Source organism: Carassius auratus, unplaced genomic scaffold (genome assembly GCF_003368295.1).
Source record: "Carassius auratus strain Wakin unplaced genomic scaffold, ASM336829v1 scaf_tig00026569, whole genome shotgun sequence".
NCBI classification, from domain to species: domain Eukaryota; kingdom Metazoa; phylum Chordata; class Actinopteri; order Cypriniformes; family Cyprinidae; genus Carassius; species Carassius auratus.
In genome coordinates, this window is record NW_020525530.1 from 32,852 (window position 1) to 163,531 (window position 130,680).

Genomic DNA, 130,680 nt, shown 5'->3' on the forward strand with positions numbered 1-130,680 from the left:
TTGATGAAAAAATACATGATATACATATATATATGGGAAATATACTTTTAAAAGTAATGCATTCAAATGTTGTGTTACTCCATAAAAAAGTAACATATTACGTTACTTGGTTACTTTTTCTAGAAAGTAATGCATTACGGTACTTTTGCGTTATTTTTTAAAACTGGACAGGGCTTGCTTGTTTGTTTTAAAGTAAAAAAGTTATATTTTTGGCAAAAATAAAAGCCACCAAAAGTGAAATGTATATGCCTCAGGCTGAAGGGAAAATAAATTTATGAGATTGGATAACACTGGGAAAACGTACCCATTCCCCTTGGAACAGGGACGCTGCAGAAGCCCCATCCTTCCCTAAGGAGGTCTTGGGAGCAAATACACATATCGCATCTGTTTAGGTGTATATGGGGAAATTTGAGGTGATTACGGGGAAACACAGGCTCTAAGACTATACTGTGGACTATACACATAAGAGTACCGCTTAGATCTCAATATGGAACCCAGCCTTCAATGTTTCTCATGGATTCATCATGAAGGCCTGGCTCCGGACGTTCCGCCACGTCCAGCTGCCTAGGGTGATGGAGGATCTCAACAGGGTCTACAGTACGGACATTCTGGAGCAGTTTACGCAAGCCGACACTAACCGGGGCCTCTCAGTGCCACTACCCATTTGAGGTTATAACACAGGAGGATACCAGCTCTACACGAAAGCTATAGAACCTAGTGAACATGTTAGGGGTCGTCCAGCCTGCAGCTCTACAAATATCTGTCAGCGAGGTGCCACAAGCCAGTGCCCAGGAGGATATAACACTTCTAGTTGAGTGAGCTCGCAACCTGAACGGGCAGGGCACACCCTGTGCCTGATAAGCCAGGGTTATGGCATCCACAATCCAGTGGGCCATCCTCTGCTTAGACATGGCACTCCCCTTCTGCCGGCCTCCGTAACAGACAAAGAGCTGGTCTGAGGTCCTGAAGCTTTGTATCCGGTTTACGTTGCATCTCAATGCTCAAACGGGACAGAGCAAAGCCAGGGCTGGGTCTGCCTCCTCGAGGAGCAGTGCTTGCAGGATCACCACTTGGTCTTTGAAAGGTGTAGTGGGAACCTTGGGCACATAGCCAGGCCGGGGCCTCAGGATTACCTGGGAGTCAGCCGGCCCAAACTCTAGGCACTAATTGGCGACCGAAAAAAAATATATAGCAAGCCATTATATTTATATTTATAACATGAAGTCTAAATATATAGAATGAAAGTCTGAATATATAGAATGAAAGTCTGAATATATAAAATGAAAGTCTGAATATATAAAATGAATGTCTGAAAATCAATGCAAAAGCAAAGCAATGAGCTAGTCCGCACAAAATTTAGAAGCAGCAATTTTAAGTTACGATCATCTAATTAACACCCTGGCGAATGCGTGTACGGGCCAAAATACTGGCAACAGTACTCAACATCGTTCTACTGATGAAGAAATGTATTTGCTATTTCACCACAGAAGAGTGAATCCGGTGAACTTCACAGCCCAGGAAGTTCCTGCTTATCAATTTACATTTACATTTACATATATTCATTTAGCTGACGCTTTTATCCAAAGCGACTTACAATTGCTATTACTACGCCAACACCACCCTCAAGCAAACATTACAGAAAGAAACATGCCTTCACCCGTTCACTCGAAAGAGCCCTAGACATAAGAGGTAAGAACAAAATTCAATGCAGGTGATAAGTGTTTTTGTCAGAGCAAAATTCTGAAATATCTGTTAAATGTGTTAAGTATGATTTCAGATGTAGACAATTGTACATCTTTAAATTTAAAATACATTTATGAGGCTTAAGTAGTTAAACTTCGGAATTAGTAGTTTTGGGATTTTGCACTGCTGTAGTAATGACATATGGTTGTGCACAAATGTTGTCTATAAACTAATCTATAAACCAAAAACTACTAATTCCAAAGTTTAACTACTTAAACATGCGTTAGGTAACTTTTGACGCTCTAGCGGTTAATAAACAGAACTGCTTGCGCCTTGCGGAAGAACACTCTAGCCAGAGATAATTCTCTCTGTTTATGTCTATGAAGAATCACAAAGGCACTGGGTTACTCCGCCGCGGTATCCCCGAAGCAATCTAAAATAGTCCGAGTATAAACACTTATTATAGGTGCACCCTAGTGATTCAGGACAAGCTAAAAACATGGTTTGGAAAATGGATTCATGGTGTACTCGCTTATTATATGAATTTTTCTACATTTTGAACACAAACAAAGTTACAGACCGCAGCTCTGATTGGTTATTTTTTACTGGGAGCGATGGAGTTTCTGCAAATGGCAATAGGACCACTGGGAGAGCCAGAGGAGCTTGATTTTTTTCACAGATTATCTGTCTCATATTCTACTGACAGGACATAATGACAGGTTTAACAAATATGTAAAAAATATATTTTTACAAAAGTTACCTACTGCAGCTTTAAGCGTCATGAATCTATTTTAATAACATTCATTCTATATATATTCAAACTTTCATTCTATATATATATTCAGACTTTCATTCCATATATTCAGACATTTGTTTGATATATTCAGACTTTCATTCTATATATATTCAGACTTTCATTCCATATATTCAGACTTTCATTCTATATATTCAGACTTTCATTCCATATATTCAGACTTTCATTCTATATATTCAGACTTTCATTCTATATATATTCAATCTTTAATTTCATATATATTCAGACATTTGTTTGATATATTCAGACTTTCATTCTATATATATTCAGACTTTCATTCCATATATTCAGACTTTCATTCTATATATTCAGACTTTCATTCTATATATATTCAATCTTTAATTTCATATATATTCAGACATTCGTTTTATATATTCAGACTTTTCATTCCATAAGATATTCTTAATAAGTGATTTTTTGCACTAAAAAATCTTTTAACTGCACTGTTGTTCACTTCATTGATTTGCACTATATCTGTCATTTACCTTACGCTGCTTTATTTAACTTTATTTGTAACTTTATTTTAAATATTAATTATATGTCTTTTTTTATATCATTCCCTTATTGTATAGTTGTATCTACATTTTATATTTGATCCAGTTATTTTTTATTTTTTTAAGGCTTCAATGTTAATGTTATCTGTATGCACCGGGGTCTGAGAGTAACGCAATTTAGATTCTCTGTATGTATGTAATGTACATGTGGAAGAATTGACAATAAAGCAGACTTGAACTTGAACTTGAATATATTCAGACTTTCATTCTATGTATTCAGATTTCATATTATAAATATAAATAAATATGGCATCCATAAATGTTTGTACTTTTGATGTATATATATATATATATATATATATGTGTGTGTGTGTGTGTGTGTGTGTGTGTGTGTGTGTGTGTGTGTGTGTGTGCGTGTGTTTGTGTTTGTGTGTGTGTGTGTGTGTGCGTAGGAAACAAAAAATAATAATTATAAACTATAAGTCATGTATGCCTCTGTTTACACTTTAAAATTTAAAAAGCAAGGCACTGTGAGTTCTCTTACCAAATGTTTTAATTATTGCTTCTGTTTATGCCACTTTATACAGCAAATTTGATTACTCATTGAAAGCAAATTGCCTCTAAGAAAAAAAAAAATGTTTATCCCTGCAACCATATTTATCGTTCAGTAAATGAGAACTACAGTATTAGCAAGTGGCATAACTATAAGTTAGCAATAATAATTTTCACTTGGCATTCCTGAATATATATTATGAAAAGAACTCTGCAGTCTTTTTTTCTGAAGAAATTATCATAAGTGCATTATTATATAGACACGCATAAACTCAGCAATCAACACACAAACCTCTAATGGTGACAATCAACTGACATCAAGTAAAAGATGAGCTCCTAACATCGCGACACACACACAGACAGACACACACACACACACACATACAATGGATGTATGTGTGTATTGTTCTATCCTGTTTTTACACAGATTCAGATTCAGAGTATGTCTCGTAATCTACTTCGCCTGGTTGCAATATCTACAGTGCACATAGCCTAGACATTCATGTTTAATTCAACCATTTTTCAGTCATTGCATAATGACAGTTTCATCATGAGACTGGGCTTGGGACTAGAGAGGGCTTGTTTGCTTACATCCTACTGAGGATTTGCAATCAGTTAGTACTCGTGTAGACAATGGCTAAGAAGACGTTATCTGAGTGTTATCTGAGTGGATGGGATGGAGACCTGTCGAGGCTTACTGCAGGGGGTTCAAAGTGTAAATGAGGTGCCAAAGCAGCTGACTGCAGCAGAAGGATTCACTCTGTTCTGAGGAGATAGAGCCACAGGAATTAAAAGAGCATCTGTCAGACTGAATGAGACCCGATAGAAAGCTCTTAAAGCTGGCAGATGATTATAAAAATCCATGCGGGTTTATGCCACCATGGGCATTTTAACCCAAACTTTTAAACCTGGATGCAAAACCTGGATATACAGAAAGTTCAGCTGTGTGCTTTGGACATCAATGTGGAACACTGAGGATGAGTCAGTACTGAACAATATCGCAACATACAGTAAATATCATGCAATATGTGATAATGTCAGAAAAAGGAATACAGTGACAACATGTATCTATTTTGTTTAGTTTGTATGACTTCTCTTCATAAATAATCACAATTTAGCAGTGACATTAATTGTAGCTGTAAATATATTTATTGGGGCATTAGCACTGAAAGAGAACGAATAATCTAAATGAGTTGAGATGCATGTTAATTAGAGATATGTTCATTGAAAGAGTCTGGGTTTTTTGATAAAATTGCTACTCCTTTTCTTAAAATCATCTTTACTGTTTCCCCAACACAACACTAAAATAATGTTGTTATACATGAGCTGATATCAGGTCTGAACTAAGAGCAAGGTTTCGATGGAAATCTCAAATAGTTTGTCTCCTAACAAAAAAAAAAAAAAAAAAAGAAACTGAAAAAAAAATAGAGAATAAATCTTTCAAACATGGAATTTGCATATCATCATTTGGATTACAAGTTACATAAGAAAATAATTTTAGTAGAATGTTCCAAGGTCTCATATTATTGAAAATATATATATATGTATAATTATATATATGATATAAAATATGAATACATTTTTGTAAAAAAAAAAAAAAATGTAATATTAATAATATGAATATCATATGTTGTAATTATGCTAATCAAAGTAGGCATCCATAAACATATGTACTTTTTGATTGTAATATAAATTAAAGCCTATGGTATTATATCCACAGAATGGCTTTGATATAATAAAATGCATTCATAATTTATTTGTGTTCTTTGAAAGGAAGTGGAATGATCTATTTAATTTGTTTTGAGTGGAAGTTGAGTTGAGCGGCTTGATTTGCTCTTACTAAGGCATGCTTTGCAAATTGTGTCCTGGGGTTAGAGCTCAATGGTACAAGATTCAAAAGTCACATTTATAGACAACATCTATCTATCAATATAAATCCTATACACATCCTTTATTTTGAGGCTAATTCTAACTCAAATCCATCCCAAGCCAACACAATAGCTGACCTCCTCTGTTGCTCTTTAGTATGTAGTCTGAGTGGATTCACTCTGTTTTATTCCCCACAGAGATATCTGCAGATAATGTCAACTCTCTTGTGTGAACATCTCACCATAAGTGACACATCTATATCAGGATGTTGTTGTTGGCAGTGAATCCTTTTTTAACACCAACACAGGCTCTGTGATAGTCGTGAGACTCTGATCTCAGTGTGTGCAATACTGTCTAAACATTTAAACAGGGTTGTCAGACCAGTAGCCCATAAGCGCTCCTAAATGGGTAATGGGTAATAAAGTCTCATAGAAGTGATTCAAAATACTCAAAATCCTCCAGGCAGTTTTTAACACCCTGCCTGTATTAACTCTTATGACCGTACACTCAGCAGAAGCACACTAAACCGCTGATGACACTGCAGTTATCGTCCACAATAATGACAAACACCATGAGAAAAGCAGTCAGCAGATCTGACCGCGAGGTACAAGTGTGCAAATGGAGAATAAAGTTTTTGGAATCTGATTACATTGGATGTGATGTACAGCAGTAACTTGCCGTGAGTTTAATTGACACAAGTTGAGCCTTGGCCTGAAGGAAGGTGCTCTTCAGTCCTGGTGGATGTGATCAGTGGGGTGGGGAGGGGGACGTGTGCACAATTGAATATCAGTGTAAGTGCAATTTCGTTCATGAAATATTCATCAGCAGTATTGGAAAGAATGTACAAGTGTTGGATGATTTATACTCTCAAGCAAAATGGTAATGCGACTCCCAGCATGTCTGTGACGCCCCAGAGGAAAGTATCATTTTGGTACAAAACAAAGCCTTTTCATTGATTATATGCTTAAAGCAGTAGAACTTCAAAAAGGTTGCTTACATGGAGGCGAGATATGAATTTCCATCAGCTAGCTCTATGTGAAATATTTTTTCCAATATACTGTATCCCATTTTATCTCAAACAAATTGAGAGCTTTTCATGTTCTTGTTAACAGACCCAAGAAGTAGTGAATTGTAGCAGTTTTTAACATTCAGCTGCAGTTCATTTCTGTGAATATGCACAAATATTATTCATGCCTGTTTATGATGGGAAAAAATCCTGGCAGGTATCCATGACAGAAAAACAGTTTTTCGAGATTAATCATCTAAAACCTTGCAGGGAAATGTGTTACAGTAGTCATGAAATGCATTTTTACAATTATTTTATTTTCATGGAGTGCAGTCATAATCTGTTCAGAAACAGTAATAATTTAGATATAAATGGTAATTTTCTACCCTGAATTAGACTCAGACTTCAATTAGACTTCAGTGCAAACACACTATGATTGGCTAACATCTTTTCATGATATGAACATTAGGATCTTCTTCATGATATGAGCATTACATGTAACTCTGTCAAACTTATACTGTATTTTCACTATAACACTCGCCACAATTAACTGATCGTGTTTATTATAGCACTATATTTAGAGCTACTCCCATTGCATCTAAGGTTGTATAATCTCAATTACCGAGACTACAACTACGTTAAGAATGTTTTTGAGTCTTTACTGATCACAAGTCATGATGACAATGGTATGCAGTTTCAGTTTCAACGTTTTTTGCACCAAATAGGTCTCTGTTTATCTAGCTGTATCACTCTTGTGATCGTTCAACCGTTACACCTTCTTGATTACACATGACATTGACGCATGTTTGTGCTTATCACAGTGATATTAGACTTTAGCCATTTAGATGTTTATAAGCAACTGGAAAAAGCACAAATGTCAGGGCATGACAAAACTTCTCCAGGCCCCAAAATACCCTTAGACCTCAGAGGATTAAAGGAACACTCCACCGTTTTTTGAAATAGGGCTTATTCACATTATTTCCTACATTTAGATAGGTGGGCAAATGCATTTTGTGTCAGTGCATGCATTGTTTTAGTTTGACTGGGTCGGCGTTAGCTTAGCTTAGCACAATGAATGGAATCCTTTGTTGCCAGCTAGCATGGCCTGAGTAAAAGTGATCAAAAAAATAAAAAAAAAACCACCTAATTACTTCTTGTGGACTGCGTATTCACAACGAGTACGAATAGCGATCCAGATTAACACTAGGCGATTTCCTAGGCAGATATTGGCTTGGGACTATATTATGGGGAAGCACAGGCGAAGCACTGCTGCTTAGGCAAAGCACTGCTACTTCGGGGCAGAGAATCACGCAACACATGAAATCCCACGACTTCCGTCAACATACCGGCGTGAATAGTAGCTGCCTGCCTGGCTATTTTCCTTACAGTACACGAATGGCGATGAACATGGCTGATTTTGAGAGAGACGAAGAGGGTGACTTCTCAGACAGTCAAGAACCAGAACCATACCTATTTGAACCAGAGTTTACAGAAGACGAGCTGCGTGCTTTGGAAATAGAACGACAGTAGGAGACTGCGGTCAAGCCAGCCGCACTTCAGAAAAACACCGTCAAGCCAGCCGCGAGTGAAATTTATATGCGCGTGTATTAGTTGCGATCGCTCAACAGCATTAGGACGTGAGGATGAGAGCCAACATGAACTGGTGGTGTGAATGTGGGGGAATATGCCAATCTATGCCAACGGAAATAGAGTGTCTTTGCTGTAGAGAGTGGGACATGTTTTTGCCATTGATGACCAGGCTCAACACGTCAGATCAAGATGAGCGTGCCCGAAGTTGTGTCACATCTACAGAGAATTTCACGGCGCTGATCCATTCTGCAGTACTCGATTTTTTTTTCCGGTGTGACAAAGTGAACTGGAAAAAACGCCCCACGCCGAATGGACCAAATGGACAGCTGTCCACAGAGTAAGTGATTATTTTAATCATGACGCATGTATAGATCGACCCATATTATACCTGTATTCACATAGAGTTGATGTTTTCATGTGTTGCGTGATATCTCTGCGCCGAAGTAGCAGTGCTTTCTTCTGTGCTTCCCCACAATATAGTCCCAAGTCAATATCTGCCTAGGAAATCGCCTAGTGTTAATCTGGATCGCTATTTGTACTCGTTGTGAATACGCAGGCCACAAGAAGTAATTAGGTGTTTTTTTTTTATTTTTTTGATCACTTTTACTCAGGCCATGCTAGCTGGCAACAAAGGATTCCATTCATTGTGCTAAGCTAAGCTAACGCCGACCCAGTCAAACTAAAACAATGCATGCACTGACACAAAAATGCATTTGCCCACCTATCTAAATGTAGGAAATAATGTGAATAAGCCCTATTTCAAAAAACGGTGGAGTGTTCCTTTAAGGTGAAATCATGATGTCACGGTTCTCCCAATTTCAAATTCTTGACATATCAGAAGGGTAGAAAAGAATAATTTATATGTTCCTTCTAAACTCAAATATTAAAAATAGCCTGTCTGGTCAAAACTTTTCAATGTAGGGACATATAAATTCTTCATTCATTGAAATAGCATTGGAGTGAAGGCAAAATGGAGTGACTTCACATTAAACATTTTTTTTGTATGAGGGGGGATGAATAAACTAATTTGAGCAGCACAGCTTGAAAATGCCTACTGTGCTTTGGTACTCACTAGTCTGTAAAAACTACCCTCACAGTTAGTCTTTGTTGCTACTGCAAAGCATAACACATCTATCAGAAGTAATATCCACATTATAAACATAGCACAAATGCACCTACTAGAATTAAGCAGGCCAATGAAATGAGCTGACACTGAGGAAGACACAAACATATGAACCCAAAGCAGGATACTGCAGTATAAATACCATTACTGCACAAAGCCCTGCAAGTGCCATTTCTACTTTCACGGTAAGTCAGCTCTGCTGTCTGTCTAGGTTGAGTCACAGCTCCTTAGAGTCTGTGAATGAGAGCGAGCTGCACTTAAATACAAATAAGACTGATGTCTATGGACACAAACGGTGGACTAAAGAAGTTTCATACCACTATGAAATGCACAGTTCAGCACAAATGCAGCACACATGCTTCTAGTGGCTTCTGGTCTTTAAACATCTATAAAAGCACATTTCAAACCAGTTTTGAAATAACCGTTTTAAATTTGTAAATGAAGACATATAAATGTTGTTTCAAATGATGAATACTGTACCACGGTTGGGCATAATACATATTTTAAGAATTAGTTCATTTTTAATTTGGAATTTAAAAAGAAGGATTTAGTTTATTAAAGATATAATAATTATTTGAAATATTTAGAAAATAATTTCCAGATAACTTTATAAAAATAAGTTAAAAGTAAAAATATTCAAAGTTATAAGTTAAACAAAGATTACGGGAATGTGTTTCACTATTTAAGACTTTCTGACTTTCTTCAAAATGTCACATTTAATTCAGTCTCTAGAAATTTACTAGTAATTCATGAATTAAATTTATTTTTAGTGCAGTAAGTTTCCATTAGTTAATTTAGTTAATGCATTAACTAATGTTAACTATCAATGAGCAATACATTTTTTACAATATTTAAATCCATTAAGGGTTTAGAGACATAACTTTTGAATTTAATAATACATTATTCAACTTTAAGAAATTAACATGAACTAAGATTAAAAACCAGTTGGAAAAACTGTTCTTTAAATGTAATATTATCTAATCTAAACTTATATCAGTTTTATTACTTTTCTATATATTACTTTTTTTATATTTAATTCTACTTTCTTACATTTAAAATTGATTCTGCAAACTGCTAAATTCATTTCAAAGTCTCAATTAAAAAATATAATTCAATCAATTCAAATTCTCAATCTCAATTCAATCCTGATTGTTGCACAACCCTGTGCTGCATTACAAATATTGGATACTGATGGTAAAGTTGTTGTTAAAGCTGGTAATCAAAAAAGTTCAGAATCCAGAAAGAATTATCCATGAAATTGAGTCTCTTCGTTTCCCATTACGATCATCATTGTGCCCTTAAGTAAAGGACTTAAAAGCAGGCTGCTTTGAGAGAAATGTACCTCTAATCAATAAAGAATTACCTACTAAATAAAGAAAAAACAGTTTAATCAGCATATCATTACATACTGCACATAATGCTCATTACTAGTACATTCATTAATATAACATACACATGTTAATTTTAGAAAGATCTGTAGTTTTGAATTCGGACTGAATTTTAAAGGTCATCATTGTGAATGTAAGAAATATGGTTTTACATGTCTATGAAAAGGTTCATATTAAATTAGAGTGAGTCAATACCACAAACGCTGTAAAAAGAGGGCACCGGGGTGATCTATTGTAAGAAAGCACTTGAGTGAGGAAGCTACGACAATATTTCACTGGAGCGTGAGATAAGTGTTTACTCTTGGGGCCCTCTTTCACCGTGCATCAGCTAAAATGCTCGGCAGATGCGATAAGCTACTTAAGTGCTATCAATGTTTAACCCTGCCCCCATTCTCTCAATGCACCATGAGATCTTCTAACAACAAAGGGCCAGATACATTCTCAATCACTGCCAACAAAAACTCAGCAGAGCCTTCACTCTGGGGAGCCATCACTGTCCATCAGACGCCCTCAGCTCAGTTCATCATTACCGCCCTTCAATTTATAAACCTAATGTGCCGTATCTGCTTCTCAATGCTTGTTTAGCTCCTTTCACTGCATCCCATCATACCGAGCGAATGACTGCATTAGGTAGGGCCTTTAAAATGCCATGCTGCAATCTGCTCCAATACTGCCAGTTAAGTGAAGAGCCCATTATGGACCAATTCGTGATTGTACCGCACACAGGTCAGTTATCATTGATTACATGGAAGGAAAAGCCCACTCCCACTCTTATTATGGCTATAATTCCAAAAGGACCAGTAGGATTGGATGTGCCGGCCATATAAAGTTATGATAGATCTACAAATAAGACTTCTACTCATTCACACAAATATTGCCATAGGCAAGGAGAAAACGCTAGGCAGGGCGGTCGTTTGCCAGCGATTCATGTGTCCCAGGGGTCTTGGTTTGAGTCGAGTTGATTTGTATGTGTGTTTGTTCTATGAGCACTGCAGAGGATGCTGGGATTTTTTTCCCCTTGCTAGTTCGCATGTTGCCGAAGATCAGTAGATCTCAACGTGACGTGTCCCTGGAGGCCATGGCAAAGATACGAAAGTCTCCAGAGCTTAAGATGATTCAAAATTGGCCATTTCAAAACAATGGTTTTTGTTTATTTATGTTAATAATAGAAAACATAATCTGAATTCTGAACTTGTGTCCAAAAATAGGTTGGAATTACCTGTGTTAGGAAACTCAAGTCAAATGAACTGGGGAAAACAAAAAATGACATTCAGAAAAGGAACCTGTCATGCTTTATTGCTCATAATGAGGTAAATGTGCAGCGCACCCAAAGGTTAATTAAGTCCGAGAATGATACTTTTGTTTCTTCAAAGAAGAGCTAGGCTGAGTCATGTACTATAATTACATAGTGAAATATCAAAGCCACATGTCCTTGAGCAATGCAGAGACCTTTTTGACACAAGGGATGGAGAAGAGGGCATGTTGTCATCATCATTTCTGTTATGGTTTGATAGCCCATGAAACTGCTTTAATGGTAACAATGGTAATGGTAAGCATCCCAAAGCCCCCTTTTGCATATGGAACAACTATCTTCTACCACTGAGTCAGGATCAAGCCTCAGTTACAGGGATGCAAACTTATGATCTGTGAAAAGGTAAAACAATTACAGATCCGGGGGAATTTTAATAGATGAATGAGCTTTAAGTTCATATTTGTATAGGATTTAATAATGCATGTTTTTCATTTGTTTCAATGGGTCAGTTTTGTTTTCACACATTGGGGAAACAAAGAAGAAAAGGGTCAATTATTGAAGCAATGTTTAATAAATTACAGTTATGGTAATATTTTATGTAATATTTTATTTGGAAGTGTTTTCAAAAGTAAACCACATATTAAGAACATTAGAGAACTTTAGAGAAATGTAACCCATTTCACTGTGGTTATCAACCAACTTTATGTTTGTTTATGTGCAAGTTGTATAATATATTAATATCTTCTAAAAGTAATTAATATATTAATCAAGAAGAAAAGCGTCTGGAGTCATTAATTTGCAGCTTGTCATTTGTTTCTTTTCTAAATGAGTCTGCATTTTTGAATGAACCAGTTGAGTGAATGAGTCAAAAGACTCGCCACTGCCTTACCAATGTTACCAATGCATCACTGAAAAATACCCACCTCTAATATACATTCCAGCATGAAGCATTTCAGTGGCTATTTATTAGGCATGTGGTTTACTTTTATTTTTGGTTTTGTGCCCAATGAACCACAAGCATTTCTCCATCAAATACATTTATCACATGAGCCGTTGTTATTTACAGCAGAAAAGCAAGGCTATCCAAACCACTGTGCATTTGGGTAATTGATGCAAGGCCATTAGTAAGTGAGCAGGGTAGGGGTGTAAGCACAGCTGGACATTTCAGATGATCATCCCTGGTGGAACCATGCTGGTTCCTTTGTTTTTAGGATGCCTTCTTCTTATGAAAACTTCAATCTAAAAAAAAAAGAAAAAGAAAGAAAAAGAAAACTGGCACAAAAGGAACAATTCCCAAGAGTGAGTGTAAATACAGAAAGTGCAAGAAAAACAAGAGATTGTTATTGCATGCACCTTGCAACATTTTGACAGTGAAATCATATGTTACATTTTGAAAATAAGCATTAAACATGCTGCACAATATAAAAGTGCCATATATGGTTACCTTATTAGACATAATTTGTTTATAATTTAGCAGAATTGGTAGATTTAGTTGTGCATGCTTATTATTGTTCATTGTTAAATTGATATTTTTATTACAAGTTTGTAGTCATCTAATGCTCACAATCCCTAAAAACAATAATAATTTAATAACACTGTTAAATATCATCTTTACCAAATTTTTATATTTAGCTACTCTCAAAATGAAAATCCATTTTCATACTCTTTTCATACTGTAAATTCTTCCCCCACACTTTTTTTCAGGTGTGTGTGTGTTCACATAGAGGTTTTCAAGGGCCACAGTGAGAATTAATCTATGTTTAAATTCAAACAGAAAAGATTTTTGGATGCATGTCTCTCATGCAGTGTATGTTTCATTCATACTCTGAGCAAGACACGCTTGCACAAAAAGTCCAAAACTGACTCATTAAAGTTATAATTTCTTATGATGTGCCAGGAAATCCCTAATATGGATAAAATCATCCAGCTATCGCTGTAGCTGAGGCTGAATAAATAGAAGGAACGTTTTGACTGATGAAACATGAAGACAATAAATTTAAAATGATTGTGACAATATATGGTTTATATGCAGGGTGCAGGATGCAGGACTAATTGACATATAATTTATAACAGTAAATAAACTATAAAATATATTCTCAGCCTTATTCTGTGATATTTTTTAAGTATATGTAGTTTATTAACCAATCAGAAAAATTTAATAAGGAAAATGTAGACAAAAATATTATAGAATGAAAAAAAAATTGGTTATTGTCCAGCAGTGTATTTGATTTCTTTGCCAATTAAACGTAATAGATAAGACCTTTTTTAATGATGATGATGATTATTCTTATTCTTATTCTCATTCTTATTCTTATTCTTATTCTTATTCTTATTCTTATTCTTATTCTTATTCTTATTGTTATTCTCATTTATATAAAATCAAAGTTTCAAACTATTTCTATTCTTTAAAGCTCCAATATGGAGGAATTTTGTAATAAAATTTCCGAAAATAACTTGCACAGTGATATATTTCCTCCAGTTGTGTACTTACAATATCTCAAAAGTCTCCAAAGATTTTTTTTATTTTCCAGAGAAATTCCGATTTTAAAGAACTGGCCGTCCCGGAAAAGAAATGTCGCCTCTCAGTGACGCAATGTGGTGGTTATATTATAGCCGCTTGTATGCTTTGGTTGTCGTTGTTATGGATCACGATTACTCTTTGGCGAGTATTGAAGTGCCAGAAAAACGTAAGCACACATATTCGTATACACGCAGACTGTGTGACAAACGGAGGAATGAAACCAGGATAAATATCGGCCAGACATTTACGAGATGGAGAGAGCTGCGCGAAAATCTTGGACTTGACAGAGACTCTGCTCTCGCGAGTGTATTCATAGACAGGTAAGCAAATCAATTATTTGTTTTGTTATTGTACAAGTAACGTAATAGTTACAGTAAAGATGATTTTAATATTTATGAATTACACCACATGCCTGTAAATTCTGTCACTGTAGCATTTTTTTTATCAATAACGTTACCTGTGAGAAAATAACATAACGTGGCAAATGGACTGTTTCAGTTTCAATAATAGCACTTATAAACAAAGTTATATTGCTCTTTGTACTAAGGTAAGGATTTTTATCACGTGTGGTGACCAAGATTATGGCAGTACAATTAAATACAATCGGATATGTGTTGTTAAAAATATATTTAGTCATTACGTTAAACAACACTGCATTAGCCATAAACACGTAGCCATTTAGCCTCCTTGTTAGTGCGTCCGCCTCCCATGCTGAAGATCCGGGTTCGAGCCCCACTCGGAGCGAGTGCGAGGAACGTCAGAGAAGACCCGGGAGAGAGGGGTATTACATAAAATAATACGATCAGATATACAGGTAATACACAAACGAATAAATTACCTCATCCGTGATCATGATTTGTTTATCCAATTTAGATACATTGCTATGGTGAAAACGCATTAAAAACGACATCTCCCATCGTCACCTGCTTCATAGCATCATCAAGCTTCGCCTTTGTTATTGTTGGAAAAGCGCCCTCTTGTGGTCAGTTACAAAAATCACATATTGCAGCTTTAAGTATGCAAATATGGAACTAGTGGTGTGTCTATGTTGCTTCTGTTTACTGTAATGCATTATAGAAAAACTTGTTTGAGATATTTCATGCTTTGTTCAGCTCTGAGCCATCTGTCCCAGTTAATTCATCCTAAAAAAAATGGCTCTGAGATGTATCCCTACAAAGTCATCTGGACAATTTCTATTATTGTACAATGTTCTGAAGTCTGATTTGTATATGTGCAATTCATTTCTCTTGCTTTGAAAGCTTGGGCTCATCATGATTTTGGCAGACAATCCAAGGCCCCTTTATCATAATTCGTAATTTTTCCTTTACATTTATCTGATATTTCAGACAATAGTGACCCATTTGGGGAATATCAAACTCCCTCCTCTTGTTTCACATTCATGACTATGTTTTCTCTTTATCTTACATTATTTCACTCGTTGTATTTTCTGTATTTTCAGTTTTTCTTTCATTGTTCATTTTGATAAGCACATGGTGATTTCTGCAGGACACTAATTGACTTGCCGGAACTAATTAAATGTGGGTTGCAAGGTTGCGATAACTTGTGTAATGGCAGGGGAATGTGAGGAAGACACTGAAAATTGCTGTGCTAAAATTAGACCCGATTAGATGTTCAACACATTGTCTAAGGGGAAATCACATTTAAAAGTATTTTGATGAACAGATGGTGACACTGAGGGTGCAAATAAATTACAGCCTTATGTGTGTTATCTTTGACATGGGTTTCACAATCTTGTGGACGTGTTGAAGAAAGGAATAAACAAGCAGATATTCATTCATAGTTATTCAATTAGCTAATTCGTATGAATGTGAAATATGAATTTTGTAAATAATGTTCAGCTTCTTGCACAGACGTATAATTTCACTTTATAAGGCTGGCCACACACTTGAAGATTTTAAGCCTGATTTTGGGCCTGATTTGCACCCCTCAATAATCGTGAGGGTGTGGCCTGATTTTCTTTTCCAACTGATTTTTTGTCCAAAGCATCCTCAGTTGTGTGGTGTCATTATGATTATGTTGAATTAGTGTTTAGTTGACACATGTTTAATATTTACGAATCTTGATCAGGTTGCCTCTGACACCTGCAATAGCCAATAAGAGTGAGCAAGCATCACCCATAACTGAAACTAGGCAGCCACAAACATGCCATGAAAGTAAAGTATTAGGAAAGAATATTATCCACAATCTTTTTTTCTCCTTTTTTTGTTTGTTTCATTGTAAAATTACACACACCTGGAAAGCAAGTTGACCATGACAATTGTTTGATCTCGCCAGTTTCAGTGTCACTGTGAAATTGTCCCTACAATGAACAAGTGTGTGGTCTTGCGGTCTGGTTGAATCATCTAGTGTTTGCGTTCAAAGGGATTATAAGGCTAAAAACTGGTTGAAACTGTCTTCATGTATGTGGTCTCCCACAATTTTAAAATCAGTTAAGATTTGAAAATCATCTAGTGTGTCCCAGGCCTAAGACATTAATTTATTGTCAGAGGCCACAGGGTATCAAATATGTCTTGTCTGTATAATTTTTTTTTTTTTTTTTGACTCTCAAGTCAAAAAAATAAATAAATACAAATAGCCACTGATTTGCATTTTGTTTCTGTAGCAAAAACAAATAATTATTTCTAAATAAATAAGCATTTTTGACAAATAAGTTGAATGAATGATTCAGTGCCTTCGCTCTTGATGAATGAATGCACAGATTTTTAACAATCCTTTTGAGTGAATAACACATTATTAAAACAAGTAAGTGCCGGTCACACTACACTTTTCTTTTCAATTCCATTCAAAAGTTTGTTTCCCATTTAGCTCCATTCCATTGTTCAAGTTTTGTGAACTCTGACCTGCTGTTTCATTTCACATGAAAATGTGTGATAAACAGAAGATTGATACGTCACAGCATGACCTCGTATCTAAATTAAAACAACACAAATTTAAAACAAAGTGGAGAAAATTGTAAGTATTTCCATTTAGGATGTATTATGTATTATTAGTTACATTTCTTATGTGTGGAATTTACGTTTTTAAAAGACTCTGCAGAACATGATGTCATTTCACGATAGTCGCAGAATCTGAATAGATTTTGCATGCTGAATGTCTAGTGTGACTAAAAACACACCTTTCTCAACTTCACTGATTTAATTATTCAACCTACAAAAAAAAGTCAACAAGTTGTCATACAAACAGTGAGTGCTAATGGACTGTACCCGCAGTTGTATAGACCAATCAGATCTGAGGAACAGAACTAACTTTTTAAATGATTATCTCTGCATTTGAGCACATGTTGCAAGTGAAAAGACTTGATGGTACTTAGATTACTTACTCTTTTTATAGGTGCATACAAGGATGTGAGTGGGTGTATTTTAATTATTGAAAATATTAATGTAATTAACCATAGAAGGTGTGAGATCTTCAGTAGCATGCATGAGTAATCTAAGCATTGTCTCTATATCAACAGCTGTGGTGGCACACTTTTAAAAATGTGTTACACTGGGTGTCAAGAACATGGAATTTATTCCTTTTATTGGAAAAAGTACTTGAAAAAATGAAGGAAACTTTAACTTTCCAAAAGGTTTCCTAAGGAGCTTTACATAATTCCCAAAACTATACTGAGCATGCAAATGCAATCTATGCTACTTAATGCAATAAAGTCAAAAGGTTTAGAGAAAATCAAATGTTTAAACTGTTTTCAGATGCAAGGCCTGACCAGATGTTTGAATGTTCAAACAGAATTGAAGATTATAGGAGCAATTAAGGACAACTGTGCATGTATAAGAACTGTGTACTTGAAGATGATACTTTACCTCAATGGAACATGCTAGACATTTGGATTAATGCATTTCCTGTGACAGGGAGAAATGTTACTCGTGGAGCTGCAGATGTGGGCTTATGGAGTACTCTACACTAAGAAGGCTTAGTCAAACAGATCATGGATTTAACTAGGAGATTTTCAATACATGTGAAAATAGACTGGGACTTCCAGCTCTTTCCAGAGTGAGATGTCAGATTTCACACTATTTTAAGAAACTTAAATTGGAAACCTTAATAAGATGAAATGTCATTTTACTTACTTATTGAACATCTAAATGTGAAATAAGTCAAAAAGCTATTTTTTTTTTTTTTTTCAGCAAACGGTCCACCATTTCAGCAAAATTGGTCAAAAAGGAGATCCTACTGATAATCATACTGAGTGGCTACATGGAATCTGCATATACACCCTGGTCTCAATGTTCATTAAAGATAAACATGCTACACAAATACAGACATACCACAATTTTGAAAAACAGTATAAACCTATTCACAACTAACATACTGACAGAATTTGACATAAATCTTATATATGTCTTTCAGAGAGTCTTTGTGATAGAGGTGGCTACAGTGGAGCACCAGTTCATCTTCATTGGAAGAGGTTCGATTCAGCCTTCAAATAAATTTTTTAAATTAAATTAAAATGTATCCATTTAGCAGACGCTTTTATCCAAAGTGAATTACAGTGCATTCAGGCTATCAATTTTTACCTATCATGTGTTCCCGGGGAATCGAACCCCCAACCTTGCGCTTGTAAAGGCAGTGCTCTACCAATTGAGCTACAGGAACACAGAAAAAAAAAAAGAAAAAGATGAAAGAGGGGAAGGAATATCATTGGCCAGCTTGCCATTGTTTGAAGTACGTGGCCAGCGCGGAGGGAACATCACAATGTGTGCAGCGATTACCCACCACGGTGTCATCCATCAGCATGCTACCCTTGGCCCCTACAATACCGCCCATCTGATCACATTCCTGCACACTCTACACAACACACTCATTCCCCCAGATCAGATAGACGGCCCAGAGAAGCACAGGTACGTTGTCATTTGGGAAAACGTAAGTTTCCACCAGGCTACTCTGGTTCATAACTGGTTCACTGCCCACCCACGCTTTTTAGTTGTTAAGCTCCCTCCATATTCCTCAATCCTATTACAGTTTTTACCAATTGCTTAAACACGTTTTCAAACCTAAGTCTCCTTTTTTCAAAACTCTACACACAATTCTCAAAACTGCGCACACAAAATGCTAAATGCCTCACATCTCACAATACTTCGTCCACATCACAAGATACGTTTTCTCTTGCCAAACATCAAGGGAACATGTATCTCCCAAACAATATCTCCTAGCATGGCGTATCCAATTTTGGACAGAGGCATCCGCTATGTCCCTTCTATGTATGTATGTATGTATGTATGTATGTATATATATATATATATATATATATATATATATATATATATATATATATATATATATATATATATATATATATATATATAATACATTGTGCAACACCTTTGCTCCACAATACATCCATTGTTCAATACAGGTAATCTGACCTCTGACCTAATACTGTAAACTAAAGCAGTGATTGGTTAGTGATCAGTTAAGCAATTGGTGTTTGCACATGTGAGGAATGTGTCTATTTGACCTGGTGAATAAGTGTAGAATTTTGATTGGTTGTGTTTGGAAAAGGAAAGCAAGTCACCTCCTGATAGATCTTTGTGTTTTAGGTTTATATATATATAACCTATGTTTACCTATACATAAACTCAAAAATACAAACTATACAAATGCTACACATAAACAGTTAGGTCACAGGCCTCCTCCATGGCCTGAATGAGGGGTATCCTGACACAGGGCTGGAAATCTTTCACCTCCATGCCGAAAAACAAAAAACTCTTTGATGGGGTTGAGGAAGGGAGAGTTTGGTGGGAGGTATTGGAGTGAAAATTGTGGATGATCATTAAACCAGTTTTGAACCAGAGCAGACCAGTGAGATGATACATTGTCCCAGATGACAATGTATCTCATCTGCTTTGCATCCATTTGTTTTTCTGCTGTGACAATGTTGTGAAGACTGTCTAAAAATGTGGGAATGTGGGCCTTGTTGTAAGGACCTAATTTGGCATGGTGGTGGAAGATCCCATTCTGTGTGACTGTGGTGTTGCCTCCACGCTGGCCCAGAAGATTCAGAATAGCTTGATGGCCATCGATGTTTCTACCTCTTCTTCTTACTTTAGTCTCTACTCTGTAGAGTTGTTTCATCTGTATGTGATGTTTTTTAAGGATTTGCCCCAGTGTTGGATGGAGATTATTGAAAACTGTGTGGTCATTCAGGATGTTTGTCTGAATTTCTCGGCGATGCATCGCATTATTGGCCATTTTTCTCGATTGCTTAAACACTATAAGCAGGCTTTTGAGCTAAAATTCCAAGACCCTAACACCATTTTTCAGAAAGCACACCCATTTTTCTGAACTATAAATACGATTCCCCTGCTTTAACACATGAGTCAGATTTGATAAACTCTTACTGCAAAACTCTACAAAAAAAATCCCTACATTTCTCAGTGCTTAAACCATGTGGTCATTTAGAAAGCACTAGCATTCAATATTGTTCCCTCAAGTCAGCATAGCTTGAGCTCAATTAGCACACAGTTTCCCACGTGGAAACACTAAGAGTCAAAATTTATCACACACCAGTCAGAAACTTCAACAGATAGATAAAAGAGCCCCAGTCAGTCCATTCAGTTTTGGAACAATGGATCCAGAGAGACATGATTGAAAAGGTCGAGGACATCAGAGAGGAGGAAGAGGGTGAGGAGGAACAGTAAGGAGTGGAGGAAGAGAAAGAGGAGGAGGAACGAGGCGGAGGATGATGGGCAAGGGGACAAGGAGTCTCACTTGTTTTGAATATATCTTACCAGTGTGTAAGACAATGTTGTAGTGTGTGTGTGTGTGTGTGTGTGTGTGTGTGTGTGTTTGAGGGCTTGTTTTTGATGTCTGAGGGCAAAGTTTGGTTTTTCAGCAAGAGTGAATAGTTTTGAGTGTAGAGCTTAATTTTTACCTGAAAAGAGGATGTTTGGGGAATTGGGTGAGAAGTTATGCATTTGTGTTCACTGTTTTGAGAATATGAGGCATAGTTTCAAGAAATGTTCAGGCAATCGAGAAAAACTGTAAAATACATGTTACAGTAAATGTCACAAGACAGCATGCAAGACATCTTCTAAAACATGGAAGACAGTGAATGGTACCAAATAGTACAGATGGAGGTCATATAATAGGATATATTGTACTGTAGACTGCAGTGAAAAGTAGTTTTTTTTTTTTGCTCTTGTATAATGCCTGAATTACTGTAGCAAAAGTATATCTGCTGAGGTTGGGCTGACCTCTCTGTTCAGCCTCTCTCAATGTCAACCCATGGTTTACAACATGGTCAACCAAGGTTGCTCGAATACCATCTGATAAATTTGGTCCCAGTCTTTTTTGTCCAGTTCTACCTTTTCTTCTCCCTCTTCCTCTCTATATCCACCTTTCCCCATTGACTCCACTGCCCCTCTCATCCTAATGCTTACTCTTCCTCTTCCTCTTGCTGCGACATTGCCTTCATGACATTTTTGTTGAAGACAGGTAAATTCATCTGTTGCCTTTTTATAGTGCTTACACCTGATCATTGAGTTTACAGTTAAGCACAGTGTCTTCACACCTGACGGCCATGTTTAATTAATTGGTTTATGGGGTGGTATTCTGGAAAGCAGTGTTTTGAAAAGGCACTGAAGAGATATTACTAGATAGCTATTATTATTATTATTAGATTATCTATTGTTAGATATCTTTGTGTAGTATAGAGAAGTGTGTTTTATTGTTTTGCAAAACAATGTGTGTAGTGTTTTGCAAAAAGTGTGACACTGAGAATGTTTGTATAGTTGTGCAGATGTGGGCTGAGGTCTTTCTCCTCGAGTGTAAGGTTTTAGCAACTTTTTTTGTTATTTTCAATTTCAGTGTGTAAGCAATCCTAAAAAACTGTAATGAGCTGTTGAGTACTGAATTTATGGATGAATTTGCACAGATGATAAATAAATAAATTAAATACATAGAATAAACGTAAAGGTTTGACTGGATATATAAATTTCAACAATGAAAGATTTTGGCATCATGTTTTTTTGTCTGCTTGTTTTAAAATCATAATGGCTACATTTACATTTGTATTCTGCACATATCTGTTTACATTTGGTTTCCTTTACTTTCATTGAATGTGTATGTGCATGTGTGCACTTTTGAATGAGAAAGGCACATTTCGTTCTACCGCCTCCATGGAACTCCTCCACGTTAACACAATCAAACTGTCAAACAGAAATATGATGTGCTGTCACCTCTGGTGTCAAATAAGGGAACTTTGTGGTGGAATAAGCCCTACATATGTCTTCTGACTTCACAATCAAAATCGTCATCTGATGAGTTGTGAACTAAGCATTAGACAAGATGAGACAAAGAGATGTGACTCACTAACAATTGGAGAGAGATTTTATCCAACACAGTTTTAATGGTCTAGACCTCATCAGTCAGTGTCATCATATAATCACTCAACTGAGCCAGATTTGCTCCTTGCCTCAAAAACCTGAATTTGGAAATTCCACTCTATAATATTTGTATTTATTTATTTATTTTAATATTTAATCTTGGGTTGTAGAACATTCACAAATGGTTTATATAGATTCAAATTGACAGTTACAACACCTAGCAAATTAAAGCAAACAAACCTAAATGTCAAAGAATGTGGCAATTAGCTAAAAAAAAAAAAAAACGGTGAATTTGTAATCAGTAGCTAATTTTACATTTTTTTTTTAGATATAAATTATCATTTGTTGTGAATTCTAGAATATATATATATATATATATATATATATATATATATATATATATATATATATATATATATATATATATTACTTGTGGAAGCAAACCTTAAACAAAAAAGCACATATAGGCCAATGTCAGGCACAATGGTAAAACCCCTGTCCATCACAACCTATAAAAATATATCTGCTTCTGGAATTGCACTAAAAGTGTTTGTCTGTAAAAATGTTCAATTAGATTATATTAAAATAAGATAATTCATAAATAAAATAATGGATAAAGTGTACTCAACACCTGTTTAGTAAAAATAAAAGCCTTCACTTTCATTTAATGACATTTTACCTTTTCAGTAAACATGTGCCATTTTATGTTTAACCATTTGTTGCATGAATATTTCATTGTTTAGACATTTTGCTTGACATAACATTTACAGACAATGCCGCCTTCATAGTTGTTAATGAGGACACAAAATGAACTGAACAAATAAGCTGAAAATAGACCAAAGCAGGCACAAAGACTTGCTTATTTCCATCTTCAGGAACAGTTTGTAAATGACAGATATAATAATGAAGCAGTTTGAGTGTGTTTTCTTTTTTTACTTGTTTGGCTTAGTAATTCTCTATTTTGTTTTATCTGATTTAATCAGATGTTGGAGCAGAGCAGTCATAGAGGAGGACTGGCATAGCAAGTTTTTGCTGAACAAACAAATTCAGCCTGATTCCGCCTCTTTTATTCTGAGCAAATGCAGTCACTTGACCACTGGCACAAATCGAAGGATAAGAAACAGAAAAATGGATTTGTGATGTTAACCATTTGCCTGACTGGCTGCGGAGAGCTTTTCATTTGCCTGAGACCGCATCCAATAAAAACAGTAAGACAAATGTTTTATTGGGAAATCGATAGACATTCATCATTTTTATATTTTGCAGGTTTGTCTATGCAAAAAATCTTCAATGCTGTGGGTTGGTCCATGTTAAAATTGTTAAAGATTTCACGAACCACAACCTGAAGGTAAATGCTTTTATAGTCACGCTAAAAGGCTGTTTACTTTGTAAAAAAAAAAAAAGAAAAGAAAAAATGTCTAAACTACTAATCAGATGACAATAAACGTAATAAAGTGTGTACAACAGGTTTTTCAGCCATTTCAAATTTTAACTATGCTGATAATAATACAGTAGGCTTTGGAGGTTTAATAAGTTAAATTGTAGTTCAAGCATCTTGCATTTATCTCATGTGCAAACTTAAAGGGTTAGTTCACTAAAATATTACAATTATGTCATTAATGACTCACCCTCACCCTCGTCCGATTCGAGAACCGATGAACTGATGATACTGCGCTTGTGTGATTCAGCGTGAAGCAATCTGACACACAGAGCGTCTGAACCGAAAAGGTTCTTTTGGTGATTGATTCTGAACTGATTCTGTACTAATGTTATGAGCCCAGGTAAACCGAAGGCTTGAATCAAGGGCAATCATTGTCAAAGGTGTCATTATGTCAGCACAAAAGAACTGGTGAACCGTTTTTTTCAACCAGTTTATTGAATCGAACTGTCTGAAAGAACTGGTTCGCGGAAAAGAACCGCACTTCCTATCACAACTGGTGATCCGAAAACCGATGCAACTGGTTCTTCACTCGTGAACGAGTCAGTTTGTTATCTGGCTCGGCTCTGTGTTCATCTTCAGTTCTCTCTTCACAGCAGTTCAGTCAGTGTACTGTTTGAGTAAATGAATTACTCCGGGATATTGGTTTGTTTTAACTCAGATGGAGTTTCAGCCACATTAAAAAAAGTTAACAGCTTAATTCATCTGTGGATTAATGCTTATTGGAGACACAAACCGTTTAAAACGATTCAGTTTGATTTGGTGAACTGGTTCAAGAAGATCCGGTTACATCGAGTGATTCATTCGCGAACCAGATATCACTGCACTGTAGCATACACACTCACAACAGACCGGAAGAGAAGACAATGCTGAATAAAGTCATAGTTTTTGCTGTTTTTGGACCAAAATGTATTTTCGATGCTTCAAAAAATTCTAACTGACCCTCTGATGTCACATGGACTACTTTGAAGATGTTTTTTCTTACCTTTCTGGACATGGACAGTATACCGTACACACAGCTTCAATGGAGGGACTGAGAGCTCTCGGACTAAATCTGAAATATCTTAAACTGTGTTCCGAAGATGAACAGAGGTCTTACAGGTTTGGATCAACATGAGGGTGAGTCATTAATGACATAATTTGAATATTTGGGTGAGCTAAACCTTTAATAGAATATGAATCAGTGTGCACTTACTATTGCCTGGCCTGATCATTTACTTCAATGTTTCACCTAACTTGAGCACTCCATTAGGACACATCACACTTTTATCTTTTCTAAAACATCACAATGCTCAAACTCTTTAAGAATAAATGGGGCAAATGCTGCCAGTAATTGGCATCTAAGCTTCTTATCAATAAACTTTACCTGCTGCTTTTCGATTTTAGGTGGGAGCTTTTGCCTTTTTATCAGACTGATGTGATTGAAAGAGACAGAACATGAGAGAGAGGGATTGGGATGGGGACTCAATACATGACACTGACATGTGCACTACAGTTTAATGTTTTGATCTCACTAACTGCTTCAACACTTTCTGTGTTTTTAAGTGTAACATAGATAAAGGCAACAACATTAAAAGAACATAAAATATATATGTTAGTCCAACACACTTTATAGACAACAATAGTTGCATTTTTATTTTGGATGCAGTATTAAAAGGAATAGAACAACAGCTTTAAACTGATTAAAAGCCACTGTGGCAATACAATTGTTAAGCTATAATAGAAAAAGCTTCTTCAAGTAACTTTTAGCACTCTGCCAAACTCATGCTCTCACTAAAGTGCATATCAAATGAACCTCATTGTCCTCATTATGTCATCTCTGACGTTCCTAAACCCTTCTGCCACGTTGTTGTTCACAAGTTGTCTTTTTATTGTGGCCTCTTTCTCACATGCCACCAAGTGGAAGGAGGATCATTTGAGTTTGTCACTATCAAAGCTTACTGTCATAGCGCTCTGACACACATCAAAGGTAAAGCTCACAACCTTGGGGTGCCCCACTCTTCATCATGCACAACAAATCATGGATGCATTTGTTTAATTCTGTGAGAACAGCATGTCGTATTACAACAAAAAAAGTGCCTTTGTGTTTTAGTTCTTTACCAAGGTAAAGAATGCATGCTCCAAGGAACAGTGTAAAATGTATAAACCCCCTTAACCATAGTGTGCCATCAGAATGAGAGTCTAAACAGGTGTTTGTAAGAAACAAATCAATCATTAAAATGTTTTGATATCAAACCACTGCCTCTGGGTGTCACGATTCACTACGTGCAGGAGTGAACAACAATATAATCCAACACAAGGGAACCACAAAAACACAAAGACCAGGGGTGTATTCCCGAAAGCATGGTTAAAGCTGCAGTAGGGAACTTTTGACACTCTAGCGGTTAATAAACAGAACTGCTTGCGTCTTGTGGAAGAACATTGTAGCCGGAACTACTTCTCTCTGTTTAGGTCTATGAAGAATCACAAAGGTACTGGGTTACTCCGCAATCTAAAATAGTCCTAATATAAACACTTATTATAGGTGTAAGCTTTACAGTTGTAAGCTTTAAGGTCCTGGACCTAACGTTATTTTTCTTTTATTGATGGTCAATTTATTGATGGTCAGTTATTGTTTACATTATCATGACAGTGTTTGTTGCTGTATAAAAGCTTTTGAATCGAAATAAAGACACAGTTGTGTTGAAATAAAGTTGAATTTGTGTTTTATATATTTTGGTTAAGTTTGTTTCCTATACCAGCTGTAAAAAATTGTCTAGTAAATCTGTTATTGATTTTAGCCTTATTTTAGTCGACTAAAATACCAAGCAATTTTAGTCGACTAAAATACCAAGCAATTTTAGTCGACTAAAATAAGACTAAAATTAAAACAAATCAGATGACTAAAACTTGACTAAAACAAAAAAGAATTATAGTCAAAAGACTAAGACTAAAACTAAATTAAAATTTTGTGTCAAAATTAAGACTGCCTGGCACCCGTAGTTCTTGGTCACCCCTGGCTCACTCTGCACAATCCCAGTGTCGATTGGGTACACAATTGTCTTGTGTCTGCTTGTTCGTCTGTGCCTGTTTCTGTGTTCCAGGAAAAGGCAGTGAATTTGTCTAACATGCCCGAGGAGTACTAGGACCTGAGGGAAGTGTTCAGTAAGTCCCGGGCTGCTTCTCTACCTCTGCATCATCCTTACGACTGTGCAATAGACTTAGTACCAGGTTAGACTCTAAAGGCAAGTTATATTCACTTTCTGTTCCAGAGAGGGAGGCTATGCAGAAGTATATTTCTGATTCTCTGGCATCCAAGTTCATTTGTCCTTCCTTATCTCTGTGACCGTGTATCAATTAGGGGGCTGAACTACATCACGGTAAAGAATACTTATCCTTTGCCGTTGAAGTCTTCAGCCTTCGAACGGTTACAGGGAGCATCCATTTTCACAAAATTGGATTTATGTAATGCTTATCATTTGGTCAGCATATGGGAGGGCAATCAAAAGAAGACCCCTAAGGGGCACTTTGAATACTTGGTCATGCCCTTCGGGCTGTCCAACTCCCCAGCGGTCTTCCAAGCACTCATCAATGACGTGCTGAGAGATATGGTGGACCAGTTCATATATGTTTACCTGGATGACATATAGATTTTTTCATCTTCTCTCCAGGATCATGTTCAGCACGTCAGATGATTGTTTCAGTGGTTGGTAGAGAATAGGCTTTTTGTCAAGGTGGAGAAATGCGTTTTTGATGCACAGTCTGTTCTTTTCCTAGGGTACATCGTCTCGTCTGAGGGAGTGCGTATGGATACTGACAAGGTTAGGGCTGTGATAGATTGGCCAAGTCCAGATTACCGTAAGGCCCTACAGAGGTTTCTGGGGTTTGCCAATTTCTATCTGCATTTTATTCACAACTACAGCCAACTAGCCGCACCTCTGAATGCCTTAACCTCCCTCAGAATGAAGTTCACGTGGTCCGATACAGCGGAGGCTGTATTTTCCAAACTCAGGAGTCTTTTCGTTTCGGGCTCCCATCCTCGTTGCCCCCGATCCATTGGGTCAGTTCATGGTGGAGGTCGATGCATCGAAGGTGGGGTAGGTGCAGTACTTTCCCAACGTTCTCCCGCAGAAGACAAGATGCTTCACTGCACGTTTTTTTCTCATAGTTTATCACCTGCCAAACGTAACTATGACATTGGTAAAAGAGAGTTGTTGGCAGTCAGGTTAGCGCTGGAGGAATGGCAACATTGGTTAGAAGGCTCAGGGGTGCCTTATTCTGTATGGACCGATCACAAGAACTTAGAATATATCAGAACCACCAAAAGACTCAACTCTAGGCAGGCTCGGTGGGCCCTCTTTTTTTGGCCGTTTTGATTTGTCTTTTTTGTACTGCATGGGTTCCAAGATCCCACATCTACCCACATCTACTCCCGAGTGTATTTTATCCGAAACTCTAATTGTCTCCACTCTCAAGTGGGAGGTCGAATCGAAGGTCATGATGGCCTTATAAGGGGTAATGCCTCCACCCGACTGTCCACCGAATCGGTTGTTTGTGCCAGAGGGGTATCCGTCCGACTTCATTCAGTTGGGCTATTGTTCCAGCATAGCATGTCATCCAGGGGTTAATCACACCACCTTTTTGATAAAGCAACGATTCTGGTGGCCATTAATGACTCGCGTCATCCGTAGTTTTGTATTGGTTTGCTCAGTTTGTGCCACTGGTAAGAGTTTTAATCGACCTCCAGAAGGGTTACTTCAACCGCTATCGGCCCCTTCAAGAACCTTTGTCCAAATTTTGGCATGAAATTTGTAAATTACGGGGGGCGAGTGTTTTACTTCAGGGGTTTCATCCCCAAAGCAATGGACAAAGTGAGAGAGCCAACCAGGATTTGGATAGAATGTTGCAGTGTTTGGTTTCCAAGAATCCTTCCTCTTGGAGTCAACAACTCTCGATGGTGGAGTATGCCAACAATTCATTACCAGTGTCATCCACGGGCCTTTCTCCATTTGAATGTTGTTTAGGTTACCAGCCACCAATTTTTCCCAGTATGGAATCCGAAGTCACGATCCCCTCCGATCATTAGTCCGGTGGCAGTCCACCTCAATCTTCCTCCTGCATACATGAGAATTCATCCCGCCTTCCATGTATCAAAAATAAAACCTGTGTTTCATTCACATATTTTCCTCCCCCGCAGCATTTCATAGATGGAGAACACATTTATTTGGTTAACCGTATTCTGGATTCGAGAAGGAGGGAATGCGGTTTCCAATACTTGGTGAACTGGTAGGGTTACGGTCTGGAGGAGAGAAGTAGGGTTCCTGCTAAGGACATTCTGGATCACTCCCTGATCGATGATTACAATCGACATGTAAGTCCGTCGAGGAAGGCGTTCCTAGGGGAGGGGGTACTGTCATGGTTCATGAATTCGCTGTTTCTCTCTTGGCTTGTTTAGTGTTCAGGTGTGTGTCTGGGGGCGTGGTCCTTGATCATGTCTGATTACAGCACCACCTGCGTCCCATTGTGTGTTTCTAAGTTCAGTAACTGGTGTCTCATGTTTTCAGATCATTGTGGTTCTTCCCTGTGTTCCGTTCTGTCCCCTGGCTTTTTTTGTTGGATCGTGGATTCCCCCTGTTGTTCTTCGTCATGTCTTCTTGTTCCCTGCACCGGAATCACAATCACCTTCACTGGGATTACAGCACTGGATCACCGAGGATTATCACTGTTGTCCACCGGGTTTCCTGCATCATCCACCATCAGAGCTTGTGATCGTCGCCAATCTCCATCTTTGTTCACCATTCATTGTAGTCTGTCTGTCTGACCTATTATATATCTTGTCATTAAATCACCTTGCACTTGCATCTTGCTTCTGTTTCGTGATAATGAATGCTTTGCAGACTCAAAATTATGAAAAACTGCAGAAGTTTGATCTTGTCTCCTGATAGAAATCATATGTTCAACAATTCCAGTGTGGAATGCACATTTTGTTTTACCTAATACAGTAAAGGGCAAGTTATGTATCACATGTAAAACAACTCATTTTTGTAAAGGGAAATTATTGGCATGACAATTATCCCTCATTGATTAATTTTCTATTTTTTTTCCATGAATAAGTGTGTTGTTGTTTTTCTCATGAGCACTGAAGAAAGCATGGGTTGAAACGTTGTTTTTAATATTTTGCACTTTTGTGAGAACTCATTTTTCTTTGTGAGCACACACAATTGTTTGATCAAATTGGTCCTCCATTCATAGAATTGCTTTCTCTAGTGAAAAAGTTGTCCGAATCAGGAGAGAAATATACTCAGATCAAGCACCGTTTACAAGCAAATTCTAAGCAGTTCTAAGCAAACATGTTGTTTGAATTTGATATGAGAGGACAACAAGGGATGCATTTTTTACAGTAGAGGAAATGATTATTGATTTGAATTTTGGCCAGAAGCAACAGTTTACTTTAAATGCCATAATGATGTGCAGCCCCACACTGCTGATGGCTTTGAATGTGAAAATGCCAGAGTCAGAATTATCCATCTTATTTAAAAAGAAATGATCCACTCGTTTGGGAAAAACACTGAAATATTTAAAAGTTCTGAAAATACACCCGAGTAGTTTGCTTTATAACTAACTTTTAAAGAAAGATGTGAGATTTGAGATCCCACTTGACCCTGTAATGTGCCTATATGACATCAGCAGGGATGTAATCACTTACATAAAGGCACTGTAGAGAGATGTCATATTCAAGATTAATGTCAATCAAACATTATTTTAGCTGATGAAACAGGTTTACCACCCATTTGGTGTCTGGTTATGTAACATACTATTTCAATAGGAGTTGAAATGTGCAATTTTGAAGCTCTGTACATTTGCTTAAGTGAAGGTAAACTTGCATGGGTGTCTGAGAAAATTGATTTGAAAAGATGCTGAAAATATTTCAGCACCTTTTCATGTCACATACAATGATTGATCTGTTAACCCTTACGAAAGGAAAATATATTTATCAATATATTTCTTAAAATATATTGTGATATATTGTAATATATTATTTTCCCTTTTTATTTTCTAATATTTTCTATTTTTGAATACATTTAATAATATATTGATGATACATATATTATATAATATATTGCAAAATATACAAATGATTGACGCTTTCAATATATTGCACTATATTGGAAAAAACAAATATATATAAGAATATATGCCTAATATATTACATGATATTTTCCAATATACTGCAATATATTTTTGTTTTGTAAGGGAAATATAATTTAACATGGATTCACAAAGCGACTTTCAAAGCTGCTCCCACAATTTATCTGTTTTCTTCATTCCTTTTTTTCTTATAGTGATTTTTTATTTCCATGTCTATATGTTGAAATGACTTGCAATGGAGAACAAAAACCTTATAAATGTGCAAAGCACAGGAGCAGAATGAGTTTTCTAACGCTAAAAAGAGAAAGCACACAATACACCTATATAAACCTAAATTGATAGTCCTGGTTGATTTGAATGCTGTACCAAGACAAAATGTGTTTTTTACCCAATAACATACTGTACATTGCCTCACAAATAAATGGAAAAGCTATTATTCAAATCATCAATTACTGGTATACAATATTCTGATCCACTAAATGGCTCTTTGCTGTAAGAATTGTCTGGCCTTCAGACGTCAAAGAATTTGGCCAATAATAAAGTTTTTCAACCACTTCTTCAAATGTACTGTTAAGCTTTATTTAACATTGCACTTTAGTGTAAGAAGATGTGAGTGTTGCAAATTCATGATAAGAATTACAAATGTTTAATGAAAATGAATCACAAGGGTAATGTAAAACCTGGGGTGAAATGGGAGTGGAGAACACTTATCGAACGTTATAGAACACTTTGAAACTTCGGTCAGTTCACTCACAGACTGGATGTGTGAGTCCATCTTTACTGGCAATATTGATTACCTGTTCTTAAGTGAAAGATAATGAAAACCTCTGAGCCAAAAACTCTGAAGACACTGAAACAGCCCCAAAAATTTAAATGAGCCATTACTTTATTGATATTATTCACCCATGTGCACAAAACAGGTAACACTCTTATGCCAGTACACTTCTTTCTAATGATTCATCATTAGCAGAATCTAGAAACAAATTAGCGCATTATTATTTATCACAAGCTCCAGATGGAGTGCCCATGAACTCCATCAAAGGGCACTCTATCCCTGACTCTTGCCACTCTCACAGACTACATTTCTTATAATCATTTGTCAGACTCAGCATCTCACCTGTGTCTTGTTATCTCATCTCATCACATGTTTAGCCTGGTTACCTATTAATTCACTGCTCAGTATTGTCTAGTCTGTTCCAGTGTTTTTCCTTGTTCCTTGTTACTATGCTGTGCCTTGCCTAGTTTTTGACCATGGACTTTTATTTGGTTTTGTGATTGTTTGCTGACTTCCCTGACCATTGCTTGTTTATTGGAATTCTCTTTTGGATTCCAATTGGATTGTACCTGTATGCTGCTGTTTGACCCGCCTGTTTTGTCCCATCTTCAACAAAAAAAAAGAAAAAAAAGAAAAAAAAAAGCTTGCACTTGAATCCTTAACTATGTTTTTCACATCTCCCCAAAGTTACATTATTTTTGTCATGGATAAAAATGTAAAAAAAGGTTACTGAAGTTTATGTCTCACAATTATATCTCACAGTTTTTTTATCTTGGAATTATGACTTCATATATATATATATATATATATATATATATATATATATATATGTGTGTGTGTGTGTGTGTGTGTGTTTCCAGATCATCCTACATTCATTTTTCTCCAATTCTTTTTTTTTTTTTTTGTTATCTTGTTCTACTCTTGGCTTTGCTTCAGGACAAGCATTTTCATACATTTGCTGGGCTGGGACTGACAGAGCTCTGTTCATCTGAAGCGTTTTCCTTTAGCGCCCATGGCCTCAGGCTAAGCCCTTTCTCAGGAGATGCTTTGCACAGCTATGACCTATAAAGACATTTACTTGACCCACATCTCCTTTGAACTCTTTAAAGAGCTCTTTTTTGACAAAGTGACCCTGTCAAACCTCATTTGATACGGGTCTGATGCACATGCATAATAGCTAAGTTTATTAGTTTTTTTTTTTTCTAAGGACACCTTGTCCAGGGGTGTCCAAACTCGGTCCTGGAGGGTCACTGTCCTGCAGAGTTCAGCACCAACCCAAATTAAACACACCTATACCAGCTTTTTAAGGTCTTTTTAGGCATACTGCAAACTTCCAGGCAAGTTGAGGCTGAACTCTGCAGGACACTGACACTCCAGGACTAACCTAAAGGATGACATCACATAGAACACTGTTTGTTTAATTACATTAATAAGTTCATACAGTATATTTATATCCAACTGAGTTCTTCATTTATTGTAATTCCTTTAATATACTGTATAGGTTAGAATGTGAATGTGGACATTTCTACATTGGTCAAACCAAAATTAATATATTAATATATAGTACTATTCATACAAAAAAAAAAAAACACCTGTTGTATCCTATGTCGAGGCATTATAATGAAGTTATAAAGTTATATTAAAGGGGGTGAAATAAACATAAATGGCTTTTACAATGAGAAACTTTCTGGAGTTATTTATAGACTTTTTACCTTGATGATGATTTGATGATCAATTAACATTTCTTATTTACTGTATACTAATGTTGAAATCAATTACGCTGCTTAATATATTTCTTAAACATTTTTTTATTTTTTATTTAAAGAACAATATTTATTTGTAACAGTGTAAAAGTCTTTACTGGCATTAATTTAATGCATCTTTACTGAAAAAAAAAAGTATTAATTTATTTCGTTTTCATCTGTCACCCTACCATAGAACACAATTTAAATATTTAATTGTTTAATTAAAGTTATTTATTTATTCTATTAAATGTATGTATTCATTTGCATTTTTTTCTTTTTGTTCTGTAAGTGTTTAGTCTCATTATTTTTATATTTTATTTCATTATCTGGTATTTTGTAAAGATTTGTAGGTCTGGAATTATCCTAAACAATTAAAATTATTTACAATGGAAACAATGTGTAAGACATTGGAGACATGATATATGCACTCAGCTCTGCATCTTTAAGTCTTCTTCTCCAGTCTGAAGTACTTCAGTCTGTCACATTCATAAATTATTCATCCCACTGTTATTAGAACATGTGGTCAGTTTGTCTACAAGAGCCTAGCTATTAATATAATAAAAGGGAGTTATGAGGGGACAGCAGATCACGAAGTTCCCAATTGATTATGGGATGATAATATTCTGAGGATGGAGATAATGTCATAAAATCCATGTGATGTTATCTTCCAACTCACTAAACTCACACTGAAATTTTCATTAACATATATTATTTTCTACACAGCAAAATTGCCAGAGTTAATTCAACTCTATGAGAGTTAATTTTAACACTTTACTGGTGTATATATAATCCACACTGGCCTGAATTAAATAAACACTTTCAAAAGTGTTAATAAAGTAACACTGACTCAAGAGTTAAACATTAAATTCTTACCTATCATTAATTATTCCCAAACTTTATATATAAACACAATGCACTCTGTTCTAATCATACATTATAAAACAAAGACTTAATTATTTTAGGTCCAGAGTTAAATAATTGTATAAATAAACCAATACAAAACAACAACATACTTTCACAATTCATTTTTAATGAAACACTGAATGCAGTGCATTTTGATGTGGGTAAAGCTTTGTAACATTTCATGTATAGAAAAACACTGCCTAAACAAAACAATGAAAAGGCACCACAAATGTATCCTCATTTGGTCCATATGCATTTTGAATGTTATAGGGTTTATAATGCATAAGATCATCAGCTTTCACAACAGCAAACTCTTTTCCATCAACAACTCTGAATGCATAACAATGCTCACTGAAGAGCTCTGTAACAAGTTTATCAACCACAAAGTAAACATTTTCACCCAACACAAGAATGTTGGTAATTTTACAGAATAATGGCATCTCATGTTTTATCTCTGTGCATATGGCAAGACCAGGTCTATATTCAGTGCCATCAAGTTTAGTCCAACTGGTAGAGTAAATGTCTGTCTGTACTGTGATTTGCAAAGCATTGGCCAAGTCTTCACCATTTTCATAGTCACTTAGGGAAAAATAGTTCATTGGTCCAAATTCTTTCTGCTGTAAACTGAGCGTTTCCCAGTGGTTTCCTATTGCCATTTGATGTTTTTTCGCAAGCGACTTTGTGATGTTCTTAAAACTTTTCAGCATGTTTTTGAAAAGTTTGTTTTTGGCTTCAAATCTCATGCTCCAAGCATGCAAAAGAGGTCCTATTTTCCTTATGCACGAAGGATAATGAACCATAAAATGGTGCTTTGGAATTAACTTTTTCTGAGGGTACACCAATTTGAAAAGTTGATGATGCTCGCTGATCAAGTGTTTCAAAAAAACAGTCATGCCATAAGTTACAACAGGCGAAAAGACAATATTAATAATGTGCAGCAAGATGATCAACAAGTTCCAGTTTGGATTTCCTGGAGGTACGAGGTCACCAAAAAGTAAGGGTGTGTTCCGCACCAAACAGAGTGTCTGTATAGAGTTCAATCCAATGGAATTTCCACCATGTTCCAAGTTTACATTCGTTGGGCGGTTTTTGCGCTCTGTGTAACCGAAGTCAAAAGAATAAATCCTTAAAAGAAGATCATTTTTTGATATGAAATTTTCAGTCATGTATCCAAATAAAAGTTTCAACTCATACTGAGCAACACCCTCTAGTATGTCATGCATTATATCAAAGGAATAATTGGAACAAACATGAAAATACTGTAAAGTGTTCAACGAAAAGTGCACGTCTCGAAATCATCGTAATACAGTTGGATTTGTAAGGAATTGTGTTTTGAAAACAAAGGGTGGCCTCTGCAGTAACTTCCATCACTAAAGTCTTTGTATACATCTGGACTGATGTCAAACCCCAATTTAAAATGCTTACAAATATCAGTGTTGCGAAACATAAATTTTAGACTATCCAAAATGGGAATGTACACAAAAGTCTCTTTAACTGGAACCTGGTCATAGGTGCCAGTTCTTTTGTTTCTTCTATTGTCATACCGAACACCAAGAACTATTTCTAATGGTTGAACAATTCCCCATCTTTCACTGAAAAACTTTGCTCGTTTAGCTTCTGAATTAAAACTGGTAAACGGATTTTCAAAACTCTTTTTAAAAGGTTCAGGGGAGTCTGGTCTAACAACATCCTGCTTCGTTTGTAAATGTAACTCTGTGGTAAACTCTTCAAGATCACATATAATCGATGAAACTGTGGAACCAGAAGCACCACTTCCCTGCAGCTTCGCAACAATTGAAGCACACATGTCCTTTAAATCCACTTTAGGAAGAACTGGATCACTTTCAACACGATCATCATCTAAACGAGGTTCCTCATCTGAGAGTGCAGACTGTACTGTATCTGACTGGGTAGAAATATGAGTGGGACGAACAACTGAACAAGGAACATGAATTTTGTCCAAATGTTTTCTAAACCCAGAGTATGTTGAAAACTGCTTTCGGCAACGCTGTTGATTGCAAACAAGTCTAGACTTAGAAGTGGGATAGAAACCATGTTCACACTTCAAATGTGAAATCAGTGAATGGGCATCAGCATACAACCCTTCACATCTGAAACAGAGCAACATTTTTTCAAGATTCAGCTCAGGTGCTATTCAGCAGTTTAGCTCGCAGTTCTTTCACTCTTGGTGCCTCTTTTGTTTTTCCAACATCTATGTTATAAACCGTGGTCTGCAGGAAAGTGTAGAAGTTGATGAGAGCGTTGTCATAGGATATATTAAAAATGTAGTGTACTTTGAAGAGCTCATCCAAAGCACCCAGAGAACCAGCCGTCTGACAAGGGATGAGCTTGTTATCCAGAGCAATGTAGTAGCTGTCAATCACGTCTCGACTCCTCCCCACGGCTAGAAGATATGGTTGATGACTTTGGCTTTTCCTCAGGTGCTCATCAATGCTGCAGCATGACTACAAAGGTGAAAAACAAACAAAGTTACCCTTCCAATTTTAGTCTTTTTAAACATTTTACTGGTAACAAAATAGACCTAAAAAAATTAAACACTTGGTAATCTTATCTCATTTATCAGACTATACAACCTTTGTCTTTTGAAAAACTGCAACACATATTCCATTATTTATTTATTGCACGTCAACAGACAGCAAGAGTTTTATCCTGCACTTCAAGTATTATCTTTGTAAGAAAAGTGTTTTTGGCCACTTGCTTTGTAGATGCGTGTCACACATTATATGCACGTTCTTGCCTTTGACCACAATGAATTTGAAGTAGTGCTTTCCACATTGAAAATGGCAACTTTTCATCGGATTGCTCCTGACTCGCCATTTCTGCTACTGCTGCGAATCTCTGTGTAGCTGTTGCGTCACGCGCGCATACACGTGTGTGTGTGTTTGGCGCTGCTTGCGCGGGTGCTGGCATCTGTGCAAAAACACTGTCTCTGATTGGCTATGGTAGAGTCATAAGTTTCATGGTAGCCAATCATAATCGCTTATCTCATTATTAACCCATCTCCTCACTCGCTGTGTGAGCCAGGGGTGCGTTCGGATTGCATAGTTTATTAAATCAGTGCATAGTAATGCAAAGCATTTAACGTCCAGTAATGTTAACGGCGTTGTAACGACGGGAAAAGTAATTAGTTAGATTAACCCGTTAATGAAAAAATAACGTTGTTACCTAACACTGTTCTTTTAAACTGTGTTATTCCAAACACTGCTTATAAATACGGATACATTTTTAAGTTTGGTTAACTGAAGAAAGTACTGATTAAATTACAAGGTTTAAACTGATTTTAACCAAGTATAAAAATAAAAAAACCCTTACCTTATGAAACACCACAAGTTTCTCAACTGCATCAGAGGCACTTATTTTTGCAGCAATCTTTCGCCCAGCAGATGGTGGAAGAAGGTGAACCAGTAAAAGCAGTGTGGATAGATCACTGTCCCAGTCTGTGGTAAAATAAAAACAGCAACAACAAATAAAGAACATTACACTCGAGTGGAATGGGACCAAAAGCATGACTATAATCAGATTTATTGACTATTTTTGCCTACTTGAATCTGTGGCATTCTCAGGGGCTTTCTCAGCTGACATCAGGAGACGTTGCACAGGAGATGTCTTAGTCAGGTTTCTTGCTTCTTGAATGATTTTTGGCTTAAAGGTTCCATTCCACCTTTCCAAGAGCTTTGAGGATGTGTTCAAATCGAACAGAAGAACAAAATCTTGGTTCACCTTGAAAATATTTATCAGCATTAGACACTTACACATGCACTTAAAGCAACATTCAATCATTTTAAATATTACTTACTAATCCTTTGGTGTCTAGAAACCTTGGAAAGGTTTTAGAATATTTGTTGCTGTATCAGCATCGTGAACAAGTCCCTGGCGATAGCGAAATGTCTGTCTCATCTTTTCAAAAAATGGTTTCTTCAACTCCTGTATGAGCAAGAAGTGAAATGGCCTCCACAAGAGCATCTCCCTCAAGCTGATGTTCTAAGCTAATGTCTCTCCTGATGTTTGGACCTCCTTGTTCAGAGCTAGGCTTATTCTTTCTTTCAGTGTGACAAGAGTGGTTTCTTTGAACGGTTTTTTAAACGCCAAGCTAGATAACCACTTCCGCTTGCTGCATCATAAAAGTGCTCCTGTAAATTTGGGGGGAAAACAGGACCATTTTACATTCATACATCTAAATCTAAAGATTCCACTTATCAATCAATTCCTTCAAGTAAAAACATTTGATAATTTTATGGAAAAAGTCTTACATATCCCTTCTTGGAAAATGGGTCTTTCAATGAAGGAAACAAAGACACAATTCCAATGGCATACTGCTCTCTCTGCTTCTGGGTTGGAATCCTCCTACCAAAAATAAAATGTACATATATGGGATGGGACAGCACGTAACATATTTTTCGGACTATAAATCACATCAATCCAAAAATATATCATGACTAGGAAAAAAAAAAACACTGGACTATAAGTCACATTTATTTAGAACCAAGAGAAAACATTACTGTTTACAGCGGCGAGAAGCCGCTCAATGCTGCTCCGTGCTCCTGTAACCTCGACTACCATTTTCCGCTACATATTTTACTACCTGTAGTTTGTAATCTGCAGAATAGGATTTTCTTTTTGCATTCAGTCTTTCTCAGTTGTCTTAATATTTCAGTTAACAGTTTTCAGTGGTAGGCTACAGGAGCACTGATCAGCATAAAGCGCGTAGACAGTAATGTTTTATCTTAGTTCATTTCTCTCGGTTCATGTTAAATTAATTTAGATAAATAAGTCGCACCTGACTATAAGTCCCAGGACCAGCCAAACTATGAAAAAAAGTGTGACTTATAGTCTGGAAAATATGGTAAGTGACAGCTATGCATACAAAAAAAAAAAAAAGTCTTCCATTTAGATGATAGATTTAGGTCTCTGTCTTAATTTTTAGCTGAACCCAATTATCAATTATCTTAAATGTGTAAATGTAGCTTACCCATGCCTCTCTGTCATGTGCCCCACCAGTATGTTAACAAGCGCTCTTCTCATTTCATTTGACAAAGTCTCGGTGGCCTTGTACTCTTCAAGAATTTCATCTCCTTTGGATTTCTCTTTTAAGGCAGCAAGCACCATCTATGTTAAAACAATAAAAGCATAGTTTGCTCATATATCATTCTTAGGCCTGTCACGATATATATACTTTTTGGTGCTACATATTGTCCCAGAAATCAATTGTGATAAATTACTGAATTTTTTCATCAGTTAGTCTATATTAGCATAATTATACAAATATTACACAAGCACAATGTGGAAGAAATGGCATCACAGACAAACACAGATAACACAATGTTCAACTTTAACTGTAACAGTATTTTAAATTGTTATAAGAGGTATTTTAAACATCTTTTATTGTATTTAGGGGTTGTAACGATATTTGGAAGTACAAAATTGATGGTGATATTTTATGATTTTATGTCTTTCAATTAATTAACAAGTAGGTCTTTAACATAACCCATTACAAAAATGTCTGCTCCATCACAAATAATTTGTTTAATTTTAGTTAAAAAAAAAAAAAAAAAAAAAGCTTCATTAGAAGATGGAAATATATAAAAGCTATTTTAACTTGTCCTGTCCTATGCCCTATATCTATGCACAGTTGCATAGAGTCTGCTCTATATTACATGTAGGCTATAATGTCTATAGTTAAATGTGTGCATTTAAGTATTTTAGCAGAATAAAATATAATAGCGTGCTTGTACCACAAGACATTTAAAATGAGGTGCCGATGCGATCACTTCAAATACAAGTTTCTTAGCAGTTTCTTAAACACTTCAAATAACCAAACAAGATACTATTTTTGCCACCTGGGTCCCTCTGACCTTAAGCATTTAAAAAATGAACCGAAACTCCATTGCCTCAGACATGAAAAATAGATCTATAGAACATGGAATGTTTTAATAATAAAACCTGTATATAGTGGGCATTAGGGCTGCACGATGTGTCGTTTAAGCATCGATATCGCGATGTACGAATCCACGATAGTCACATTGCAGGATGTGCGATGTAGGCTGTCGTAGTTTATCTGTTATTCATTAACTGTACGGGCCAGCTGCTCCCCGGCCCTTGTCGAATGTGATTTGCGGATTAATTGCACAGCTTAGAGAGAGACAAAGAGAGCGCGAGCAAGAGAGACAGAAAGAGAGGGAGCGCGAGAGAGACAGAGAGTCATTTAAAAACCAATACAACTGTAATACTCAAAGATTGATTAGAGTAAGCAACTTGAATTATTGAATTCAATTGAATCTCATTTTTCATAATTTTTAAATGGTAACAAATAAAAACATGAGAAACTCATGTCACCTCCTTTGCTGATCTTTGCTCCTCTGCTGCTCCAACTCTGTCATCTTGCTGTGATGTTTTGAGCCTTTTGGCACATCTTTCAGAGGGTACATCTTGTTCACTTGATGAATGACTTGTCAGTGTATCTGTGGAGCTGGTTGCTTCCTCTGCCAAAAAAACACACACACATAAAAATACTATAACTGTGACCAATGTTTGTAACCTGCACTATTTTATGTATGGAACAAAAGTACCTTCACTAAGCTTCTAGCAACTCTTCCAAAATGTCTTGATCAATTTCAGTGTGGGACTTGTCATATATCTTCAAGTCTGCTCCAGTCTGTAAATCAAATCTGCTTCGCACTGTAGATCAATAAAAGCAGTCATAACTATACTAAAATAATATGCCTAAAAATATGAGTTACAATACATAAATATATATTGATACATCATTTGATTAATCGCATGATGCATCAATGTACACACACAAAAAAAGTTTTTCACAGAGGTTTTTTCTTGTATATTTAATGCGTGTAAAGCGCAGAAAATAATCTTCTTGTTGTGCTTAAATTATTAATTTTGCATACAAATGAATCAGAAAGAAAATACTAAGAAACTTATTTTTCTTAATGTCCTTATTATGGTACAGGAGTGAAATATTCACAATTGCAATGTTCATGTTTTAAACGTTGGTTGATGAATTAATAAAGTTGTATAGAATAGACATATATTATTGTAATATTGATCACTGCAAATCACTGCAATTAAAGTGTGAGCAAATATCAAATGCCCATAATTTCAAATAAGATAAAAACAAGGACACTTACCTTCATTTATGAAATCTGTAAAAGTGAATCCATTTTGTAACTTTATGAATTTCTTGGAGTTTTTGAACTGCACTTTCACAAACATGACGTTAACCTAAAGGGGGAAAAAAGCTCTTAAAACATCTGTGTAGGTCAGGGATCCTCAAATCTGTACCGCAAGATCCACTTTCCTGCAGAGTATAGCTCTAACCCTAATCAAACACACCTGAGCATGCTATTCTGTCTTCAAGATCATTAGAAAATCTCAGTTAGGTGAGTTTGATCAGGGTTCGAGCTAAACTCTGCAGTGCATTGGACCTCCAGGGCAAGATTTGAGGAACCCTGGTGTAGAGATTCACTTTATTTTATTTGTCTGTGACATCATAAAATAATTTGCTATATTTTTTCAGTTCTTTAAGTTTTATTATTATCTGAAACCTGCTATGATTTATATTCCATAGTGTCTTAGGATTTTCAATGCATTTAACACCAAATAAGCAATCAAAAAAAAGAAAAAGAAAAAGAAAGAAAAAAAACATTACCAACAACAATTCAGAAACAAATAAAGGCAAATTAGAAGTGGGCACTTCAAGGTTTCTATAGAAAAATTACTCAAGCCTCATGTATTTCAAGGAAAATGTGTGTTGTATTACTAAAGAGAGTTTATACGGTCAAATGTGGACTGTTTAAACCTGCCGTTAACGTTACTCCCTCCCACACTTAACGTTACTTAGAAATAAAAATGAGTCCTTAGACTATTTTTCCCGTCAGGTATCTCTGGCTTCACAGCTTTGAAAACCCCTGTCTAACTAAACTACACATTTTTTAGGACTGGGTTACAGTGATATTTTTAGAGATAACTGATATACCGTTTTAACTGCTTAAGTTAAGAAACATCTCGGTTACGTATGTAACCTTGGTTCCCTGAATAGGGAACGAGATGCTGCGGTGACGTCACCACGTATGGGAACACCTCTGGTGTGACGAATGTCTGAAGCCCTATACCATCCCGCCAATCCTATTGGCCAAATGGCGCATAGCACCACCCTGCGCATGCGCGCGCATGATATACCTGGGTGCAGCGCGCCATTTCGCTCAGATTTCATGACTGAAGATGAAGAGTTATCAAGGTACGGAACGGCCAGAACCGCAGCATCTCGTTCCCTATTCAGGGAACCAAGGTTACATACGTAACCGAGATGTTCCCTATCATAGGTCACTTCGATGCTGCGGTGACGTCACCACGTATGGGAACGATATACCAAAACGCCTGACGTACCTGATAACTGAGATCCGAGGAAGCAACTGCTCAAGCGGAGAGAACCCGGGAGCCAGGGGCCATCCTCACATCCAGACTGTAGGATTTGATAAAAGTGCTCGGTGAGGACCATCCTGCCGCAGCACAGATATCATCCATAGAAGAGCCACTGAGAAAAGCTTGAGAAGAAGCTACAGCTCGAGTGGAATGAGCCTTAACCCCTAAGGGTGAAGCGAGTCCGCGCGCCTCATAGGCCAAAGAAATCGCCTCCACCAGCCAATGGGACATGCGCTGTTTTGTAACTGCATGGCCCTTACTTTTATGTCCAAAGCAGACAAACAGCTGGTCAGAACCACGCCAAGGAGCTGTGCGATCCACATAAGTCTTTAAAGCTCTCACAGGGCAAAGACTTAGATCTCCTGACCCGGCCTCGGCAGGCGAAAAAGCTTCCAGAACCACCTGCTGAAAGCGAAAAGGGTTAGATGCGACCTTAGGAACATAGTTAGGCCTGGGCCGCAGCAGCACCTTCACAGAGCCTGGTGCAAATTCCATGCATGAGGGTGAAACAGAAAGAGCCTGTAAATCCCCAACTCTCTTGAGGGAGGATAAAGCCATGAGAAGAAGTGTCTTCAATGTCAGGATTTTATCCGATACGGTCTCCAAGGGCTCAAACGGATGCCCTGATAAACCTAACAACACAATGGATAAATCCCATGAAGGAACTCGCACAGGGCGGAAAGGCCTCAGCCGTCGCGCACCCTGTATGAAACGAGAAACTAATGGATGACGCCCCACAGAGGCACCGCCTATGCATTCGTGGTAAGCTGAAATGGCTGCCACGTAAACCTTTAAAGTGGCTGGTGTAACGCCATCCGAGAAACGCTCCTGGAGGAACTCCAGCACTGAAGCCACTGGGCAGTAAACTGGATCCACATTATGATTACCACACCAGGCTGTAAACAGTCTCCACTTGAAAGCATATAAGCGTCTCGTAGAAGCTGCTCTAGAACTCAATATAGTCTCAGTAGTTTCAGCAGAAAGACCGGGACATACTAACGCACTCCGCTCAGTGGCCACGCCCACAGTTTCCACAGATCTGGCCGCGGGTGCCAAATCAGCCCCTGTGCTTGTGATAATAAATCCTGTCTGATGGGAATCTCCCACGGAGAGCCCGCTAGCAGACTGATCAGATCCGCAAACCACGGCTGCGTGTGCCATCGCGGAGCCACCAGCAGCAGCTGTTCCACTCTGTCCCGGCGTAATCTGCATAATACCGCTGGGATCAAACGAATCGGAGGAAAAGCATACAGACTGGTCTTGGGCCAGCTGTGAGCTAACGCATCCACGCCCAGGGGCGATGGGGAGCGTAGGGAGAACCATAGCGGGCAATGCGTAGTCATGCTCGATGCGAATAAATCCACTTTCGCTTTGCCGAATATCCGCCATAAAAGATCCACCGTCTGGGGGTGTAATCGCCATTCTCCCTGTTCCAGAGCCTGTCTGGATAGCAGATCCGCTCCGAAATTCAATCGTCCGGGGACATGAATGGCCCGGATCGAGAGAAACTTGTCCCGAGACCACAGAAGAACACGCCTCGCCAGCCTGCACAGGGGGCGAGAGCGCAATCCTCCTTGATGGTTCAGATAAGACACAACCGCTGTGTTGTCTGATCTGAGTAGCACATGACGGCCGATCAGCAGATCCGAGAAATACTGGAGAGCCAGAAAAACTGCCAGTAATTCCAGTCTGTTTATATGCCAGCCGCGCTGAGCCGCTGTCCACACTCCGTGGGCTGGTCGCCCTCGACACACAGCTCCCCAACCAGTCAAAGACGCGTCCGTCGTGACAGTCTCTCGGAAAGCATAAATTCCCAATCGAACTCCTGACAGGAGAAATTCGGTTGACATCCAAATTTTCAGCGACATCACACACCGCCGTGTCACCGAAATCGTGCGATGCGGGAGACAACGGGGTGAAATATTCCGCCTTTTCGTCCACCACTGAAAAGGGCGCATTTGAAGCAATCCCAGACGAATCACGGGGGATGCTGCTGCCATTAGACCCAAGAGCCTGAGGCACAATCTCACCGTCACCGTGCGACCCGCTTTGAAGTGCCGCACGCATGACGCAATCGACTGAGCGCGCGGGAGAGAAAGCTTCGCTGTCATCGCGCGAGAGTCCAGATCTATTCCAAGAAAAGTTATCCGTTGAGAGGGAGTTAAAACACTCTTCTTGAAATTTGTTCGTAAGCCCAGGCTGTTTAAATGATTCAGCACAAGATCTCGGTGAGAGTGTGCTTGAGTCCGCGATTGCGCTAGCACCAGCCAATCGTCCAAATAGTTCAACACACGAACGCCCTGGAGCCGCAACGGGGCCAGAGCTGCGTCCATGCACTTTGAGAACGTACGGGGCGCTAAAGCCAAGCCAAAGGGAAGAACGCGGTACTGATACGCTTTGCCCTCTAAAGCGAATCTGAGGAACTTCCTGTGTCTCTTGACGATCTGAATATGGAAATACGCATCCTTCAGATCGATCGTAATAAACCAATCGCTTGGTCGGATCTGAGACAGAATATTTTTCACCGTCAACATCTTGAATTTGCTCGGTCTGAGTGCAAGATTCAGACGGCGTAAATCCAGAATGGGTCGTAACCCGCCGTCTTTTTTCGGTACCACGAAATAACGGCTGTAAAAACCTGTCTCCATCTGAGAGGGGTGTACTTCTTCTATAGCCCCTTTGCTCAGCAGAGCTGACATTTCTTGTCGCAGCACCGCCATTTCCGTAGACTTCACCGTAGTGGGAAGAATTCCGCGGAAAGGAGGCGGGCCTTTCCGAAACTGAATGGTGTATCCGTGACAAACCGTGCGTAACACCCATTGAGGAATGCCGGGCAAGCGTTCCCACGCGGCCCGAAACAATATTAACGGTTTCAAAGCTTCCACTCCCAGCAACGCCGTCATACGCGTTAAAACGACCGGACACGAAAAACCCGTGGTGTTCGTGCACCGGGGAAGCGTATGCGCCGGAGTCGTTGCGTTCCGTTGAGTATAATCCTGAAACGTGTCCACGGCAGGAATTAGGCCAACAGATGGAACATCGGGCTCTGCCGCTAGCGAAAAAGCGGCGGCTGTGTGAGCCGTCATAAACGGGCCGTTTGTGTAGGGTCCTTGAGTTGTCCCTCGAACTCCGAAAGCAGGATTGCGCAGAGTGTCTGAGGGAGCGTCTGTCATTACAGCTCGATCCAATGTTGCTCGAGGCGCTGTTAGCGGCGAGACAATCAATGTTTGAGCATGGGGACTGCAATGAGAGTGTGGGATGCGCGAAAGCGGTCCGACAGCGCTCTCTAGCGGAGGGCACAGTCCCTGGCAAGCAGCAAAAAGATCAGGAGCTGCTATTCGGCACCCGAGAACGAGAGGCTTTAGCCGTCGAGGTCAGGTTCAAACGCTTACGTTGACGCTGGTGCGCCGGAGGAAAAACCCTAGGGCCCCAGTCCTTACGAGGAGGCGCCATGGGTGTAGGTTCCTCTCGAGAGGCTGCTCGCTGGCGGTGAGAGGAGGTTGAGCGAGAACGCGCGGGCGCTTGCCGGCGTTCGACCTCCCTGGGTCTGCGGGGAATCAGCTGGCGGAAAGCGGCTGATTGCTGTTTCGCTGCCCTGAACTTCTCCACTACTGACGTGACAGCCTCACCGAACAATCCATCCCTGGAGATAGGGGCATCCATAAGGAAAGATTTATCCTTCTCCTTAATATCGGTGAGATTAAGCCAGAGGTGGCGCTCAACCGAAATCAAACCGGCCATAGTACGGCCCACTGCACGAGCGGTATGTTTGGTAGCGCGTAGCGCCAAATCCGTAGCTCTACGCAGTTCTTTAACTGCCTCCGGTGTGATGCCCTCACCTTCATCCAATTCCTTCAATAACTCCGCCTGGTAGGCCTGAAGGACCGCCATAGAGTGGAGCGACGCAGCCGCCTGACCAGCCGCCATGTAGGATTTACCCACCAAACTAGACGTGACTCGACACGCCTTCGAAGGAAGAAGGGGGCGAGACTTCCAAGCCGCGGCCGAACTAGGCGCAAGGTGTTCGGCGAGAGTCTCTTCCACCGGGGGCATCATAGTATAGCCATGGTTCGCCATATCAGAAACGGTGGCGAAATCCGCGGCCGCGGCGTTAGTAATCCGCGCCAAAAATGGCTGTTTCCAGGACCTCGAAACCTCCTGGTGGAGGTCCGGGAAAAAAGGCAAAGGCCTCCGGGGCTGTGTAGGTGTCCGACTGGTTAAAAAACGGTCGTCCAGCTTGGAAGAAGGTTGGGCCTCGGCCTTGTCAACCTCCCAGTCTAGCCCCAATTTACCCACCGCACGAGAAACCACATCCAACAGCTCACTGTAGGAGGGGGAAACACGCCTCTCCTGTCCGCTAGGAGGAAGAGGGCTAGTGTCGGTCGCGAAGTCCTCAGACCCCGAGGCCGCGGTGGATAAAACATCGTCGTCATAGCGTCCACAACCGAAGGAGATGGCGGTGCATGCCTCCGGTGTGGGAAGTAAATCCTCATTAGAGAAGACGACGGGCTCAGTATAAGTTTTATTCTGCAGCAGGGTAGGGGAGAGCGAGCGATGTGGAGAATATTCCAGCGCTGCGCTGTCCACAAAATCCATGTCGCACGTGTCACCCCAGGCCCTCGCCTCGTGCGGTGCCTCGGCAGTCGCAGAGGTGACCTGACGGGGGTTAGACTCGAGGGCGACATTAGAGAAAACTTCCACCCTGGAGCGCAGTACTCTGAGCCGCAGGCCATCACAATGGGGACAGGAAGAAAGGCCGCTAAGCGCCGCCTGTGCGTGATGTAAACCAAGACATACTACGCACCTGTCATGAGTGTCCCCCGCCGTGATGTACCTGGTACATGGCTCCTTACATTTTCGAAAGCTCATCGCGTCCGCGAAGAGGAGTTAACACTGCTCGAAGAGATCGCTGGAGAACGCGAGACGATAGGGCACAGATGATTCGCTATTCCTGAAGGAATGAAATCTGAGCGAAATGGCGCGCTGCACCCAGGTATATCATGCGCGCGCATGCGCAGGGTGGTGCTATGCGCCATTTGGCCAATAGGATTGGCGGGATGGTATAGGGCTTCAGACATTCGTCACACCAGAGGTGTTCCCATACGTGGTGACGTCACCGCAGCATCGAAGTGACCTATGATAGGGAACCCTGGTCTCCACATGGCGAGTCGAAGAAAATGGCGTCTTCGAGAAATTTCAGGCTGTAGCGCGCGCAGCACGTCATGAATGCTACACAGACCTGACTGTTAACATCATATACACATAAATACACACAATATTCTAAACTGAATTTGAACAAAGTAAACGGTACATTCGAACTAGTAACTAAAAGTGGTTGTTTTAGTCAGCAAGCTTAAGTACAAAAGCCCATATCGAATACATTTGAACATGCTTTTAAGACAAACGGCTAACGTTAAACACAAAAATAAACAACGATTTATCTAACTTAACTATTTCGATTTATGGAACGCTTATCTTCGTGAAATATAGAACTTAACTTACCTTCTGCGTTTTTTCCCCGTTTATGTCACGTTAACGTAGGCCTTCTTATTTGCACTGTTGCCCGAACTGGAGAAAATGATGTAACGTTATGTGAGAAAAGTTAACAATTCTGGGTCAGCACGCCAAGAAAATATTGATTTTAAATAGTAAGACTATGTTACATACTCCAAAGAAAACTCGCCGTCGTCTACATTTCCAGTAACATGAGCACTGGCCTATTCTACAGGGTCAGTCGAAACAAATGGCGCCTGAGAGAAAAGTTGCAGCGCGCCCTTAAAGTTACACGAACTTGATATTTAACGAAACATACAAATAAATAAAAAATAATGATTACACTGACCTATTAAATAGATTTGATAGTTGTTTCAATCAACCAGGTAACGTTAAAGTATTAAAGTCAATGTCAAATCAATTTGAACATACTTTTATAACAAGTGCTGCTAAACCCAATCGAAAAATTATTTACATTTATGAAATACATCACTTACTTTATGCACTTCTCCACAGTCCTGTATGCTTCCAGTTAATAAAACACGCTTCTTCGCTAGAGTGGCGATTCAAATAAAATGGCGTCAGTGAGAAAAGTTTTGGCTGGTTGAAGCTTGCACCACGTAAATGTCCCGGATGTGTAATCACACTACCAGTGTTGATGAGCTCAGATTCTTAGTAGTTTCACCAGCCAGAGTAACCTTTTTTACACCATCAGTGTTAATTCAACACCATAACATTAACACTTCACTCTAAAACACCGTAACACCAGGATTTTAACTCTGGTGATTTTGCTGTGTAGCCTTCATTGTTACGCATTTCCAAAAACCTGCATGTCAGTTATTTCAGTATGCCATTTGCTCCTCTCGATTAAATGGTTTAGAAATCCCACACAACGTTCCACGAGACATGTTTCCTCACATATTGCAGTCCTGACCTTTTCTTCCTTTAGTCTGACAGCATGCCTCTGCCAGGACTTACTGTGATCCAAGCTGCCAACGTCCCCTTTCAGCCATACAAAGCCAACAGTCTATTCAATCCATCTGGAAATCAACAAAGTTAGAATTTGCGGGGGTTAAGAAACACAATTTTACCAAAAATAGCTGACATAATTTAATCGGTCCACCAAAAATTTGGATTTAGCTCAAACTAACCCACTCACTCAACCTAACACACACACAAAATGCAACTTATCATATAAGATAAGCTCCCGAAGATCATTGACATTTCATTGTTTGGCTGTTGCATGTCCACATTGCATTTTAATAATTTGCTGAGATCTTGAACATCTTAATAGCAGGTCATGTGTTTATCCGTTGGTCATAACAACATAAAGGCAATCACTCAAAGGACACTGAATTCAGAAACTCATTGCACCGGAAGCACTGTATCGCTGAGCCATGCTTAAGATGTGGTAGCTGCCAGTGGAGTATCCTGCAGTGTAGCCTCCATTAGCTTACAGAGAGCCCATTACCCTGACTCTGTTATCACACAGGGGACACATCAGGAGACAGCAGAATGAGAGAAAAGCATTAGAAAAGGATATATTCTGTCTTCTGTAGTAAGCATGTTGACATACCAGTCATAGCTCTGGTGAATATTTTCCCACTCCCTCACTGAAGTTTTATTTTGTTGCATGCAGACCTTGGCCATTATACACATATTATACATTCTGCAGCTAAGAGGGAGCTGACTATTTGCAGTCACTGTATAATATTTTCCTCTTTGGAACTATTTTGCTCTGTCACTGCACATTTGAATGTGGTTTTGACGCTTTGATGACAGTGAAAGTAAATATATTGTATTGTGAAGTCTACACAATCTTGCTTTGATTAAATATTGATTTTTCTTCTTCGTTCGAGAGCCGAGATGAAAAATGCTGTCATATTACTGTCGTTAGGCTGGGTGTCCTTCTCTGACTCGCAGAGAGAAAAACATAAAAGACGCAAACACTATGATGGGTAGAGATGCACAAGTCGAGTATCTCATTAGGAAGAGAAGCAAAATGAGTCAAACATTTCAAGCATGCCTCTACCTACAGTAACTATTTTATATTATTTTATTTTAATTAAATTCAGGCTAACTATACATACAATTCACTGATTAAATAAGCAGTAAAACGCCAACCAATTGTATACATTTTCACACAAATTAAAGTGTGAACCGGTAGATAAAGGGTAGTAAAATGTTTGGTAGCTCACCTGGTACAGTTCAGCATTGTGCTTGCAATGTTGAATAAAATCAATATTAATATCAATGCAACAGGTCTGCTTGTAGAATGTCTTGAATATCTTGAATAAGCAGAATTTTACATGAGGGCCCCTCAGTGCCACCAATATATAAATAATGTTAAGCTGTTATCAGCCTCAAGTTTATGAAACAGAAGCTTGTTTTTATTATATACCCTTGAAAGTACTTTTTCACACAAAAGAGAAAAGCTTTAATCACAAACTATCTAAATAAAATATTATAATGTATTAAGATGTAAAGGCTATTTACAGATGAACTTCCCTAATTGACTAATCAGCCAGGCCCAGCACTTTTTATAGATAAACAAACATGGTCATTAAAGGGATACTCTTAAATTTAAGATATTGGTGATGAAAACCAGGAGGCTTGTGACTGTCCCTTTCACTGCCAAGTAAGTTACACTGTCAAAGTCCACAAAAGTACGAAAGACGTCGTCAATATCCAGTCTACTACCAGCAAAAAGATTGATGGTGACAGCAAACAGCCCCATCTCACTCCTGTACGCACTTCAAAAGGTAAGTTTTCCTTGGAAACATGACCTGGGATGTAGAGTAGCTGTACAACTGCTAATGGAGACAAACTTTGGTGGAATCCCATAGTATGCAATTAGCTTCCAGACAGCTTCCTTGCCCAAACTGTCAAAGGCCTTTTCAAAGTAAACAAAGACTGTGTAGAGTGGACACTACCATTCCAAGACCTGTTTGATGATAATGCGTAGGGTGGCAATGTGGTCTGTGCAAGACTTATCTTGTCTGAACCCTGCCTGTTTATCTCTCAATAGTTTATCTCTGCGTGTCAGGATCTTGCTGGGGATGGATAAAAGCATGATGAAGCTTTCTTAAGGAGTTTTACTAGACGTCATTGCCTCCATTCTATGGGTAGCAGAGGGAGAAGCATGTTGTTAAAACTTCTGCTTTTAAGGCCTCTGGTGGTATGCCGCCTGGACTTATGTCCATCGAAATAATATATAAAAATAATATATTTCACAAAATAATATATTTCATGTAATCTTGGGCTCACTAAGGAGCCGGTTAGTTCACTTATGCCTTGGGCCGGTGTCCTGACATTTTATCCTACCCGTCAGATTTTCCTACCAGGGTTTACTATCAATATTGCATACTTTTTCTCATGCTGAACAACAATATTTAATGTATCTGCATTACTGTAAAGGTAGCTTTAGTGTTGTGGTAGTAATTAATAAAACATAATCTAAAAGGGAGAAAGAAAATATTTATTGTTGGTTTCCTATAGCTGTATCCCATCTAGCTACAACCGCGAATTTAACACATAACTAATGTATTTGCATTACTGTAAGGGTAGGTTTAATAATTTTACAGTAGCATTTTTCGTTGTTGAATTTTTAGTAGCTTTATTCAGCTGCGAATAGGGAAAAGGGATTCTCTTTAATTCAATCTGAAATTGCCAAATAAGTGGCAGATGGTGGCTTCAGTTAGAGAGAAGGTCGAAAATTAAATTTCTGTTCCATCTATAATCCCTTTCCCTTCAGTTGCCTCTGCAGCCCTCCACTCTAACCCCTTCCAACTCCATTAAGTTGTGAAGCCACCTAATTCAGCCACACAGAACACTACATAAAAAATCAAGGGCAAAGCCTTGGTGCGTCTCATACTGTCAACCCCTTACATAAGCCACCGACTTTTTATGTAATGGCATAATGCTAGGATGATACTAGATTTCTTTTCTTGGATCAAAATAGCTTTGGGCATTACAGTGAATTATCTGATTTAAGATTGAACATTTCCTTGAAACATTTCCTTGAAGACTACAAGGTGAGCAATGCATTTTCAAAAGAAGTTATACAAGCTGTAGTACAGTAGCTTAGTTTCCACTTCCACCAGACCCATTATATCCTAATAGACTTATTTTAGTCCCAATATAATCATGCAGCTCATGCATAAGTCAGTATTGCATTTTTTATGACTAACAAGGGGAACATTTGCAAAATGTATTCTTCTTATTTTCAAGCATTTAGTGAAATCAACCTTTTTTGGTGAAGGAATTTTGATACGCGTTTTTCTGCTTGTTTTTGAAGTGCTGACACATGACAATTGATATTCATACTGTATACCTATAGGGAACCTTATTGTTGTTGAGTGCAGGTGGTTTTAAAATCTCATCTTTTTGCAACCCACATGCTCTTATTAAAATAGATGTTCCATGTAATGTTTCCCCAGGGGTAATTGATGTTCTTCACTCTAATGAATAAGTGTTTACACAGGTGCGTAATGTAAGATGTAATAATCTTTCTGTGAGCCTCACCGGCAGAGGTTATTAATAGTGCATCAGAGAATATCAATCGAGATGAATAGGTTTTAGAAGTATATTGTTGTTATAATCATGTTCCATTACAGCGACGGCAAGTTTTGAATATTTTATTTTGTTTTACAAGAATAGAATGATTGACAACATTGTGTTTGATTTGACTTTCTTTGTTTTGATTCCTGATGACTAATGACTAACTAGTAAATGATTTTCTGTTTGTTATTTTCCAACAGTACTTTTACGATATGGCTTAGTGTTATGTGTGTGTGCACACGCACACTACATGAGTATAAATACATTATACACATGCAAATTAATTTAATATTTTTACTGTCATTCATACAGGTACATATACAGTTTGGAAGTTTATTTATAAATGCTTCTCAGATGCCTAACCCTCGGAGACCAAGCACTGATATTGAGGATGTATTTTCTTTATTTCCCCTTAGATGTTTTTAGAAACTGGTTATAAAAAAACATGTTTATGCACATTTTTGAGGGAAAACATTGCACCAATGCAATCTCAAGGTTGTAATGAAGTACAGGCATCAGCTTTTAATTTCTTGTGAGTCTCTGTGCAAGCCAGGAGCCTGAAATATTAATATATTCATGTCAGAAGAGTCATCTGACACTCTCTGAAGTTTCACGATCCTGTTCTTTTCCTAAACATCACTGACCCCCTGCAGAGTATTTGAAATGTATATTTATATTGGCCTACACTACAGGTGCTTTGACCATTATAAAACCCTGCACTAAAATTCCTCTGAGACTCTTTAAAATTTCATTAGACTTTATTGAATATAATTTGGAATATTTATGTGTGATTTACTGAATGCTATGAATGGCATGACAATTGATGGCAAAGGTCCACCACTGCATTTTTGCAACATTCAGTGTGTATTTATGAGCTTTATATATATATATATATATATATATATATATATATATATATATATATATATATATATATATATATATATATATATATATATATATATATATATACATAATTTTTATTTATTTATTTATTTATCTATCACTTTATGTCAGTGTTAGAAGCTTAGTGGTGTCACTAAGCAGTAACAATTTTTTTTTACTTCGGCATGCAGGCAGATTCAATTTGTAAATGAGTTCCTGCCAAACCTTCTTTTGGCGTTCAGAAACTTCAGTTTTCTAATTGAGAAATTTTATATAAATATATATATATATATATTTTATGTGTATATCTCTGCAGCACCAGAAAGATAGACGAGGGAGGAAATCAACACTGTTGAACAAGGGTTTTATCAGCAGGAGTTGAGGGTCTCTCTGAGTGAATTATTCAAAGGCAGCTGCAGACGTGCACTCTGAAGGAGGGGTCAGCGCTGTGAAATGCCTGCCTTATCACCCAGCTTCTCAAACACCACTCCAGCCCTCTGATACCTGGATTTAGACCTGGTGGAAAAAGAGGCCAAGGTACATATCATGACAGCCTCAAAGACTGAAACAGAGATGTAGAACACACATCGGTGGGGAGATAAACTACTGTGAGAGGAAGAGAGGGGCAAAGCATAGGCAGCAACAGTAAAACCTCTCATTCTTTTGCAAAGGTGCAATGTGATGCAATGTTAAGTGTGTGTGTTTTTGATATGGATCACCAGAAATATTTCTTATGATACTTAATGCAATTCATGACAAATTCATTAAGATCATTATTTTAAATTGAACTGAACTCATTGTCTTCCAGTGCACTCCTCACTGCTATCTATTCATCATTACCTTTAGGAATCTCATAATCTCATAAAAGCCCATTTTTTTATTATTGCACAATAATGGAAGATATTGATGATAGTCAGTGATTCATTCGTGTGAAAGTGAAGTGACATTCAGCCAAGTATGGTGACCCATACTTAGAATTTGTGCTCTGCATTTAACCCATCCGAAATGCACACACACAGCAGTGAACACACACACACACACTGTGAGCACACACCCGGAGCAGTGGGCAGCCATTTATGCTGCGGCGCCCGGGGAGCAGTTGGGGGTTCGATGCCTTGCTCAAGGGCACCTAAGTCGTGGTATTGAAGGTGGAGAGAGAGCTGTTCATGCACTCCCCCCACCCCCAATTCCGTCCGGCCCGAGACTAGAACTCACAACCCTTCGATTGGGAGTCCAACCCTCTAACCATTAGGCCACGGCTTCCCCATCTTCCCCAACTGAATTGCTACTGGGCTTGTTCCAAAAATACAGTTAAACCTGAGACAAAACATGAGAATAAATGACAAAATTAACCAAAAATTGCTTTCAAATCTGGTTCATAACAAAGAGGCTAAATCAGACTTATGCCAGAGCTGCACATTGCCTCTTCATATTGAACTTCTTCAATACAGCTTGGTGTGGTTACATAATAAACACAGTGGTTGAGAACCACTGTATTCGCTTGCAAGTACTTGTCAGTCCATTCTATTCAGAGCTGATGGTTTTCACAGTCTGTTTGAGTTTTGGACCTTTTTCTGTTTTGGAGAATGAAAAGCTAATGTAAAAAAGCACCACAGTGATTTTTAAACTGAATAATAGACATTTGAAACTAGGGATGCACCGAAATTTCGGCCACCGAAAATTTTCGGCCGAAAATGGCCTTTTCGGTTTTCGGCCGATAGACTTTTATCACCGAAACAACACGGCCGAAATGTTGTGATGACGCAAACAGAAACCGCGACCTGCACGTGCACCAGCATAGCGCCATAGACAGTAAAAGAAATGGACACAGCGACCCCATTGGAACTCAATTGAGACAAATGAAGCCCAGTTTTAGCGTTTTTTAGCACTTCCGTTTCTGACGCGCAGACTCAAACGAAGCTTGACGACGTCAGCAACCTGTCTGCCAGATGTAAATCTTCTAAGTGGCTGTGCGTGCAAACTGCCATCGTTAATCTTGCAGAGACGGCGAGCTTGAGCGGGGAGTTCTTTGTCGTGAGTGAGCAGGAGTAAATATTCTGATTAATTATTTTGTATAGTATTTTAAAATGTAACGCCAGTACGCCATATTAAGTTAATTGCCTGCGAGCTTCTCCTCCTGTCTGTACGGTAATGCGACAGAGAGCCGAGTGGTTATGATGCAATCGTTAGCCTATTTTTTACAAAAACTGTTTATACGGGGCCATAATGTAACATAGAAGGTAATGGAGCCCTTTATACATTGTCGTGTATCTTTAGAAATAAATAATGGACAAACGGAGTCTTTAAACGCCTCAGATGTAAAGTTATTCGCTGTCAAAGTGAGGCCAAAATGAATGGGAGTCAATGGGAATGCTAACGCAAGTGAAGTTCTGCTAAAAGATGGCAGCCCCCACCCGACTTCAACTTCCGGTCGAGTTCCTTGCCCCTTGCATAGCGCAGACCACGAGCTCCACGCGACATTCACTCTCTCCTTACTCCTTTATTCGCAGCACTAAAACGTCTCCGAACAAAGAGATTAAGACGGACCACGAAGTAAAAACAAAGAAAAGTACAGTCTTATAGAGTCTGTTAGCACACGTCTCACTGAGATCTTTTCGGATCCTCTGCACTTCATCGCGAATGTGCTTGATCCGCGTTATAAAGACCGTTACTTGGATGCGGAAATAAGGCAGCGCGCACGAGAAATGATCCAGGCCGCGCTGGATGCGGAGAACCCGTGTGGAGACGGAGAAGCGCCAAGCGCAGGAGACAGATCAGAGCGCAGAAAAAAAAGACTGATAAAAATGTTTATTTATGCCCTGGCCCTATTTAAATACACTCTCTCAAATATTTCTCAAATGTCAGGCAGATGACAAGCTCAACTGCTCAACAGCTAGATGGTTATCTGTCTGAAGTCCCCATCCCCAGAAGTGATAACAGTCTGGCCTACTGGAGAAGTGATGCACTTTCTAGTCCTAAAGAGAACAATTTCAAATGCACTTCACCTAAATGCACTTTGTTTTTATGAGAGAACTGTTCATTTTAAAACCTTTCTGCAGGCCAGTAGGCCTGTACCTTATTATTAAATATGCACATGAGTGGGATAAATTTTTAGTTTGAATTTTATTTTATACTGTGCATTGTTGCAATGTGCTTTTATAAATATTTGCATCATTTGTAATTATGTATTTTTATGTTTTTTTTTTTAAATAAGTTATGTAATTGTAATTATCTTTGAAACTTTAATATTAATTTATGCAATTGCAATGTCTTAATTTTAGTAAAGTTAGTACACGGTCATAGCAATAAATGCAATGGTACTAATAATTGGCATAATTTCTTTCGGTGTTTCGGTTTCGGTTTTTGGCCTTGGTTTTCTCTTTTTCGGTTTTCGGTTTCGGCCAAGAATTTTCATTTCGGTGCATCCCTATTTGAAACGCTCCACAGCAGGCTTTGTGTTTGAGTTGTCAGTAATGCATATATAATACTGATTATTTGGAATATTCTCTCACTGTAAACACTTGTTTTAGCACGAGGCTTCCCTCACACTGCTGCCAGTATATTCCCACATTCATAAAATACTGATTTCAATAAGTGTCAGATAATTTCAGGGTTCCTCACAGCCTTATGGAACCTCCCCAACACATGATCTTTAGTACAATACAACAAATTACAACTATATAGATCTAAATGTTGATACTAATAGTTAAATAAACTGAAAGAAAGAAAGAAAGAACTTTTTCCTAGTCTTTTGAAAGCTACCATCTCTGACAAAATGAAAAAGAAATTGCAATCACACTGTGAGAACATTTTGTTGCAGTGACATAAAAATGATGTATTCTCCCTGTCAAAAAGAACAAATAAAATCCTTATTCAATGTAATGAATGCATTAAAGTGGTGCGAGATTATGTCATGTTGTAAAGTGCTTTAACCTTGTGCTGTGTGCTGACATGACATATAAAATTGTTGTGTCATCCTCAGGGAAGTTCTCTTATTTACTTTTGAAAAAAGATATTGCGATACATTTTGATCTTTAACTACTGTTTCAACTGACTGATAAACATTGAGAAACATTGCAGAAGCTGCTGTTTATAGAAATTCAAGCTTTCAGACTTTTCGAATGCATAATGCAAAATCTATAACAGTTTATACAAACGTAAATATTTCTAGTGATGCTACATGATTTAAAAACCATGAGCTATATTTCCCCTTTTCAAAGACACAGCTCCGATGTTCATTAGCAGGCCCATGTGGAATCTGTACAAACAGAAATCTATAGAAGATTCCTCAGATTTCCAAAGATTCAGTATAGTTCAAAACGTTCTAAACATTTCTTGCCCTTATTTTGACATAACTACTATACTAATAAATGTATAGTACTCAGTTTAACACATTCTAACTTTTGAATTCAATTAATAATTCAAATTATCACAGAAAATACTTTAAAAAAACTTTTATAAGTAATTGACAAACAGTGTTTGTGGTGTGGTTTTTGACTTTAATGTCTGAAGAAAATAATATAATAAAGACCTCCAGCACTTGTTCATCTCAAAAGAGCCATCTTGGAATGTTTTTGAAACTTTTACCAAAATGTGACATTCCATTTCTCTGTAATGAAACATGACACGCTGATTAAGCAGGTCTAAATGAGAATGGAAAGGCGTAAAGCCGAGGAACAGCTGCTAAAAGGCTGAGGCAGCCACTGATTTTGATCTCTGATGGCTTGCTGAATATCAGTTTATTCCTGAAATTGAAGTGAGGATGCATTAAGGAAGCAGAACTGTATTTTGAAAGTAGATTTAAAATGGAATGAAATTAAAAGCATAGTTTACCCCCACATAACACACTGCTGAGTGACTTTCATAATACAGCACAGCCTTGAGGGCTTATTGCTTATATAAAATTATTATTATTATATAATACAATAATTAAGGATTGAATAAGGCTCAATAAGTAGCTAAGTTACAGAGTCAGTGGTTTATGAATAGAAGTGTGAATGGAAACAGATTTCTATTCAGTGTTTATAGCTAAATAAACAGCTGTGAAAATTGTTTTAAAGGACAGAGCTTAGTTAATCAACATATCAGGAAATAAATAGGCATAATATAGATATAGATATAATTATTTAAGCCATATTGCACAACCTTCCAAAAATCCTCAATTCAATTCAAATGTAGCTACACTCATGAATTGAAAAGGAGCCAATTCTTCAGTTGTGGATTTTGCCTAACGCTGAGGGATATTTTATTTTCTCATTAATTCATGAGATGCTTTAAAAAGAATAGGTTTTCTAAATGTTTCTTATTATTTTTATTTTAAAGGAGAATAATACTGCTCTTAGTAGGCACTTTCCCGAGTTTTACCGAATAAGGAATGCGCATATTAGCACAGGTCTCAAGCGCTGAGGACATTTTAAACCTGATATCATGTTTTTAATCCATTATTGATAGAGCTTCTAACACTTTTTACTGCTCAAAAAGTCTTTTTATATCCCTCCCACTCTCTTTCCACGTGTTTTCTTTCATCTGTGCCGATGAACTGATCAAGTGATGTGAAGTTTGTGTTGCGTCACAGCGGGGATGTGAGCGCGAGCGGCTCCACACACGTTGACGCGTGGCGCAGTGTGGAGTGGATCCGTGAGGCTGAACTGAGGATACTCCATGCGTGACGCGTTTGCTTTACTTCTCATTTGCCGCACAGTAATCCAGCGGGGTATCACCAGCGCGTTTCACCGTCTCTCAAGGAGTATCTTGGATTTCCGGAGGCAGAAAAAAAAGCAGAAACAATTCCTCTGTGGCAGCTGCACCTGTGAAGAGCGCTCGATCGTCTTTGGCATTTTGGAATGGATAGAGAGATGCTGCTGTTACACTGGCAGACGCGAAGAGGCTGAAAACTGTGTGAAGTCAAGAAAGGTAAACGAGTTTGAGAAGGAAACAATATTAATAGTTTAGGGCTATTTAAAAGAAGAAGAAGAGATACATGACGCTTTATATTTAGGTGATATATTATTCTGCAGCCTGGTGTTTTATGGGCTGTGAGAAATGTTTTGGCATTTTTATACTTACAAGAGCTATATTTTGGTACACCGTTCAAATAAGCAGATTATAAAACAGATAAATGTTATTAGAATTTGTGGTTATAGTGAAAGTTTTTTTTTTTTTTTTTTTTTTTTTTTTTTTCATGTTAGTGAACATTTTTCTGAATGGCTCTAGTCTTAAAAATAAAGGTTGCAATTAGAACCAGAAAGGTTTTTACAGTATAATGCTATATGTACTCATAAAAGGATTGCTGTTTGGAAGCTGTTTGGTTATGTGTTTTTTTTTTTTTTTTTTTTGTCTTCAAAAAACCACATAATCAACACAAGAACCTTTGAGAAACCTTTATTTTTGCTGTTGCAAACTCATCATTCAAGATGAATAATTACTTCTACATTCCTTGTTTAATTTCATCAATATTGCACAATTCAGTGGTTGTCACTTCCAGTCGTTCCACCGCTTTGCACATTATGTCTCTCTTATCACTTCAGATGCTAGTTCTGTTTGACCGAATAAGTGGACCTCACAGGATATTGCATCATCATTCCAGTTCGAAGGGAGTGTATATGTTCCATTCAAATGGCATTTAAGTGTGCGAGACATGAATTTAAATTGTATTTTTTTACAGTGGTAATTCAAAATTCCCACTTCTCTAGTAAGTTTCATTGGTGTGTGAAGATGCTGCAGGCCATGGCGTATTGAAAATCCATGAATGGATGTTCCAAATTAAAGAAAACTTCAATGGATTTCCCGTACTCAGAGAGTAGGGAGCAAAGAACACTGTGTAGGGACCATGTCAAGCGGAGCACAGTTCATGCATGGAGCTCTCTTCTAATGAGCTGGAAATCTGAATCAGGTGTGTTAAATAGAGAGTCATGCAAAATATGCACGAGGACTGGACCACTGGCATAATATGTCCAAATTCTTAGCTTTCTATTCTCCTTTTTTTACAACCATTTTCGGTCAGTGAACACTGCTGCAGCTTCTGGACCTCTCTCTGTTATCCATCTGTGAATGAATGATAAAATATAGTACTTGGAATAACTGGTTGGAATCAGTTCCAGTCTATCTAACCACTAAAACACTGAAACATATTTATGGAATATTATTAAAAATGTATCCTGTCTGCCAAATTACTATTCCACTTGTGTTTATGATGCCACTAGAGATTTGGGTTGAGAGGAATCATTCTTTTAATGATGTGAGTAATTGCAATAAAATAATTTCACAACCCTCTTTGAAGCAATAGGGATTGGATGGATTACTTATTGTTTGATTCTTTGTTTCTTTGTTTGAATGGTCTACAAAAGGACTTCCTTCATGCACAAACATGCTGCATTTTGATTCAATGTTTTTGAAACAGATTGATTTATTTCACAAGATGATTCTCTTATATCAAATTCATATTTTTCTTGACAATGGGCTTGATTTAAGTCTTTTGCAATGCCTCTTCCAGCCTATGCACCTCTGTCCCATATTAATTCTGAACATTAGGGAAGCAGTGACATAAGACATCTTATTTATTTAAAAAATAATAATTATTATAAATAAATCAATCATTTGACATGGTGTGCTTTAAGTCTTAAATCTGCATTTTGATCTTTATGCAATTAGAATCTCTAATAAAAGTATTTATGTTTTAATGTTTGGTTTTATTTTCTTGACTATGTTTAAGTCAGTCATTGTTTTAAAGAAAGAATACAATTCCAGACTAAAATTAAGTACTCATTCATACATAGCAATAATTTGCACTAGAGGTAAAGTTTTTGCTGCACTCTGCTGGCTTGTCAGAGAATAATAATAATAATAATAATAATAATAATAATAATAATAATAATAGTAGAAACACTGGATGATTTCTCAAGGCATCATTAGGGAAGCCAGATTGTTTGCACACACCTCTGTGTTGATGCAAGTCAAGGTGGAAGAGACAAGGAGAAAGGCTTGTCTTCTGTGACATATTACATTTCCCTTTTCTCCCAGCATTGCTGGTTGAGTCATAGAGAGCTGATGTTTATATGCAGCAGGTCGAGGCTGATTTGTGAGATGTGCTGTACCTGCTGGATGCATGCTTCAAATCTCTGCACCACCAATTTTACAGCCAAATAATATTTGTCAGAAACTTCATGAATTGTTTCAGTCTGTGCACGCACCTCTGTCATTACAGAGAGAGAATAAACTAATATTCAGGGTCCCGTGCCACAGATGCTGCCGAATACTACAGAAAAATACTTTCAGTTCATAACAACAAGCGAAACAATCTGCTGATGCAAATAAACTTACAAGGGAAGTCTATGGGGCAAGTTTACTTGCATATAAAAGTTTATAACTATGAGTGACAGTGGTATAATATGAATAGAAGTGTGAATGCAAACCAGTAGATTCTCTGAAGTGCTTCATTCAAAATTCAGTCATATCCAGCTAGATAAATCTGGTAACTGTGGTTTCTTGGCTCTTTTGGATACTGAACATGAATTTTTCATTCACACCCTCTAGATTAAAGTTCAGTCAGAGTGCACAATACCAGCTGGAGAATTTTACACACCGCTCGACCGTGTTGTCAACCGCTTCTCTCAAATGTACATGTCAGTTGAGGTTTTAACAACACCACAGTTCATTTTGCACTCTTAAGGGGCCAGTCGCCTATAGTGAAATTGTGCTTGGGTTTGCAGAGAAACTCTTCTCAAAGATGGTGTTTGTGGATCAAGTGAAGTCCAGGGAACCAGATAAAAGATTTAGAGTGTTACTTTCTAACCGAGATCTTGCCAGATCTGGGAAGAGTGGGTGTCTGTCTCATTTTTGTTTAAAAAGTAGAGAGCATGCATATTGTACATTTTGTGTGACTCTCACCGTCTGCAGTTTCTATAATGTCAGCCATTGCATGCTTTCCGGAGTCTTGCTCTTAGGTGTGTTTTTGTGGTGTACAAACGTGAGTTCTGTGCCTTATTCTTGCTCTCGTTTGTCCTATTGCAGTGCAAATGTGAATGTCTGCAAATATTCCAGACAGATCCCCTTTTAAAGCATAAAACATGCCACATTTTGCCTTTTATTATGGCATCAAGCAGAGTTATGGCATCAAGCAGAATTTAAAGGAAAGATACATTTTCTGTGGGCTCATTTTCAGCTCAGATTGTTGGCTGTGAGCACTCGGTCTGCAGCGAGACATAAATTGTATGTCATGTTCACAGCTTTGAAATGCATCCACAAGCCGTAATGGATGAACTGCCAATCACACAAACAAAGCAAACATTTAAAAGGCCAATAGCATGCATAGATCCTGGTAGTAAAGACATGTTTTTACAAAGGCGTGTGATAGTTATGCTGTCATTTTCTAGGTTTATGTTAGAGCCATTTATTGATTTCATGTGAACACACAATAGATGGTTAATGATGCTTTTCTTGTTTTTTGTGCGCACAGATTTGTAATGTGTCAAAGTGTGATTTAATTTCTACAGCAGCTCAGAATTTGGTCTGATCAATTTCCCCCTGCTGTTAGGAAATGGCATTTGGCAACCTTATGTGTGTCCACAGCTACTGAAAATAGCAGAGTATTTTAGCAAAATAAGATTTTGGCAACATATGATTTGCAACAGTCTGAGATCAATAGTGATGCTAATGGCTAACTCTCTCGAGGAATTGAATGCTTGTTTGGATGTGATCGATGAAGGATGTTTTATTTATGTCCTCCCAAAAGACTTCTTTGGGTTGGGTAATGTTGTGTGGATATCATGACACTTGTTGGCTGAAAACTAGTTTTAATATATCCTTCATTTCAGTCTCTGCTAATAAGTCTGCACTTGGTGAGCATTCAAGTATTTGATATTTGTATGGGTGATAAATTCACTTTTGTTGTGCTGCATAAAGCACCTGCTTATTGGATGACCATTGTGAGGTGAAGCCTAATTAACCACAGTCATTTTCAAGAAAATCCTTTTAGAAATTATATCATGGATACAACAACCTATTAAAATATCACATAAAATTAGAGACAGTTTCCAAAACAGTGTTCAGTGGGTTAATAAAGTAGGCTACACCCAAGCTGTTTTCATGTATACATGTGTAGGTTACTGTTGTAGTTGCAGTCCTTGGATATGATTGGCTAGGCAGAGTTGTTTGAAAAGCGCTGATGTGCTTTAGTAATATGCAGTTCATGTCTCATTCACTTTTTTATATAACAGACATGGTCATATCCATTGATGAACATTTTTCTTGCTTATACTGTTCATGTGCTATTGCATTCAATCCCTAAGTTAGGGATTTTCGTAAAAGTGAATGACGAAAGTCACATTACTTTCCACTGTTTGTTTTACTCTACCTGACAAGTTCTGGAGCATGTTGTCATGAACATACACACAGACAGAGAGATCCAATAGCATTGTTTAATAGGGAGAATCCAAAAATCGTAGTCCAGACAGGCAAGAGGTCAATAATAACAAAAGCAGTCCAAAAACAAAGAAACACTAAAAACACTAGGGAACACGAGAAAGTAGGGTGACATAATCCAAGGACTCCATGAAACAGATAGAGTGCAATTAACAGGTTTGCAATTAACAGTGATGAATCGGACAAAGGCTTGTTGGAAATGTAGTGCCTGCAGTGGGGACTCTATGGGGAAGTGAGACCAGTAGTGGACACCCAAGGATACACAGACCAGACACTGTGACACATGTGCATTATTTTGGGAGATTTTCAGAGAGTCTCTCGGCAGGTTACGTTGTTGCACCAGCAGATGGTGATGATAAGTGACTTTGTCAAGTGTCTTTATGAGCGAGTCATTGAATTGTTCACTTAAACAATTCGTTCAAAACACCTATACCCTCATTCCCTATTGCCTACATTACTTCACTGGTATAGTTGACTGAATGAGTGAACATAAACTTGCACCAATTTAGACACTGAGTGTGCTAAAAGTGCTGTGGATGCCATACTCTAGCAAGACTTCATAAATCATTCAGCGTGACACACAGTACATGAATTCTCCAGTGACTGAGTGTAAATTGGTTATACACTCGTTATCGCAGTGCAGTGTAGGAGTAAAGCCTAAAAAAGGAGTTATTAACTTATACATTAACTTCTTGTTTATTGAACTAATACAAGCAACATCTCTATTGGAATGGTTCACTGAAACTCTCCGTGAGTCTGTATTCTATTTTTTCCTGCTTTTGGAACTATTTCACAAAATGAAAGAAAACAGATAGTAATATTATCATAGGTACTTGATGTAGAGTACTGCAGGGATTGTGTATTTTTTTTGGCAAGAAACTGATATGGTTAGCATTTTAACGCTTTCGGTTCCATCATCCTAAAGTCAATGTCTTTTTTGAACAGGCTTTTGGTTAAATGCCTGAAATTAGATTTGTGGTTAACTCTTACTCAATATATGTTATGTTTTATTTGTACATTTTTATTTGTCTTGAAAACAGCTATTGTTAAAAAAAAAGGTTAAATGGGACTATATAGGTTGCCAGGTTGAACAGGTAAAGCCATCTAGGTTGTGTTCATTTGTGAAGATTATCATGATAAACAAAATGTTTAAAAATGTTTTAAAATCACAGAGCTTATCGTCTGCAGGTTTTTCTCAAGGGAACCAGTGCGATGCCAACTTTCCGTATAAAAATACTGTACATCATCACTGGAGCACTCTTCTGGTTTGCAGAGCTGTTTAATATCACACTTGCAATTTTGCTGTTGTACTTACAAAATCTGATTTTAATTTCACCTTCAAAAAATATAGCCTACTGTACAAAAAAAAAAAAAAATTCACTGAGTGTGTGTACTGGAGCACTTGAGTAATCTTGTGTTAGAGCAGATGTGTGAGAGCTAGTTGCCTGAAGTGTCCCCTCTAGATGATCAGAGCTGTGGAGGCCAGATAATGGCATAAGGGGATTTGTACCTTGGGCCAAGTTCTTAACTCTCCTAAAAGCCTTGTGTGATGTTGGCAGAGAGGGTTGATTTAAGAAAAGGCTCTAATTATAGCCATGAGTAATAAAATTGTAGATATGCCACATTCTCTGCCAGCTTAAATTTTTTATAGTCAAAGATTAACAAGATTATTCACAGTACCTGCGATAAAGTATGTCTAAGACATTGCTTAGACCTTTCAAGGTCCGTTTGAAAGGTATTGATCTAAATACTAAAACATTTTATTTATTTATTTTATTTATGTTACTTTAAAGTAATAGTTCAACCAAAAATGATAATTTGTGGGAAATTTTGTGGGTTATCCAAGGTGGAGTCTGTTTCTTCATCAGAACGGGACATTCTAAATCTCTTAACGTGAAAAATGCTTAACGTGACTTAATGTACTAAGACAGTGATATTAACAGACCAAACTCACTAAACATCATACTAATAAAGTATACTATCTACAAAAAATCAGATGAGCCATGAATATGAATGCCTTTTCTTATAATGGTTTTCTATGAGAGGTAAAGGCTTAACGTGTTATTAAACACATTGCTTTCATATTCAGGGCTCATCTGATTTTTTTTATAGATAGTATACTTTATTAGTATGATGTTTAGTGAGTTTGGTTTTATAAAATCACTGTCTAAGTACATTAAGCCACGTTAAGCGATTTCTTCTAATGGTTTTCTATGGAAGGAAAAGGCTTAACGTGTTATTAAATGCATTGCTTTTATATTCAGGGCTCATCTGATTTTTTGTAGATAGCATACTTTATTAGTATGATGTTTAGTGAATTTGGTCTTTTAATGTCACTGTCTTAGTACATTAAACCATGTTTATGTTAGAGCCATTTATTATGCGTTTTTCACGTTAAGCGTTTTAAAATGTCCCATCAGAACAGATTTGGAGAAATAGCATTCCATCACTTGTTCACCAATGGTTCCTCTGCAGTGAATGGGTGCCATCAGAATGAAAGTCCAAACAACTGATAAAAACATTACAATAATCCACAAGTAATCCACACCACTCCACTCCATCAGTTAATGTCTTCTGAAGGCAAAAGTTGCATGTTTATTAGAAATAAATGAATTATTTTTAAGATGTTCTTAACTTCAAACTCTTGCTTCCTCCATTAGAGTTGTAACGGTTCACTCAACTCATGATTCAATTTGATTCATCATACTGATTTCACAATATGATTTTCTCACGATTCTTTTTCAACAAAATTACATTTAAGACAAATTATAAATGAAAAGGTGTCCTTTTATTATTTCTTGGACAAATTGATGCACATTTCTTTGTTAAACAGAAATATGTCAAATAATCAAATCAAATAAATAAGACAAAAAAAAAAAAATCTCTACATATAAACAAAGGCCACCTATGCTTTTTCCCTTCAAAATAAGAGACAGCCACTGCATTTGAATCACAACCCAAACAAAGATGCTGAATACATGCAGCATGAGCAGTTTTTAAAATCTAACTGAAATTGTATAATTGGAGATTTTTAAACAAAAACAGAATGCTCTGACTTTAGTTTTGTGAAACTATACTAGATAAAACATTTGCACGAAACAAAGAGCTCTGAACGAGACGCAGACTCACTCGCTGACAGCAGGAGATGCTTATGGAACAAAAGCGATACAATGTTTCCTTGGTTATTGCGGTAAACAAAGAAGCGCAGAGCATCTGAACGTTGCTTTAATATCAAAGTCCCTTTAGGGCAAGTCATTTCACTTGACGGCCATCTTTGAAATGCCTCTCCGGTAATGCAAGTATAACTCTTAAGTTTCTAAATGGGGAAACATCAAATTCTCCAAAACTGTTCATCCAGCTTACAATTTAATTTCAAATTTGAAATCACCAATTAATTCTGACAACAGTTGTGTAATAAATGTTGTTTCTTATGCCACAATAGCATTTTCCTTTTTTCTTTTTTTTTTTAAGTGTATTATACGGGTAGACCAGCCAGCGTGCATTAACAGTCTCAGAATACTGACTCCCTTACGAAAATTAACCATGGTTTTACTACAAATAAAACAAAAACTATGGTTACTATAGTTAAACCATGGTAACCACAAATTAACCATGGTTTTGCTATATTAACCATAGTTTAACTGGGATACATTTATATAAACTCCTGCCCCCAAACGTATCTCCATTCGTTTAACATCTCAACTGATTTGAATCATCACGTATTTGTATTGCTTTTCAACCGGCTCGTGGTGCATCGTTACATCCCTACTATCCATGTTATTGCTTTCTCCAGTGAAAAGGTTATCTCGTCTGAATCAGGAGAGAAATATGCAGAGATCAAGCACTCTTTACAAGCGATAACGGTCTAAAACAGTTCTTAAGAATAAGTCAGTGAATTTTAAAATGAGAACAGAGGATGGACTTTTTCAAAGGAGGAAGTCTTATTATGGATTATGGACTCCTGTTTTGGCAATTAATACACCTTACATTTACACAATACAGTTAAAACGTCTTAATAAAGGATTTGTTTCTTACAAACATGCAGATTTTGGCTTCAAAAGATGTTAATTGATGTACAGGAGTGGTGTGAATTACTTGTGGATTGTGATGTTTATATCCACTGTTTGGTCTCTTATTCTGATGGCACCCATTTAACTGGTAAGCAAGTGACGTAATGCAAAATTTTCTCCAAATCTGGTTTCATGAAGAAACAAACTAATTTACCTGACACACAGCTAGGAAATGTTGCTGAACATGGCTGCTTTAGTCTGGCTAACTCTTTCTAACTCTTCTCATCTTGTCTTTTGATTTCAGGGCACAGAGGATCAAGTCTGGACAAAGACGGCATTCTGTTTATCCTCAATTGAATGTGAGCTCTCGCTGACCTCCAAATATTTAAAATGGGGTTGTCATGGAAACTGCTGGTGCTGCAATTATTCATAGGATGCCTTTCAGGTAGGCATCCTAATAACCTCCTCAATAGACTTTCCTGTCTGTTTCTTTGGCATACATTTGTCCTTGTCATTTACTATTATGGGCAGACCTCTCATTCAGGGATGTCTCTTATCTTCTGGAACCAATTAAAGGTTTCAATTTGTTTGTGAAAGCTAAAGCCATCCAACTCTTACGGATGGGCGCAGTGGTGAGATGAGCAAAAACACAATATGTGTGACAGTCATGCCATGGGGTGGTGGTTTTATATTAAGTAATATATATTGCATCATATAAAGAATAGGTGCTTTTGCATTTATGGCAGCGGTAAGAAGGTGTCATTATGTTCTCCGTGGCAACACTTTACTCCTTTCTGGAATTATGGGATTCGATGCTTAGGCTTTATACTCATCCATCTTGGGTAGAATATACATTAGACATATTTCCATCGTCACTGGACTATACCTCTTATACTCAGAGCATTATACCATGGCGGCAGACTTCTTGATTTAAAGGCCACGCTGCTTTGTGTCAAAGTTGGAGAAAAGAGGTGATAATTTAACCAGCCCTTTGAAAGACACGAAAAGGTTAATGTGCAAATGAATCTACCAGCCATTATTTTATTGGAGAGCACAATTTATGTTCTCATTTAGCCTAGTGGAAGCACAAAAGCCCCTTTATTGATCTCTTTTTGATGAAGCAGTTACATTGTCGTTCAGTCACTGGGAGGGTAAGACTTAATCCTCTCACTTTTAAGTCTTTGATTTAAAAAGGCTGTTTGCTCTTTTGCATGATCTTCACTCCTGCTGCGAGGGATGTTTGAAAGCACTCTTTTCTCCGCCACCAGGTTGTGTCATGTTGTGGAATTATTCTGAAAAAGAGGTTCAGTTCACTATAACATAGTAGCCAGGTGTGTTCACCCAATAGCGGGGCATGTTGTCACACTATTATGTTTAGATTAAGACATCAGAATGCATTTTATAGTTGACTCTTGTTTGAATGTATGCAAACTAGGTTTGAAAAACATACATCTCACTGCTAGAGAAAACATATGTTTGACATTTGATTGAAAACCTTTTAGTTACTGAACTATAGGCCTTCTGACAACTAGCCCCACTCCTCTTTATTTAAACAATGCTAAGTAGTACATACTGTAGAGAAAGGAATATCTCTATGAATACTGAAATATGTTTCATTAAATATCAGTTTTATATTTTTCAGTCTGTTCAAAGACACTTCTGCCAGTGGTGTTCATGATTTCAAAATAACAGTTAATTGTCAATAATTGATACTGCTAAAAGAAGATCTTGCAGGATTATGAAATGGTAATGTTATTCATCCACTCCAAACTAATACTAATTACATTAAAGGAACACTCCACCGTTTTTTGAAATAGGGCTTATTCACATTATTTCCGAAGTAGCAGTGCTTCGCCTAAGCAGCAGTGCTTCGCCTGTGCTTCCCCACAATATAGTCCCAAGTCAATATCTGCCTAGGAAATCGCCTAGTGTTAATCTGGATCGCTATTCGTACTCGTTGTGAATACGCAGGCCACAAGAAGTAATTAGGTGGGTTTTTTTTATTTTTTTGATCACTTTTACTCAGGCCATGCTAGCTGGCAACAAAGGATTCCATTCATTGTGCTAAGCTAAGCTAACGCCGACCCAGTCAAACTAAAACAATGCATGCACTGACACAAAAATGCATTTGCCCACCTATCTAAAAGTAGGAAATAATGTGAATAAGCCCTATTTCAAAAAACGGTGGAGTGTTCCTTTAACAGCAAACCCACTAGAAATGATTATGTGTGATTTAATTGCCAGCACTCGATACACTATTGAAAGTAAAAAAAATAAAAATAATAATAATACAAATGTATTCTATAGATGTTAAAATAACTGCATTCATTTGCTTTGTCTTTTTGAAAGTTGACTAAAAACCAGTGAACAGTTACACCAATTAAACAGTTTGTTTAATTTCTGTCTTTTGAGCACATGGCGGCAAGTAATTGCAACTGCAGTAGAATATAATAGGCGCAGGATATAATTGTGCTTGATTAAATGTGCTTTGATTGGGGAGTAGAGACACAAAACACAAACCACACAATCAAGGGAAAGCACTAACACATCCAATTGTTGGTTAATTCAGCTTCAATTCAAAACAGGCACAAGTTTTGTTTCTCAAAAGCTGCAAACTGAATTAGATGGTTTATGATTTTTACTAAATTTTGGGTAGCTAATTGCCTTTTAATTTTTATCTGGGATCAGATATAATAAAGAGTGTCAGGAAGATAATGATGCAAGTGAAGGGAAATCTCGACTCTGCAGCTCTACATTACATAAAAACAAAGCTCTTACAAATTAAAATCATAGTGAAACCATATAACAAAATATTAGACAACAGAGGATCCGAAGAAGTACATTCCAGGATTCATTTGAAAAGTGTACTTAATAAAAAGAAATAAAAAATGGCTTTGAAAAAATACAGAAAAAATTAAGTGCTTTCACTTAAGTACATTGTAAATAGGCTACAGTATAATATCTTTACATGTATTTTTGAATATCACTATTATTAATTAAATCAAGTACTTTACATGTGTTTTAGTATTTTAGTCAACAACAACGATTAAAAATTTTCTTTACCGTTTAACTTAATTTGAGATTATAAAAAAAAAACATTTTTAAAAGTGTACTTAAGTGTGTTAAGAAAGTCATGAAAGTGAACTCTCTTTAAGTACACCTAAGAGGCATTTTATTTAATTAATATCTCATCTGCAAGTACATTATTTAAAGGGTACTTGATATGATAGTTAGGTATGATCCACGATGGTACAGTACAATGTTGCCTAAGAGCAACAGCTGGATATGAAATGTTACTTTTTATTAAATAGGAGATGTGTAATACATTATAAACTAGATATATTTTTAGATGTAAAAACATCACACATTTTTTTTTCCTCATTGATATCATATTCCGTATCATCAAGGGTTAAGATTTGATGTACACTACAACTGCACATTGAATAAAGTTTAGCGCACTTCTTTTTGACAAGGGTATGCAATTAAACAATCATTAAATTGTATTTTGACTGTTTTTGACACATAATTGATACATTATTTGTCTTTCAGGGACAGTATTGAAGAAAAACGTTTTGAATTTGAAAAAGACCAAATTCATAAATACACTTTTAAATACATATAAATAGGAAGAAGGTCAGCCATACGAAAGTGAGTGAAAGTGACGTGACATTCAGCCAAGTATGGTGACCCATACTCAGAATTTGTGCTCTGCATTTAACCCATCCGAAGTGCACACACACAGAGCAGTGAACACACACACAGAGCAGTGAACACACATACACACACACACACAGTTGGGGGTTCGATGCCTTGCTCAATGGCACCTAAGTCGTGGTATTGAAGGTGGAGACAGAACTGTACATGCACTCCCCCCACCCACAATTAGTCCGACTCTCTAACCATTAGGCCACGACTTCCCTGGAAATATGCAGCATAATTGATCAATTGTGGTATATTTCATTAACTTACTTCAAGTCTGTTACAGTTAGCAGCAAAGTTAACCAAATTAGCTGTATCTAATTCCTTAAATTCATGGTTCCCTACACTTCACGGCTCGTGGCTTGTGCACGTATGCGTGTGTGTGTATTTGTTTGCGTGGGTGAGTGCAGGTGTGTATTTTAACTTACCAAGATTGGCTTTTTCATTTGATGAATAAAACCCTTGATTCAGAATCAAACGAATTGGAGGGCACACGGACATCTAAACCCTTTCCCTCCCTCCCTGTGCGCCCTGTCTGTTCCTGGATATTCATGCTGAGGTAAGCTGGTCGAATTCATCGGCTTGTCAGATGGTATTGAATTTGAGATTAGTTTTTATTTGGGTCTCCAAATTGCTCTTTGGCTTTTCCCTCCAGCTCTGGTGCTGCTCCAGGGGGCAACACCGCCATATAAATTTCCCCCCTCAGGTAGGAAGATAGAGAGAGAGAGACCTGCTTTCTCCAACTTCCTTCATAATGACCTCCCTTTTCACAAAGGTGGGCTTTTGTGTTGTAGTGTTCTGCGCTGAAAAAGGGATAGATAATTTCTCAGTGACTGTGTGTCTCTCTGGACAGCTGTGGTCTGTTGACAGAAATCGCAGCACCAGTAAAGCCCTAAAGCAAAGTCTTCGCAACGTAATATCAAACCGTAGGCGACAACATGGTTTCAGATTACTCCCCATCAATATTTTAATAACATATTGTAATATTTGCAGCATCACCAAAGCTTGTAATTACATGGTGTTTCTGAAATAGACAGTTCCGTCCCCGTGTCCTCTGGCAAATATGAACTGTGATTGCAGCATTAATTCCTCGCATGATAGAAATTCACTCTCGGCTGCATTTCTCAGGTTTGCATCAGCTCCAAGCTTAACCTGACATTCTGAAATCTTTCTCACCCCTGTCTTTATTTACATACGCCTTATGTCTTTTGGTTCCAGATTTTTGGTATGGATATCTCATTTAGCTGTTGTGTGGAAAACTGCTAATGTTGATTTTGAACAGCTTGATCGGATACAGACAGATGCTTTAGTGCAGTGTTAATACTGACGCCCACACTTGACGTGTTCCAGAGCCTTGATTATGAGAGCGCTCTTTGTTTAGCGTGAGTGAGTCACTTGATAATTAATGCGTTTTAGCCTTTGATAGCATCTCAGCGGGCTGACTTTCATGTCCATGTGCATCAGAAGATTGCATAAGAAGTTTTTGGCAGGTACATGTAGAACACACTATATCTACTAATCCCATGGGCGTCACTTTAGTTTAAAAAGTAGTGGGGTGGTGGGAGGTTATGAAGTCATGAATTTTTTAATTACAAATTAAAGGTAAATTCTAAGAAGTTCACAAATATTTTCTTAAGAAAATCTTGGGGGTTAAAACTTCCCGCTGTTGACTCTCTCACTGATCAATGAAAAAGTTTGTTTTTGTGCTACTTCCAGATTAAAGGGATAGTTCACCCATAAATGAAAATTACCCCATGATTTACTTACTCTTAAGACATCCTAGGTGTATAAGACTTGCTTCTTTCAGACGAATACAATCAGAGTTGTATTAAAATAATGTCCTGCACCTTCCAAGCTTTATAATGGCAGTGAGTCCAGATTTTGAAGCCCATAAAAGTGCATCCGTCCATCATAAAAATGTAGTACTTCGCACACCTCTAGGGGCTTAATAAAGGCCTCCTGAAGCAAATCAATGAATTTGTCTAAGAAAATATCCACCTTAACAAATGAGATAAGGACATTATTAAGGTTTTTTTTTCAGTAGTATTTCCTCATCTTCAAGTCAAAAATCTTTGAAACTATTGGGTGACCACCTGGTTATTGCTCTGTAGCAGAACAGCAAATATGATTATGTGGGAGAATGTGGGACACGTGTGAGAGAGATAAAATTACTACTAGACTGTGTCGAGTCTAGTCAAGTCACCTTTATCAATATATCACTTTATACAATACTGATTGGGTCAAAGTAGATTTACAGTGTGAAACAGGAAAATAATTTGTCAATAATGCAAGAAGACAACAACAAAGTCATTTTTCCAGCTAAAGTCAGTTCACTGATGATTCAGTGAAGTCATCATCCAGTTCAGCTCTCTTTCAGTAGTGTCTGTGCAGTCAGTCAAGCGTAAAAAAACTGAGCAAGCCAAAGGCAATATTGGCAAGGAACCAAAACTCTATCGTTGACAGAAATGGAGAAAAAACCTTGGGAGAAACCAGACTCAATTGGGGGTGGGGGGCGGTGGGGTAAGGGCAGTTCTTACCCCCACCGGGTAAGACCAGATGAAAGAGACTTAAGTCTCTGCAGAACAAAATAGAGCGTTTATCACCATGTGGGTGTTTTCAAACTGCTGGGTGTTTCTAAATCATGCAGTCTAAATGATCCCCCTTACCCAACCCCACCCCTAAACTTAACGTCACTATTACGTCAACCAATCAGGTATCATGGTGTAAAAACACCCTGATCTGGTAACTCCCATTACTTTCCTGCAGGGACCTATACTTGAGATGAAACAAGCACAACGTATTTGGAAAGCAACAACAATAAATTCTAGTTTAAGTGATACAGTGCAATGAACTGATTAACAGTAGGTGATTAGTTGGTGAAATAACACTTTTAATCCTTTGTTAGACTATATATAACCCCTCACCCCCACGGCCCCCCCATCAGCTCAGAGTGTGACTCGAACCCAGATCGCCAGCATGTGGGTGCACTTACAAGGAGGATAAAGACCGCAGCCCTTTGCATAATTCGTTAGTGTGCCTTTTGAGATCAGGGGAGTGAGGTTTGCCTGCACAGAACCTACCAGCTGGTCTCCGTTACATATACTGTACAAACATATTTACCAGATTCACCGCATATTAATCTTTTGTTGCATCTAACAACTTTTAGCATGATGTTCTTATCCAGCCTGTGTGTATAATAATCCTGGCTGCTGTAGCTGTACAGCCTTCACCTGGAGTTCACTTTTTTAGGTCTACACTGATTCCTTTGCTCTGTGGTCATTGGCTGGAAGAACCTCAATACAGATTCAATGGTTGACAGCTGTGCAAACTGATTTCTTCATGTCAATTACAGTATATACTGTATATATGTGTATTTGTTTTTTCTTTTCTTTTTTGTGGTTTTGTAATTTCAGGGTAGAAAAAAATATACAGACATAATTGAAATGCAGGGCACAGTTTTTGTTCTGCAGTATGCAGGAGTTTAATTAACTTAAGTTAACTTTGAAAGCCCTAAAAATACATTTTGTAAAATAAATAAATAAATAAAACATTCCCGTGGACCCCTGGGGGTTCTTGTACCCTTGTTTTAATAGCACAAGTTGCTATTTTATTTATTTATTTATTTAGTCAACATTTTACGCTAACTATATTGATCTGAAGGCAACAATCAGAACTTGGGCATATCATTAGAAATCCTCCTTCCCTATCTTTTTTTGGTCCTTTTGAACTTTTAAATGTACTTAACTGATAACATGTAACATGTTTGCTGCTTATTATCACAGAACTGGATATGTCTCCTCTGTATTAGCTTCGGAAAAACATGTGAATTACACCTTTACTGAATTCTAGTAATGGGGATGAGTGTATAATTTAGTTTTTAAGTAAAAAATATCACTGCATGCATATCAGTAATTTTAGAAAGTGCTACAGATGTTTTGTTCAGCTGCACTCTTTTTTCTTTTTTGTAATAGCATCAGCATAGTCTGCACATTTTAATCTAAAAATAAAATCATACCAGAACTGACAATGGCAGGAGGCCGGGCTTTTGGAAATACGGATCAGCTAAACAGTGGAAAGCACTGTGGCAGCAAATGGGAAATCTGAGTCAATATTATGGTTGTGAAGTATCAATTTATCATTTGCTCTCACTCACGTCTTTTCATCTTCTCATGTTTCCTGTTGCATTTAAGAGTTAAAGTCCTTGTTGACAGTGAGATTGAAATTAGCCCTGGTGCAGTGTATTCCCCATTCAATAGATTTCAGACACCTCCGCTGAGAGCTCTTCTGTGCTCTATTATCACCCAGAATCACAATGAACCCCGCCTCTCCTGCATTAGTGAGATGCTAATTGAACACTAGGTAGACCAATTTAGTGTTTCTGGCATGGAAAAAAAAAACCTGTTAGTTCCGAATTTTCAGATGCATTAATTCAGTTTGCACCCCTCTGGAACTTGATATCTGCACAAAGTAAATAAACAAACAGCAGTATGTGCTTAACATGAACAAATTTCTCAAGAGGATGCTTTCCTCTAAAAAGTTTAAAAAAAGTACTTGGGGAGCCGTGACTGCTGCCTTAGATTCTATTGAAGAAAGAGATTTTTGTAGTACGTCTGAATGCATTGGGGTCAGAAATTAACTTTTCAATATTAGGAATAGAACAGATTTGAAGAAATGTAGCATTACATCACTTGGTCACCAATGGATCATCTGCAGTGAATGGGTGTCCAAACAGCTGATAGCTGATAGAAACAGTATCTCAGATATATGTATTTCAAATACATATTTGAAATACACAACACTCCAGTCCAAAAAGTCACTTTTGGACAAAACACAAGTACATAGCCAATAAAGGCAATGACCTCCAGTGAAAAAGTCCATCAAAATCCATTTGTTTAAAACCCTTTTGGACAAGTTTTGCTTCTAAACAGTGCTTGTTCTGTGCATGTTTCTCTCCTGATTCAGATGAACTGACTTTTTCACTGTATGTTAGAAGGTTTGAAGTTAAAAATTCCTCAATGGATTTTTTTATTATTATTTATTTTTTATTTTTGTATTGTTATTACAAACACAGCTTGTCTGCTTCACAAGGTGTTAATTGATGTACTGGAGATGTCTAAGGGTGGGTAAATGTTCATTTTTGGGTGGACTATTGGTATTGCCCATTGGTATTGATTTAAATATTTACTTTTTTTTTGTTATATGTGTTGTCTTTTATGCAAAATTCTTAAATTTAACCAATTACTTTAATCAGTCAGATTATTTTATTAACATCCACAAAAGCCATCTTCACACTACAGATGTGGAACAAAACATTTGACAAAAATCATTATTGTTAATTATGGATCTTGATAAAATTATTAATGTTGATTAATAAAATATATTTAAAAAATTGTTTGGGGAAATTGCATGTCATTTTTAGGTTACACAGACAAAGATTAAGAACTGTATATAAATTAGTTTACTCGCTAGAAAATCAAGATGTGACACTGGTTACTTTAGTAGAATGAAAAAACAAAACATGGAGATGTTTTTTGGTGTTTTGGACACACTGCGTAACATTAGGCTCTATGTTGTGTTAATCTGCACACAATGAGTTTTAGATTATGCAAATTGTCTTCACCCTTGCATTAAAAACTCTCTATCCTGCTCATTGTTGGGTGGATGTCTCATCTTGCTGAAGGCCATTCGTGCTTAATAAGACAGGACAAGTGGTTTGCACTAACCATCAACATGTAATTACGAAGAATAATAAACCATAAAATTTCTAGGCTTTTAAGTGTTTACACGATACACACAATTAAGCTACTTTACAGCAAGTTAGTGTCTTTGGTATGATGAAATCACATTAGCGAGTGGGTCACCATGTGTTTCTTGGAAACTGAATAAGCTCTTATTTCCTCTAACTTGATTAGTAAAGATAAGTACTAGATGGTACTAGATAAGCAGTACACAGTAAGCTATTTAAAGAAATGTACTGTCTCAAATCAATATTTAAGCTCAAAAGTTTTGTATTTTAACTTATGTGTTGCTCTTTTGGTGTTTGTGATCTCAGCATCTTGAACGTATCATAGCTAACATCCTGCCAACAATATTTTCAAGTGTTCTTGAGATTACTTTGTTCACGCCAAATTTACTCTACCCACTTGACAGCTACTGAATGACAGCTAGACTTTCATCCAATGAACAGATGGATACCTTTCACAACAGCTTTGCTCTAAAAGGCAAGCGATGCTAATTTTAGCATTGACTAACAGCGTATTTCTGTTCTTTTCCTCCTCACCTTTAGAAGGCAGTGGTCCTCTGAGGCCAGTATTCACCAAACAGCCAGGAAGTATTGTATTCCCTCTCCATCTTAATGAGCCCAGCAGGGAGGTCACCTTCAGCTGTGAAGCCCAGGGACATCCACCCCCGTCCTACAGGTGAGATCCCAGTGTAACAGTGGCAAGCTTTGTTTGAACATATTTTGTCAGTGGCAAAGACAAATAGACAATCCAAAATACCTGATTAACCTGTTTAGTCTAGGCTCGAGTTTGAGTTTAAGAATCTTGGAAGTGTTGGGTATTTCTAACATGAAGGGAACTCTTTTTCAAGCCGCCAAAGACACATTAATTTATCACAGAGGGAAGCTCTCCATTGCTGCCATTACAGCGAGCCCTTTATATTGCTGCTACAGTCCTTGATTTGACTCATCTTGAGTCAAAACCAATCTGAATAGTATCAGCTGGTTTGGCCTTTCTGTGTTATTTTTTTTTATTTTATTTTTTTTATGGGAGTCCCATTCTGAGTCTAATTGGATTTAATTTATCTTTGAAAAACTGTTCTCTTCAGCCACTTATTTTCTGTGGCTGAGCTCTTTTTTTGACTCCCTCCTGTTTTTGTTTGATCTCTGTGAGTTTAATTGAATTTAATATTATTTTAACTGCAGTATATGTATCAAACAAAATATTGGATGTTAAACAAGGTGCCAAAGTAATTTTAAGGCTTATATTGTATTTTTTCACAATGACCATAAAAGTAACCTATATAAATATATATATAAAGAGGCGGACAGAGTACACAGCTTCATTATTTGAGTAAAAGTACAGATACCCTTTGCTAAATTTTATTCAAGTACAAGTAAAAGTTCTACAGTCAGATGTCTACTTAAGTAAAAGTACTGAAGTACTTGTTTTTAAAAGTACTACAGTACAAGCGTACATTTTCTATATATTGCATTACTACTGCCACAGTGCTTACATTTATGTACAGAAACGTCCTACACGGAGTTATTAAAAATGTTAATACCTTAAATGTAATGAGAATGTAAAAAAAATTGAAAGTAAAATCAAGTAATTTTCATCTTTTTACTATGTTGCTTTATTTAACTTTTCTCACTTGCTCACAAGGCAATAGTACAATGGCAACGCTCTGACACACCTCTGAAACTGACCGTGTTATACACGCAGCATAGAAAAGAAAATAATAATGATAGAAAGCAGTTCTTTTAAATGTTAGTAATTACACAATATTATTGTTTTTTGCTGTATTGTCAATGAAATAAATGAAAATTAAATTGCAATGCGTGTCACATATTGCATGTAAACATTACATGTACGTTCTTGCCTTTGACCACAATGAATTTGAAGTAGTGCTTATATCTTCACCTTGAAAATGCCAACTTTTCATCTGATTGCTACTGACTCGCCATCTCGCCATCTCGCCATCTCTGCTGCGAATCTCTGTGTAGCTGTTGCGTGTGTGTGTGTGTGTGTGTGTGTGTTTGGCGCTGCTGGCGCAACCACGTGTGCCGGCATGTGTGTAAAAACACTGGCTCTGATTGGCGACCATGAAACACATGACTCTGCCTTAGCCAATCACAACCGCTTATCTCATTAAACCGCCTGCTCACTCGCTGTGTGAGACAGGGGTCTGTTCGGATTGCATAGTTTATTAAATCAATGCATAGTAACGCACCGCATTTAACGTTTATTAACGTTAACGGCGTTGTAACGACGGGAAAGGTAATTAGTTAGATTACTGAGTTACTGAAAAAATAACGTTGTTACCTAACGCCTTTCTTATAAAACGAAAAAAAATTTCAGAACATTGTCTTACCTGCAAGCGACGCATGAGCATCATCCCGCTGTCTCTTCTTTTTTCTTTTTTCCGCCCCCGACTCTTGGTGCCTTTTCGAGGCCATGTCTGAGGTCGGTGTCTGCCAAATTTGACATTGATTGAAGCATAATCGAACAGACTAATGGGAGGTGGGGAAGGGGGGGCACCAGAAGGAGACTGGCACAGAGATTCACCTTTTTCTCGACTAATTTGGTCTAGGCCTATATTACTTTTGTATATTAACATGCTTTTAGAAATATTTTATTTGTTATTTTTACTAGTAGCCTATTGTGATGATTTTTTCACGACCCAGATTTTTTGGTGCCCCCCCCCAAGCACTTGGTGCCCTACGCACAGTGCGTTATGTGCGTGTGCGGAGCGCCGGCCCTGCTGGCAAGGTAAAAGAGTAATCCAGAGAATAAGGCAATGGTCAGGGCAGGCAGCAAGACCATCATAAACAAGAAAACAGTCCAGGAATCAAAACACAAAGGCAAGGAAACCGAGAAACTTGCATCATGGAATCTTAGAAACCACAGGAGTGCAATACAAGATTCAGTCGCCAGCGAAGACAGAGAGTGTGTTCTATTGTTATAGTCCTACTAATGTGAGACAGCTGTGAACTGATGGTGAGATATGATGAGAGACAGGTGATGCACTTGATGAGTCTGGGCAAAGGATTATCAGAAATTGCAGAGAGTTCACAGAGGATCTTCTTAGTTATGACAAGGCAAATGGAGAGATCGGGAGAGTCATCTTTCACTGGGACTGAATTCAGAGGCTTAGCAACCGTAATAGGCAGGACTGAGAATTCATGATTGGCTTCTAAGGCTGAGACTGGTATAACAGGACATTCACTGATGGTTTCCATGACCTCGTCAGTACAGACAAAGAGTTCATAAGTGGGCACCCCTGTCTTAAGAGGAGCTGAAGCAAACAACCTGGCCAACTCTGGAGTTTCTTCAGGGGATGCTGCCTCCTCTGGAGGTTCTGCATCAGTAGCACCATGAGCGTCAACAGACAAAGATAGTTCAGAAACAGCATTCGTGGCCATAACGAAGGCATCAGGTAACAGGGAGAGTTTGATGATAGTGTCCATTGAAGAGTCAGAGGTGACAAGGAACATCATGAGCTCGAAAACTGCTTTTGTCAGAGGAGGTTCTGCAATGGAAGTTGCCACCTTGGAGGGAACAGGAGCGAACTCTTGGACAGTTTCAAGGACTGGAGTGAACTCTGGGGCAAACTCTGCAACTAAAGTCATCTTTGTACTGTTCTCAGGGGCTAAAGGCCTCAATAGACTAAGGTCAAAATTGTGTCATTCTGTTCAGATGATAGTTTTGTAAAACTGAAATTCTTTCAGCATTTGAATGTGAAAAGAGTGGAAGGTTTCTAACTGCATTGTTTGCTTTTCTCTGGAGACTGGAAAAAATACTCAGTGTATTCAGATTTAACATTGTATGTCTATAACATATAGTCCCTGGAAGAATTTTGATCTAGTAAGACAGTTTATTTATTTATTTATTTATTATAAGTGCATCGTTGAGTTTGTGTGACAGGCAGAGCTAACAGTGGACTATGCATGCAAATATAGTATCTCTCCCAAGTACCATGCATTAACTTTTGCAGCAAGGTACAGATTTCTATCAATATGGAATATGGTCATAGACGTGGCCTTTAGTGTATTGCGGGGAAATCATAGTATCTTCGTTTTTTTTGTGCGTTATATTGATTTCCATTGTGCATATAATCAGACAGGTAAATGATGTGGATCATGTCTTTGTCCACATTAAAACCAGATGGCCACTATTGTGCCCTTCTCTGTTTTCTCCAGTCCGTCAATTAAAATGGTCCTTATTTGCTGAGGGATTCAAACAGCAGACTCATTTGTTCTCATTTGTATGCCACATTGACAGAGAGGTCTGTTTTTTTCAGTGATTACGATTTAATAATGAGATAAGACAGTGATTACGTTTCCTGACTGTATTGATTAATTGTGTGATGACGTAAAGACGAGACTTTTCTATGTGCGTCTCTGGGGTTCTGTGGTTTCTGATATCATGGGGTGACTGGTATGGGCCATCGATCTGTTGTTAAAGTCCTGTCTTTCTACTTAATGGCTTTCTACTTTGTTGTTACTGGTGTTTTTGTCATGTGGCACTGTATGTCCATGCTCAGAACTGTAGTATTATTTTTGCAAATAACAAACAAATGTATTTCACTGTTTCACTTTGAATGGAGAGAAAAATATATTTTAGTACTCCAGACTCCTCCTTTCACTCTCTGCTAACTATGCATGTATTTTATAGGTGGAAAATGAATGACAGCTTCATTCCCCCTCAACCTGGCTCTCGATACAGCATCTCAGGAGGAACCCTTCGAATCAGCCAGCTCAATAAGGAAGAGGATGCTGGTATCTACCAGTGTCTGGCCTCCAACTCTTTCGGGACTATTCTCAGCAGAGAAGCAAGTCTTCACATTGCTTGTGAGTCTCTGTTAAGTCATTTCTCAACTGAAAAACTGAGATCAGTGATGCTTGGTTAGTCTTTTCCACATCATTTGAGGTGGTTTTAGTTGTTTTTCATGACACCTTTGTGAACTTGTACTTCAAAGTGGATACATATGCAGTGCATTGGCTCAGAATGTATTCTGAGTTAATATTGCGGACTGCACTGCATACAGCAGATGATCCATATTGCATAAAAATGACTCATTAATGATGACTCAAATTAACCATAAACTAAAGGGTTTGTATTTCTTGAATTAAAAAGCATTTGCTCTGTATCTTATGGTAAAAAGCTCAAATCATGATGAATCACATTTGTCTTTATCTTCTTAGTTAAAATAACCATTTATGGAAGTTAAACATATTTTTCTGAACTTCTACCACTTTCTAAACAGTTTCAAAACATTTTGTGATCAGATAAATCAAACCCCATTTAGAAGTAGTCAAAATGCCTGTAACCACACTGGAGTATAATAATATAATATAATATAATATAATATAATATAATATAATATAATATAATATAATATAATATAATATAATATAATATAATATAATATAATATAATATAATATAATAATAAACCACACTGGATATGTCTATCTTACATTTCAGATAGATAGATAGATAGATAGATAGATAGATAGATGTGCAGATTTTGGCTTCCTTTTGCTGGATTACTTTGCACATGCTCCAAATGCAGTATTTGTGCTAATCTAGATTGTTCTAATAGCCATTGTTATTATCTTAATTAGATATTTTAAGCGCTCTTAGACACTTGGTGCAGTGTAGCCATTCTTATTTCGCCTAATCGTGTTGATCTTTTGTGTTTTCTGCTTCATTTGATTTGACATCTGTATCTACTGTATGGTTGCTAGCAAGCTTCACAAGCTGATGATTCCCTGGTGAATCTGCTTAATAATTTGAGACACAAATGTGTGCATCTGCATATCTTATCATGGTACACTAGTACTCTTATAATTCATTTTGTCATGATCATTCGTGCACAACCTGAGAATGGATTAAGGAAAAACTCAAGGCAAGAGAGAGGAGGTTTTATGGTACAGTAGAAAATGGTTTTATGGACCATTTTTAAATCATTATAAGTTTATGGTGGAAATGCAAGGCTATGGCGTTTGAGCCACAGCGATCCATGCTTTGTACATTACAACTGCTCTCTGATAAATCTAAATCTAAAGTGTTAAGTCATTTAAGATGCATTGCATTTCCACAGCTACTACTCTAGAGACAATATTCTTTATGGGCCACCAAAGCTCATTGATTCAATATATATATATATATATATATATATATATATATATATATATATATATATATATATATATATATATATATATATATATATATATATATATATATATATATATATATATATATATTGGTGTCTGGGAACAGCAGAGGACAATCTGTGAAGGACTAAAGATTCTTCAGGATGCAGATATAAATTCTGGTGGTTTCAAAATATTGTTTGCAAGCCTAATCTTCAGTATAACTAAATTTAATTTGGAAATGGTGTCAACTTGAGTGACATACATTGAAACATATTTAGTGTAAGATTTAATTCATATTATATTACTTAATAGTTTACTTAATATTTATTTTCAATTTACTAACTTTGACGAGTGGGCGGGGCCGGGATGCTCGAAGGCGGTGGGCTGGAGTAGGTGTCGCTCATTTCCAATCATTCCACTCCACCGCCCGCCCCACTCGTCACACTTACATTTCACAAAATTTACAAAGTAACACTGTGAAATACTGAATAGTATTTTCTGTATTTATTTATTTACTTATTCACACTGGGAAAAAAAAAAAAAACGAAACTGGTAATAAACTTATTAATTACAAATAATTACAAAGAAACTGCCAGTAGCACACTGAAATTTTGAAGTACAAAGACTGAAATAGTATATTCTCTTGTAAAACATACATTGATAATCTTTGTTTTAATTACTTATTATTTATTTATTTTTCATAATGTTCAAGTAATGTGGTGATCCATAAGATAAGTGATTTAAGATTATTGGCTTACTGTTATTGGCTAGAATTTTTATATCAGTACATCTTCAGTTACCTCAGATGTTTCATATGTCAGTGCACTGGAACCTTAGAGACAACTTTGAAACATTTCCAATGAATGTTTTAGAGTTCCTGTGAAATCACATTCTCTACTTTGAAACCGATTTAGTCATAGTCTATTTATAGTAAAGATTTGGATTTTTTTTTTTTAGAGTAGTGCATTGAATGAGAGGCCTGAATAATAATCAAAAGAGATACTTCTCCTGCTGCATATTTTTCAGTATGCCTAAGGCTGGTTTAATCTGAAGATTATGGCTCTTATAAATGACTATGAATGTTTAAACCAAAAAATGGCTTCCAGTGGCCAAGAACTATGTTCCCAAATTTGCTTATTTTATTGCGGTATAAGTAGATTTTTTTTTTTTTTTTTTTTTTTTTATGCATTAGAACGCTTTTAGATCATTTTGTAAGGTTTTAAAATAGATATAACCTCAAAGTTAACTAATCTTACTTGTAACTGCTCACATGCACATTTATTAGAAGATTTCTTTATACTATCCAAAAATAATTTCTTATCCTGATAACTGTAACAGAAACATCCCATCAGCAGCACTGGCCTTTGTCTGTGTACTGTTGATTTAATGCATTTCCAGAAGCATGCAAAGATAATCTTAAAGGGTAAGTTCACCTAAGAATGAAAATTCATCAATCTTCTACTGACCCTCAAAGCATCCCAGGTGTATGTGACTTTCTTCTTTCAGAATAATCCAATCAAAGTTACATAAAAAATTGTCCTTGGTCTTCCCAGTTTTTCAATGCGGGTAAATGGTTGTTGGTTGTCAACAGTTCAGAAGACGTGAAATAAAGTGCACGCATCTGTAATAAAACATCCCTCACATGACTCCGGGGGGTTAATAAAGGCCCCCTGTAATGAATCCATGTGTTTTTGTAAGATAAATATCCAGATTTCAAACGTAATAAACACTTTTTTTTCACTTCTGTTGACTGTTTGGAACCGGAAGATGTGCAGGCGGAACATGGAAGACGTATGCATCACTCACGCGCCCCTGGGAAATGTAGGAGAAAAAGGAAACAAAGTCTCCTCTTGGCTTATTTCGAAATTCTATGACTTTTTTTCTTTACAAATTCTTGTTTTGTGCTTCTAATTCGTGACCGGCATTTTATTTTGTTCTCTCTCCGCGCTAGTCACCCACGAAGAGCTAACGAACTATGACATCTGCCTGCATGTCTTCCGGTTCTTAACAGTCAGCAGAAGTGAGAAAAAAAGTGTTTATTACATTTGAAATCTGGATTTTTATATTACAAAATCGCATGGATTCGCTACAGAGGGCCTTTGTTCACACCCCAGAGTCGTGTGAGGGATGTTTTATTACAAATGCACGCACTTTATTTCACGTCTTCTGAACTGTTGACACCAAACACCCGCTTAACCCCATTGAAAGACTTGGAAGAGCAAGGACAATTTTTTACGTAACTTCGATTCGATTATTCTGAAAGAAAAAAGTCACATACACCTGGGATGCTTCGAGGATGAGTAGAACGGATTTTCATTCTCGGGTGAACTAACCCTTTAAGATTTAACTTTACTTAAATATGTTTTTCATTTGTGCTGAATTGTTTTCTATTAAACCTATTTGAAATGTTGAGGAATATTGTGGCACCATTGACCTCTTGGTTTTATCAAATTCATTGTTAACATATAACCATGGGGATGCTAGAAAAAGCATTTCCCTTCACCCTATCTTTTACAGGTCACAAATTCATTACTTTCAATACAATACGGTATTCAATCTCAGCAGCTTCACAAGGGCTCACGGTGTTTACTTTGCCGAGAGCAATGAACAAAACACAACGTACAGTTGATAACCGAGAAGCCAATTAGAGGCAGTGGAGTGTGTCTTTCTCTTGATGAATGCTTTATATGTACAGTATCGAAGAGCAGATGATTGTTTTGCATATGTGTAGCAGAGAGTTGTCAGTTTATTTATTTTGGCCTCATAGAAATGTCTTGTAAGGACTCTGTAATGAGATATTATGTGAACTGAAAAATGTGTCTACGGAACATTCTGGAAGAAAACTTTTCCTGATGTGAGTAGTTCTGAGGAACTTACGTGCAGAGCACAAAAAGTACCCCTCTCACAGACACATGCTTTAAAGCCTGATCAAACCCCTGCTTTGTGGATGGTGTCGAAATAGTTTGTATCACGGAGGCGTGTGGGGATTGTCGTGTTTTGAGTGAGTGTGTTGTTCATGCATATTCTGTTTGAATTTGCCATTCTCTAGACACAACGCTCTCACTGAATTCAGTGCAGGTGAGGTAAACGCAACCTCCATCAACTTCAATTCTCTGTTTGTTCCTGTCACAGAATAAGGTTAATGATTCACAAATGAAAGTATGCAATTTATTTTATTTGTTGGTTTATTTCTCGTTATTTTATATCCTCATGGTTTTTAAAAACTGAGTTTAGCTTTTTATTCTGAATTTAATAGTTTACGCAAAATTAAAAATTGAAAAGTGAAAGTGAAATGAAGGTGACCATGGGACTGCCAAAACACACACACACACACAATGACAAAACAGCATCAGAAAAGTATTTCATCTGGGTCTTCCAAGTCTTCCAAAAAACATATTTCTTCAGTTGAATGGGCCAATTATATAGTGCTTTTTGGGCATTTATGAAACTCCTGAGCAACATGTACCTTTATTGGAATGTATGGAAAAGGGCAGCATGAACATTCTGCTAAACATTTCCTTTAGTTTTCCGCAGAAGAAAGAAAGTCTGGAACATCATGAAGACAAGCAAACAATGAAATCTTTTTTGTGTGAACTATTTTTGTCGGGTCTAGACTCCATGATATATTATTCTCTTTTTGTTTAAAACAGTACACAATGTCATTCAATGTAACTGTTATTAAAGAGTACTCAAGATTAAATTATGTATTACCAAGATTGCTCATTTCTGTCTTTCTTTCTGATATTTGACATTTTTCAACAGATCTGGAGGAGTTTAGAACCCAGAGGAGAAGTCCAGTGAGTGTGAGAGAGGGGCAAGGTGTGGTTCTTCTCTGTGGCCCTCCAGCGCATATGGGAGGTGAGGCATTTTATTGTCTATTTTCTGGCTGACTAATGAGTTTTTCAGTGGTCAATGGCAATCCTGAGAGAGAAACTAAAAGTTGGACATGACAAATGAAATGACAAAATATATTACATGGCTCTTCGGAATACCTGATTCTTATTTGTAAGTTGTGAGATATTTCAGCCTAAACCAGGGGCGATTCTAGGATTTCCATTTTAGCGGGGCTCAGCCTCCAATAAGGGTATGATTAAAAAAATATGATTTGACCATTAGGGTAGGGTTGTATACTACTAACCTTATTGCAATCCACTATTCCATTGTATTACCTGTATTTCATATATGGGAGTAGGAGTACTGACTGAGCCATATACAAAAAAATGTTTTTTTAAATGTAGATGTGACCACTGACCAGTCACTACAAAATAGGGAATGTAGATTTTATTTAATTTTTTTATAATGAAGACTTCCTGATTCATTATTAGGACATTCATGTTTATCCTTTGACAAAACCACTTTTTCTTATGATATGTATGTGGACATTGGCAGACGATTAAATCAACATAAGGGGTTAAATGAATGCAATGAATCTTGGGAACACAGTGGTATTGTGTGTGTGAGGCTGTCTACGTTCTATTCTCACCTTACTGAACTTTTTTTTTCAACAATATGGTTGGTTATACATCAAGTCACACCCTGAAAATTTAATTTCAAATAATTTAACTAACCAGCTAAAATTCATTAAGAATAACGACAAAACATGTATTAATGTAATTGTCTATTGGCGATATGATTAATCTGTTCTATATTTATTTATATTTATTAAAAATAACAACATGAATTATCAGTTTGCCAATTCTATAAATCAACTACTTAAAAAAAAAAACATAAATCCTTTTACTCTTACTCTAGCATATGTATCATGATACACTAATGATTCATTATCACTTAATACAAACAAAATAACTCCACATGATGTTTCTCTGTCTGTGCCATTTAGTGCTTTCAGACAATGTGTGTCTTTATTCATTTCCGTGCATGGCTGCTTAATGTAATGCCGAAATACACAATAATATGTTTTAAATCTTAAAAAGTAAATTAAAATAAATCATGATTGTTTTCTAAAGTATGTTTTCATGGGTATTAATTGCTTCATTTTTGTTGGATGAAAAAACAGCTATCACACTGTGATAAGGGCTGAAGGTGAACGCAGTGAAGACTTAAAATATTGATATTGGATGAGAAACCGAACCGTATATTGGTCCAGTAACATTATGCAAACTGCAATTACAAGAACTGCACTGATGCAGATGTAATATCATAGCAATCTATCAATAAATGCACACACAGACCCTGTGCTCTCTGATGTTCACAGAAGCTGAAGCTCCCCTAAAAAGGGCCTAGTGACGCCCCTAGTCTAAACTTCATTCTTTCTTGAATGACCGTTAAACTGCAACAGGCAACCCGTTTTCATCGTCTGTGTGCTACTGTTATACAGTTTTCATTCAGTTGTCTAATTATTTTCACACAATAAATAATTTCAAAACAAATAAATATGTCCATTCATTTATTTATTTAGCAAGTAGCCATGTAATAGCAGGATAATGAACATCCAGCCAGTAATTATTGCTAAATCTTATATAACCTTTCATGGTTATATAAGGTCTGGTGATAATAACTGCCTGACTGTACATTACCCTTCATGTCTATGATATGATGGATGAATTGCATTCCATAGTCTTTATTAGAGTGGCAAAGTAAAAATTAAGATCAATTACAATTCAGTATGTTTATTAATAATCTTATTCCTAAACTTAATGTTGCGCCTTATGAGAGTCTCATTCAAAGTTATCATATGTGCAGATGATACCTGTTCAGAGAGATTTTGCTCTAGGCAGTTTCTGCTGTTTGTTCCTATTAACCGCCTCTCAACCAGCAATTATGGTTCACTGTAATTAGCTTAAAGCATAAAGGCTTTTCAACCTCACTGCCCATATAACAGCATAAATACATATTACCTCCTTTTTGCACTGTTGTTAGTTCCCTTAAGTGGATTACTACAGAGCACAAGTTAAATGTTATGTGAACCAAACTTTTTGTATTTGCTCTTTGCTGTTAATTCAGTGAGTGGCCACACTTAATAAACCCTGAATAGACTGATTACTAGACCTTTTTTTGTCATCACTTAGATTGTTGACACTTTCAGAACAGAACATGTTGAACTAGGAAAAAACAGGGCATTTTTAAAAAGGGCCACAGGAAAGGTTATTACATTGATGTGCATTGTGATTTTTTTTCCCCCATACTAAGTCAATGGGGACCAGCAGTTCCTTTAAGTATAAAAGTGGTTTATTCTCAGCTGCTCTGTCATTTCTCATCAGTAAGCGTTGCCTGAGATGAGTAGTATAGCACAGCTGTGCTACATTAGTGTTGTTCTCGTCTGTCCCCTGCAGTCTTGATTACTGTTTTTAGTGTTGGGCTGACAAACACATCAGACCTTATTGCTTTAATGGAGCCAAACCTTTTAAAACTTACCGAAGGCTAAAATCACTTGTTTTTTCTGAATCAATCAGAAGAAAAAGAAGAAGAAAAAACAGGACTTATACCTGGATTCTATAAAGATCAGTTACTTTTTTACTTAAGCACTCAAGTTTTATTTTTCCTGTCTCTTTATTGGTTTAAAGATGCTCACACCTCATAACATAGACAGCCAGTGTTTTCCTGAGTTTCTTGTGTAAATGAATTACAAAGGTAGATTTGAGTTAAAAGACCATGCCATAACATGTATTATAATATATTAATACAGTTCTGATAAAAGTTAACTTTTGATTAACTGGATGGATGGATGAGTGGATGGATTGACGGACTGATTGACAGATGATGGATGAAAAATGGAAGGATAGATCTGAGTTAAAAGACCATGCAAGAACATGAAAAACTGTAATATATTATTACAGTTATGATAAAAGGTTAACTTTTGATTAACTGGATGGATGGATGGATGGATGGATGGATGGAAAATTAGGGTGGCTATGCGTTCCATTTTTACTGGACACATCCTGGCCAGGATCCATATATGTAAGATGGATGAAAGATCCAATGGATGGGTAGATGTAAATTGGAAGGTTAGATTGATGGATGGATGGATGGATGGATAGGGGGATGGACAGATACAACTTTTTGTTTGAATAATGTACTTCTAAGTATTGAACTTAACATTAACTACTGAGATTAATTAATCATTTAAAAGTTAATGTTAACTAAAGTAGTTAACAAGTATTAATAAATGAAACCTTATTGTAAAGAGTTACCAATTTTTCACGTACAATGAAAGCCATGCTTAAGATTGTGTGATTGTTTATTCAAATCTGAAATGGAATAGTATTATTTTCACTTCAAAGTGCACTTCAAAGTGCAGTAGAGGCAAGTCTCATCTCTCGACTTTCCTGCAGAGTTGACCTTTTCCTGGATCTTCAATGAATACCCCTCATTCGTGAAGCAAGACACGCGGCGCTTCGTGTCACAGAAAACAGGCAACCTGTACATCGCTAAAGTAGAGCCGTCAGACGTGGGAAACTACACCTGTGTCGTGACTAACACTGTGACCCAAAGCAGGGTTCAGGGACCTCCCACGCCACTTGTACTCCGCAGTGATGGTGATGGTCTTACCATATGTATTCAGCTCATAAAAATGACTCATATGTTGTTTTTAAACATGTTTTAATAGGAAATAATCACCCTTTTTTGTGTTAAAGGCATTATGGGAGAATATGAGCCAAAAATTGAGATCCAGTTTCCAGAAGTTTTGGCTGTTGCCAAAGGGTTGACAGTCAAACTGGAGTGCTTTGCTTTGGGAAAGTAAATATTAAAGTTAATATTTTCTGTAATAGTCTGCTTACACAATATACTAAAAGCAGCTCACTGATATAGAAACTGGGTTTCTTTTGCAGTTATTATTTAAAGAGAAATATAGCTCATTAAACAATCAACTTTACCTTTTGCTTACAGTCCAGTACCTGCTATCACTTGGAGAAGACCAGATGGAGTTCCTTTTCCCAGAAAAGTGGATGTAAACAAATCCAGTGGTGTGTTGGAGATCCCTTATTTCCAACAGGAAGACGCAGGGCCATTCGAATGCATGGCTGAGAACTCCAGAGGCAAAAACACAGTGAAGGGGCGACTCTCCTTCTATGGTAGGGCAGAAATGTGAAATAAATGTACTTTTCTTTTGAAGGAACAGTTTAGCCAGTTTGAAAATCTTCAAAACCTGAATGTTTTAAATTAGTTTTATTTTGTGTGCTTTGTATGAAAGCTTATTTCTGCCACAGATAAAAAAAAACAACACTTAACAACAAAAAAAACTTTTTTTTCCCTCACATTTTAGCTTTTTCAGAATCAGAATTGTGATTTTTTTTAAATTGCAAAACAAAAATTTGAAGTGCAAGACTCAGAATTGCAAGATGAGAATTTATTTTTTGCAATTCTGAGAAGGAAAGTTAATGAAATGTTTTTATATATATTTTATTACGTGGCGGACAAAAAGTTAACTCAGAATTGTTTGGGGGGAAAAAAAGTCAGAATTGTGAGACAAAAATGACATTTTTTATCCCATGTTTTTGTAAGTTTTACAAACGTAAAAAAATATTACAAATAAGAAAATAAATAAAAACATGAATACATAAAAATGCCACAAACACAAAATAATTACTATGTGTGTGTATATATATATATATATATATATATATATATATATATATATATATATATATATATATATATAGTAATTATTTTGTGTTTGTGGCATTTTTATGTATTTTTATGTATATATATATATATTAGGGGTGTAACGATACACCAATGGCACGGTTCGGTTCGGTTTACGATTTTGGAGCCACGGTTCGGTCCGGTTCGGTTCGGTTTGCTGTGGTGGCAGGGTTCATGTTCTTTAGCATTGCTGGTAAAAGGACAATAGATTCACTTAACTTAATTATAGCAACAAAATAACTTGTCTTTTTCTTTATTAACTTTGGCTTCACATTTTTAGTGCAGTCAGCATACCTGAGTAAACAAAATTTAAATAAATACTTCCAATGTAGACTAGTCAGAATAAAACATTTATCTCTGTAGTGCAGTCAGCTTATCCGAGTAAACTAAAATAATTAAATATATTATAAATAAAATGTATATCTTTCACCATTGATATGGAGACATTTGATATGACAAACATTACAAGGTGCAGGAGTGCCTGGCTCCACTGGAACTAACTTTCCAAACAGTTCAGAGATTGGTGCCTGTTTTGCTGGAGGATCATCACTGCTGGATGCCACATCTAACTGCTCCTCTGAGACCAATTTTCACGTCAAAGTTCAGACGCGGGCCAGGCCTACCGCCTGTTTTATACTTCTCCTTACTTTTATATTTTAGACATCCATTAATAAGTGATAAAACAAAATTGCCGCGCTGGTGGAAACAACGCGAGACCGCGCTACTGCGACTGTGAAGAGCGACTCGACGGAGTTTAGTGTCCCGCAGCAGCAGCGCAGCTGAACAGTTCTGCGTTCAAATACACGCAATAGGCTCAAGCTTGCCGCAAAGCACCGGCAAAAATAATTACCATAAATGTGACTGGTAAATATTAGGGAGATATTTGAATTATTTACTAATAAACTAGTGTTTTCTAAGTCTGTGTTGCAAGGATGAAGTTGCCTGTCTCGCGATTTCCTCATTGGATGCGCCGAGATCTTCACAGATTATGATTACAATGAGTTTTTGTGTCAGATTTGTTTTATTTCGTTAAGTAGTCATTTACAGCTTTCTATAGATATATTTATTATGTCTGTGAGGCATGTTACGTTTTCACTGAATGTCGGCTCATTTTTGTATGAGTTATGAATAAAATCCGTCATTCTAAACAGCGGAAAACGGCTGCATATCTAGTGCCATGAAAACACCTATTACCTATGTAATTGTTTGAGCACGGTCCAAGTTAGCTTGTAGCTTCATTCTGAAGGCAGTGGGAAAAGTTTCCTGTTTTTGAGGCTTCTTACGTGTGTCGCTAATATTAATGTTGGGGTGATGTCTCCGATGCGCTTGCATATTAGACGTGTTTCCTGTCGTATAAGTAAGTTTTGAGAAACAGTTACGACAGATTGTGTGTGCTTTGTCTACGACACAAATTCCATTCCTGTACTCCACTGGAAAACCAAAATGTTCCCACACAAAAGACTTAAATGTGTCTGTGGGATCTGCAATCTCAGGCGGAGAAGCCATCCTGCGTATGCAGTAGTAACCGAGTGTGACGCTCACTCCCAAGTCACGTGACATGACATGCACTTGGAAAACATTAACTTTGGAATATAATATTTAGAACAGCGTTTAAAAAGCTCGTATTAGTTGTTACCAATGCAATTTACTAAAATGAATGGAAATAAAATTGAATAAATTAATAGATTAGTTAGTAAGAGATAAGTGACATTAACATCAACAATGGGCAGCAGGAGGCGTGAAAGTACCGCGGTACACCACGAGAGTTCCGCGATTCGTTTCGTGGGTGGTGTATCGCGATCTTTCGGTTCGATTTGTGATATCGTTACACCCCTAATATATATATATATATATATATATATATATATATATATATATATATATATATATATATATATATATATATATCTACACACACACACACACACACACACACACTGTATATTCAGTGATATAGAATGGTGAACACTTTTAGATTCTACACACTTTCCATAATCAGACACATACACAATCAATATGCTTTTAGGGATGCTTATATATTTGAGTTTATCACTGATCAATGCTGTATGTTTAATTTATATCCCCATCATGTTTTATAACCGGTGTGTCAGATTTTCATGAGTATCCCTGTATGTTGTAATTATTTGTCATTATAATTATTTAGCAGGTAAAGATCTATAACCTCCCATGGACTGTACTGTCCATCTATCACTGCTGCTGGAGCTATAGAATAATCAATGTGGGTCACTCTTGTTTATAACATAATGGCCGAAGTCAAAACTTGGAGCTCCAGCAGTGTGACTGATACATATAAAGCATGCTATTTTGTCCACGTTTGCACTATATGATGTGATTTATTGTCCTTTCTCTCTCATTTTAAAAGACAAGTTAAGCCTTGGCAAGTCACACTGAATAAGTCACATTGAGTAATTTGTGCATGTTTGGGAAGGGTGTGTGATGTTCCTCAAAGCAGTATTCAAATGAAAGCAATATACCAAATACAGGATAAAGATCCATCAAATCTGACCCTCATTTAACAAAAGCCATGTGCTCAGTGTGACTGCGGTTTACTAAATGTCTTTGTAAATTATTCATACAGTATTGTGCGTCTTCTCTCATTCTAATGCCATGTTGATTGATGAATAACTGGATTTGTTCCTTAATTGGCTCATAAACTACTTGGTTGGTTTACTGATTCCTACTAGTGGCTAATCAATAACCAACTCTAAGTGTGTCTGGGATTGTGGGAGCTGATGAAAACTCATTTTTATCAGCAGCTCTTTATGAGGTTATGATATCTCGCTGTGTGTGATTGTGTTTATTGATGGATCTCAGCGCCCCCTCATCTGGTGGAGAAGCCTCAGGACGTACAGAAAGCCATTGATGAAGCTCTACTGTGGGAGTGTAAGGCGAGCGCCAAACCCAAACCTTCCTACAGGTGGCTGAAGAACGGAGAGCCGCTTGAGTCCTTTGAGGTGGGTGATACAGTTTGCTTTATCTTTAGTGCAGCTGAAGAGCAAGTTAGCAGATTCGGGAAGCTTTTAAGACAAGAAATCCCAACAGAACAGAATATATTTCTTAAAAAAATATATACTTAATTTCAGAATTTTTCTTCTCCCCGTTAAGTCTCATGCAAGGCATGCTGATAATTACAGTTTCAATTATTTCAACGTCACAAATAATTTTAGAGTTCTTGATTGGTTCACGTAATCGAAAGCAAATAAATCAAGTTAAGCAGACAAACACAATATTGTTTAGATCATAAATGATAAGTAAATCGGACAATCTGTGTTTTGTCCATTTATTTATTTATTTTGACCTAATTAGTAGGGTTGAGGGGAAAATCGATCTTGATATTTTCTGTGGCAATACTGTATCGATACACAGATGGCAAGTTTCGACTTTTGATTATAGCTACTATTTGGTAGAATCAGCAAAAAAATAAAAAAATAAAAATTTGGAAGCCGAAAAATATTTTAGCCGAAAGAGAAAAACGGCTAAAAATGTGAAGCGAAAATAGGCTACATAATAATAATCATAATAATAATCATAATAATCAGTAGCGCTACTGTAATGTAGCATGGTGTACAGCTGAACTGGGCAACGCTGGTAAAATGATGCTGTGCTCATATGCTCTGATAATAATAGCTTTGTAGGACAAAACATTATTTGGATAATTAGTCCAAAAAAAAAAACTATTGTTCATTCTTAGTTTGTTAACTAAAGTAGTTAAATAATGTACCATATTGTAAAGTTACCAATATTAATATAATATCTGTCCAGTTTTATTGTTACTTTCAGTAAAAGTTTGGTTATTTTATTGGCTTGTTTTTTGTTTTGTTTTTGTTTTTTTTCAGTATCATTAAAATTGAGTTACATTTAAAAAGGCTTACAAAATTACTTTAACATTTATTTAATAAAATAATAAATAATCATTACAAAGCATTTTTGTTTTTGGCCAAGCAATCCAGAATTTTTAGTTTCTGTTTTGGCCCAGAATTTTCATTTTGCATGCAACATATCTGACAGGTTTTCATGAAAGTGTTGGTCAGTTTGTCTGCTTGACAATCACATTTTGCACAGCAGCAATAAAACTGAAGAGAGGTAAACTAATGTTAAGAGATAAACTAGAATTGTAAATTTTTAGTTGTTGCCAAATTTTTTCTTTGATGACATAATTTGAAGTTGGAAAAAGGTAATAAATTGCAATATATAGCATAATATTGCAATATATTTAAAATCACAATAATATCGTATTATGACACAAAAGTATCGTGATAATATCGTACCATGAGGCCCCTGGTGATTCCCACCCCTAATAATTAGTATATTTTCTTTGGACACAAGCCAAAATGTTACACAATATAGGTCAATATAGAACTTAAAAAAGAAAAAAAAAACTTTTTACAACTTTATTTCACCATAAAAAAAGGCGAAGTACAATTTTCACTTTAGGTAACACTGAAAACAGTAATTCTATATTTAATTTAGTTTACTGTAAATAAAGACAGGCATATTTTGAAAGACCTTAATGTTTACTGTTATATATTTTCTGCTAAATACTACTATTGCAGACTTATTTAAAGTAAATAATAATAATATAACAATGATAACTTCATCAACCTGACTGTTGAGGTACCTTACGGCAACATCATATGTTTAGAACGATTCTAAATTCAAGGCGTGAATAAAAATAAAAAGTGACATTCTATTTCCTTTCTCAGGATTATGTTGTGATTCTGCATGTGTATTTCCAGAGCTCTGGTTGAGGTTTGTCTCAGAGCAGCTCTGTGCTGTGTTAGTGTCAGGGGCGGACTGGCCATCTGGAGGTTCTGGAGAAGTCCATCCGACAGCCGTTGGCCTGGCTGGTTCATCATCAAAGAAAAAGTGTCAGATTAAGTGACATTGACAGCCAGCAAAAGCGGTGCTAATGTAATCTATTTTTGCTTATGAGAAACCGAAACTGACGTGAAGGAGAGTGGGCTGATGGCAAGCAAAAGACATGAAGATAATGGCGGTTGGAAGAAGCTAAAAGGAAAAAATAAGCAAACAAATAGACCAGGTTACCTCTTACTATACAGAGCATGAAGCCTATAGCAATATAGTAAAATCCCAGGTCCGATTGTCCACTGCTATTTATCATTCCACATCATCTGGCATGAATATCCATTAATTCATAAAGAGACAGCAGTGATTCTACAAAGGGTTACATTTGAGAGCCATTGAGTTAGAAAATAGAGTAAATGAAGTAGCCTAAGGTGATTCGTCTGATTAACATGACACATACAGAGAAAGAGACAGAGAGACACATGAATACTCAAATAGAAGACTTCTGTTGTTTCAGGTTTCTAGATTCTAGGTTTATATTTGTCATTGTGTTTTGCATTCTGCTCTTTTTATGTAGATTTCAAGTATTTTAGTTAATAAAATTATATATTTATTTAAATCCTCTGTTTTAAAAAAAAAGGAAACCATCAATTTGTAATGGTTTTTACTGGTTGTAATGAAAATGATTGGAGTGAAGTATTGGTTTTAATGAAAACTGTAATGGCGCCTGTTGGGCTCTACTGGTAATTAGTCACCTTCCATTGGTGGCTTTTGTTAAAAGCCACTAAATCATAATATAATGTATAGTGTCCCAAAACTAACTACAGGAAACCATTATTTTAAATTTTTTAAGGGTTAAGTTGATGGTTTGTAATGGTATTTGTAAGGGAAATCATTCACATTTCTGTGATGGTTCTATTGTTTTTTGTCAGCAGAGTCAACATGGGTTTTGTGATGTTATTTGCCATAAATACAATAGTGTTAATTTGCTCAATAAAGTGAGATATTAGCGACTGTTTGTAGTTGTGGTGGGCCAATCTGGGAGAAAAGCCAGTGTTGTTTTTTACTCCCAGTCCGTCGCTGGTGTCATGTATAACAGCGCTTGTTTCATCACTCCGAGAGATAGTGAACACAATCTCAGCGTGTGAGGCTGCACTCTTAATGAGCTGAGGTGTTACCATTTTGTAAATGTCACCATTGGCTACCTCAGCATTCGATCAATCTCCAGACCAAAGGTCATCCATGTAGTCAGAGGACGAGAAGAAGAGTGTTGTTTGTTATTTGATGAAGCTCCATATATCATCACTGTTAGAGAGTAACCCTAAGCAGTAGAGCTTAGTAATTTAATAATAGTTTTCAGTATTTCTATTTTTCAAAATACAGTAATACGTTATTTTTCTCAGTGGTGTAGAATGACAGAATTATGTCACATTGTGTTCCACATAAGTGAGCTGCAGCAGAAATCAAATATGCCCTTCTAGGTTTAAATATCTGTCCCTAAAGCAGCACTGAGAAGCCTGATTCATTGTAGTAAAACAGTTTGTGAAAATGAAATGAAATCTGGTCAGAGAGGTGACCAAGAGGCCTACAGCAACTCTGAAGCAGCTGAAGGAATTTATGAAAAAAGATGGCCATTGTGTGCATGTGACAACAATATATTTTTATGTATTTATTTATTTTTGGTATGGGAGGGTTGCAAGAAAAAAAGCAACTCTTCAAGAAAGGCCATATGCATCACCAAAACACCTTGCTTTGCCAAAACACATTGAAGATTTTGAGGCAGATGAGACTAAAATTGAAAAAATTGTCAGGCAGAAATCGAATCCAGGTCACCATCCAAATAACAGCATTCCTCCAGTAAAGCATGGGGGTGGTAATGTACTGTTATGGGGTGTTTCTCTGCAGGAGGGACTGGAGTTCTTGTTAGGATAGAAGGAGAAAGATTTAGCAAATTCTATGCCGTTTTAGTATTAGCATTTTACTAGGAGTAAAATGTTATGTATACTGTATGTAAAATTAATTATTAATTGAACCCACATTTAAATCATTAACTGCTTTAGAATGCATGCAGTTAACAAAATCATTGAAAAAATTGCTCTTAGCCTACAGTATGAATAAAAACATAAAATTACATAAACAGTAAGTAACTGTACATGGCAAATTAAGGTATATCTGTATACAAAGCATACATTTATATTCAGATTTCAGAATGAGTACTTTGTCATTTGTTACACATATGTTGAGCGTTCGAGGTTTATAATATTAATCTGATGTTCACTACTGTAATGTATATGAACGTAGCCTAACTTTTTAATATGCAGGGCAAATTCGCCACATTAAGCAAATAACCGCTTTCATACACAGGACATTTCATTGTAAGAATGTAACAGGGATACTTCAGATATTAAAACGCTGACTTGTTAGGTAATGTTTTCGCATACAAATTTTATGATTTCAAATCAATTCAATATAATTTATGGGAAAACCAATATGGCAATGCGGTGGCTTCACTTTTATGACGTCATGAGTAATCCCGTTCTCTATTATAGATCAGGGGGGTTACCAGAATTGCCATTGAGTGAAATAACTTGTCTTAAAGGCACTTTAGTTGTTCTGGACATGAGGCCAAATAAACATTTCAGACAAAATATAGGCAGGTATTATATTTTCAAGTTTCGCTCCACCAACAAAATAGTTCAGTCACAATAGTGCAAAAGACAGAAGTGAAAGTGTATGTATCAAACTGACAAAGTGACACAAACAGTGAAATGTTCAGTACTACTATACGAAATATCATCAATGTCATTCTTATTCAATCACATGAGTACACTAACGGTTGTATACTCTATATTTATTTGATGTACTTTTAAATGATCTATTTAAAAGATTAAAGCTCTCCTACGTTTTGTTTAGATTTTCTTCCTGGTCCACACCAAATATTCATCTGCTTGTGTAAATGTTTACCTCAGCAACAATATCACACATGTCAAGCCAATACCCATAATGGCGGGGCAATCTTTGCGATGTCTATTCAGGTGGGCAACTTAATCAGTCTGGTGCAGCACAGCCCACTCAAACGGCGCTCTCCCGTCGAGAGGGAAAGTGCTGATTTCAGTAGAATGTCACCCCTAATTAATTACCCCCATAAAGCTGATGTATGCCACCATTTGTCTTTGCTGCTAGTGGCTGTCCTGATTTCTCTAGTGTACCCCAGTCAACACGGCACACATGAAGCGGTCTGGTAATGATATCAGTTAGACTGTGATGCTCCATGTCAGGGCGGGTCATGTGGCCAGAGGGTTACACCGTTTTCCTGCTGTATTGGAACAATGAAATTCAAGTGGCATAAAGCTAATGCCACCAGACTCTGAAGAGCCCGCATACAGAGAGCGGGTGCAGATATCTGACCCCTTTAAATCTCATGTTCATTCAACCTGAATGCACCATTCAAATTTTTCACACTCAAGTGAGTGCAATGGCAGCATAACAGGGGCTTTACGAGTAAGTATTTGGCCAGGATAAAAAAAAAGAATTATAGACCGCCCATCAGCAGCAATCCACTGCTACTGTGGGATTAGATTCATCCTCCGTTCTGCTCCCTTCACATCTGTCATTTTATTATTTTATAGCAGGCACTTTCCGTGAATATGGTAGGCCTAATACTTTAGCGGTGTCCCCTTGCTTTCACAAATCCCATGTTCTGTTTTTGTGATAGTTTTATCTCAAATAAAATATAACCTAACATTATCTAACAGGTAGCACTGAGAAGTATGCATATTTTTTGTAAATCACTTTGTATGGATGGTTCATTTCCATTTGAGTGAGTTATCACTCTTGCCAGAAATCATGCAATTCATCATAGTTTTGTTGTTGTTATTGTTTTTTTTTTTATGTTTTAGTTTTGTGGAATTTAATAAGTTAACGAAGCAAATCTTAAGATACCATTGCTGTCAGATTTTATTGTTCATTTAATTATTGAAACAACCTTGAAAAATGGTTTTTGAGATTTCTGTATTTGCCATTAGCAATAAATGTAAATTCTATGTCATTTTAACACATGAAATGTGTGTGACAACTGTTCATGATGATGATGACATAATATAATTAATATAAAGCTGCGCTCAAGGGCACATATAAAGCAAAAGTAACTTTGAATGTGTCTGGAAAAAATATCATGGAGACATTTTTATAATTTAGTCAGTGTCTGCTGTAAAGATACTGACTCGCCATCTCCACATGGACGTGCCTTTAGAGCAATGCTTTCATACGGATTACATAATCTGAGAGTATTTGTTTTTGATTTGAATTGGTTTTGAATTGATTTCTCATATATGTGAGACAAGAAGCCTGTCAACTGAGATTCATTCCTCTATGTGAAGCGCTCTAGTTCACGGAGACTGAGACGGCAGAAAGTGCACTCCATTTGTTTTCTTTTTGTGATAGCTAAGCCTAATCCTCTTTTTTATCAGCTAGAGTTTAATTGACATATAAGAGGGCACCCCTTCTTTTTTCATTGACTCTTTGTTGAAAAAGACCAGAAAAAAGTCTTATTCATCGAAAGTTTCAGTAGCTTTCTTATTTCCACTGATCAAAGCTATCAAAACAGTATGAGTATGATTTTGCTATTTTTTGGACAAGTTGCATATTTAATGCTTAAATATGTGTAACCCTTACGCAAGGACAGAAAAGAGGAATACATTACATTACATGGATTTGACATGGTTTTCTATGGAGAATGTGTTTAATATGTAAAATAAAACTGTGGGATTGTTGTTATGTTTCCAGGACAGAATCCAGGTGGTAAACGGGGCGTTATCCTTCAGCAGTCTGACCCTGTCAGATACTGGGATGTACCAGTGTATCGCTGAGAACCGGCATGGTCGAGTGTTTGCCAACGCTGAACTCAGAGTCATTGGTAAGGAATCCTTCAATTCACAGTTACTAAAGATTAGGTTAGGGTTAGGGTGCAGTTAAAAGATGCAGTTCATGTTTACAAATTTGTCTAAGATATGAATTCTGTTGTGTTTTGGTGCAGCAGTGCTATTTAGCAGCACTTAGCTTTTGTTTTCCTCATAAGCTCATTCTAATCACATTGTCAGCAAACGCTAGCACTCATCAGTCTTACTATACCCCTTTACGCTGCATTTAAAAACAGTTGACCTGCTATTATAAGGAGGAGAATAACTTTCGACGGGATCAGTGATCAAACCCATCTCGCGCTGAAGATTAAAGGAGTTGACGTTCAAGGCCATTTTATCATGCGACAGATGAGAAAAGTGCTCTGTTCCCCAGTCCTGTCATTTGTCAGCACAATGGGTGCTTTGATGCTGTCAGCGCTGAGTGCAGATGGATGCCAAACAGGCAGGGAAGTCTAGTATGCTGAAATTGCTGCCTGGGGGAGATGTGAGGTAGACAGTCTTCGCACTTTAGAGCCTTTAGATTTGTGCTGGCTGGCTTGACTCGGTTTGACTTAGTTTTGTGCGGGGGATAGCATGAGCTCTTGAGTGTGCTCTTAAGTGAGGATATCGCATTAAAAACATCCTCCTCGCATGCCTCTGGAAAACGACACAGTGACGAGATTTAGCGAAGAGGGGACCAGATAAATATGTAGCAGGTTGACAGGTTGTGTGGAAGAAAATGGATTTAACACTGATTGTTCAGTCTTATCCATTAATTTATTAAATTTTATTTCATATGATAATATTTGATTTTTTTTTAACTTTCAGCATCTTGGGGTCTTTTTTATCGCTCAAAAGTGACAGTAAAGACATAAATTGTTACAAAACAATTCTATTTAAATTTTTTATGAATAAAAGAATCCTGAAAGTATATTTTATCACAGTTTCCACAATATATATATATATATATATATATATATATATATATATATATATATATATATATATATATATATATATATATATATTAATAATAATAATCAGCCCAACTATTCTCAACATTGCTAATAATAAGAAATGTTTCAAATGATCGTATTAGAATGATTTCTGGAGGATCATGTGACACTGAAGACTGGAGTAATGATGCTGAAAATTCAACTTTGCATCACAGGAATAAACTACATTTTAAAATATATTCAAATAGAAAACATAATCTCATAAAATAAACATAGTCTCACAATATTAATGTTTTAATTGTATTTTTGATCAAATGCATGCAGCCTAGGTGAGCATACTTTTTCTAAAACATTATCCAATTAACAATTTTTTGGAATGGTATTGTATTTGAAAAATGCAGTTACTTGAATAAACCTCTTCAAAGAAGAACGTTTTACTTTTTTGAATTAAAATGTTATATTATTTGGGGCATGAAAGCTTTCAAATGTCAAATGTCAATGTGAATGCAAATGTCCTTATGTTAGAAGGACAGAGTTTTTGATGAGTAAATCTTATTAAATTATTAGCTGTAATCTTTTATTTATGTTTTATTGTTTCCATTTACATTTGTATTTATTACACATATTATATTATATTTAAAATGTCCTTTTTCTTCAAAACAATTGACACTTTTTGATACACTGCTATCTAAAGCAATGACATTTGTTTGTGTTTTAAGGACTTCTCAGATACTTTTAAGAGTCAGTCGGTCTATTCTTCTGTCAGTTTTGTAAGATGCTTGTTTTTCTCTTCACATCAGCAGTGGCACCTGATTTCTCCAACAGTGTGCTAAAGGCACAGACACTGGCTCGGCAGGGTGGTGATGTTTTGATTGAGTGCAGGCCCCGCATGTCCCCGCGCGGGATGATCTCCTGGAGGAAGGGCAAAGAAGCCCTGCGAGAGAGCCACAGGTATTTTTACCAACCCATTTCCCTTTGTCTGCCAAGAACCTGTTTGTTATACAGACAGAGCAATATGGTTCAGGTCAGGCAGAGGGTTTTTACTGATCAAAGCCCTGATTATTCACATCAAAACGTCAACAACAACAGCCGCTGCATTTGCATTTACTTGATCTAGAAAAATAAAAACTCTTCCAGGTCACAGAATAGCATCAGCAGCACTTGAACAATCAGCCAATCACTGATTACTGAATCTGTAGTTCCATAAACGATTTTTATTTTGTAATAATGTAAAATCTAGCATTGTAAAAGTTTTTCTTTTGTTGACTAGCACATTCATTTTCATATTTATGTATACAGTACATTTAGGTGGTTGGTTTAAATGTGTTTGATACAAAATGATCAAATCACAAATAGATTAATGTATTTTACAGAAAATAAGTATATAAGCATTCAAATTTATTTATTTATTTTAAAATATTCTGTCCACTACTGTGTTTAGGCTCATAATATAAATCAGTCATCCAAGATGTTCATGTCTTTCTGTCTTCAGTCAAAAAGAAATGTAGGTATTTGAAGAAAACACTTCATGATTTTTTTCCATATAATGGACTTTAATGGTGGCCAATGGGCTGAAGGTCAATATTGCGGTTTCAGTGCAGCTTTAAAGGGCTCTACATGATCCCAGCTGTGGAATAAGGGTCTTATCTAGCGTCATTTTTTTTAAATAAATACAATTATATGCTTTTTACCACAAATGCACATCTTGGACGTGCTTGTTGAAAAGCTGAGGGATGAAGTAGGTCGAAGTAATCTAATTAGTGATCGACCGATATTGGTTTTTTATAACCGATACCGATACCGATTATTTGTATGTTTATGTACCCGATAACCGATATGCAGAACCGATATTTATTTACTGTTATACTTCTGTTTCTGACAATTATTACAACACAAATGAGCTGAAAAAAACATTTTATTTATAACAATCACTCCCCCCTTGCATACAAAAAAAAAAAACATTATATTTATACACAAATAAATAGAGGGGTCTGAGTCCAAAAAATTTAAGCACACTGTTACTAAGTGTCTTTGTCTTAAAATAAAAGCTTTGATGAGGTAAAAAAATAAAAACAGGTAAAAAAATAAAGCACAAAAATGATTCTAACATATTGGTGGGGGCGGGAGGGCTATTTAGGAGTGCATAGCTATTTACTCCCAGTTAAGCAGAACTAGGTTTTAGTGTAGAAAACAGAGTCTTTCAGCATTCTGCCCTGTAAGCCTGCTTCCTTCAAAAATGTCATGCAGTGGCCGTGCTTGATGCTTCCTGATCATCAACCCAGTCAGGTGCTGAGAAATATGAACGAACTTTTTTTCCCGAGACTATATAAAGTTAAACAGCACTTGTCAGTTGGCATTTTATGATCTAGATTCAATCTAACGTTAGATCATGAAATGCCAACTGACAAAGTGCTGTTTGACTATAATTTAATCAACCGCGATCGCGCATGGAGATAATAAATAATTAATTTCCACAAAGCGGTATATGTAGCCTAAATGTGTATTAGCGAAATAATTGTTATGTAGTAAATGATAATATAATCTAGGGTGTTTAAACAAGATAATCTTGTCAAAAGTTTCATTCAGTGGCATTGCTTGAGGCTTCCTGATCATCAACCCAGTCAGGTGCTGAGCAATATGAACGAACTTTTTTCCCGAGACTATATAAAGTTAAACAGCACTTGTCAGTTGGCATTTTATGATCTAAATTTAATCTAACGTTAAATCATGAAATGCCAACTGACAAAGTGCTGTTTGACTATAACTTAATCAACCGCGATCGCGCATGGACATAATAAATAATTAATTTCCACAAAGCGGTAGGCTATATTTATATGTGTATTAGCGAAATAATTGTTATGTAGTAAATGATAATATAATCTAGGGTGTTTAAACAAGATAATCTTGTCAAAAGTTTCATTCAGTCGCCGTGCTTAAGCCTCCAGATCATCCGTCAGTTGCTAAGCAATATGAACAAACTTTCTCTTCTAGACTAATGGTGAGCAAATACAACAGATAGAGAATTAAATTCAACGCTTTTATTTTCAACATGCACTCATTCATGTCTGTTTTATTTAATTCATGTAAAGATACGTCTTTATTGGGGCAGGACATGATGAATTACACTACGTGACTCAATGAGTTCGTCTCAATTGTTTAGAAACAAGCTGCATAAATTAACTATATTAGGAATTTATGTCTCAGATCTCATTTGTGCATGTCTGTTATGTTAAATAAAGTTGATTAATTAAAGCAAACCAAGTAGAACATATATTTACCTGTGCACTGAGTTGTTGTTGACTGATCTCCTCAGACACCCGGGCTGCAATGGCGGAAATCTCAAAACGGCCACAAGATGGCGCCGCAAATCGGCGAATCCGATATTACAAAACCGATACCCGATTATGGAAAAATGCTTAAATATCGGGAAAAATATCGGTAAACAGATACATCGGTCGATCACTAAATCTAATCCTTTAAGTCATTATCCTATAATAAATTTAATAAAATAACAGAAATAATGTTGATCTCTCACTACAAAGATCATAATTTTAGAACGGACATTATTCGTTTATAATACTCAATTTTACTTTTAAGGTTGCATGTTGAAATATTCTTAAAATTGTCTTAAAATTCTGAATAACAATTATTATTTAAAATGTAGAAACTGCATCTTTATTTTAAATATTCTTAGAAATATTTTCGTCAGTCATGTATGTATGAATTTATATATACTGTATAAACAAAAGACTAGAATTAGATAGATTTTTTTAAAGAAATGAACACTGTTATCTAGCAATGATGAAATAATATACATGAAATAAAATACATGTTTCAAATAAACATTGTTCTTTTAAACTTTCTGTTCATCAAAGAATCAAAAGACAGTAACTGTTATGGTGCTAACAATTCTGCTTTGCCATTACAGGAATAAATTACATTTTATACAACAGTATATTCAAATAGAAAATAGTTAATTTCAATTCTAAGAATATTTTTATTTTACATTATTGCAGTTATTTACTGTACTTATAATCAAATAAATGAAGCATTGGTGATCATAAGAAACTTCTTTAAAAAACAACAAAACAATCTTACAACCCCAAACTTTTGATTGATATTATATTAAGCAGACCATCATATATAGTTCTGGATATACCATCTGAATGATTAAAATGGCTTAAAGGTCACCTCCCCTGACATGGACAGCATCCATCGGAGAATTAAGTATGACTGAGTACAGAATAAGAAAGAAAATTAACATCAAAGAAATCCAGTCACATTAGATTTAAGGATTATGCATAAAAATGCATTCAGATTGACTATAATTAATATTTGCATATAGAATTTCTATCTTGTCTAAATTCAGCAAGCATCTAAGTGATTCAAAATCAGGTCTGTTTGTAAGCCTGAACCCGAAGACAGCTCTTAACCAGCCTCCAGACCAAGGACTCATGTTTGAATAGGTTTTTATAGTGCATATAAGGCAGTGCATCACACATTTCTCATTAGCTTACACTTTAGATAAATCCATGGAGGAATTAAGCAGAATGGCACTGTGCCTCTAAGGAGAGAGTACCACTGAACTCTCCAGTCTGAAGCTGCTGTAAGAAAATCATTAGTAGCCATCACTGTCTATCAACCTTGTGCTAACATCCACCCACAACCTAGAGCTGGAGGTTTGGAGAGGGAGAGGGTCTCTCATTAAACACTGCTGCACTACTGGGAATGTGTTTATGAGAGCCAGAGAAGAAGAAAACCAAAGAACAGCTTTTCAGACTTCTATAATGATCATGTGGGAAGGGAAAAAGGTTGCTTTCACTTCTTTATGTCCAATTTTGCATTAACAATGTAGTGCTTGTTGGAAATGTGCTGACTGTACTATGCGAATAAAGTTTCCAGCTTTTCCATGTTTGTGCACAAATAAGTAAAAGTTGCACAGATGTATTCATGCATAATTATACAGCTGACAGATTTTGTAAAATGTGTTCAAGACATAGTGAAGTTGCTGGTAACGTATTACAATAGAGACAATCAACAACAATTATTACCGCATTTTATAAATGTTCATTCATAATATATAACAAGAAAAGGTATTATTTATTGTTATTTCATGTAAGCTATCGCATATTGCAAATGGTGATAGAATTTATACCGTATTTTCCGGACTATAAGTCGCACTTTTTTTCATAGTTTTGGCTGGTCCTGCGACTTATTTTTTTAGGTGCGACTTATTTATCAAAATTAATTTGACATGAACCAAGAGAAATGAACCGAGAGAAATGAACCAAGAGAAAACATTACCGTCTCCAGCCGAGAGAGGGCGCTCTATGCTGCTCAGTGCTTCTGTAGCATACACTGAAGACATAGAGCGCCCTCTCGCGGCTGTAGACGGTAATGTTTTCTCTTGGTGCTTGGGTCTAAATAAATGCGACTTATAGTCCAGTGCGACTTATATATGTTTTTTTCCTCATCATGACGACTTATACTCAAGTGCGACTTATAGTCAGAAAAATACGGTAGAAGCTTAACCCTTTCGAGTCGATTAACGCATATATGCGTTTTGAGTCATTTTCACCTGATAACCCCGAAAAGAACTTAAATTACACTCTCAGTTTTAATCGTACAGATAAGAGCAATACATCAATCGAATCTGTAAAGGGTCTAGTTTTTTTTGGATACAGACATAATAACAAAAAACCTTTGTGCACTTATAAAATAAAGATAACAAACAAGGTGCGCTGTCTACAGTCTTTGTCTCCGCTGATCGTCATGTACAAACATTTCATTAAAATGAACTGTAACTCCGTGAATACTCAACGAAGAGACATGAGAGAGATATCTATAGAAAGCCTGGAATGTCTACTTTTAAACTAAACAAGTGCTGCCGAAAACAAATATTCTGAGATAAAGTAATCCATATGAAAACAACGCGATGTCTATTTTTCATATCTCCGCTCATTATATTTAATGTGACCACGCCCCCGCGCTTAACGCGCTATTCAGATTCAAACTGAAGCGCGCGCTTGAATACGCCCACACAGAAGAAAAAGCAGCCAGACTATTCTTCAAGTTTTTATTTTATTTTACTGTTTGCTTCGCGATGAGAGGACTAAGACATAATTCACCCCAAAAAGATGTGATGTGGTTGAGGATTTGAGAAATGGATTTCCTCAGAAAAAAGAATGAAGCACTTTATTCAGCAGAGATCATAAACATGAGTAAGTCTCTTTTTATTTATTTGTACTAGTGTTCACATAACGTGTAAACATTTTACTAGTTAGACTTTTTCCAAATACTTTTTCCAAACTATAATTCCTGACTAAATGTATAATCAAGTGAAACATTATGAAGTTTCAATAACAATATACAATACTATACCATTCAAAAGCTTGATGTAAATAATATAAATGTGACAAATAGAGATAACTCTAACAAATGTAAAAACAATGCAGTTCTTTCGATTTATTCCCCCTAAAAAAACCTGAAAAATATTATCAGCTCTTTTCAACATTAATAATAATAATAATAATAATGATGATGATAATAAATGGGGTTTATTTGGTAGAAAATAAGATTGTTAAAAGGATTTCTGAAGGATTGTGTGACTAGAGAAAGGATGCCAAAAAATTTGAAAGCCAGCTTTGATTGTTCCTAATAAACTGTTTAACTGCTCCCCCAAGTGGATATTAAATTATGTTGTGGGATAATTAAATATATTCTTAATAAACTACAAACATAAAATTATATACTTTTATTTTGTTCTCACATTCTTTCTTGTAAGTCCTCCCTCACAGTGGCACAGTTGAATGAGAGGCTCATTATGCAGCTCATTATGCAGGCCTTTGTCTTCTCAGGTGTAAATCACAATGATATTCATGATAGTTGACGCCTACTCGCATATGACTTTTACCAACAAAAAGTGTTTTAGAAAATTTAAATCAATATATTGTTTTCTGTGAGTGAGTAAACAAGATGATTTTCACATCATTCAGAAAGAAAAATTCTAGGCTACAAGCTCCAGTTCTCAACTTTTCCGGCAACCAATTTTATGTATGTGTTTTATTCCCTTATTCAAGTGATTTAACATTTTTAGTTTTTCACTAACCATGCATAACATTTGTTTTCTCAAAAATACAATCATGTACATGCATGGGTTTCACATATTATTATAGCCCAGTTTGTGCTGATTACAGTGATATTAGACTTTACCCATTTAGATATTTATAAGAAACTGAAAAAAGCACAAATGTCAGGGCATGACAAAACTTCTCAAGGCCCCAAAAATACCCTTAGACTCCAGAGGGTTAATGTAATGTTTTACAAAAATAGCTTGACCAGCTCAGTTTTCCTCCCTGTGTGAAGTATTTGCTTTAAATGTTGGGCATAACATTCAATATATTTTTTTTTTTCCAGAAGAGTTTGAATGTAAATCTCCTAGAAAAAAAAAAAATAAAAAAAAAATATATATATATATATATATAAAGTATTGGTAAATGTATGCTAACAGAAGTAAACGAAAATCCACCAAACTCAACTCAACGCACTAGGCAAAGTGAGTTATACTGAATGTGTTCTCTTTGACTTTTTCCCCACTCACTATCATCCACCCGATGGAAGTGTAGTTTTGGCCTCTACTATCATCCCCTCATTTCATAAAATCCCACTTACTAAATTCTTGCAAACATTGGCATATCTATAAAAAAGGGCTGTTTGCCTTGGTGGTGGGAGCAGATCTTTTTCTCTTCTCAGTTCTGTGATGAAGACCACTGCATACTGAAAGGTCACGGTGTAAATGAAGCACATCCTGCGCACTGCTCTTCAACGTTTTTCATTGCTGGGACCCCTGCACTACAATTAATAAAAGCAGCATGCGACTAATTTCCTCTTTTTCTTCTGCTCTTGTAGTGGAACATGAAAATGTAGTTTTTTGTTTAAGCTTAAAATGTAATTTCAGACACAAAACGCTGGTTAAGTGATTTTAAACCATCTGTATTGCTTAAAACAGCATGTGTAATTGAAAATTGTTTCTTAAGTCTATAAAAAGTGCAACTTTAAAAGTGTAAAACATTAACCTTGAATTGTTGCTTCACCTAATTTACCCCATGCCATCAAAATCTCTCTCCAAAATCTCAAAGCAGGTATTATCTTTCTACTTCTCCCTCAAACTCTAAGTTTTATTATTCTTTTATGGTTCTTTCTGTCATTTTGGAGCTTGACAGTTCCAGTTCCCGTTTATTTTACAAGACAAAGAAAATCAGCTTTTGTGTTTCACAGAATAAAGAAAGCCTTACGGGTTTAGAAGACAAGAAGGTTATTAAATAATGACAGAACATTTTATTTTCAGATGAACTGTTGAAAACCAGAAACCATGGCCAAAATGTTGTTGTTTTGTGATGTGGAAAGTCTTCCTAGTAATAGTTGCAGAAGACTACTACGTTTTAAAAAAAGGATAAAAAGAAAAAAGAAACTTTAAATAGAGAGTTTATATCATCTATTGAAAGTGAATATATAAGAGCTGGTTTAACAGCAAGGAAAAGTTCAAAGAAGGGTTTCATTTCTGTGTGTTTGGCTTTTAAATGTTTTATTTTCACATGTATATAAAAGACACCAAATATGCAATAATCTGAAATACAATAATGAAAAACAGTGTTTAACTGTAGATTATGTTATCATATAAAAATGTGATCTGATTTTGTTCTTTATAATTGCTTATTGATGTCTTATTATTTTAGTCCCTTTGCCTATCGATCTCTGTGTCCAGACTGAGGTTCATTGATCTTCAGTGTAATGTAATAACTCGTTTTCAAGCTTGTTTATCTGGATGAATGGTGTTGCAAGGCTTTCATCATTTCACTTTGTTGTCTAGAGTCTCCGTTCTGGATAATGGCAGTCTCCGGATATCCAATGTCTCCAAACTAGACGCAGGTCTTTACACCTGTGTCGCCAGAAACCAGTTCGGAGTGGCCAGCAGTGCAGGCACACTAGTGGTGAAAGGTATGCTGGGACATTTTTGTATTTAGTACATGAATTATACTCTTGGACACTTCTGTACATGCATGCATGTAACATGATGATGACAATATGTTTTCATTTATAATCACTAAATGCGTTAAATATATTAATAACATTAGATTTGTAAAGAAAATTCTACTTCTGTCTAGTCGATGATAAATAAAATTAATCAAAAGTGATAGTAAAGACATTTATAATGTTACAAAACAGAATTGATAAGAATATGAAATGTTACATTCTAATGATTTTGAAGCATAATGTGACACTAAAGACTGTAATGATACTGAAAATTCAGCTTTACATCACAGGAATGAATTTCATTTTTGATATGTATTCAAATAGAAAAGTTGTTTAAAGAAAATTTCTCAATATTCCTGTCTTTACTGTGTTTTTAATCAGTGAAATTCAGCCTTGGTGAGACTAAAAGAAATAGTACAGATCACAAATGTTTTAAAAATGTGTCCTGTATGTAACATAATGTGTTGCAAAACAATATTTTGTATGATATAAATAACTATTTACTATCAACCTACAGTCTTTGCCAGTGTAAGAGTAAAGCACAAGCTCCTTATCTCCACACTCTCTAGAATAACTGTGCTTGTGGTTCATGGAGAATTGATTTATTTCCTAAGCATTAGCGATGCATGATATGTGTGGAAATAACCATGCTGTGTTTCATCAGGGCTTAAATTAATCTAAAACAACCTTTTTTGCAACTCTGTGAATTCTTCACCTGTTTGACAAGGCGACATGGACAATACCAGCGCTCTGTTACAACAGATGGTCCTTAGATAGTTCGGTGGTCCTTGTTTTTAAAACTGGTTTCTATAGAAACTCTCTGGTTTCTTCTCCTGTTCTCATTTTCACATGAAAGCCTGGATCCTGAGTACATGTTCATTTGACATGTTCATTTGCAAACTGTTTAAATAAAATTGCTCCAGCAAAACTGACGTGTTTGCTGTATTAAAGAGACATCTCTGCAAGAAGTGCGTGATAAAGCATGAATAATTCAGCACAAGGGAATCCAGAGATTACTAATCAGTAATGATTCATCCCGTAAATTAAAGCTGAACCAGCTGTTTAATTAATATGAAATATAGCAAGGTTTTTTTTTTTCATCTTGACCCTCTTCTCTGACACCCCCTATTTCAACCTCATCTAAGGAATATCAAATAGATGTGATTATTTTGCAATTATTTTATTGTGTCGTTTTTATTTATTTATTTTTGTCAAGAAACAACGAAAAAGAGGTGGCTGATAATTACATTATATTTTGATAGATAGATAGATAGATAGATAGATAGATAGATAGATAGATAGATAGATAGATAGATAGATAGATAGATAGATAGATAGATAGATAGATGTTTTACGTGCTTACTGACTCGTTGAAATGAAGACATTTTGAAAGGATTGAATATAACGGAGATTTTTAGGAGAAATAGAGAATCTACTTCTACAAGACTTGTTTCAGATGAAAATCTAACAGCATATTGACATCTAGTGGTGATAGAAGTGTAATGCTCAAACCACTCTTGTCTCAGCTCAAATGTAATATTGTTAATAATAATATAATACAATGTTCTGTGTAGGGCCTTTAACAAATGTTTTCTTAAAGAATAAAAAAAAATAAATAAATAAAAAAACACGGACAATGTAAAATAATGTTTTTTAAATACAAGAAAAACTACAATGACTGCTAGGAATATTAACACATAATTATTAAATAATCACATATAGAACAAATAATCAAGTAAAAGCAATCTTGTTCAGCCAAATACTGTGGAGCCAAATAATGCAAAGCCTTATACATTAGCAAAAGTATTTTTTAAATACCTGTACCTGACAGGGAGCAAAGACTCCAACATAGGGGTTATATGATCACCAACCCTGCCCCCATATAGGATTCTAGATGCCAAATTTTGCACACATTGTGGTTTGTTAGGAGGACTCACAAACTCCAACAAGGAGAGCATTACAGTGGTCAATACACAAGAAAACAAAAGAGTAAATCAGCTTTTCAGTAAAAGATTAAAGAAGGAGGTCTTGACAGTGTCCTGTAAAAAAGGCTTGAATGACAGCTTGGCTTTAAAGATGACTCCAACACAACACCATCAAATGACAAAGTTAGAGCCAGTATTACACAGTTAATGGGGAGAGGTGAGGGGCATGACTTCACAACTATTTAAACAGAAAATGATTAGAGTTGGAAAAGTTACATTCTGGTTTTGAATTAATATAAATCAAAAATGTACCAGGCTAACTAAAGATCAACATGTCTTATCTTAAGCTACTGGCAGATCCTGGTCATAATGTGCACACGTATATCCAAGTGCTGTTTTATGCACCAAGCTACTGATGACTAGTAATGTACAGTTATAAAAGTATTTGCCACTGACCACCTCATTCTTATTTCAGAGCCAACCATCATCACATCTAAAGCCACCCAGCTGGATGTTACAGTGGGAGAGAGCGTTGTGATTCCATGCCAGGTATCTCGTGACCCTACCCTGGACGTGAGGTTCACCTGGTTTTTCAACGAGCAGCTGATCAATTTTGGAAGCCATGGTGGATATTTTGAAAAAGTTGGTGGGGTACGTGTCGTTCTTTTAGCACTGCTTCCTGATATTCATGTTTGTTGATTTGAAAATCTAACAGAATCTGTACATGAATCTGTAAATATCATTGTTGTTTTTGCTCACAGACATCTGCTGGTGACATTATGATTCGTAACATCCAGCTAAGGCATGCGGGAAGATACACATGTGCCGTCCAGACTAAAGTGGACAGTGCGTCTATAGCGACAGATGTTGTGGTACGAGGTAATGTTTTTCCAAACACAAAACCCCACTAGGTTGAAACCTAAACATATGTTCAAACATATTTATATCTTGATAAAGTTGTATCATTATTTCCTCACAGGTCCCCCTGACCCACCACTAGACATCAAAGTTGATGAAGTGACAGAGACAACGTCCTTTGTGTCCTGGAGTCCAGGCCCTGATAACCACAGTCCTGTCTTTGCTTACAACATTCAGATCCGAAGCCCTTTCTCCCTCGGATGGCAGGCAGCCAAAACAGGTGTGCATTGCTTTTATGATACCAGTATTTCATAAACAGATCTTTATCCTATGTTCAGACCTCTCATGTCAGGAAACTGAACACCAACTATCAGTTCACTGCAACAGTTGTTGAAGTTTGCCAGCTGGTCCAATCAAAAGTTTCAGAAATACTCAGTGTTAAGTAGTAAACTTTGTTTTCTGGCCACAGTGTATAAACACATTTTCTGCTCATTTATTGCGAAATTTCTGTACAATCTTAAGGAGATAAGCATTGCATGTCCATGCATGATTTCCACACTGTATAATTTAAGAATCATTGTTGTCAGATTTACCCAGGTGTAATGTTTTCTAATAGTTAGCTGCTTGTTAATTGCTTGTTAACTTTTTGACCCATTTAAGTCAACACATCAAGATATTTGTTCCTTTTTAAGCACACACAAAAAAAGGTTAAACAATGATTTAAATTAACTTTAAAACTTTTACTTTGATATTATTACAAAGTGCAAGAAAATATACTCTCTTTTCGTACACTGAATTGGTCGTTTATTTCATTAATAGTTAACAACAGTTAAATATGCATTTAAGATTAGAAGTTCACTAAAAGTTTGCATTCATTCTTTTTCACAAGGGTACAAGCAGGTAAAAACAAAAGGTTTTGGTTGCTTTTAATGCCAATCACTTGGTCACATCCTGACTGTCCATGTGTGGTTCCGAAAAAGCTGCATACTGGACCAGACCAGACCCTGTCTCTCCAGTCTCTAGCTCATTTTCCAAGTGATTGTTTTGTTTCTGGAAATAGATATTTATTGAAATATCTCTTCTTGTCTCAGTGCCAGCGTCTCTGGGAGGGCAGCAGTTGACAGCCCGTGTGGTTGAGTTGAGTCCATGGGTTGAATATGAGTTCAGAGTGCTGGCCACTAACTCTGTAGGCACCGGGGAACCCAGCAAACCCTCACAAAAAATCAGGACCAAGGACACATGTATGTATATAGTTATATGTTTACTGTGATTACCAACCATAAAAGGCAAATCCTAAACACTAATTAGACATTAAATACAACACCTCAAGGTCAGACGCAAGTAACATTCAACTGGAAAGCTGCTTTATAGAAAAATTTGAAGTTGGTTAGTTTTTCATGTTTAATATTATAAGCTGCTTGCTTTAAAGCAATCTATTTTATTAAGTGTTATAAATAAATGTGACGTGACTGGAGTGCTGAATTGCAAAGCTCATGCAAACATCCACACAGCAATGATCAGATGCATGATCAGATAACTGCTTTCTATATTTTGTTATTGAGAGGAAAGTTTGCAGAACATATTAACATATTCATTGAAATGATATTTGATAACAGTATACCTCTGCAAAGATATTTCCAAAAAAAAAAATAGCTTTGCTGTGAGTATACTGGAGACTTCATAAGTTTTGGGAAAGTTAACAGAATTGTTCAAATAAAACAAGGCACTTCTACAAGATTTGATTAGAGTTCTCTTCCAACCATACTGTTTATTAAACCCTTTCGCTCAGAACCAGGAAGCTGTCTCTGTGGTATCATGCTCAACAAATGGAGGTGAAAAATGCCCTGTCTGCACTTCTGGGGTTTCTCTTCTTGTAAAAGTATTTTTCTTTTAATGCTGCAGTGCCAAGGACGACCCCAGCCAGAGTCAGTGGAGGAGGTGGCAGTCGCTCGGAGCTTGTCATCACTTGGGAGGTAACAAAGCTCTCACTTGCACATTTAAGTGCACAAAATGTAGCGGTCAGTGGTGGACCGACCACTGGCCTGTTTCAAAAAACAGTATATATATTGTATATATTTATATATATACAAAAAGGCAGATACTGCTGTGATATGAAGATAAATCAGTCTTTCCCTTGCTCACTCTCTCACCCTTTTTCATCTTGTGTCTGTGGATACTTGTGGGGCTTTCCAGCCAGTCCCAGAAGAGCTCCAGTGCGGTCCAGGGTTCGGCTATGTGGTTGCTTTTCGCCCTCTTGGTGGTCAAAGCTGGATGCAGGCGGCCGTGACGTCTCCTGATGCATCCCGATACATCTTCAAAAACGAGAGCATCCCTCCATTCTCTCCGTTTCATGTGAAAGTGGGAGTTTACAACAACAAAGGGGAAGGTCCTTTTGGATCTGCGACCACTATATACTCAGCAGAAGAGGGTAAAACCAATTTAACAATCTTAATTTAATATGCAGAGACATTTATAAATAAGCCATTCACAAGTCCAGTTCCTCAAAATGTTTAAAGGGGACACCAGATGAAATTTTCTTGGCTTTTTTTGCATTTAGTTGGGTTTTTGGCATATCTGCCAGCTCAGGAAAGATGAACCATTCATTACAGTAGACTCTACTGAACACACTGTACTTCTGTCCCTCACAGCCTTGTTTTTATCCCTTTCAAAAATTTAATTTTTGGTGCTACCATGAGGTCTACCACTACCCTAAGGTCTTCTGGCTCAATCAGTGACATTTGTTTTGTTTTTACAATCGAAGATAGGGCAAGTGGAGCAGAAATGACCTTTAGGTAAAAACAGGTATCTGAAATGCTCAGAATGTTATGTTGCTGCAGAGTTGCTTTGATTGGTTAGGGTAAATTGAATGTGCTAAATATTTGCTAGTGCATCACTGCTATTATCATGAGGCTAAAGATGCCGAAACATTACAGTAATTATTCTGACCATAGAGCCCAGTCGTGCCCCGAGTCGCGTCCGTGCCAAGAGCCTGTCAGCCTCAGAAGTGGAGGTCAGCTGGAAGCTTTTACCATGGAGCACCAGTAGGACACGCATAATGGGCTATGAGGTGAGGACTTAAATACTGTATATTCACACAACGACTCACACATGAGCACCTGAGCTCAGTGTGCTGACTACTGCACCACAGCTCCAATAAAGTTTAATCAATGAACGACACCTTGTGATGCTGATTATGACTGCTAGTTGACTGTGAATTTCAGCTGAAGTACTGGAGTACAAGGGACAGACCGGACACAGCCAGTGTGATTAGGACTGTGGGAAACAGGACATTTGCGGTCATTCGTGGACTGGACCCCAGCAGTACATACTACATCAAACTCAAAGCCTACAACAGTGCCGGGGTTGGACCTGATAGTGTTGTGGTGAATGTCACCACTAAAAGGCCCCGTAAGTGTAACATGGCCCCTGGCCTTTGTGTGTTATTGTATATAACCATAACCATGTTATTGTTTCCATTTTATCATTAGTTTAAAATTTAGAGTATTTGCAAAAGATTTTGAATTTGTTTTTGACAATTTATAGTCTTATTAAGTAAAGTTGAGGGGTTAGTTCACACAACATGAATTCCTATTCACCAAAAACATTCAAAAAGCATATAATAGTTTTTTTTTTTTTAAGTAATCAATATGATTACCAAGTTTATCAAGTGATTATCAAGTTGTTTAATCCAGTCTAACTGCTAGGTTCAAATGAATTTATTTTGCATTGTTTTTTGCAATTACCACATACGCACATTTGATAAATTATCGTATGTCAAATGTAGGATAGTATCTACAGTACGCAACATGTTATAAATGTAGCCTCAGCTCTTAACAGCAAAGTAGTTGAAACTGCTCTGAAATGTGACGTTTAGCTCTTTAAATGTATTTTATCAGCACCGAGTCAGTCTCCAGTGAAAGTCATATGGAATGCTACAGACTCTAAACTCATCCTCAAGTGGGATCACGTCAAGGCTCTGGAAAATGAGTCCGAAGTTATGGGCTATAAGGTATGAACACACAACCATCACTGCCTCTGGTATAAACACATCTGATGTCTATACCGCAACATTGTTGAATGTTTGATTCTGATTCTGGTTGACAGATTACAGTTCTGTATATTGAATAATGCACACCATGAATTGAACGGCTAATGGTCTGTTTCATATAAATTGAGATTTAAAGCAGCTGTCTTGTTTTCAAGGTAATGTACAAGCAAAGCAGACAGAGTCGGCCCAGTGTGGTGGAGACTAACAGCACATCTCTTGAGCTCTCTCTGCCTGTTGATGAAGATTACATCATCCAGATTAAACCAGTCAGTGAAGGTGGAGAGGGGAGCAGCAGCAAACAGATCACCATCCCCAGGATAGCAGGTCTGAACTTATAGCCCTTATGGAATTTATAACTGTTAGGGCCGTTTCATAGTCAACGCATCTGTACACATGCGCGTCCCCGAGGCTACGCATTGTTACGCTTCGGTCGCCATTATGCGTCGGTGCATAGCCAAATGTGTCGTCCTAGTTTTTGATACGCGACGCGCCGATACACGCAATACTATGCGTTGTCGGTGGGGGGCGATATTGCAAGTATTGTACATTAATTCAAGTATATTGTGTTTACAGAAGAAGAAGGTTTGAATACAATGGCGGGCGAAGAGGAAAAATTATGCGAACTTATACGTATTCATCCACATTTATCTCTGCAATGCCATTGTGATCTGAATATCACGCGACCCGACTCTACTAATATCACCCCGACTCTACTACCCCCTGTTGCGTGAGCGGTGTATTGCATACACGCATAGCCCGTGACCCTTGCGTTCACTGTTTAGATTATGAAAGGGAGCATGTCGCTCGCGTCACTCTCGTTGCTTGCTCGCGTTTCTCGCGTTGACTATGTAAGGGCCCTTACCCTTCAGTATGCTGGACACGTGCTTGTTGTTTTCTTAGGCTATCACATCAATAATGTCATTTTTGGTAATTATATAAATAACATAAAATGAGTTAAAATCTCTTTGGCTTATATTGAAGGAGAACCAGAATACCTATTGCAACTGTAAAAATCTTGTTTGTTGTTATTGTTTTAAGTTGTCTGAAATGTGATATTTTTACATTTTTCCTACTTATATTTTGCAGTTGCACATGTGGTTGGATTTGCCCCAGAGAGGAAAGCACTATCAGTGCTCGTAACACTATCACTCTACTGTACAGTCAGGACTTTCTTATGACAGATGAACTGAACTCTACAGCGGAGAGAACAGTACAAACATCTACAAGTGGAACCACTTGTCTTTTTCCAGTGTGTTTTACAAATGAGACTCTTCAGAAGGAAAGTTTTCCTCTCGCTTTTTAAAGGAGGAAGTTTGCTAATCTGGTTTTGATCACTGACACCAAAGCTGTCGAGACAGTGGAGTAGGATCTATCACATTTTTTGGGGGATAAACGTGTCGACAGATGTTACCCACATGGTTTCCAACCAGGAATGGGATATTCAAGGGCATAAAATGACATACTGTTCACATACAAGGACATCTGTTTGAATTAGATGAATCCATATTCATCCATTAGACAGTTGGCAGTGGAGAAACACACATATGCCTTTTCCATAGGAAGGTGGGAATACTTCTTTGAAGATAATCTCTACTGCCATACCAAACAGACACATTGATTATAAGTCCATCAACCCATTTAATCCGCTGTCCTCAAATTAAACAGTTTACAGTCCCCCGGTGTTGACATGCCCACCCATCTGTTTGAAAGACAAAGCTAATGCTGCTGGCCTTACTTATACAGTGAAAGAGCTCGAGCTGGTTGTTCCTTCAGTCATGCACTGAGATCTTTGTTTTGCAAGTGTGTGTGACTCTTTAATGAGAAACAGTATGTTAAATATCCTCAGGACCAGAACAGCCTTAAACAGTTGTCTTGCTATCTTTTCTGGCTTAGTATGTTCATTTACAATTCCGTTATTTGATGATGTACAATAGATATTTTGATTGTAAAAGACCAGCTTTTTGTTTTTTTCCGTTAAGGTGCTTTCTATAGGTTATAGCTGTGATCATTGAAGTACCTAGAACACAATGCCTATGTTCCATTTTCAAGCTGTTTAGCATGAACTGGCTCTGTAGTGGCTTGAAATTCAGTATTTGAATGGACTGTCTGCTTTTAATAAATGAAGGAACACAAGTAATGTTCTTTAAGATATTTGTGAGTTAGTCGTAATCATTTATACTGTCATAGAATGCAAAATGTATACCTTCAGGGATGCAAATTCGCGAGTTGTGGAAAAGGTGAGAAGGTCAGAGGCCCTCTTGACGAGTTTGACATGCTTAAAGGTGCTGTAGGGAACTTTTGTAAAAAAAAAAAAAAAAAAATATATATATATATATATATATATATATATATATATATATATATATATATATATATATATATATATATATATATATATATATATATTACATATTTATTAATCCTGTCATTATGTCCTGACAGTAGAATATGAGACAGATAATCTGTGAAAAAATCAAGCTCCTCTGGCTCCTCCCAGAGGTCCTATAGAGGTCGGGATCGTTGCGTCACGTCGCAATGCATTGTGGGAATCGCGGTACAGAAGTAGATGTACTGTATAGTAGGCATTAGGTAACGTTGGTCATTTGGTCATTAATTTTGATTATTTTTTGGAAAATGGTTCAGTATTGCTGTATTGTGAACTGCTGTAATCGGTTTCATGATCGACAGGGCAAACGCCTCGTGAATCATATTAGTTTTCAACATTTTCCTACTTGGAAAAAAAACACAAGGTGTCTGAAATCACCAAGAGGCGTCAGATGGCTTGGGTCGCCACTGTACGGAGGGAAACCATCACCTTCGATAATATTATAATACATAGTTATGGTGAGACATGTTGTGTATGGTCTCTCTCTCTCTCTCACATACACACACACAAACTCAGACACAAACACATTACGTTTTCTCTAGTTTTTGGCCAGTAAGGGAGTCAGTTTAGTGTCTGTATTTTTTGTTTAAACATTTTCTTTTGACCCAATCCTGAACTTAATTTGCTTTTTGATATTTTTGTGCTGACTGTATTTAACAAATTTGAACAACTTGTTTAAAAAAAAAAAAAAACTGGAACGAACTTCAAAATAGGAAGTTAAGCGTCTTGTTTTGGTGAATGGTGGGTTGTGTCTGAGGTGAATGTTCGTCAATACTGTACCGGATTACAGAACTACCGGAGGAAAACAGTGGATTTTTGCAAGTATGATAGGTGAGTAATTACTCCTGAAGTGTAACAAACCCGCATAGACAAGCTTCATAGCTCGCAGAATCTGATAGTGTGTGTGTGTGTCACCACTGATGCTTGGTTAATGTTAACATTTCCTTAGTGAAAAAGATTGTTTTCTCCACGTTTAATTTGCAGATCCATTTATGATCTGCAGGTGAGCCTCCAGTGACTTTTTAAAAAGTGAAAGTGACATTTTTAAATTGATCGGAGGTGTAAGCGCTCACTCCACAGACCCGGTAGGATAAATTATCAGGGAAACTGAGGCTTGGTAAACTTTCATGTGTTCATAGGGATCGATTCCGCCTACAACCTCTTTTTTTTTTTAAGTAGCGTTGTTTGGCTTCATTATTAAGTTTGTCCGTATAGGTATAGGCAACTTTTTTTGTCACGTTCTATAACTTTTTCTGGAGACTGGCTATTATCTTATTACAAACCTGCTTTGCGATGCCTCTAAAATGGCCGCCGTTACCCACAATGCACCATTCCATGACGTCTACGCCCGAGCTCTATTGCCATTTGCAGAAACTCCATCGTTCCTGGTAAAAAATAACCAATCAGAGCTGCGGTCCCTAACTTTGTTTGTGTTCAAAATGTATATAATAAGCGAGTACACCATGAATCCATTTTCCAAACCGTGTTTTTGGCTTGTCCTGAATCACTAGGGTGCACCTATAATAAGTTTTTATATTCGGACTATTTTAGATTGCTTCGGGGGTACCGCGGCGGAGTAACCCAGTACCTTTGTGATTCTTCATAGACATAAACAGAGAGAAGTAGTTCCGGCTACGATGTTCTTCCGCAAGACGCAAGCAGTTCTGTTTATTAACCGCTAGAGCGTCAAAAGTTCCCTACCACAGCTTTAATTAAATTATTCAAATATTGACAAATTTAAACCTAGCTCTGGCTAATTAACTTCAAAAACAGGTAGCATCTGGCTGAAACACATTAGAAAGTGAAAGAGTCAGCATGAAATGAAAATCTTATCTAGGCCTATTTTATGTTATGATCTTAAATAATTAATCTGTGCATGCTACCATATGTGTGTGTGTATGTATGTATGTGTGTGTCAGGGGCGTAGCAAGCTTTTCAAAAGTGTGGGGGATGGATGTGGTTTGTTTATAAACAATAAAAAAAACGCTGAATACAGTGACAGAGGGGTACAAAATGCAGGGCTTAAAGTTTGGCTGGGGAAAAAAAATGATCCTACATTTAAAAAAAAAAAATTAGAAAAGGGGAGAAAAAAAAAACGCCCACACAGAGCTTTTTCTCTGGTGGTATAAATAATGTAACAATTTACTGTTTTTAAACATTAAAATAATATACATTTTTCTTTCATAATTCTTCAACAGGTAGGCAAACAATGTCATCATTTCTCACTTTTTTCTCCTCAACAGGTAACGTTACAATCAAACACTCAGTAAGTATCCACAAAAGTATTCAGCTAATCAACAAACAATGCTCAAAATATCAAAATCAGTTGCACTGGCAATGAACCCATAAATACACTGCTTAACAATGCCAGTTTGTCCACCCTCCTTGGCAATTCCCTGCCTTCTTCGTCACAGTTATGTTATACATTGCATGCCACATAACGTTACATAACCGAATTTAGCTAGCTGCTGAACAATATCCCAATAATATAAATAAGCATTAGTCTAAAAAACGAAATATAATACCGAAAACACTCGACATGTCAACAAAAACGATAACAGAACATCTTCCCAAACTCTTCCCGCCTAGGTGCCCGCCTCCTCAGCACGAGCGGACCAATAACACCCCAAGAGAGGCGGGACTTAAGGCAGAACAGCCAATCATCAGCCGGTCAGGCTCAAAGCAGGTGTCATGAGAGGGAGGCAACCGCGGAGAGCGCAGACACAGAGCGGCCAGAGAAACGAAGGAGCGACTGTAGTAAAGCGTTTGTGCAAAACTGCGGAAAAACTGCAGAAAACGTGTGGGTGTTGAACCCTCTCACCGGGAAAAGTGTGGGTGTTAAAACACCCACATCCCCCACGGGTGCGACGCCCCTGGTGTGTGTGTGTGTGTATATATATATATATATATATATATATATATATATATATATATATATATATATATATATAGTCTGCTTAAACTTTTTTGTTTACTTTTATATAATCTGTTTCACTTAGATCATCAGGTACATCACAATATTGTACAAGATCTGCTGCTACTTCCCTTTCATCACAACTTTTATATTACCAACACATTGTCTTTTATATTATATTGTATTGTTGCATAAACTGACTGAGAAAGTTTTGAGTCTATTAGCCTTTAAATTAATATTCCAAGTTATTTGGAACTTTTAGAGACGTAATTTATGGCATGCTTTCAGTTAAAACAGAAAGTGGTTCCGACCTAGATGTAGGCTATCTATCCTTTTGGTTAGGCTAATGATATTTCGTTATGTAAGTTTAAAAAGCGCGAATCGAAAGCGGGGGAAAAAGCCGCGAATCTGCAAGCATTTTTAGTTGATAACATTCCACGAAAATGTATATTAACCCTAACGTGAAACTGGACAACTATCCCCCAGAAAAACTCATCGATCACATTATTCACGTAAGTTGAGTAGAATTTGTTCGGTGTCCATTTTGTTTAGCTGTTTCTTGCACCTTAAAAACTACTTTTGCTTCGTTTTTGCTAGTCAATTCTTATAAGTGATATAATGTTAAACTTAATGGTGTTGATGAATCAAGATAAATAATAATATAAGTGTTAATTTGAGGAACAATTATACTGTCCCTTGTGCTTAAAGTCAGAAGTGTTCTCTTGTGTATGTAATTACAGAGATATGATACTGTACATGGAGACCTATTCACGATTTGATGTAGGCTATATTCTTCAGTAAAGCACAAGAGGGCAGTGCAACAGAACTAATGCAACCATTTCGTGAACAAAATGGGAAATATTTGTACCTAAACCTTATACAGAATTTACAATTATCTGTTTTTATTTAACTCAGATGCAGCAAATAGCAAACTTGACCACATGGATGGATCTGATTTATTTCGAACACTGTACAGCAAACACACAAAACCAAGCAGTAGAAAGTAGAGGATAGCATTGTAAACATAAGTGTCTGCAGGTGGAATCACAGGGGAATTGATGCTAAGAGTACTTTTCTAAGCTTAACTTGTTTTCCTCCAAATCTTAAATGCAACATACAGCGTTTAAACAAGAGCATTGCCTTCTAAAGAGACAAAACTTTGTCATTGGCTTAGCAAATGGGCTGGCGTAAGAATGCTGCGGTTGATTAGGAATCCAACTATCAACCTTTGCATGGCACTTCTTTATATTCAAAAAGAGCTCACATATCCTCAAAAATCAGTGACTGATCATGTTGGAAGTATGACGTATACAGATTCCCCTTCTGATATCTGCAGGTTGTGTAAAGTGTTATTATTTTCACATAGTGCACAGTCCTGAACAAATGCATTAGTTACACAAGAACAAGCCTTCACCGTGTTAGCAAAGGTTGTTAAGAGCTGTCCTGATCTTCTTTCATCCTGTAAAGTTTTAAATTTGGCAATACACACAATTCGAAGCTCATTCGTCCGTTCAATACTAGAACACATATATGTCCTGTGTCATCCAGGATTTCTACTGCTTTCACAGAGGAACGTTTGTAAAGAGAATCATGGCTCAAGGGTCACGCTTCACTGAAAACCACAGGCTCATGACATTTACACATAAAAACGTCTCATATCTAACAAATCAGAACCATTTCAACAGCGTTTCAAAATCATTAGTTCATTGGCACAGCATTGTGTGGGAAGTAACAGTTTTTTTTTTTTTTTAAATCACAAAAGTTTCAAACATATAGAGCAGGATTTTGTTAAATATTGGCTTGGAAAATTATTCTAGTTTCTGAATAGAATTTTCTTCAAATGCTTAAATTTTAAATATACATGCACATAACACATTGCTTGATTATGCAAGTGTGTCAGTATGTACTGAACTCAAATTAGGTTTGGTTTCTTTGGACGTTTTCACAGTTTAACAATATGTTTAGGACATGAAATAGAGCATTCAACAAGCGAACGTTTGACTTTTTGTGTCGTGCATTTTTTAATTTATGTCACACTTGGGGATATTTCGAATCTAAAATCTAAAGTTTGATTACAATTGGTTCCCTGAAAAGTTTGTACTGTAAATTGGCGCTTTTCATTTGCCTCTTTTCTTGAAATCTAATGACCATATGTAAGGGCTCCTTAAATAAAACAAACACAACTTTCTAGAATAATTAAAATAATAATAATAATAATAAAATCAGGGGGGAAAAGCCCACTATCTCCATATTATGTATAATATGGAAATTAATACTTTTCAGAGGACTGTCAAAAGGTTTGACAATCATACAGTAATACAGTCTCTCATTTAAAAAACATTTTAAACCCTGCTTTGCCACATGCAGATGAGATTCAGAATTTAACATTCAGCAACATAACATTTGTTGATCAGAGAAGCACGACATACTGTATGTACGCTAGCTAGGCTTTTCCCTACAGTTCAGTATTTGCAAAAAGATCTGTGTTATATCTCAATGAACCCTAGAAAAACTACTCAATAGATACTACTGTCACTCCACTACGCTAAATCTTCAGCAATGTTCATCCAAAAGCCCCATGCCTCATGCTTGATGTTAGCATCGGGCTGTCGATAGTACGCTTGGTTAGTTTTCACATTCGTGAAGAAAAAGCAAGAGACTACAATGGCGGCTAAATCGTCTGATTGATGAGATGAGTCTGTCCTTCCTTAGCAGTCCTCCGCCAAGGAGACCGTGTGCCTCCTCAACCAGTATGTCCATGTTACCACAGCGAATGTAGACACAAAATAGAAATTACATGAGAAGGAATAGGTTCCGACATCTGGGAGGCAGCATGTGTTTGTGTGCATGTGTAAGTGTTAGTGTGGTGTATGTAAGTGGAAGCTAGAAGCTTAGAATAAGAGGTCTGTAGATGTTGGCGACCCACTGGCAGTCGTTGAGGAACACTTGCTTCCTGTTGAAATCCTGAGAACCGAGGAGATCAGGACTAATGGAGAGAGAAACAAATAGATCACGTAACACAACTATTTATTAAAGAACATTTAGAAGATCCACTTCATTGCCAATAAGTTATTGCTGTTGTAAGATGAAAAACTTAAGGCTTGCAATAGATTTTTAATAACTGCATGGTTTGCAGTGGAATGAAAGAATGTGTTTAGAGTTAACACACGGCGCTGACTGAACTGGTTTTGACATGTCATTACACCCTTGTCTAACTGCTGTACACCAGCAGGCTCAATATGACAGATAAACACTGAAGTGAAACCATAATATGCATTTTCGAAATGGATGGATTAATTGGGCATGCAGAGGCTAGCGGTGACAAATACCTTCGATTCCTCATGTGGATCTTGAGTGGAAGATTCTGTTTCCCTGACAACCACCGCCTTGGTAACCAACATGTCAGGGTGCTGTTGCTTGGCTTCTTTTATTGCCATGGCAAGCGCCTGTGAAAAAGTCATTTATTTCTCAAGCTTAATGAGAGGAACATGCAGCTAATGAATTAGTAATATGCTTTCTAATTAATTTGTGCTCTAAAGTCATCATGAAAGAGAAATAGCTTTTTTCTTTCCTAATGTGATGTTGTGAAATGGCTCCTTTTAGGAAGAAAATTGTTGATTTTGTCCATCAAGAATTGGTTGAATGTTTGCTAGTTGCTGACGTCTCATTTGAGTGACAAATTTCTGGATGGGAGGAATCAATGCCCAGCCCTCACACGGTCATCAGAGATTTTCAAGAGATTTTGTTGCAATGGTAGGTAAAGGTAATGATTTTGATTAAAGATTAAAAGGGCATTATGAGGGTATTTTTACTAAAAACATGATGTGAATAGATTAATAAATTATAATAATTACAATAACTGCAATATTCCATAAAATATAACAACTGTCAATTTTCACTTCATGGTGAGTTTAAAAATTTAAATTCTGTCATCAGTTACCGAGAGCCTAATGTCATTCCAAACCTGTAAGACCAATTGTCTATTAAAGGGATACTCATCCCCAAAATGAAAATTTTGTGATTAATCACTTACCCCCACGTCGTTTCAAACCCTTAAAAGATTTGTTTGTCTTCGGAACACAATTTTAGATATTTTGGATGAAAACCGGTAGGCTTGAGACTGTCCCATAGACTGCCAAGTTAATAACAGTGTCAAGGTCCAGAAAGGTTATGAAAAGCATCGTCAGGATAGTCCATCTGCCAGCAGTGGTTCAACCGTAATGTTATGAAGCGATGAGAATATCACTATTCTGACTATGCATTTCATACTTTTCTGGACCTTGACACTGTTATTTACTCGGCAGTCTATGGGACAGTCTCAAGCCTCCAGGTTTTCATCCAAGATATCTAAAATTGTGTTCCGAAGACAAACAAAGCTTTTACAGGTTGGGAACAAAATGGAGGTAAGTGATTAATGACAAAATTGTAATTTTGTGGTGAGTATACCTTGAACAGTTCTCTACATGCATATTGGCTGATTTATCAGTATAAAGCACATATCAATGTCTTATTCTGCATTACCATATTTTAGATGATTCCTACCCTATACCTAAACATAACAACTACCTTAACCATTAATAAGCAATAAATTAGGAGTTTATTGATGCAAAGGTCATATTTGATAGTTAGTTAGTTAGTTAGTTAGTTAATGATAATGGTCACCAAACTGAAGTGTGACCGAGATTTCTGTCCATCTATGCAATTAGTGTAAGTAATTTAAAAATTTCAAGCTCTAAAAAGTGTCATACAAAAATCCATGTGACTCCAGAGGGTTAATCCTGATTTGATGACGCAATGTGATTGCTTTTAGCTTTTTAAATGAATTAACCCATTAGTTATTTATTCACAAAATATTTTATCACAGGAGAATCTCACTGCATGGCTGTTCACACAAGAGCAGACTATCTCGCGATGCAACTGGTCACGGAAGCACTGGAAGAGGTTATTCCACTCTCAGAGGATGGACAGAAATATATCGGGGTTTTTTTTATGTATTTTTATTTGTGTCCTAAAAATAAATGAAAGTTTTATGGGTTTGGAATTATCTGAATGTGAGTAAATGGTGACAAGATATTAATTATTTATTGAATTATTCCTTCTAGAGCTGACATAAATCATAGTTCACTAAGATGCTTTACAAAATAGCCAGCCCTAATTCCTTCTGCACCTACCTGATCTTGATCAACATCATCATCACCAGTAATGATGATCCTCTTTTCAATTCTTGTCTCCGAGTAGCCTCCCTTCACCGTCTAAAAAACATATATGTACATTTTCAATCCTCCAAGAAAACTTTTTCTAAAAAGAGGCTGCCAGGAGATACTTTTTTTCAGATACCTTAGTAACATGAGTTGTAGTGGCTGACGTTACGTTCTCGGTTACCATTAGAGGAGAGCCATCTCTAGCTAATGATCCCAGGTTCACCTGTTCAAGAATATAATGAATAAACACTTGTCAAAGCCAGAAAGCTATAAGGTAGTGTTATACCTCACAAATAAGGCAAGCCATCTGAAGCAAACTGTAGAACTAAAGTTGGAAATAAAGCAACAGACAAAAATGACAAAGCAGAAGCAAAGACACAAGGAGGTTTGGTCAGTCAAGCTCAACAGATGAAAATACTCACAGGAGAGATTCTCTCCGTCATAGAGTATGTGGCCTCTCGCAAACTGCTGATACATGGTCCTAAGACAGCAAACACAGAACTTACAATCTATATGAGAACCAACCACGGTGCATGTAAGTATTAAAAGAACATAATAACACTTACTTATGTAATTGATGATAATTGACATAATTACAGTCTTCAGACCATGTTCCTCCTATGGTACAGTGACATATCACCAGTAAAGTACATATGATGAGGCTAAAAGGTCTTTACCGGGTCTGCAATCTCCATTATGGTTGTGGTGACCTCAGAGCCATTGGGCTGCGTCTCGATCTTGACCTCGGGTCTTCCTAAGAGCTTGGAGGCAATGATTTCACTGCTCTCTCTGCTGAGAGGATGGAATGGGGGTCCATCTCCCGTCTCATCAACTGCTTGGTCTGTAGAGTCTTTCCTCAGGCTTGGGCAGCTTTCACCGACCGCGGAGCTTTCTTAGGTACAAAAGGGCGGGAAAGAAATGAAACAGAATTAAGTTCAAACTGGAAAGTAATCATGAGATTTTAAAACACAGTGCCATCAAATGATCTTGGCAGCATA

General features: G+C 36.9%; 2 protein-coding genes and 1 long non-coding RNA gene across 4 annotated transcripts; 1 reads left to right on the forward strand and 2 right to left on the reverse strand.

Annotated features, from left to right (window-relative positions):
- Positions 1 to 41,272: 41,272 nt before the first annotated feature.
- On the reverse strand, positions 41,273 to 49,358 carry LOC113078790 (uncharacterized). The gene is made up of 5 exons (XR_003281643.1): positions 49,071 to 49,358; positions 48,748 to 48,830; positions 48,583 to 48,648; positions 41,787 to 41,880; positions 41,273 to 41,322 (listed from the first exon to the last, which is right to left on the reverse strand). It is a non-coding gene; the product is annotated as an uncharacterized LOC113078790 (long non-coding RNA).
- Positions 49,359 to 59,543: 10,185 nt separating this feature from the next.
- Positions 59,544 to 121,304, forward strand: LOC113078788 (contactin-4-like). Of its 2 annotated transcripts, none has more exons than XM_026251085.1 (23): positions 59,544 to 59,931; positions 68,752 to 68,892; positions 78,433 to 78,565; positions 82,544 to 82,719; positions 87,795 to 87,890; positions 91,325 to 91,528; positions 91,628 to 91,730; positions 91,881 to 92,065; positions 95,472 to 95,611; positions 102,249 to 102,378; positions 104,118 to 104,268; positions 112,187 to 112,314; positions 114,751 to 114,926; positions 115,037 to 115,154; positions 115,255 to 115,413; positions 116,225 to 116,374; positions 117,036 to 117,106; positions 117,327 to 117,561; positions 118,085 to 118,200; positions 118,355 to 118,541; positions 119,030 to 119,142; positions 119,337 to 119,505; positions 120,268 to 121,304. In XM_026251085.1, exons 2-23 carry the CDS (start codon positions 68,838 to 68,840, stop codon positions 120,357 to 120,359), a joined length of 3,087 nt encoding a protein of 1,028 aa, XP_026106870.1. In that variant the 5' UTR covers positions 59,544 to 59,931; positions 68,752 to 68,837; the 3' UTR covers positions 120,360 to 121,304. The 2 variants fall into 2 exon arrangements, with proteins under 2 accessions (XP_026106870.1, XP_026106871.1); XM_026251086.1 differs by having other exon boundaries at positions 78,436 to 78,565.
- A 4,102-nt stretch (positions 121,305 to 125,406) lies between these two features.
- On the reverse strand, positions 125,407 to 130,151 carry LOC113078787 (band 4.1-like protein 1). The gene is made up of 5 exons (XM_026251084.1): positions 130,105 to 130,151; positions 129,819 to 129,905; positions 129,653 to 129,733; positions 127,811 to 127,927; positions 125,407 to 127,467 (listed from the first exon to the last, which is right to left on the reverse strand). The coding sequence occupies exons 1-5, from the start codon at positions 130,123 to 130,125 to the stop codon at positions 127,462 to 127,464; spliced, it is 312 nt and encodes a 103-aa protein (XP_026106869.1). The 5' UTR covers positions 130,126 to 130,151; the 3' UTR covers positions 125,407 to 127,461.
- Positions 130,152 to 130,680: the final 529 nt, after the last annotated feature.

Coding starts and splice junctions, on each gene's coding strand:
- LOC113078787 (XM_026251084.1), bottom strand. CDS start 130,125: ATGACGGAGAGAATCTCTCCT. Junction 129,906..130,104: donor TGACGGAGAGAATCTCTCCT/GTGAGTATTTTC, acceptor ATTCTTGAACAG/GTGAACCTGGGATCATTAGC. Junction 127,928..129,652: donor ATGATGTTGATCAAGATCAG/GTAGGTGCAGAA, acceptor ACTTTTTCACAG/GCGCTTGCCATGGCAATAAA.
- LOC113078788 (XM_026251085.1), top strand. CDS start 68,838: ATGGGGTTGTCATGGAAACTGCTGGTGCTGCAATTATTCATAGGATGC. Junction 91,731..91,880: donor GAGTGCTTTGCTTTGGGAAA/GTAAATATTAAA, acceptor TTTTGCTTACAG/TCCAGTACCTGCTATCACTT. Junction 112,315..114,750: donor AGGCACACTAGTGGTGAAAG/GTATGCTGGGAC, acceptor TTCTTATTTCAG/AGCCAACCATCATCACATCT.